Below are 143,606 nucleotides of genomic sequence, written 5' to 3'. Positions count from 1 at the left end.
TAACACACGTGCTTTGTCTGCTTGTAATAATTGCAACAACATACTAATAAACGCTGCCATATATATCTTGTTTATCAAAAAGGTTTTCTATTTGGGACTCTGACCGGGTAGTGTGTTTGTCCTAAAACTGAGGGAATGGCTAAAGCTACACTCTATACCCAGACATCATGTGGCTTGTTTTGAGAGTGGTACAAGAATGACCAAATTAAAGTAAATTCAGTGGCTTGTTGAGTGATCAGAAAGAGAGAAGCCTCATTGGCTCACCGCACCACCTCAGCAGCCCCACCCTTCTCCACATCACCTGCAGCCATAAGGTTAAAAGAGAAATCCCTTGGCAGTATATGGAACTGCACCACTAATCCCAGCTTAGACTCGAGTGCCTATTTCAGCAAACTAATGCTCCCTCACTTAAAGCAGTAGAACATTTTCCCTTTTGTGTAGGTATCACATTTATTAATGCGCAATTCAACTTGTCCTCTCTCCTGTCATTTCAGCAAGTATTTCACAAGCTAAATATGCATGTTTTTAATATTATTTATATTTAATATTAATATTACATTTGAACCAATACAGCTGCTGAGCCTGATGATGTTTGTTTTGTTATGCTTCCATTGTTGCAATAAACTGAAGAGAATTAGCTCAGGTAATGGACTTTGGGATTGTCTGTGCTGACAGTGGCTTTAGGCCAATCCAGATATACAGGAAAGGTGCTTATAATGTGCAGAGGGAGCTGCTGGATAGTGGGCCTACCAGTCAAATCAACTGACACAGGCAACACCAAATATGCACAAACGCTTTGTTCAAAGCCAGTAAAGATAATTAAGAGCTGATTAATATTCTTTTTACCCTCTGTTAAGAAACATGATAGGATCAGTCTCCCAGAGATCTGATGAAACTGCCTTTATACGTCTGTCTGAAGGCACATGCAATTTTGTGCTGAAAGATGAAATGCCATTAGTCAATGCAAAGCAGCTCATTTTGATTTTCCACAAATTGGAATATGCATTTGTGAAAACATACCTCAGAAATACAAACACAGAGTGACTTGAAATATGAAAGACAACCTTTGTACACTTAGCAACATCAGACTGTAGTCGTCAGAATGAGTTTGGATGTCCACAACAGGAAAAGGTGGCTGGCAGAGGTAGAATTAAACAAAAGTTTGAAGAAGTGTTGGGGGTGGGGGTGGGGGTAGAACCACTTAAGCTCATGGATTTAAACATGTTGGTAATGAAAGCATGAAGCACGATGTGTTCTCAGTGTAATGACAAGCAATAATACACATTTTGGTTAAAGCTGATGGGACTGGACATGTATTGGTTTGTATTTTTCTTCATGGTAAGGTTGAATTGTGGTGCGCTACGTGAGTGTTTGATGCCTGCAGCAGCTGAATAAAGCCCGGATGACAGCCAGGCATAAAGCTCGACACAAAACAATGAGGACAAATATCCTAAAAACCAAACACATGACCAGTCGGGCCAGTTATATCCTGATGATAATTCTGTATTCAAATTGTGACTTTAAAACATTCAACCTCCAGCCCAGGATCCAAGCTCCCAGTAAGAAGGTTCCAGAGGAACAACTGTCAAAAGCAGGTCAAACAAATTAAGTTTCATTTTTGTATCTGCTTTTATACTTTCAGCAGAGGTTATGTGTCTAATAGTGTGAATATCAAATCTGAGATAGGAGCTCCACAGCCTTCCTGAGAGGCAATCATTTGTCTATTTTTGAACAGTGAGCGTTATACGTTACACAGGTGTGTAAAAGTAATACATTCAGTGGGATTCATTAATTACTGGCTCATTGTTGATGAGAATCATTCATGAGGCGTGATATTGCTGCTCAGCCTTTCAGCAAGTCGGGCTATTGTCTCTGTGTATGATGGCTGATGAGCGTGCACGTCATTCCGTGCAGTTATCCTGAACACGTCCTGGGAAATCCAAGGCCCAGAGTACATTCATCTATCGAGTCAATTTGAAGCATGAAAACATAACATCTCACATCTATAGAACAAACCAGACTAATAATGTGTTCACCAACAAAAAAAAAGAAACCTGTAGGGCGATATCATAAGCATTCCTGTGACCTAAATCAGAGCACAAGCACATTAATGAGCAGACCCTCGGATGCATCTCGGCAGCAAATATCATCTGAAGTGTCCCTGGTCCTGCTGCCAGCCCACTCCAGCTGATGAGCGGCGCCATCTTCATCAGAAGCTGGGTGTGATTGCATATACGTCATCACCCTTTCATTCCAAGCAGAGATGGAGATGATTTCTCCAATGCCAAACACTTACCCAGAGTTGCTATGACGATCTCAAGGGCTGAATTGTGAGTCTTTGACAGAGTCACAGGGGAAACTATGTCGTGTCTTTAATGAGTGCCAGTTGTTGTTTATTGATTTATTTCTCTGTTTGTTTCATAGTCCTCTGACAGCAATTATGTTTCTTGCACGATAATCAGCTCCACTTAATAATAGATGTTGGCTCCAGATTACGGTCACAAGTGGTTGTGCACGAGCCTCAGTTTTGTATCCACATTTCACAATCATTCATCAATAATGTGATTTGTGCTGCATGTGATTGGCTTTTTTTAATCTGACACAGAAAAATAATCCAGGTTCACCTGAAAGATTCAAGAGCACAGAAAGTGTTTCATCAGAAAGGAAAATAAGTAATAGTCAGGTAATATGTTATTCTTTGATCATTTGTAACATTGCAACCACTGACAGACAAAGTGAATTGCAGATGAACTGGTGGTTTACACAGTGCTTTACTCATATTATCACACTGAAAATGTAATAAGAGACTTTTTTTTTTGGCCAAAGCGGTATTTTATATAACAGAGGGGTTACTCAGAAAATTATTTAATCTTTTTTATTATTTCTCCAGTAAGACTTGATAAGACATCTTATTTATCCTTTAATTCCAGAGGATTTAAATTGAATAGTTTCATATGATTATCAGGTTATTTAGACATAATGAAGCTTTTTGGTTGGTCTTGTGCTTGCTCATATAGAATTAGTGTTTTTTTCTCTTTAAAAATGCCTTGAAATGACTGTTGTATTTGGTGCTATAGAAAAAAAAATGAATTGAATTGAATTGATTTGGTTATCCCACAAAATGGTGATGTGAGAATGTGTATCTGTTTATACTAACTGCTGATTTACCTGGGGTTTCCATCCAGACACAGGGTGAACCTCCAGTATCATATAAGAGTCTGGAGGATGGGCCAAGGTTCATAGTTTTTCTTTCATAATCGAAATGCATAGAAATAAAAATTTCATTAGGAGAATGTATCACATAATTTTACCTCAGAAAATGTTTCTACTGCATAAATTGGGCTTGCAGCATTGCGTCCTTCAATAGATTTAGAGCGGAGTATTCTAATGAGGAATATCTGAAGTTATCGCTTCTCTTCTCTTCTCTTCTCTTCTCTTCTCTTCTCTTCTCTTCTCTTCTCTTCTCTTCTCTTCTCTTCTCTTCTCTTCTCTTCTCTTCTCTTCTCTTCTCTTCTCTTCTCTGAGGATAAAAACGAACAAGTCTGCCCTCTGTGGGACAGTGAAGATATTGCACTACCCGGCCTGGCAGTGGTGTCCCTGCATGTTTACCTTTACGTAACAACCAAATGGTTTTTTCTCTATTTCTTTATCATACAAAACTAAGACTATTTTTTTTTCTAAGTTTATTTCCGACATGTGGCTACAACAACAATACAATAAAATCTAATATAAATACAAACAAACAAACATAACAGAGAAACGCAAACAAACAAAAAAGAAAACAAAGTAAGATAATTAAATAAATGATCATTAGTATCATTGACAGATCAGTGTTGTGCCTACCTAATGTAATGATCAGTTCTACAGAAAACACATGTGTGTCATGTCACAATTTTAGGAATTTACTGTAACAAATACTTTAATGTGATTCTATAAACTGTTGTCTTGTCAGATTTAAGGTTCTTCTTTAAGCCACATGTTGCTGAATAAAGGCTTGTGGGTGTTTTACAATGTAGATTACAGTGCAATATCATGTGCAATAACACTACAAGGTATTGTTATTAACAAACATCAACAAATTCAATTTATACAAGGTAAAATGTGTGACTAGTGCTACGAGATAATAGTTTCATGTATGGCAAGCACGTTTTGTAAACCATAGAAGACTGTATGTTCATAACACTTCAAGAAAATATTCATACAACATTATTATATGATCTAATCTATACTGTACATCCTGTAATATTCAGTGCCTGTTGATTTTGCAAATTGCTTTCAATGTACATTGTGTGACTGTTTCAGTCAAAGCTTGCTCCAGACATGTCAACAACAAATCAGCTGTAAAAGAAGCACATATTGTTTCACAAAAACCAGTCAGTGGGCATTCCTGCATGACGTAAGATAATATGCGCCCTCAAAAAATGTTCCTTAAAGTTAGTGGAAATTCTGTCTCTTTCTAAGTTTCAAGCCTGTGGTAAAAAAAAACAAAAGACACTTAATTCTAGTTTTTCCTTGTATCTCATCTTACGGTATATTTTGCTCCCCTTACAACTTAGTATACTTTATTATAGTTTGTGATTTTTATCTTATTTTTTAGTCCTATTTGATAGTCATTGTATATAAGATACCTCTATTTTTACCTAACTGTTTGCACATTCCTTGTTTTTCCTTTCCTCATAAGTGTCCTAAAGAGCAGAATGTTACAAGTACATTTCTCACTTTTCACTGTGAGATCAATAAAGGCTTATCTTATCTTATCTTAATTCATCAGACACCCAAAGATCATATATGCAGGGAAGTAAAAATACCCTCAGATGTGCAACTATTCAACTTATTTTCAATGCAAAAAAAATCTAATCCACCAATCACAATTAAGTCATCAAATACAGAGTCAAGTCAACATGGAAGTGAAACCCTTTCAATCACCCTTCAAAACTAAGGTAATTGAAGACACGTGTAACATTGGATAGTCATTTGTATTTTAATGGTCTGCTAAAAATATTTCTGAAATTGCTGACACACTGGGATTTTTACTCACAATAGTTCTATACAGAATAATAGATTGTTGGGATTTATGGTTGGTAATTAGAATTAATAATTACTGTAAGTAATAGATTACTGAAAGCAATAGATTACTGAAAGTAATTTAGGAAAAATTGGAATTACTAATGGCAGTAAACGATCATTTACTTATTAGCAACTCAGAATAGTTGAGTAATTACTCAAAAGTTAATAAATTATCAAAAATAATTTATTAATGAGAAATTCTTAATTTGAATAAATGCATTATTTATCAAATAATAATGGAATTGGGGCACCACCAGCTAAGCTGGAACTAAGCTAATACCAAATTTCAGTCTTGTTTGTCAAAAGGTTATTTAAGTCAGTTTATATTCCTGTGCGAAATATAACAATCTTAAATAACAAGGAAGGTGTGATATTCGAGTGCAGACCGTTGTAAACCAGTGAATTGTCAACAATAAATACACATTAACTACCAAGAATAGATCAATTCAGCTAAAATGTGTTTATTAACAAAAATGCATTAATTCGTAAATAATTCCGAAATTATTTATTAAAACAACACAATCAAGTAATAAACGCCAAACACGGAGATCTAATCTATTAAACAGCAAACACTATGTACAAAGAAAGAGGGCGCGTGTGAGTGTGTGGAAGCCTGAGTGGGGATGTAATGACCACGAGTGTCCACCAGGTGGCGGCGGACCTTTGAGGGTCAGTGTGAGTGGGGATGTAATGATCTCGAATGGACACCAGAGGGAGGCATGTGTCTGGTTCGACGCAGTGACCGTAACAACCACTGGGGTGGCACATGGCGGCCTCTCAAGAGATTGCAGTCACCCACGCGGCCACCAGAGGCGCTTGGCGCACTCTTTCTGGACAGCGTGACGTCACTGTGCTCGTGCACGGCTCGTGAGCCTGCTTGGAGCGCGCCTGGGGTCTCAGGGCGAGAAATCCCAGGGACAATGAACTACACACAGTCCAAGAAGCGCGGTGGAGGAGTGCACGGGAACAGATGTTGCTGAGTTGCGCAACGTTAGTGAGGAGAGGAGAAAAGAGAGAAAAGAAGGGGAGAAAGAAGGACAGAGCCCTACGGTGTGTCCAACTCTGCAGCTTGTCCACAGAGTCCAAATATGCGAGTTAGGCAGGATTTAGACTCTAGGAGCAGAGGGGCAAGCTGAGAGAGAGAGAGAGAGAGAGAGAGAGAGAGCTGCACGGTGCGGAGGTTCACATGGATGTAACTCCAACACAGACTGCTTGAAAATACGGGATCGGCGTCCCCGAGTTCAAACAATAATAAAAACACACTGCAATATTAAAGTCACGTTAATCTAATTAATCTAATTGATTATCTAATTGCCTGCCCAGACTCTAAGCCTTATTTAGTTGGACGAGGGTGAACATGCTTCCGTGGCCAGTTGAAATCCGCTGATTTTCGGCCACGGTATGGTTTCTCTGGCGTCCCAGGGAAAGGAACCTGAACTGTTTGTGAACAGGGGAAAAGTTCACAGGATGATCCCAGGGTGATCAAGCGCTTCTTGTGAGGAGGGGGAAGAAGAAGCAGGGTTCAGGTCGACATGCGGGGAGTGCGCGGTCGCAGCGCACACTCAGGATCCGGGTGAAGAAAAAAAAAGAGAAAAAAAACCCAAAAGTAATTCCACGGGTGGTTCTCGCCTCGTTCAGCGAGGTGAAGAAACTCAGGGCCCGGTCAGCGTGTTAACACACGTGGTCCTTTGTCTCTGCCCGAAGAGGTGCGTCCATCCCGGAGCACTTTCGGCTTGGAAGAGGCAGAAGTTACCTGCGTGGGTGATTTTATACCTCTTCGCTTGGTTCTGGGTTCCCGCTGTGCTCAGGGCAATGTGGACCAATTCTGAGGGGGGCCGCCCTGGAGCTTCCGGCTGGTGAGGAAGGTTTGGATTCCCCTGCCGTTGACCTCCAGTGTTGCACCTTGCTGGGGGAGAAGACCCGGGGGGGGGGGGGGGGATCATGTGGCCAATGGCGAATTTTTCTTGGCCTGAGCCTGTTGTCTCTTTGTTCTTAAAACGTGGTCCCCCCTCCCCCCTTCCATGAGGTTGAGTGGCCCAACATCCCCCCTTTGGTCCGAAAAGTGGGATGCGGATCTCAGGCTTTGGAGCAAACCTGGGCCGAAAAGTCTATGAGTCTGTGAACGTCCCAATGTCCTGTGAAACACAAGGTCCTTTTCTGTCCAACAATTCATACAGTTCATATGTAAGGTTATTGTCTGAGCGGATAAGGCTAGTCTGGGCAGGGTAAGGCTAGTCTGCGCAGACCTACTATTCCTATTCTAACTATCTAAGCACCCATACATTTCATTTCTTACAGGTGCATCACCAGTGAAAATGAAAGAGGTAGGAAAGGGGAAGGAAAGTTGAAGAACACAAAAGAAACGGGTGGTTAGGAAAAGGGTTAGTAGACAGTTCAAGGGTCAGTTTACAAAAATGGAGGTACCGGATGCAAGGAGTAGAGTCTGATCTGTAAAATGTGGAAGTGGTTGCACCAGTGAGCAAGTGTCCAAAAGCCACCCGTCATCTGAGGGGTCTTGGTGCACCTGCTCCGGTTAGGAGTGAGAGTGAAGTGTGGTGTGTGGAGGTGCATGTGTGTGTTCCCTTCCAAACCCAACTTTCACTACAGAGGCTTCAAACTGTACACATTATTTCTGTTAACAATCGCTAAGTTTTGAAGAAATCAGAACTCTTGGCTCTGTGGATTCACAGAGGTTAAAATAGCACTGCCAAGACTATGTCAGATGTATCTGTGAAGGTTGTACAACTGTGGTGGTGTTAGTCTTGACAAATTGCTCAACCCGGGTTAGTGGAGCTAAGTAAGGTGGTTCTACCTGTACTGAAGCTGCTAACGGAGGAGCTAATCTCCCTACGATCTCGTGTGAGATCTGACTACACATAGGGGTTATTTCTCCTAAACAATACTCGACTGAGTCTAAGGCATGCTAAGTGGTGTAAATAGAGCTGGATATAAGTTTACAGTGACTATATTTCCCTGTATGGTTCAACTCAAGCTTTGTCAAAGGGGGCAGAGTTAGATTTCTGATGGTGGCAGGGGTTAGTACATGCACCTGATGGGAGTTGAGCATGCTGTCACTAATCGCTACTGATTAAAGTCTGTTCTGCTCCTGTAATGGAGGTTCTCCCCCCTCGCTAGGGGAGGAGTTGACCTTACTCCGAGGGAGTAAATGGATTGTGTGGCTCTGCGGTGCAGGCCGTGACAACACTGACCTCTTCTGGCTGGTCCAGAAGGTGCAGTGAAGGGTCATTTCTCTACCAGTCATTCCTTTGGAGGGAGTGGAACCTGTGGAGTGGTGTATGGTGGACCCATTGGTCACCCACCCCCGTTGGAGGCTCACATCTCCATCTGTGCCACCACTGTTGCCATACCGGAGTATGTGTGTGGTGCTGTGGTTGACTCGGTCAACCTGGGAAAATGACTAGGAGTGGTATGGTGAATGGAGGTTGGCCTCCATTACCAAAATGTCGTACAGGGCAGCCATGACACTGGGTGTGGCATGTGTGCCTCTGTCTGAGTCGACCGAAGATGGGAAGCTCCAGTGGCTGAATGCTTGGTTCAGAAGGAGGGCAGCAGCCGGAATGGCTGTGTCAAGATGGAGGCTCTCAAGTTCTGACACGTTAGTTGGGGCTCTGAGGTTTTGAATGGTGTGAACTTTCCCTGCTGGGGGTTCAGTCCCATCAGCGCCACCTATGAGCCCAATGAATTCAACTTTGGTGTGGCGCCCCAAACTGTGCTCAGAGCAAGTTTGGTTCACGCTACCAGAAGTTGATAAAGGACATGTCGTGTTTCGGCTAAATGTTCCTCACAGGTGCAGTGACGCATGAGGAAGTCATCCACATAGATGAGATTGCCGTGAGCAGCAATGTTACTCATCATTATGTGGAGAAGGACGGTAGACACCGATGGTGGGTCTAAGTAGCCGAACTGGCACCGGTTCCAGGCGGACTGGCGGTTGCCAGAGGAAGAAACTAGCTGATACTGGTTAGCGGGGACCACCTTCGTGGTCCAGCACGGCTTTAGCGCATATGCAGCTAGAAAGAGTATGTACTGGTGTACAGGAGATGGTGGTGCCTCTAGGTCAGTTCTGTTCTTCCACCAGGTGGAAGTCTGTGACCCCCCCTTTCCTGCGAGACCCGCGCGAAGATCATGTGATAATCGCGGAAGACCTCAATGGATGCATCTCCTTGTTTCTGCTGTGTAAAGCACTAGCTTTAGCAGAGTGTGGCCCGGTCTTTGACTCAAAACCTGAATAAGGTTCTTCTGGTACAGATGTGGTCTGTTTACCTCAAGTGTCTGTATTCTCCAGTTGAGTCATCGGAGTGTGCACAACCAGGTCACCTCCAGTGCTCGGTTTTGTGCCATAGAGAACCGGTTTGAGGTTGACATGGTGAGCGCTGGTGATGGTTTTGGTTGTGGGAATGAGGAGTGCGGTGTCATGCGTGTCGTCACTGGTGGGGGACGACAGCAAGTTGTCAGTGAGAGGCACCATCAGTTCAAGACTGTGAAATGAACTGTAAGTTAACATCTCTAAAGGTGGAAATGCGGTCACTTTAATCTGACCGTATGTCAGATTGTGGACCCGCGGGTTGGTTGATTGATTGTTCAGCTCCAGAAGAGATGTGTCACAGATCACCGGGTCGGGATCTGGACGGTGAGTCGAGGAGACACATGAACCAGGGATCTTGGTTAAGGTCTGAAGTGACCCTGCTGAAAGTTAGCGGTGGCTCGGAACTTTGAGTAGGCCGGCGTTGGTGGCCGATCTCTCTGACCAGCGCGCCAAAGGTGCCTACGGAACTGAGGTTCCATTCATGTGTGCACCCCCCACGGTGTGGTGGGCGTGCAAAGACGTACTCATGTACAAAGAAGAACTCACGTCCTTCAGTGACAAGGGTAAAGAGAGGTGTGCTTGAACTGGGTCTCGGCTCGTCACCTGTGGCGGTTCCTGACTGTCAGGGAGCCTTGAAGTGGATTGGCTGGGGTCAAACTTTGGAAGAGACCCAAGTATTGGTAGGGGAACTCGAGACTGGATGGCATTGACTCTGCTGTGGAAAGCTTGGTGGCCTGGTTCTGGGCCAAGGGGAGTCGGGCTGATGACTTGGGTCCAAAGGCGCCATTGGTAGCAGTCAATCAGCACGGCCAGTCGGTTTAAGAAATTTCTCTGTGTTCAGGTCAGTGACATAGATGGGATGTGTCACCGACATGTCTTGGAAAGCTATGTCGACAGTTGGAATTCGTACCCGTGTTCTCCTGAATTCCTGCATGTTCGTTTGATCCGGGAGAGGCAGAAAGAGAGCATTAATTTCTTCAATAATGTATTTAATAATCACACAAACCAGAGATTACAAAAATGCATATCAGATTATACAATGCTACAAAATTCCATATATCAGAGATTACATTATACGAGCTCGGACCGTTCTTCCTTGCAGACCCAAATATATAGGCTGGATCTACAGTGAAGAAGGGCCCCGCTGTAACGCGGGGTTCATATTTATACATTTTGCATATGACACCTCACCCTCACATTGGTCAGTTCCTCGTGATGTATGCATTGCTATGGTGAAGTTGCTATTCGTTTGTCTCCAAAACTGACCTCTTATCTGTTCCAACCTTACATTCAGCCATGTTTTTTGCAACGTGGAGCGCTGAGGAGACATGCCAACCAACTAGGGATGTCCTTGAACATTTTGTTTTTCCCAACTTGAGCAGTGGGAGGAATCCCAGCTGTGTAGGAAGATAACTGAATACAATGTGTTCAGTTGTCCCACAGAAATCAAATGTTTAACTTGTATATTCCTTCACGACCCAGACACGTTTAGTGATGGGTAACAAGTCCTGAGTGAAGCTTCTGTTGGTTATGCTACACTCTTCCACCTGAAGTGGCTTTCCGCGGGCACGCATGGTTCTAGCAACCTGCGTGAAGGTGGCTGAACACATGAGGGTGATTCCTGACCTAGTATCAAGCAGGGCGAGGGTGTCCACACCCCCTACCACCACTGAAGTGTATACGCGGTTGGCATTGCCATCGCGTACAAGATCACCCAAGAATCTCAAAGGGGGCCCCTCTGTTGGTTCTGAGGGCCTCTTTGACCTCCTGGATCTCCTCCTCCTCCTCCTCCTCCTCCTCCTCCTCCTCCTGACAAAGCAAACTTTGTGTGCAGAGTGGAGCGACATCCGGCCTAGTCATGCGGACAGGGGTTGGGAGTCTGGTTCAGGTCCTGCATCACCTCCTTGAGGCAGGATTTTACCCACTGTGGGACGTCTACATCCCAGTGGTTTTGGGTCTGACCTCGGCCTCGGTTGTGAGACTTACCTCTCCGCTGGGAGTGGTGAGGTCTCGGTCTGCCTGATCTCTTACCTCTGTGCGGTTGTCCACCTCGTGGTCGAGGTTATGGACATCTAACGGGTCCCCCATCCACAACAAGTGCGGGGGAGGGGACCTCGTGACTTACAGGTGCCAGGTTCATGTTTCCAGTCGCCTGAGTTCTCAGGACACCTGCATCACCATCATGGTTTTCACCTGAACGGTGGCGCAGCTCCCACACCATCTGCGCATGTTTGCAGAGGTCTTTCATGGTGGGGTTTGTGGTCCTGCAGAACAGGGCAACATCGAACCACACACTGTTGTGGAGGTTGTTAATGAAGAGCGACTTTAAAGTCTGGTCTTCATCCAACCCCGGTGCACTGCGGCCTTGGAAGTAGGCAGGCCTAAGGCGCCTATAGTACTCTCTGGGAGGCTACGGCTCCTTCTGAGTGATGGCAAGTGCACCAAAAGTTGCAGGGGCAGGATCATTGTACAGAGAATACTCTTCCCTAAGTGCATGACAGAGGGCTGAGTAATGGTCTCTGATGGCATGTGGGAGGGATTCCATGTAAACATGGACGCTCCTGGACATCGTCTTCCAGAGAAGCTTCAGCTTCTCACGTGACAAAAGATGAGGCAGGTCGAGGAGGCAGCGTTCAATCTTCCGGAGGTAGTCCTCTATACTAACCTCCGGGTTGTTTGGGTCGAACTGCTCTATGTCCTCTGCAAGGGACTCAAGTTGGTGGGTCCAAAGACCACATTCCCTTGGGGGACCAGAATGGTCCGAGTCATTTGAGCTGGACCCCCCTGGTTATCTCCGGTGGAGAGAGTGAGGGTCACGATGACCAAGAGGGTCTCCAGTGAGTGGAGGACCAAAGCTGATAGCACGGTGAGGTGCTGCAAAATAACTCTTTTCATTCTCCTGAAAAGGAGCGAAAGAGCTATGAGAGCGCATTGTGGTGTGGCTAAGCACCGATGGATGTGTGTCAGAGCACACCGGGAAGTGAAAAGCTGGAGGGACTGGGTGTCGGTTCAGTGGGATGCAGTCAACTCCCACAACACTGGGCAGGTGTCTTGTGCCACGCCCCCCTGGCTGTGTGTCAAGCGCCCCCCTCGCCATGGCTGCGGGGGAGCTTGATGCAGTCTGTCCCCCTGACGGGACAGCTTCAAGTCTATACTCACCTGTGGTGGGCGGTCCACCTGACTAGACCATCTCAGGACTGTAGAGACCTGGAGGAGGCTGTCCACCTGACTGGACAGCTTCAAGAATGCGCATAACTGGGGTAATTTGTCCATCTGACTGGACATTTTCCAGACTGCGGAGATGTGCCGCGTCTCTGCACCAGGTTTTACCCCAGTGTGGTTTGGCTCATTGTGCTGTGAGCCATAACCTGACTCATCTTCTGATGAATCATCAGATGATGTGTCTGTTTTAACTTCTTTCTCAGAAGTTCGGGTTTGTAACCCAATAGGTTCCGTATAAGGAGCCTGATCGTCCCTGGCCTGGATCTTCTGTCGCAGGCGGGAGTTCTCCAGCTTCAGCTGGGCATGGTTAATCCTCAGCTGTGAACTGTAAAGTTGCAGCTGGGAGAGCTGTTCTTGAGCTTCTAGAACTTGCAGCTCGGCCTTGCGCTGGTAGAGCAGTGCAATGTGACCTAACACATCTGGAATGGTGAGCTCTACCTGACCAACCGGGTTCCCCAACATAGCTTAACAGCTGCCTGATCTTTGCTTCACAAGTCTCTAAGCTGTAGCTGTTGAGGTTTCTTCTCTCCTGTGTGGAGAGGCATAGGAGACCAGCGACCACAGTCCTCAGGGCTGGGTCATGGGGCTCCCGAGGAGTCTCTGCTCCGAGCACGCAGTGTCTCTGACTACTCATGGTAGGAGTCACGTGAAAGCTGTGTTTTGAAAAGTGCCAAAATGTTGTTAATGCACAGGTGATGGTTACACCTGTGGTTTACAACTCTATAGGTTGCTGCTGATGCACAAGTAAGAGCTGAACCTGTGACTTACACTCCTATAGTCTATACTAATTGCTCTAACTGTAACCTCTCAAGTTAACAGGGTGGTTTTAGCACCTTGGGTGAGCAATAGCGGGTTAGTGTACATTTATCTCTATGCCAGAAAAAAAAGAATGCATGAAAATGCAATAAAAAGGCTCTAACCACTTCACAAACACAACTGACTTTGCTTAACAGTGCTGTAACGTGTTCTTTGAAAAACGAAGTTCGGCCAGAAACAAAGTTATCATTGTAAAACCAAACAGACAATTCTGGAAAAATTATGGAGATATTGTGACAACACTGGTTTTAAAACACCCTCACACGGGGCACCATTATGTTGGGATTTATGGTCGGTAATTAGCATGAATAATTACTGTATGTAATAGATTACTGAAAGTAATTTAGGAAAAATTGGAATTACTAAAAGGAGTAAATGATCGTTTACTTCCATTAGTAATTCCAATTTTTCCTAAATTACTTTCAGTAATCTATTACTTACAGTAATTATTAATGCTAATTACCAACCACAAATCCCAACAAGATTATAGTTGTCAGATGAGGGTTTTTTTTTTTATAACTATAAGCCATCACTAACTCAAATTACCATGATTTACAACAAACGTCTGCTGGAGATCATGTTTAAATTCACAACATGTTGATGAAGCTGCAGCAGAAGAAGATCACATCAACAGGCAAAATTTCCAGCACCTTGATAAATGTTTGAAACCAAAAGTAGAGCAACCTATGGAAGCCAATCAGGTTAAACTTACGTCTATTGGTAAAACATGCTTTATCCAAGTTATGGTCAGAGGAGGCTGAATTCTTTCATGACTGTGGGTGGTACACACCGAGCAGGTGACCGGTCCATCATAGGATCGATGGTGAAAGACAAGCAATCGCATCAACGCACAATTTAGATTCACCAGTCAAGATAACAAACACAGGGACAATTTGTGACATAATCTACTACCAGATAAAAGACTGGTGTTTGGCATACTGAGGTTTTGTTGTAATTTTAGTCATTAGATCACTCTTTGATTACATTTTGCCCCAAAAAACTATTGTTAACATTACATGTTCATAAGACACATGTCAAATAGTTGCAATTTGGTCGCATTCAGGAAATTGTGAAATTAGTCTCATACACACAATAGGCGTATACAAAAGCAATAAAAGTATAAACTCACATAGTAAAAAATAGATAAGCACATTTAAAACTGATAAAATGCCAACGATGGATCACAAAAACTAATAAAGTATGGCACTGTATTTGTGTTCACTATTGCACTGGGCTTATGATAGATTTGATAGATTATTTCACCTGATTATTGCATCATCCTCAAGACCTGCCTCCAGACTTATTTGCAGTTCAAGAGGAATGAAGCTGTTGCAGAAGTTCTGTAAATCACAATGTCATCTTCAAGGACACTGACCTGACATTTCCTCAGTATTATGACCATAAGACTGCCATATACACAGCTTCACTTCAGTTCAATTCCATTTTTATAGCACCAATAACACAGACATCTCAAATTCCAGAATGTCCATTTGATTTATTTTTTTTTTTTTTCAGTGTTGTCAATAACATTTGCTTGTGATCAATCACCATGAAGAAAAACCATGTTACATCTGCCCCTATCTTTTTGGTCCTGTTCATATTCAACTGATATTATTGTTGTCTATATCCAGTCTATATATCAATGCTGTGGGGAACAATCTATTTCTAATGACAATAAATAATGTGTATGGATGTGCAATTGGACAATGGTACATGTGTTAATGTAGCTTGCTTGTAGAGAGTTAGGAAAAATAGCACCATTCATTGCTGTACATAAATACTTCTAATCTATTAAGTCATTTTCAGTGTGAGTATAAAAAGGCCGAGAATGAGGACAAACTGTGATGTCCTCTGTGTACAAGTATTGACAGTCTACTGATAACCAGAGGTATTGCTGCCAGCAGGAAATAGGCAACTTTTATCTTATTTATCAAACAGTGTTTATTAGTCCTATCTCATAGGTGTTCTTCAGTGATATTAATCTTTCTTAACACCTCAAAAAGCTGCTAAATTGAGGTTTTGTCAACAAACCTTGCTCCTGTGTCTTCGTGACATGACATAAAAACTGAAACTTTCACCTCAGGGTTGAAGCTGGTGATTTTTTGTATTTTTTTTTTCATTTTTTTTATTTCCAGGCCAAAAGCTAAGCTGTGAACCACAATGCAGAACAGGAAGCCAGTAGACAGGAGCAATTTCAACTATACAGATGATTTCATCATCTTCAGTCTGGGCTTATCTTGGTTTATCTGGCATTTAGTGCATTAAAACAACTTCTCAGCAATCTATAGGCCTACCTCAGTCAACTATTAACCATTACTCTACTTTCATCTTGCTACAAACACATGCTGTGCCATTTATTCTCAATTTCAAGTATCAAGTTTTTCTTCATCCAAAATACATTCCACTATTTCCGATTTTGGACCTTGAGCTGTTAACAGCTTTTTTGAACATATAGGAAACAGGTGCTGTCAATGTTAAATTTTAATGCTTATGCCACACATAAGCATATTTTAATGCCACAAAGCTGCCTGTCTCACCTGCAGGAGGAAACATGGATTGGCTGTGGCCCCTGCAGATAAGTTATCATTATAAAAAACACTGTTTGGTATTGAACTCATTACCAAAACTCACACCTCTTCTGGTATGTCTTGCTGGAAGCTGAACAGCGGCCTGCACAGCTGCTCGCCACAGAACAACACTTAAAAGCAAAAGAGAAGGTCTTTCCTGCTCTACACGAAGCCTAAGTTTGTGAACAGGATGAACAAAAATGTTTCCCTGGTGTCATCTCAATCTGTTCCTGGGAACCCAGGGCAGGGTAGTCTCCTGTTCATTAAAGCATTTTAATCCAGATTAAAGTCCTAGTGAAATGAAAATTCGACCTCCAAAACACTCTGGCTATCGCTTCAAGGGACATTTTTATGCTAACTGGCCCAAGGGTAAAATGTTAAAACACGACAATCTGTGAGAAAATAGCTGATGAACAGCGCTATTTTCGCGACTCGGCGAAGCGCTTCTGACAATAATAGAGTGACATCACTAGTTGTGCACACGCCCAAGTTGTGTTTACATTATGGCGGATCAGAGTTTTGACGACGAAGAGGGCTGAATTTAACGATATTTCATCATCGGGCATTTCAAACCCAGTGATTGATGAAGAAGACACAGAATGGGTCGTTCTGCCATTGGTGACCCCGTTTTGAACATGTTTGAGGAAGCAGAAGACTGTTCGTCCGCGCCTCAGCAGCTGGCAGTTTTCACCGCGGCTTTGAGGCTTCCTGACTTTTGGCAGTACGACCCGGCTTAGTGGATCATGCCGAAGCGCTTTTCCGACTGCGCGGAATCACCGAAGGTGAGTCCAGGTATTACTTGATCGTCTACTAGCTGCCCGAGCTAGCGGCTCCCGCTAACTGCCCGAGCTATCGGCTCCCGCTAACTGCCCAAGCTAGCGGCTCCCGCCACCCGTGCTCCTTTTCTCTTTTCTCGGGTCTCTTCCATGCTCAATCTTTCGTCAAGGCTCATAAAACACCGACTATAACTTCAAAACACTGTAAAAACTTCGATATTTAAGAGGGAAACAACGCAAGCCAATATAAACACAACAGATCGAGATCTGCACATCTCTTTACGTCACGCCCACGAAGGATTCCCCCGATTTCGTCGGCTGGAGATTCAAAATTCAAATAACTTTGTTATGCGACAACAGTGGTGGGGCAGAGTCGGAGGAACCTTATAAGTAGTACCCCAACTATCATTTTTTGGCAAAGTAGTGTTATACATTTCACTAGGCCTTTAAATGTATCTGGACCATGGCTCTGTGGAGAGTTTGCTTGTTCCTCACATGCATGTGTCCAACAACATGCTGGTGAGATTACTGGTGACTCAAAACTGTCTGTAGGTTCAGCCATTTTTGCCAATTCATTGTTGACTTTAGTTTGTAATAGGTTTTAGCCATTTTCACAGAGTACTGTATACTTATTGTTGTTTGTTGACAAGTTAGGATGTAATGCAAATTTATGCTGACAAACTACTGAACCATTCGTTTGCAAAAGAAGTAAATTTGTCACCCAAATGAGATAAACTTGAGCAACAATAAAAGTGAGATCATGTGTTTTTTGTGTAAATAAGTAGTTGATTGAAAGCCACTGAGCAGCATGTTCTCCAGAGTGATGAATGAAAAGTGTGTGTGTGTCCTGTGATGAACTCTGCAACCTAACACCCTAGATTGTGTTTAGAAAATTCAAACACACCGTTTAGGAATTGCTGAGTTTTTAAAAAAAATCGTATCAAACCATTTAAACCCTTTTAGCTGTTTAGCTGATTTCATAGTGTCAATTGTTAAATTTTTTGACAGTTTGTCATTTTCACCTTTATTTATTATTGTTTGGTGACATGTTGTGATGTGATGTAGTATTTTAATATTAAGCTGACATTTGTCACCACATAATATGAGATAATAGATGAGAGTAACAATAAAAGTGACATTAAGTGTTTATTGCGTAAGTAAGTCGAGTGAAAGCTACTGAAGAAGAGCTGATGTGCCACACATTCTCCAGAGTGATGAGTTACATACCCCTACAAGGTTGATATGCCACTTTTTGCTTTTAGGCATGTTTGTTTGTCTCACTGTGAAATGTGTTACAGACGCTTAAGGTGGCTAATTGGTGACCAAAATAGTTTTTTAGGTGCGTGTCTTAGTCTGACCCTGTGTTGGTTCTTTGATGAACTGATGACTCATTCAGGATTCACTCTGGTTTACTCAGCATCTGGATTTGCACTAAGCAGAGCAGAAGACCGATGAATTGAGTTTCATCTATTCATCAGCAAACATCTTCCTCTCTATCGATTTTCCGCTACCTCTCTGCTGAGGTACCTAGCACCGAGTAACGGGTTTGTGAGGAAGAGCAACGGCGCTGCCGTCTGCTGATTGGTAGCGACGATCGCTCCTCTCGACTTACCCGCAATATTTATCAGCCGTAACCCTCCGTTGTTGTTTACATGCGCCGCTTTGCTCACTGGTTGATTTGTTAACTGGGTTTATTGAAACATCGGTGCAACACAAAACGACAGTCTTTTAACAAGGTAGTAAAAAGACGGCAAATGTTGTGTCGCTCCTCTCAGGAACAGGAAGAGGAGATTCAGCTGGTGCAGGACGCTGCTGTTCACAATGACAAAGTTTAACCCAAGTCACAAGAGAACAACTTGACAGCCGCCGGCTACTTCCGTGTTCTTCGCTGGAACGTCTCTGGATGGTTCTTCTTCTTCTTCTTTCATTTATTGTCGGGTTGCAAACGGCTTTCAGGTGCATACCACCACCTACTGTACATGAGTGTGTAGAGTCACATACCCACCTTTATATTCTACCTATTAAATGAGTCTCTCTCAGAAAGTTGAACAGCGCCTTCCTGACATTAGATACTTTATCTTTCTCTGCTCATGTTCCAATAATGCCAGCCAGGCTCCAGTCCCATTGGACTGGAATAGATCAGCCACTTCAGTTAAGTTCCGGTGGTACATCCCATGTCGGGGCTTGTCCTCCCATGATGGTCCCTCTTCCAGCACCTCCTCATCTCGCCATTGTCTGAGACCTTCGTTGAGTATGTCGTCCGTTGGAGCCCTGTCCTTGATGTACGTAAGGAGCTTGGATGTTTCATCCTGGATAATGGCTCTCACGCTCACTAGTCCTTGGCCTCCTTCCTTTCAGCTAGTATACAGTCTCAAGGTGCTGGTTTTGTGATGGTGTTAGGTGAATTTGTGTACTTTATGTTTATTATTAGTACTTGATATAATGGGAATTAACATTTTGTAAGTTATCGTTGATTCATGCATGTCTATTATAACCACTGTCCACTGTTTCACACCTGCAAGGGTACGAGTCTTTGTATTATTGAAACTGTACCACTCTGAGACTCTTCAAGGTCTCTGGCCTCTGGGCCGGGGGACGTCTTATCTGAGATTCCTGCTTCAACTGTGTGAACCACATAGAAGTGTAAACACACACACACACACACACACACACACACACACACACACACACACACACACACACACACACACACACACACACACACACACACACACACACACACACACACACACACACACACACACACACACACACACACACACACACATATACACACAGGCCTGAGAACCAGTGTTAATCTGCTTTGTTGTATCTGTGTATGAAAATGTAACCGCCTACTTTAACTTTTAATAAAACTGGGCAGCGAAATGAAGATCTTTGCAGATCGATGAACTTCAGCTCCTGAGGTGATTTCATTTCTCTGTCCTTGTACTAGCTGACTTATTGTTTTGACTCTTTATTGCTCTCGATACTGGGGTTGTCTCTCTTCTCTCATTCTTGCAGATTTTTTACCTAACAGATGGAACCCACCATGCATGGTGAGGAGCTTTTGTGTTTTAACATCTGTATCTCTTCCTTTGGCCACCTTAATATACCCGCAGGGTACCTGATTACTGGCAGGGCATAGCTGTTTATTGCCCTGGACTTGTTCTTGCCATTGAGTTGGCTTCTTAGGACTTGCCTCACTCGCTGGAGGTATTTGGCCGTTGCCACTTTCCTTGCTGCCTATTCAAGGTTGCCATTTGCCTGTGGTATTCCCAGGTAACTGTCCTCAATGTCTGCTGTTGTTCCTTCTGGGAGTGAGACCCCTTCAGTGTGGACTACCTTGCCTTGCTTTGTCACCATCCTACTGTAGATCCTGGTGGTGTGGATCAGGGAGTCTATGTACCGTTCGCTCTTGGCGTACAGCTTGATGTCATCCATGTAGAGGAGGTGACTGATCGTGACCCCGTTCCTGAGGCGGTATCCAAAGCCAGTCTTGTTGATTATTTGGCTTAGGGGGTTCAGACCTATGCAGAACAGTAGTGGGGACAGAGCATCACCTTGGTATATGCCACATTTGATGGACACTTGTGCAAGTGGCTTACCATTGGCCTCGAGGGTGGTTTTCCACAACCTCATCAAGTTTGCATCGAACGCTTTTAGAGTCCTGCTGATGTCGTACAGCTCCAGTGATCCATGTGTGTGGCATTGAGTCGTAGGCTTTCTTGTAATCAATCCAGGCAGTGCACAGGTTGGTATTACGGGACCTGCAGTCTTGGGCGACTGTTCTGTCAACTAGGAGCGGTGTTTGGCTCCTCTGGTATTTCTACCAATGCCCTTCTGTGCTGTGCTCATGTTTTGATCCATGTGCTTATCTTAGCCGCGATGATGCCTGACATGAGCTTCCATGTCAGGCATTGGCCGATAGTTGGATGGGACTGCACCTTTGGTGGGATCCTTCAGTATCAGGATTGTTCGGCCTTCGGAGGGCAAACGGAGAGCTGGTTCATTTGTGCTGCCAGGCGCTCATGGAGAGCTGTGAGTTTCTTTAGCCAGTAGGCCTGGATCATGTCATGGCCTGGTGCCGTCCAGATGGTAACTGGATTCTGTTCAGGGATGTTGCTGTGCTCCTCTCTCAGAGAGACCAGCCATTGAGCACTGATGTTATGTGCTGCCTCCTTTTCCCATATGCTCTTCCAGTACCTTTCAGTTATTACCCTGCCACCGAGCGCCACGCAGGTTGCGTTGCGAACAGCCTGTTTATTCGCCAAGCTTCAATGTCTTTCGTGTACCTCTTTAGGCTTGGAACCTTTATTTGGCAGTTTCGAGTGCTTCAGGTATGGGCATCTGGGTGTACCTCTTGGGTAACGGTCTTTTCATTGCACCTCTCTGGGCCTCTGTCACTTCTCTCCGTGCTGCCTTGATGTGAGCCTCCAACCGTCTTTTCCATGGTGGGTATTGTTTCTCATGGCTCCCATGGTTGCTCTTGCCCTCCCATGGTTGCTCTTATGGTATATTCTCCCGTGTACCAGTCCGTTGCCTTGCCACCTGAGCTATCCAGCCGCTATATATATATATATATATATATATATAGGGGTGTGCACCTGAGGGGGAGGTTCTCCCAAACAGAATGGAGTGGGTGTGTCGGTGACGTAGTGTGGTGTTGGTTGTGGGGAGGAGTTATAAGGGGAAGTGCGGTGACACAAGGGGGTTGGTTTATGACAGGTGAACTGTCAGTAGTGTGAGAGGAAATAAAAGAAAGCCACTCGACTCCTTCGTCCGTCTCATCTTTCTCAGCCTACACATTGGTGACCCTACATATGAACATGTCGACCGAAGCCAGCAGCAGTGCAATCCCCGGTGGCGCGGCGGCCGGAGCGCCCGTGGTGTATGCCGCAGTGGTCAAATTACCGGAGTTTTGAGGTTCTCCCAAACAGAATGGAGTGGGTGTGTCGGTGACATAGTGTGGTGTTGGTAGTGGGGAGGAGTTATAAAGGGAAGTGCGGTGACACAAGGGGGTTGGTTTATGACAGGTGAACTGTCAGTACTGTGAGAGGAAATAAAAGAAAGCCACTCGACTCCTTCGTCCGTCTCATCTTTCTCCACCTATATATAGTGAATGCACCGTTGAATTGTGAGTGGAGAATAGGGGCGGGTCAGGTCTGCTGGGTGAGACGGCCCTGTTGGGATCTCACAAGACCACAGAAAGTTTGTTCATTTCTGGGGAAAGACAATTTTCATATGATTTCATATGATTTCGTCATGATATGCAGTCATGACACATGAATTTGACCCAGGAATGTGATTGTCTTTCACCCCCCCTTCTGCTCACAAGATGCTTCCCCCATGCACTCAGCCAGTCACTGATTGGTTGAAGCTCTCAGGATTCGACACCTTCGAACCCACACGTGCAACATAAGGCTGCAGGACCAGTCTCACTCTCTCTCTGGCAGCGAGCCCTCTCCGGTGAACACCAATGAGAGCTGCCTCCCAGCAGCTCAACTCACCCAGCGTTAGCATACAGCTAACACCAGAGGCCTGCAACCAGGGGCCTTCACAACTCCTGAAACATCAACTTCATCTTCTTCTCCTCGGCCTGCAGAACCAGCCAACCACAGTTAGCAGGAGGTGCTAACTACAGGAGAAGACACCAGCTTCCCTCCAGCAGGACAACAACTGACATCCTTCAAGGAAGTGGTAACAACGACTGGGCATTGTCTGAGACTAGTTAAACCTGATGCTATGCATAGAACTGTTTAACTTCATGAAGATGTGTTGATTCTGTTACAGTGATTGCGTTCTTTTGATAATGATATTAGGAGCCGTTATCAACCTGTAAACGAACGTTAGCTCTGCCACAGTCAACATACAGTCGCTGATCTACTGCCAAAAGATGAGATGGGGGAACCGTTGGCCGCGCTCAACGGAGGTCCTGTGTCCCCGGCCGACAAATCCGTGCCGGCTGGAGGGAGGAGGCTCAGCTGCGAGCCGGAGTCCACCAGAAAACGCGTCCCTGACACCGAGTCTTTGACGAAAAGCAGCTCACTCCATCCACCAGCACACACAGCTGCTACTGAGTGCTGGCCCTGGCATTTCCCGGCGCCTCGAATGTGCAAGGAGGGACGCAGCGTCACGCCTTGGTGCCAAACCACTGATGGAAAAAACACAGGCGGGTCCCGTGTTGTCTCCGGGCGGTGACTCCGGCCACTGCCGCAGGGTCTACGTCCTCCGTCACCAGCCGGGGGGGCTCCGCTTTCACACCATGTACCGCAATCTCCTTGTCGCCAGCAGAACTCGATCCGCCTCCTCGGGTAAACCACGGCAATCCCCCTCTGCCAAGCAGCGGGAGTTAGCCAAAACTGCGCGCGCAGGAGCCGGCGGCAGTAGCTGGCGCAGAAACAAGTGGGGGAAAAGGAATCCACCCTCGTCTGAGCCCAACAGCGACAGCATGCTGTCCATCAAGTCCACGGCCGAGCCGTCCGCTAAACCAGGCAGGGAGAGGAGTTTGTCTGCCCTCTCGGCGGCAGAAAGGCAGAATCTCCGAAGCAGGAGTTGTTTGAGCGCTGTGAATTTTCCGAGTCGCGGGGGAGCACTCAGGAGTTGCATTACCCACCTGGTGGACTGCTGGTCCAAGGCGGCGACGATCAAGTAGTACATCTGCTCATCCTCAGTGATTCCTCGCAGTTGGAAAAGCGCTTCGACATTCACAAACCGCGAAGCTGGGTCATTTTGCCAGAAGTCGGGAAGCCTCAGCCGCGGTGAAAACTGCCGTCTGGCGCGGCTGACGAGACGTGGACGAATCAACGTCACAGTCTTCTACTCCTTCGAACATGTCCATAACGGGGTCACCAATGTGGCACCAATGTGTACAGTATACATTAATATATACATATGTTTGTTTGTTTGTTTGTTTTCCTTCCAACATTCTGATTTTCTTTTTTTACTAGTGTGGCAGGACGAGGGATGAGTCAGAGCTGAAGGTATGAACACGTCTTTGTTCAGCAACTGCCAAAACTCGACTGAACAATATGGCAACGGCCCCAGGCGTGGGAGCCTAAAAACCACGTACCTTTTCCCATTATCCTGCTGGGTGAGAGGCCTGAGTCCTAACGGCCACCACACTAGTATCAATAAATAATGTGACATTGATAGGGCAGAACTAAGTATAGGGGACAATATTAAATGTAACACAATACATGCTACAGTGGTATTTTAACATTGTTTATTGTGTATTGATCCATGTATTATTCATGTATTTATCTCTACAAGCTTTGTGAAACAAACAATGTGTGTTTTTTTTTCTCCGCCGTCACTCAGAAACTTTCTGAGTGGAGCACCGCTGCAGATTTTCAGGTGAGGGAGGGGTGGAGGGCTCACCGCTCATGAGGTGAACAACACAGCGGAAGTGCTACTGCCCGATTCAGTGAACGACTCTTTCGAGTTTCGAGGTGACTCGGGCATGCGAGCTGAACGATTGAAGCGAGGTGACTCGGGCATGCGATCTGAACGATTGAAGCGAGGTGAGTCGATCATGTGAGCTGAATGATTAGAGCGAGCTGACTCGGGCATGTGAGCTGAACGATTGAAGCGAGGTGAGTCGGTCATGTGAGCTGAACGTTTGGAGTGAGCTGACTCGGGCATGCGAGCTGAACGATTGAAGTGAGGTGAGTCGGTCATCCATGCTGAACTACACCTACAAGCTGACTCGAGCGTGCTGAAAGCCTCATGTGAATGTAAGGAGCCGGAAGCTGCTGTGCTTAGCAGCTAGCGTTAGCGGCCCAACTACAAGCTGCTTTTAGCAGCTCTTTTAGCATTACAGCTGCTTTTCTCACAGGGCGACTAAAGTGAGTAATGGAGTTAGACGAGCTGCAGAACAGTGACACTTATATTTTACTCTCTGCAGCTGGAGGCTGTAGCAAGAATGACTCAGTGAACGAGTTAATGAACATGAAAACTGGTGAGTCACCGTTCAGTAAAGTGACTCGCGGGTTTTGAACGATTCGTTCAAATTCGATCACCACTACTGGACACTGCTCTCACAGCTGACAGCGGCTGTGAGAGCAATTGTTTTTTTTTTTAGAAAAAATTTTAAATTTGATAATTGCTCAGCTGCAGGGTGCTGCAGGACCGCAGATACGGCCCCTTGTGCCCCCTTCCAGGAGACCCCAGAGACTGACAAGACCCCCCAGGTACCTCGGAGACTTTTGTGTGAACCCTCGGGTGAGGGATTCAGTAAGGGGGGGAAGTGTAATATTTCTGCAGTTGTAATATAGTTGTGATTTTATTGTCTATTAATGATGTTCTGATGGTTCCGATTGTTTTGTTGTTCAGTGAATGCGCCGTTGAAATGTGAGTGGCTGCGGGTAGAGAATATATTATAGATAGATAGATAGATAGATAGATAGATAGATAGATAGATAGATAGATAGATAGATAGATAGATAGATAGATAGATAGATAGATAGATAGATAGATAGATAGATAGATATGTGTGTGTGTGTGTGTATATTATATTATTATTATATATTTTAGTTTTTGTTTTGTTTAAAGTATATTGCTTGATTACGCTATCGATCTATCTATCCATCTATATATATATGTGTGTGTGTGTGTGTATATTATATTATTATTATATATTTTAGTTTTTTGTTTTGTTTAAAGTATATTGCTTGATTACGCTATCTATCTATCTATCTATCTATAGCTATAGCTATATATATATCTATATCTATATCTATATATCTATATCTATATATCTATATCTATATCTATATCTATATCTATATCTATATATATATATATATATATATATATATAGCGTAATCAAGCAATATACTTTAAACATGATTACACAGGGAACCTGGAGCCTCGCTGTGACGCCCCCTGGTTGGAGCAACGATCTACACAGAGGTGGCAGCCGGTGACGCGTCACGTCGCGAGCGGAAGAGGAAGGTTGAAACACGGAGCGAGGCCGTCGTCCTGCTCTGTCTTTTAGCTGCTGCTGAGCCTCAGTTGAGCGTCTCTTCACGGATATGATTGACAGAGTCAGCAGAGGGACACACGGGCACGTCTGCGCACTCTCTCGGTTGTTATCGTAACTGGAAGAAGAGCCGCGGCATGGCGAGCGGAGAAAGAGTTTGTCGCCGTCCGCACGCGACAGCGAGGATGCGGTGTGCGGGACTGTTGCGGGTGTTATTTATTGCTTTCATTCACACGACGCGAGCAAACAAACAAGGTTTGTAACTCTTAGCTCGGCTACGTTAGCCGGCGCTAACTTCCGTAGACATTCACAACGAGTGCTTTCCGGTGCTTTCACCCGGGGATTCAACTTTTACTCAGCTCGGACCGCTAGCGTGTCATAGCTAAACTGTGGCCGTGTTCGAGGCTTCCTCCCCGGGCGCCCAGGGCGGAGCTCGGGGCGGCAGCCGCATGTAGCTAGCCCAGCTCTGTGTGTGTGGCCTGAACGGCTCCAGCTTGTTGTCATGTCGTCCCATGGAAGGCTGAGTTCGGCGAACACTTCGATGAAACAGGAGCCTCGTACGAGTCACTGCCGCTTATTGGCATTACAGACGTGGGCACCGGGACCGAGGCTGTACCGAGCCGTACTTCCTCATACCCGGGGCTCGCTGTGGGGACGTCTTCCAATCCGATGACTCGCAAACATGGCTGAGCCTCTTTAATATTTTCAGCTCGGGACTGTTTATCCGGCGACCCCTGAGCGTGTCAGGTCACGGTGACTGCCTTCCCCGTCCAGGGAAACACTGGCAGTTCCCTCCAAGTTGTTTACATTAACTGCCTGCAACAAACACACGACATGTGGGTCGGATCTTGGCTCAGGCATATGTTCTGTATCCGCAGAGGAAACACCACAACAGACAGAAACCCTCAACATACTGACATGAGCTCTCGTCGAAATACATGGAAATCCACCACAAGTGTGTACTTTGTTGTGCATATTGTGAACCCACTGGGATGTGATGCTTTACCATTCAAGTAAAAGCTACTCAATAATTGATGGGCATCAGATTATTCAAGTTTCAAGATGTCTCCTATCAATACTGAGTTGAGCCTCATTCCATTCTGTGCTGATCAGCACAAACACTGAACATCATGTTGCATCTTAGGCCTTGGGGAACACTGATTCTTCAGTTTCCAATTGTTTAACCTTCAAATGGCCCACTGTTCAGTATTGAAAACAATCCATATTATCATCAGTTGTTAACCTAACACTTCCAGAGTGCATCAATGCTTCCTTGTTAAGGAATGTTTATTTCCTAATCATTGAATATCTTGAGTTTCACTTTGTGTAGATTTGGTTGCAGAGCTTGATTGCTTTGCTACTTTCAGTATGTGTTGCTTGCTCAGACTTGTATTGATGTGGAGTAGGAGACTTTGTTTTGCTCCTACTCCCTTCTTGGTGGGTTCAGCTTGATAGTAGCTATGCGTAATCCCCAACAAATATCATGGGAAGGAAGCTATGAGTAGTACATGCCTTTCAATGTCTTTCCCAGGGAGGAGAAAAAAATTAATGAAATAAATGTTTTGACTTCTCAGAAAAATCAACTTACTGTGAATGCAATGCGAGGAAAGCGTAAACCTTGTTCCCAGTCCTGTTTCTCATGCCAGCTAATCAGATTCCTCATGACTGATTTAACTGTGAGCCAAATAAAAATTCAGATTTGCACCTGACTAATATGAATGGGAAATCACTCACAAATGGCAAAATTCAGCATAATTTTCTATATTTTTTTCTTTTCAAAACATTGTCCCTGAAAATGTCTTTAAAAACCCTTTGAAGTCTTTAATCACAATCTTTGAAAAGGGAAAACTGATTTTGTATACGGCTGAAGTTAAGCACTTGGTTCTGTGTAGTGTAATCAAGTTCAATATGTCCCTTTTACATCTCTAAGACTTTACCTAGCAGATCCTTCGAAGTCATGTGTTGTGAGGAACTGAGTTGTAGCTTGAGACCGGATGAGATCAGTTTCTCGAGGTACAACATGCCTCATTATACTGGTTGTGGCTCTCTTCACTATTAGCAGCAGCACTTGTGGTGGGTTGTAGATGCCAGTCTACATGCTATATTGTCCTCATTTACTAGATCATCACACTAACACATTGCACAGGTTTTAGCTTGAGGTTTGGCTCTGTACCCCCCCCACCAGTGGGTGTTGGCTGCATTAGAGGTAAACCATGCCTTCTACTAATGTTTTTTGTACCACATAGCAAGGGCGGAAATGTTTTCGCAGAATAGCTTTTCAAACTTGTCTGAAATGGGTCTATTAATCGTGGTTGTGTTGTTGCGGGAAACCTACCAGAATCCTCCTTTTTTCGATTTGAAATACCTATTTAATCCCAGAAGGAAGTTCTTGACCTCTCATTCGATTGCTGCATTTTGTTGTACGTCATTCTTGTCCATTTTCATTTTAGTGGCATAGTTTCTTTTTCCATCAGATTGAAATGAAATACACCAATATGTTTTTATTTATTTATTTTATTGTCCTGCCTTATTCAGTAGGAATCAGTTATGATGTAGTGAAACCATGCAACAACTAAAAAAATACAGTAAATCATTTTCAAACCAAATACAAATGATCAGAATTAAAGACTTGTATGTTTTGAATGTATCAATTGATTACTTTCTCCTTCTAGTGATTATCTTGGGTTGTCAGTATCTCAACATGTAGTTGAATTCTAGGCTGTTGTAGCACCGGACACCCAATAACTCCTGATACCGTCATTACTGACGTCTTGCTGTGAAGACAACCTTTAATCCTGAAACTACCGTGTACACTGCAGCAGGTTGGTGAGTGAGGTTATACTTTGTGGGAGCTTAAACCTCCAAGTGTTACACCAAAGTGGAACAGAGGTTGAACACCGATCTCAAACTCTCTCTTGTCAGGTCTGCTGCAACAGTACAGGAGACTAAAGTTCAGACAAACAATTATCTTTCTAAGTTATATTACTGTGTGGTTCAAGAAGATACACAAACTGCTTACTGATGAGTTCTGCTTTGAGAGATTTGGGAGATGTCTCGAGCGAAAAGCCATTAAAATATCCCATTGCACTGTAGTTTATTTACAATAGACACATGCTTTATCATTTAGTCTCCCATCAAAGTTAAATTTGGTTTTAAATCTAAGTGCAGCACAATTAGCTGCAGTGTTAATAATGAGTGTGGTATCTAACCTTTCAGATGGTTCTAAAGTTGCTTTGCTTTGCAAATCAATTGAAGTAGGTCAGCTTGTGTTGCCAAATCCCTGCCTTGCAAATGAGATTTTGTTTGGTTTGAATTTCCTCCGCTTTTATTAGTGTTACAGCTTTGCAGATATATTGGCTTTTACAGCTTGATTGTGTTAATAACTGGAAATTTGACTTGTTTCTGTTTTTATATTTGCAGCATTCATTCAGTCAGACACAATCCTAGAAGTTCTACATTTTGGGGAGGGAAGCTTTCTACAGGTAAGGAATTATATTTCCCGTCACATAACTCGGCATGAACATTTACACCTGAGCTGGATGACAAATTTTAAGAATGCTGTTTGCAAATGCTTGTCGTGAGGTTGTGATTGACTGCCATGATTCATCAGTTAAAATTTTAATGATTACTAAGTGTATCGCTTCTCTTTGCAGGCAGAGTCTGACATCGACTTTAGTTTATATCATCAACAGAGGTAGGAAACGTCTTTTATTTCCCCTCAGAATTGGTTAATGTTGTATTTGTTGCATTTCTCAATTGCCATCTGATTTAAGAATAAGTACAAACATATTGTGCCTCCAGCCAGGGGCCCGAACGGGAAGCCGTTGTTTTGTTGAGCTTAACATAGCTGGACAGGAATTCTATACAGTATTGGTTAGAATGTGTCTCTTCGAGTTGGACGCGGAGACGGTCGTGACTTGAACTTGACGACTTTGCTGAATGAGGCTCACGTTTTGTCAGCTCTCATAAAACATATACTCTAAGCAGCAGGAGTTGTCAGGGAAACTGCTCAGTCTCTTGTCACCTGTTGTTGAGCCACCCTGCCCCCTACACTCTCATCTACTATGTCGGCTTTGACAGTGAGAGTGTTGAATGGAGCAGACAGACTTGTCCTGATGTCTCGACAGTGCCTGCAGTCGATAGGACATCGTCACACATGAAATTGAGCAAGTTGTTTTTGTTTCCATAGCTAAAATGAAATTAACAGAATCACTGACCACAGTTTCCATATGGTTCTCTGAAGATAAAAGCCATTAGAGTCAAATCACTGGGTTCAGAAGGTCAGAATCTGGTCAGGGAGAGACAGGTGCACCTGTCCTATTTAAACCTCTGACATTTAGGCTCCACTTCTCTCTTTATCCAAGTGTGTGGGTCATCATACCAAGGTTTAGAGACCTCTTTAAAAGCAGGTTGTCAATCTTTGAATTTAGCACATGATCAAAGAGTTTATAAAATTGCTTTTTAAGCTTCATGAGCTTTTTTTTTATGGTAAAATTCTAATTTGATCTGCTTTGTTTATCATCATAGTGTGCTGGATAATATCCCATGTAACAGGCTAAATAGCTGAATTCAGCCTGGATAAATGTATATCGTTATTGTGATAGAAAATATAGATTTGATCTGCCGATAATTTGAGAGTGAAATTTATTAAATGTCTGTTTTACTGTGAATTAAGTTATTTATTATGACCATATGTGTATATCTTTCCTTTGGCTTTACTTAATCTAGCAAGTTACTTTTTCTCAGCACTGTGAAAGTTGGTGGTTTGAGTTATTGAGCTCACTGTTGGTGGCAGTTTTATGCTCTTCGCCTGTTGGACAGGAAGGTGTCCAATTGGTGGGAAAGTTCAATTAGATAAGCACAGTGGCCTTTGTATAAAATGTCTCATTTTTTCTCATTTAAAGCAGTACAGGGACTCTGTCCCTAAATTTCATGTTTTCTTTTCAGGGTTCAGACCTTATGTATGTACAGCCAGTTCTAATCCTTGACAGGGTTGTTTCTTTTTGGCATGAAGTAACCACTCCCTCAACGAGGAGGGTGAGGGAAGTGGTCGGTTGATTTACTGTTTGACTATTTTGTTTTAGTGTCTCACCCCCATTTAGTCTCTCCTGTATGCACATGAAAGAGTTTATGTTCTGAGGTGGCTCTTCTTTTTTGTAAGGCTTTTCTCAGCCTCTGCACTCGTCATCTCGAGCTTTTGCTCATGACGATGTGCATGTGCCGGCCCCCTTCCTCCCAACTCTGAGATACTCCAATTACACACTGACATTCAACACATTAGCTCTGAAGTACAGAGGGAAAGGCGGCGCAGAGTTCACAGCCAGGACCCATTTGAATCCTTAATCCCGCAAGAATTTTGTCAGTAGTTGTTATATTAATGAGAGTAGCAGGATAGGCCTAGAGATGACTGGGGAAACTGCAACATGAGTACACCCCAAGGGAAAGAAATCTATCTCATCTCTTCCCAGGTCAGCCATTGGAGGGCATTGCTACGGCTATTGTCTGCTACCAGTAGATGAATCTTGGCAGTAAATGGGTGAAATTGAGCTCAGATTGTTTGACTCCAGGTTGTAGTTACATGTGAGTAATGGCATCAGAACAACGATAGAAAGGAAACAAAACATGTGATGTAGTTCCACCATGCATACCAAATTCGTTTACAGCATTTTCTGTATGTTGGTGATAAAATGAGCTGGTAACTTTCATATGCCACAAAGGAATTCGGCACCATGTTCCATTTTTATTGGTGATGAACTTCCCTGTTCAAAGGATTTACATAAAGGCTCTCATTACACAGCTCTGTTGTATATTACACACAACAAAGAGCCAACTTGCCTCTGTGTGAGGATAGCCTCTTTTATTAAGATACACCCGTCGCCAGACAGGTTTGGCGAGATACGCCAGCGTGCGGGTTGAAGATCATCAGTTCACATTAGTTACACGGACGGATCACTTTATTGGCTTTTCCTTTCTTCTTCGACTTTTCCGTCTATGGATTTTCATGAAGCATTTACATATGGAAATAGTGAGACACACACGGGAGTGGTCCCACTGACAGTCTGACGAGCGTTATTTGAAAGAATAACAACCTGAAATTAGATGGCGAGGTCTTCATTTGTGTGTTTAACCTCTCTGGCTGTTTGAAATGCACACAAACATGAGCAGCTTTCTGCCCTGGCTACTTTTGCTGCCATCACACCTTCCTGTCTCCCACAGCACGTCCCCGGACCGTGGGAACTGCCGACCTATACGGTTTGAACCGCCAATGTTGGACTTTCATGAACAGTGAGTGTCCTACTCCTACATGTTATGTGATATGTAGTCTTCCCTCCATCTAATGTTGCCCTTAAAGCTCCCCGTGATTCTCAGACTAGTACCAGGACAGAATATACTTGTGAAAACATTTTAGTATTTAATGTAAAAGCAGAACCCAGCTTCACCTGTTCTAGACTTATTGAACAACATTCCATGCTGGTAGAGGGTGCACGCCCAACTTTATGGCCCATTACCAGGGTGCGGGTTGAGGCGTATATAGTTCCACAATAAACAATTCACTTATCAGGTCTGCATGTTTTGAGGGCATGAAAATGAAATCCTCACCCTCTCTCTAATGTGAGAGGACTGCTGGCAACAATTAAATCGACCACCTCTTGAATTGGCCTGCATATAGTCACCCAGCTTCACATGTATATGGTGTCAATTTTTAGAACATCTACTCGTTTGTTCCCTTCTTACACAGTGCCTGCAGTGGCATTTATGGTTGAATCAAACTAACTTCCTTATTGTATTGCATGATTATGTAGCGGAGAGGATGGTGTCAGCTCTGTTCCAGCGTGTGCTCACACACTGCTATAAAATAAAACTACAAGCCGCCTGCGAGTAGGAGAATGGAAAGTTTTCAGGCGTCTCCTTAAGTTTTGATGAACAATGTGAAGATGATTTATTGGTCAAATCTAATTTCTAAAGCAGTGTTCTGGATTATATTTTAAAAACCTTTCTAGTAAATGTTTCTCTCATTTCGACGAGGTTTTAACAAAACCCGTTGGACAACCTTTCAACACTCAGCCCATCCCTGTTTGATATGAGTATGAATCACTTTCCAAGATTGTATTTGTTTTATTGACTGACGCATTAAGTAAACAAACCTGATCTCTTTGTTTCTTGTCTTTTTGAGAGTCGGAACCTTCACTAAAAAAAATTTCACAGTTCGGGTTTAAAAAGTCTTGGTTAAATTGAACTGGACCTTATCCTCTGTCTCTGGAAAATAGTTTTGACATTTCTGTTTTGAAAGACATTAAAGTACGTTTTCTTCTGGCTGGCTTGCCTTCAGAAACATTATCCAGTGCCGACATTGGTGGCACACTAAATCCTTTGGCTGTAATTTCACACTAGCTTCATGCCTTAAGTAGATTGCCATTTAATCAAATCTATATATCTGAAATTCCATTATTAAACTTGGTGCACTTGGTAAACTCTGGCCATGAACATTCAACATGTTTACGTAATGTATGTCAGAAACATGTCATCTTCTTCCTTCACAGGCCTGTTGGAATGCCAAAAATGGAGAAAGTTTATTTACATAATCCGAGCTTGGAAGAAATTAGTTTGATATCAATATCTGCGACAACGGCGCACTTCCATGCGTCATTTTTCCAGAATAGGGTAAGTACCTCTGTTCGTCTTAACAGCTGAAGTCTGCTTATCATGACGTCCAACAAAGAGATTTCAACAATCTGCTGTTCTCTACCAGCTTTCTTTTCTATTTAAAGGGTCAATTGTCTTAACTTGGTTTATATGACTGTCGATCTCATGATGTCACTCGATACATGTGCCTCACACTGCATTTTTTTTTAAACATTTCATCAGCATTTTTGGTCCACCAGTTGTTATGCACACTCCCACTAATCAGAAAATGCAGAATACCCTTCTCTCCGGGGGGGCTGTAGGTAGGTAATCGTCGTCATCTCCCAGCCTTGTAGAAGCAGGTGTTGCATTGACTGTATAATTTCTGTCTCTAACACTGGAGGTGATGTGGAAAATTCAAAATGTTCTCTTAAGATTGAAATGAGTAGAAAGGTGATTTGTCTGTGCAGACATTGACTTGTAGTACTAGAGTCCCTGCTGGGTGAGGTTGTGATTGCTAGAAGTCACAAGGTGACAGCTGTACCACTTGTGTGAAGGGGTGCAGTGTTGTTTTTTTTTTTTTTTAACATGGGTTGACGGTGGCAGTGTTTAGAACAAAAAAACCCAGACATCCCTGCCGGCCCCTATGTGGGAACCTGAGGGGCTCCTGGACAAACCAGAAGATTTAATCTCTCCTGTGGGCTGCGGGATGAGCTTGGGACTTCTTCCGAGATGGACGGTGACCAGCAGGCATCATCATCATCCTCATCAGACACCAGGAGTAGCCGCCTGACTTGAATCCATCCCGGACCTTCGACCTTCTTACTCCAGCATGAAGACTTAAGCCCTCCACCCTGCAGAGAGAACTTTTTGAGCCACTTGTACCTATGAACTTATTCTTTTGGGGATGGCGAAGGTTGAGTGTCAGATGAAGTATTTTGAAATAATTTGGTATAGTTTTAATTCTGGCACGCTTTCAAAAGTATTTTTGTGGCCTCTGCTCCCGCAATGAATCACAAACTCATCTAAAGTAACAGTTGTCCAGTTTTTTCCCCCAAAGTGTAAATGAGTGTACTTTGCAATTCCATTCATTAGGAATCATATTTAAAATCTCAATACATTTAAAATCTATAATGTGTACTTTATTAAACATTGTAAGTTAATGGTAAATTGCAAAATTTCAACATGAACATCTAAAGACACGTGTTTAGATGAGAGGCTTTGTGTAAGGAGGCTATACGTTATTCTTGATAAAGCAGGCACAATCAGAACTGCATTGTAGATAATTTAGTGTACATCATGCATACTACTTACAGGCACTTATTCAGTGAATATGGCACAGTTGTTCTTTAAACACAATGTGTCGCATGATGATTTTGCCCTTTTTCACACAGCGTACTAAAATATGCAAGTTCATCACATCTGCAACCAAAAGAAACATTTCATTGATTACCCTAGCTCATCCCAAAGCCTGTGGGTCACATTTAGGTAGAGAGAGTACAGCTGAGGTATTTTGATGCAATACTCAATTACTGAGTAATGATTTACTCACTAAGCACATGTATGTTGTGGTTAATGTTTTACATTGTAAACAACTGCTCTGTGCTGTGACCAGTTAAGCTCTACAAGACCCTCTTATACCATTTTAGTTAACCTTTTATCAATCCGTTGTCACATTTGGACTCTTGATAACTACAGTCCACATTTCTTCCGTTCTATTGTCTATTCCTCGACTTTCTTCATCTCGTCTTCTGCTCAGCCCCTACTCACTGCTGGCCTCTTAAGCCATGAAGTTCCAACCTGTAAGGTTTCTGCTGAATAGCTGGCCTTGAGTGTCTGCCGCTTGAAATTAGGGAAGCATCAATCCCTGCTTGTGTGCAGATGAAAATCTTTCATAACTGCAAAAAGCCAAAGCCCTTTACATTTTTCTGGTTGACTTGGATTCACGTCCTTAAGTAATAAGGGCCTCTTGTTTCCATTTTACAAAACTGTCGTCATATAGATGATGAGTAGGTGAAGAGGATGATTGAGTTCAGTCACAGTTTGTCTTCTCAAAAACAAGTACTTAAGTGAAAGGGATCAGAAAGGTTAGGTCCTGAGAAGGTGAAATCATTTGCCCCCAAGTGCAAAAAGCATTACTTTTCAGCAAACATATATTGCCACGTAAAGAAAAGCTACAATGAAATAAAAACATGGTAAGTTTCCAGAAGCTGCAATGAATGAAAGGTACAAAAAGAAAATGCTTGAAATTGAGCTCATAAAGCTGGTGAAGATTCTGACAGTGAGCAAACCTTGTTCAAAGACTGTTAAGAACATTATCAGATAAGCAAAGACTTGTTGAAAAAAACGTTTATACAGTTAACTGTCATTACTTTGTGTGTGGGAAGTCTGCTCAGGAGCCAACTCAACTCGCACAATGTACTTCTTGAAGGGATCATTTTCTTCAGGTGGAGCCTTCCTATGGCTGTATGGTCATGTGGGGGACGGCTCTGGTTGTTATAACACTGACCAAGTAGTAATGCAGGGCACCGAGTTAACGTTTTCTGTTCGTCATTTTATTGTGGACCCTATATGAACAGAAACATTTTAACTTATTTTGGTGGAACTGCTGTTGGAGTGAATTGTACGAGTCACCCTCACAACAAACTAAGATAATTCAGCTTTGTTTTACTTTTAACTTCTTGTTGTGTGGGTGAGTCATCATGATGCATTATGCACTAAATCTTTTGAAATGCAGTCTTGATTTTAGAACAGGCTGTCCAGATGATCAAGCTTCGGTGTGCTCCTGCACTTTGTTTCATCAAATTGTCGTTATTAAAATAACTCTTTAACCTCATGATGTGAGAGTCTGGCACATAAACACATTGAGATAGTGAGATAGAAACTGATGTGGTTTTAAGAGTTAACCCAAGGCGAGTTTATCACAGGATGTGTAAAGAACAGCTTTCTTTTGTTTTAACATAATCAAGCATATGCAAATTCCTATCTTCAGGGGGGATTTTTTTTGTTTATATACTTGTTTGAAATGCATCTGTGATGTATCGTAATGCAAGTTCTCCTCCCCCCAGGAAGTTTTGCTGTTGCTTCACATGCGTTCGATATCAATCCTTACAGGTTCCGGCTTTATGTTTGGTAGTGAAACACCTTGTTTTTTCTGCTTTTACTCTGCCAAGGTGCCTGATACGACAGTGCATTTCAGTGTCCACATGTGGATGTGACTCAGAAAAGTTGCTGGTCATTATTGTGGGAACCCAAAGGTTCACATCCTCAACTTTGAGTAACGACCTCAACCAATGGTATTTTCAGTTTGCCCTTGTTTGTGTCAAACGGGGCATGACGGGAATGCCTGCTGATAATGATGAGGTCAAAACAAAGTTACTTGTTAATATTTTCTTTACACTAACGTTCAACAAAGCATTTGTGAGTTTTATGTTTTCAAGCTGCAAGTAATAGATCATGTTGCCCGATGAATAGTGGAACAATTTTGTGTGGAACCATATTTTTCCTTTTATCCTGAACCGAATGGCATTGGAATTCATTAATGGCATTATTTTGAGATTTTGCAGACAATCCAGCAACTTGTACTGGAGCTGAAAAGTGCAGTACTGATAGTAGTGATATGTCACAATACATTATTACCACAGAATATAATCATGCTTCTAGAGACGGGTATTAACACGTTTTTCTCATGACAGTAACATTGTTGCATTCTTAAGTTAAAAAAAAAAAAAAAAAAATCTTCACAAATTGTCATGACATTTAATCTTCTTTGCAATACAGTATTATCCAAACACTTGTATACTTGCATCGTAATGACTGACGTCACTTTATTTGCAACAATTCACATTGATGTAGTCCCAGAAAACTGGATGAGATTATTTTAATACCCAATATCTATTGTCGTGATAATTTACCATGGTGGTTAGGTTGGTGTTACAAATATGGTGTGAGAAATGTTCCTTGAATCTTGAACAATGCCATGACTATTTCAATCACAGTATCTTACACCACAACTTACCCTATGATATTATGTCATGTGATATTATTGCAATAAATTGTTTATCTAAATTTAAGGCACAACAGAAATCTTTTGGTCATGTCTACAGGTACATACATTGTTAATTTTGACTGCATCATCTGTGATTTTCCTGATTTCCATATGTGAAGTCCCTGAAGTAAAACACTGAGCACCACTCCAGTGCTGTAATTAATGGTCACTGATCTTGCGTACTAAAGCATGAATGATTCATTTGTGTAATGATGCAGTGTCATTGTTATGCAAAGTGCAGTGACATTGTGGCTGTTTTTTTTTTTCCTCTCGATTGAAACCAAAGTTATATTTTATGTTTACTCATTTCCTGTTTGCAGAGAGTTCCTTGCTCCAAGTTATATTTCTTCTCCTCTCAGCATTATTATTAATGCTCGATAAGTGAAACATTGCTTTCCCACACTGAAATGGATTCATAGGAAAAAGAAAGAAATTGTGCCCCGTCTCTGACTCCACTGCCTTCCATCCGAAGAGCATCGGAGAGCATCAGGAGAACGCCTATATGTCTAGAAGTAAAAACAAAATGTTCCTTTGCTTTTCAATAAGCTCCTGTTGCTGTAATCTGCTCATGGGGTTGTGAAAGTTACGGGAGCATTTTAGTGGAACATGCAGCACAAAGACTTGAATAAACAACCACCAGTTCAGATCATTCGCCACCAAAATGTTAAAGCTGTTATGGAGTTGCAGTGTCGTCACAGCAAAGGTCTCCGAGAGCCCGGTGGTGAATGTAAGCATTAACATATTTTCCGGTTATTGACTCAACTGTTTGAAAGTCAGGAAGTGCAAAAAACCTGACATCTGTGCTATTTGAAGTGTTTGTATAAAGTTTAACATGCGTTTTGATATTTTTTATTCTTTTTGTTCAACAGATAATTCCTCCAGGAGGAAACACATCGTTTGACGTTGTGTTTCTTGCACGAGTAGTTGGGAATGTAGAAAACACTTTATTTATTAATACATCACATCATGGAGTGTTTACGTACCAGGTACAGAGCCAAGCCCACCATGTAAATTGACATTGTAGTGTCAGCAACGTGTCAGTAAAAGGACTTTTCTTATCAAGGTTTTCGGAGTCGGCATTCCAAACCCATACAGACTGAGGCCCTTCATCGGGGCCCGAGTCCCAGTAAACAGCAGCTTCTCTCCTCTAATAAATATCCATAATCCATTCAGTGAACCACTGCAGGTAATGTGAGAGTCAATCACAGTCTTTGACAGCTGCGTCTATTGTCGATTAATTTGTGTTTCACCTCCTTGTTCTGAATCTAGGTTGTGGAGATGTACTCGAGTGGCGGGGATCTACATCTCGAGCTTCCTACAGGCCAACAAGGAGGCACTGGAAAGTTATGGGTAGGCTCCTCTTTTCTTCCAGTGTATTTTTCTTAATAAAAGGGGCTTATTGTACTTGAAGTACAGACATTGAATTATTAAACCTAATAATCCCTTTAAGTACGAGTGTAGTCTTCCTGTTCACCACCTTTTGACCCTCTAACTCTCTCCAGGAGATTCCTCCCTTCGAGACAAAGGGGGTGATGAGAGCCAGTTTCTCATCGAGAGACGTCGACAACCACACTGCTTTCATTAGGATCAAAACCAACGCTCCCAACGAGGACCAGTTCATCATCCTGCCAGTGGAGGTGGAGGTCACATCAGGTGTGCTGTCAGATGTCTTATTGTCCAGGCAGGACATCATGTCAACCGCACTTTGACTTTTGGCCAAGCCCAGTTGACGTGATGCAGTTGCTTTGAGATATTCAACCCTTGCAACTATTTTTTTTTTTTTTTTTTTCTTAAATGAATGTATCACTCATTCACAGCCCCTGGCATATACTCGTCCACAGAGATGCTCGACTTTGGTACTCTTCGATCGCAAGGTAGCGAGTTTTAAAAGAAGCCGTCATTATTTGACAAGTAATCCCTCTGGATCTTATTTTGATGGTCTCTCCTGGCTTCCCTGCAGATCGCCCAAAGCTGCTGAATCTGCACCTTTTGAATTCTGGAGCGAAAGACGTTCCAATTACAGTACGTACTGGGCCTTTCAAATGCTCCTATTACACAGTCGTATGATAATGTGCTTTGTGCCATTTCTTTCAGAGTGTACGTACAACACCATCAAATGAAGCCGTAACAATAGACTTCAGAGCAGTTACACTCAAAGCTGGAGAGAGCAGATATACCAAAGTTGCAAGTATAAGTTTTGATGGTGAGTTTGTTTTTGTAATTCATGTGGTATAATATTTGGAAATTGAGCAAAGCATGGAGACACCTAAATGGTATGGTTTCTAACCAGCAGTGGAATATGAGGTTGCTCTCCACAAATCTCCATAAAGTGTCTTAAGAGAAGTAATTTTGATTTGGAAAGTAAACCTCAACATGAATGCAATTTTTTTTTTTTTTTTTTTTAACATAAAGGCTAAAAGTTTTTAGGGGGGAAAAAAGAAAAAATGTTCATCTTATTCGTTCTCTTTGCTCACGTAGGGCTTGTTTATACCCTGCGATGGTATCTATGCTTGTTCTTTCACTATTGCACAACTTCCTCTTGTGGGGCCTTGTGCCCTTTTGCAGCATTTTTTTTTTTTTTTTTATCAGATCTTTCCATCTTGTTTTTGTGTTGCAGCTTCTAAAGCAAGACGACAGTATCAGTTCTCTGGTAAAATAACAGTAAAGGCAAAAGAGAAGACTTATTCCAAGCTTGAAATCCCATACCAGGCAGAGGTCTTGGAAGGGTGAGTGGTTTTATGGATGTGCATTGAGACTATTGTTTTTCGCTTTTGCCTAAGGCTATTTGCAGTTTGACTAATGTGCATATTCTTTCTCTTGTGACAGCTACCTGGGCTTTGACCATACAGCAACCTTGTTTCACATCAGGGACAGTCCAGTGGACCCAGTAGACCGGCCAATCTTCCTCACAAACGCCTTTCACTTTGCCATCTGCATACACAACGTCTCGCTGCCAGACGAGGCCAAAACAATGTTCAACGTGAGCAAACTTGAGTTTTACTCGAGGTCGTTCACATCAAACAAGACTCCAGAACAGAAAATGCAGCGACTGATATCACTCTTATTTCTATGTTTTAGGTGAATAACTTCAGCACGCCCATTCTTATACCCCCCCATGAGTCACGCTACATCTTCTCTCTCCTCTTCCGGCCCGTCCGACCATCCATTCACATAGACGGCAACATCCTACTCATCACAAACGCATCAAAGTTCCACCTGCCCGTGCGTGCCTACACAGGCTTCTTGGAGGTACATAAAATCTGAACACTTGTTGAGCTCATGCATCTTTCCTGCTTAGCACAACTCGCAGTGTGTCATGAGGGGTGTTTCTGCTTTCATTAAACTTATATTTAAACGGTTAATTTCAAACTACAAAAATAACACATCTTCAGAAAATTATCAGATAATCACTTCAGGATGGTTTCATTAGTCATATGTAGTTTGCACCTTAAATTTGTTTGTTGATCAATGCAAAACTTGACTTATCTTACTCAAGCTCTTTAAAGTGTCTGACATCAGTTTAGGCCAGCTGTTCCTCAGATGCTATGCAAGCTTTTTGTGTGTGTGTACTTTCAGAAAGAAAACTTAAACAAACGTTCCACATTGAAGGGTTGAAGAAGATTTTGCTAAAGACAGTCACCTGTCCACTGGACTAAAAAATAGCAACATGTGTGACATTACTCATGTCTTGATTTTTAAAAGGAAAGCCCTTGTTTGAAGGTGAAAACATTTAAATCGTTGTCAAATACATCACTGGTTAATGACGTTCTGCTCTGATCAAGGCAAAACTCAGTCAAAACAATTTAAAAACTAAAGGAAAATCTCTCCAAAGTAGTAAATATTGTTCTTCTGACTGAATTTCAACTATCTGATATGCAACAGTGGGTGAACTGAGTGTCTGGCACTGTACAAGTATCTAAGACTAGCAGTTCACAAGTTATGTTTTAAAGAACTTGATAAGCAATTTTTTTTTAACACTGACCGTTTCAAAGCATTTCTATCTCCAAATGTGAACAACTTGGTTTTACAGGGTTTTATGCAATTCATGTTGAATATATTAAAAAAAATTTAACCAAATTTTTTTTTTTTACTAGAAATCACATAGTAGTGACTGTAATGAATGTTGCATGTCGATGAATAAGATGGCAAGTAATCTCCATTTGTAATGGAAGAACAAACTGTTTGACACTTAAGTGCTTCTATGTGTCAGGTTTTGACATTACTTTCAAAGTTACCACGTTTGTTTTGTTTCAAACTTTTTACCAATGATCTTGCATCTCTGCTCTGGTTGTAGTTGTAATCGATTTAATTGCTGCCCTGTTGACAGCCACAGCTAATGGCTAGCTAAAGCTTAGTTTTAGTAGGAGTAAATCTCAGTGACTTGTATGTTTTAGGATGGAGCTCACGCAATGGTAGACTTTAAAAAAAAAAAAAAAATCAAGCCTCTCTTTGGGTAGGTTTGGATGAAAAGTGTCATTTCTGTGGTTTACAGCCCCTGGTCTTGCCTCCCAGTCTTAAGGAATACCTCCTGGACTTCGGTGTCCGCAGCGCAACAGACACCAGCAATATCATATTTGTGGTGGTCAACAGTAACCCCATAGAGGTAAAAGTCATACGAGCTCTTGATGTGATACTTTTAAGATATGAACTTTATTACTGATTTAAAAGAAAGTCCCTCAGCTCAGATCACCATCTTGCACATAGTTTTTTCTTTTGTTTCCCAACAAGGCACTCAGCTAGTTGTGTAAAGGTGTTGTTTATTTAGTCCTTTGTCAGTGCTGACTTGTGCTTTTTAAGACATTTTGGACACAACTTAATCATAATATTGCAATGCAAGTTTTTTTTTTTATTATGGTTTATTGACATACAGCTGTAGCTGATAAACTGGCAGAACATTGTGTGACTTGTACTATTACTTTGTTCACTCAGCACAAAAAGTGCTTGTCCTTTGGGAATGATACACTTTGGTCTTTTCTGTCCTCCAGCTGGAGATTAAGTCCTGGCTGGTCACTGGGGACAGTCTGTCCATGGAGCTGCTGAAGACAGAGAAAGGAAACACATCAGTGGCCCTGAGTCGCCAGCGAGAGCTACAGAACACATCGGCTTCCAATCACAAAATGGTAAAGTTGCCACAGCATCTCATCTGAGCTCAGTCGACGTATATCACCATCTACAGAGTTGGCGCCAATGGTAGCTTTTACAAAGATACTTCATGGAACTTTCTATTTAGTGGTGACAGTGCAGAAAGGTTTATTCGATTAGTTGGATCATTTTATTTGCTCGTGTCATCAAATTAAAGATAGATTCTCATGCCATTGCTCACGTCTCGTTTTTACAGGCCTTTGCCAGAGGCAAGAAGCATCATGTTGCATGGCCCAGTAACATCATACCTCACAAACGAATCCACAAACGTTCTTAAAATTCTACGTCCCACTCATCAGTATCACTGTGATGAGATTGCGTTCACGAAGACATTACTTGTGTTGCAAGTTCAAATTGATATTTGGATTTACTGTTTTTCTTGGTTGAACCAGTCAAGTAGTGTTAATTGATGTTTCATTTCTTTCAAATGGACATATTTTTTGAATGATCTCCTTCAGTCTCAACAGCGTAACAGCAATATCTACCAGTAATAGATAGTTTTCAGTTAAGCCTTCTGTATTCATAGATATTTGCATTTCTCGACCAATCCTTCAGATTTGCATTTTCGGACATTCTTTACTATTTGTCCGGGTTCAATTATGAATATGAAGAATTGTCTGTAACATAATAAATGTCTCTTATATTTCAGTCCCTCCACAGAAAGTCACAAAATTAACTACTTAAGTCAATACTTCTTTATGTTGCTCACTGCATTTTGCTCTGACGGTTGATCTGAAACAATGGGGTTGATGCTTATGCCTGGCATAACTGCAGAAACATGAAGTTAGGGAAAACACAACTCCTAAACTAAAGGAAGAGCACTGAGGAAGCTCTTCCTGACACGTCTGCCATTATAAAGTGAAATTAAGTGATCAAAGTGCAGTTGCTTTTCTGGTGAATTACGTCACTCATTAACCGAGTCGGGAAATCTTCTGCCAACATTCCTTCCTGGCTTTGGAAGGAATACAGCCATTTTGCTTTTAGCCTTGGTGATGTGTTTGAATTCTTCATATTTTTGGTGAATGATTGTCTTCGCCATTACATAAGCTGCTCTTCAGGGTTTCTCTATTTGTTATTGGTCAGACGCCACAAACTCCGCCCCTTGTATTTGTATGCGCACTGATCCAGATCAGAAACCCTGGGTTGAATTAACGAGTTTATCACCTGTTTTGTAGTAATGCTTATCAGGTCTGTCTGGGGAAGTCAACCCCGGTAACAGAGAGAAATCCTGGATATGTCAAACCTGCTTGGTACTACCTGCCCCAGGTGCAGCTTTCAACTTCTCAGCAAAAGCAGTCGTCAAACATTAAACTGATTTGACACTAGGTTGAGCATCATTTCACTTTACTACCCATTTCCTTCCAAAATAAACACCTAAGTTGCAAAATGCAGTAAACGAGGTAAAGCCTGTGTTTGTGAGTAAATTGAAAAGTTAAAAATTGCAGTGGATAGTGTGATGACTTCAGAAGTTCAGAGGACGGGGAAGAGCACCCTTACTTAAGCTTGGCCGATGGCCGCATCTGATGGTTTGTGGTTCTTGTGAGGATCCTGCCCCTGTTCGCTGGGAAGCTTGTTTAGCTCAGTTACAATATGTGCAGACTTGTCTTATAAACCTCATAATGAACCTGCAGTCTGGTTTGAAGTCATGCGTTTCACTACTGTACAAAACTCCTTCATGCAGGTGTTTTGCAATAGTGTCCATAGAAGTGTTGCCTTTAGAGCTGAAACTGTGAAGCAGATCATTGACTGGGAGCTTCATGTAACTATTTATAAATACTTCAATTGCTATATTAACATCAGCAGAGATGGACATTTTATAGAAAACACAGTAATAGTTAGACCTTTGGACATCATTAGTTCCGGTAGCTTTTCCTGAGGTTTTGATTACAAACATAAAAATCAAGGGTTTCCTTCATAAATAGAATAATTAATAGACTTTCATTAAAGCTACGTTTAATGTGCCTTTATATGATACAGACTTTCATCAGATTAGATAATGGAGCTGTGTGTTTTGAGAACACCAGCATTAAAAAAATGAATAACAAACCTTGGGTGATTTTTTTATGATTTACAATGTGTTTGACCATGAACCCAACTATTTACGTCAGTTAGTGATTCTGCTTCTTATATAAATCAGTAGTGAAGAGAATTCATTTACATTGGGAATGAAAAAACTCTGTTATTCCATGTTTGGAATGGATGACGAATATTTAAAGTGAACTAACAGTTTTCATCACATGGCCTCTGAGACGCCTGTATTCTGAACATGAGTGAAGTCAGTTTTCACTCATGTTTGTATTGTTGCGCTTGCAGGTGATCTTAGCGTCGGGTTACTATGCAGCATTCCGAGTGACACTGGTGGCCAAAGCACTGGAGGGCTTGTACGGCGGAGCTATACATATCACCACAGATTATGAGGTAGGTATTGTACAGTTTTTACAGAGGAACTCACAAACTGCTTGAAATCTTATGTGGTTTTCTCTCAAACCTACAGATATTAACGATTCCAGTGAACGCTCTTATTGCAGTGGGCACATTAAATAGCTCTCCCAAGCACATCATTTTACCACCTTCCTTTCCGGTAAGTAGCCCCAAATCACACCAAGTCTGTCCTGCAGAAGAGGAAATAAAGTTTCAGAGGAACGTCATACCCTTGAGGTGTTACATTTCATTACTTTGTTTTGTTTTGTGTTTTGTTTTGTTTTTTTCCCTCAGGGGAAGGTGGTTCACCAAAGTTTCAGCATCCAGAGCTCCTTCACACAGAAAGTGAGGCTCCAGAAAATCCGCTCACTAACGGAAGATATCCGATTTTATTACAAACGGCTCCGCAACAACAAGGACGAGCTGGAACCTCGACGTAAATCAAAAGTAGGAAATCCCCAGATGGAGGAGGAGGAGGAGAAAAAAAAGTAACATTTGTTCTTAGAGACACAAACTTATTTTCATTTCTCCATGTTTTCCAGGTGGCAAATATTTATTTTGATGCCGGCTTGCAGTGTGGTGATCACTGTTATGTGGGCCTGCCATTTGTGCTTAAATGTAAGTGCTTTTGTTTTGGTTTGCTTAGCTTTTTTTGTGCTCGTGTAACATTCAAGTTTCACCCAACTGACACCCCATTCGGACCAGAGTCATCGGTATACATTCTGCATCACATATTACACAGAATATTGTATACTTGGTTCAATTTCACCCCCCAATAGAGGAATGATCACCGGTGGCACCGTTTGCTCCTCTAATCTAAATTAAATCCAGAGAATCAAATGCCCGTTTCGTTTTATCTTTCCTTGTTTTTAAATTCAGAATAACCGCCAGTAAAATGTAGCCAGATGTCTGGATGTGATTTCAGCTGTTGATGCATCTGACAGCCACCTCAGTCTTGATGACCTTACTTATAAAACACTTTAAATGTATTCATGTTTTAAGATGTTCCCTCTTAGTTAATGAAGCTCTGATGAAGTGCCCAACGTTTCACTTGAATCAAAGTTAGAAGATGTTATAAGACCCTTCATAATGTGGTCAATGTTACCAAGAGTAAATATAAACATGTCAAAGATGCACTGATCAGATATTGTTGGCCAACGTCGCTGTGGCCTCATGTTGGGGGCCTTTTTTTCCACCTCTGTCCTGGCTGCAGGCCAGATGCATTGGTTTTCATGTTTTCCATAAACACAATATCAAAGGTGAACTTTCAAAGAATAAATTTGGCAAAATTGAATGCATTATATTTGGTTTTATTTGTATGGCTAATGGGCTCGTGGTTTCCACGTTACACATTAGTTATCGATACATGTTCTGGTACAGACATCGTGTTGCAGACCATTTACTGTGGACTTTTCTTGTTCGCGTATTTGTACATTTGCTCATGTCACAGTCCTTCAGATAGAAACAGTCTTGAAGTGCAGGGGTGGTCAAATTGACCCCAGACTCTGGACCATTAAATTATAATACTGTTACAGAATAAAGAACTGCAGCAGTTATTCTTAATGGCACACTTTTGATAACACATCTAGGGCAAGGCTGACCCTTTGTTTGCAGTATGCTGCTATTTCACATTCAAAGTGAGTTCATCAAAAAGAAACATTGTGTATCTGTTGAAAGGCCAGAGATGATTTGAAGAGGAACTCTGCCATCTGTTAGGTCATTTTCTGCCACCCTGAAAAGAGTGTTCTTACTGGGAAGCGTGAACAGTTTCATGTCTGAAAGTAAAAATGACAGTAAATGCCTTTGGCCTTGACACACTTGGTCTACTACACACTGTTTCAGGTCATTTTCCCATTATGATCACAAGCAATTGACAAGTTAAATCATGGTGCAGCACAGTAAATACTTCATTCTTTACCATTCTTTAGTCCCGTCCGAATGGGGTGCGCATGTCAGAATTATTGCATTGAATATGCTCTTTTGTAATCCCCAGCTGAGTCCAAACCTCATGGGCTGGCATTGCAGGAGGATATCTGGGATGCTGACGTAGACCTTCACCAAAAACTCCTCAGACGATGGAAAGAGCTGAATCATATCTCAGGACACAAGTGAGCACCTCAGAAATTCAATGAATTCTTTGCTTGGCTGCGTTCCTATGGAATGTGACAAGATTTCCTCAAAAAAAAAATTTCCCCCTCTTCTCACTTGAAGGATTGAGGCCGTCTTTGAAGTCAACACAGATCTTCAGAAAAATGTGCAAGCTCGAGTAACGGCACATTTGATGTGGCCTTCGTTGGTCAACTCTTCCCAGCGAATCACATTTCCTCTAACCAACACTAATGCCTCCTCTGTGAGTAGGAAGCGCTTGTCTGTTTCTATGCGTTAAAGTCGCCACAAACAGTTTCAACTTTGAAGTGTTAAAAAGTCTATGAACTGTGTACTTGTTGACGTCAGATTGGGACTGAAGTCAAACATGGTGCAGATAGTACGTTGCAGCAAAAGCAACAATTGTGTAAAACTGACAATCTTAAGACATGGAAATAGGAAATCACAGCTCATAGCCAGTCTCCCTCATTGTTTTAAACCACAGCTTTTGGTTGAAATTTTCACATTCACTTTGTTTATCCACAATTGTAAAATTGAACGTAATTGTATGAAATTCATTAATTTTGCTTTATGAATCCATCATATATGAACCCAATGAATAAATTAATTCTACATTATGGTTTCTTTTTGTTTATGTAAATTATGAATATTTTGTTGAAAAATTGTAAATCACTGCTTTTTGCCATTCTAGTACTAGACATGCTTGAATCTATAGAAAGAGAAATAAAATAAACATTGTAGTTGTCTGCTTTTAATCGATAGTGGCTGCTTGTTTGCAGGATGAGGAAGTAATTCTTCAGAACCCAGCAGACGTCCCGGTCTATGTCCAGGTTCTCCCACTGGCGCTGTTGCCGAACCCCTCGGTTTTTTCTGGAAAGCTGGCCGACAGGTGGGAAATCGGCACACGTCATTGTGTTCATTTCCTTGCTCAGCTTTCTTTCTTCACTCAGTCACTAGCTCTACCTGCGTTTTGTCCCTCAGATTGCCATCTGGAAATTTGTCCAACATCAACATCGACCCAACCACACTGGAGTTCCAGGTCCACAGGAATCAGGTGAGTGAAGCACAATTGATCCCAGTCCTCCTGCTCATGATTGAGGCAGCCTGATGTGAACTCCGTTTGTGCTTAACAAAGCCTCCTTTTGTTTGGCAGACGACTCTATTAAAGACCAATACAGGTTTCACAGAAGGTTCAACCAGACCTTTCGTATACAACCTCCTCCTGCTGCCAGGAGAGGTCAAGTCCTTCAGTGTGCGGTTCACTCCTGTCAGCAACCACAGCGTCTCCTCCCTCCTCATTGTCAGGTAGCTGCACCATTTCACTCTTCCAACACAGCAGTCCCTGCCTCGAATATGCCTCTGTGTGTTGAAACTGTGCTCTTTGCCTGTGAAGAAATAACCTCACTGTGATCGACACCATCGTGCTTCATGGACGAGGAACCACAGAGAGCCTGAAGGTCGCCGGGAAGCCGCCAGGACAAGGCAGCTCTCTGAGGTTTAAAATGACCGAGGCCCTTCTGAAGGACTGCTCAGAGAGTGAGTCTGCTGCTGGATCATAATTTTTTATCCGTCTCCACCTAGCAACTCAAAACTCTGATTATTGCCCCTGATAAAAAGATTTCCCCTGATCAAAAACCACCTTGGGGCCCTGGGCTCAACTGTTAAAACCAGCCTCAGGAACCTCAGGGTTAGGTTTGATCAGGACATGCCTTTAGAGGACCACTCCCGATAACTGAGCAAAAACTGCTTTTACCACCTGAGAATCATCTCCAAAGTAGGAGGATGCTGTCAAAACCAGATCTTGAAATGATAATCCATGCTTTCATTTCGTCTCGCCTTGATTACTGCAATTCCACTTTCACTTGCTTCGCTGAGACCGTCCTCGGTAGACTTCACATTACACAAAACTCAGCAGCGAGACTTTTTACAGGTTCACCCAAAACAGCCCACATCACCTCCATTATATTCAACCTTCATTGGCTCCCAGTCAAATTTCGAATTGCATTGTGGACATGCTGTGTGCCTACACCTCAGGGTGCGCCCTCCGATCCTCAGGACAGAGTCTCCTTAAAGTCCCAAACACCTGCTTTAAAACCGGGGGGACCGGTCCTTTCAGGCTGTAGCCCCCAGACTGTGGAACGACTTGCCCCTGTCCATCCACACACTTGATTCCACAAACTCTTTTAAAAAGCACCTGAAAACGTTTTTATTTAAGAAAGCTTTTAGCTAAATATCTCCCTCACTTTTACTGTATTTTATGTAATTTGGTCTGTTCTGTTTTATTGCAGCCATTTTTTTATACAGCACTTTGTGATTTCTATCTGTGAAAAGCGCTTAATAATAAACTTTACTTACTGACTTACTTACTTACAAAAGCTGTGTGTGCATTAGAATATAGTTTGTTGTTCCAAGGCCTCTAAACAAACTTGTATATCTGGAGCTACCGGCACATCAGGCCCAACCAACATAGAGGTGCACAGTTTGTTCACAATGCTCCTGAAGCGTCATCAGCTATTGTGATTGCATGTGGTTGAGTTGGTTGGGCCAGCCAGCTCTCATACAAACGAGAAAGGACCAGCGCCAACCTCTAAATGTGGAGATGCATAGCTACTCTTCATTGGAGGAAACGGAGTTCTCCCAGAGAGCAACCCTCCAACTAATTTGTGACAATGTAACAAGAAGCATGTGAAAAGTGGAAGCTGGTCACATATTTGTAGAATATTGCTGACGTGAGGCCATTTCTCATGCAGTTTCTTGTGATACAAAGTATTGTTTGGTAAACACTCCTTAACCTTGGAAACTAACCTGGCAAGACAATTAAACCAAGACACGGGCAATCTTTTGAACTTGTAGACGCTTCTCCTCCTTTCAGAGCTTCATGTATCATGAATACACTTTTGCCTAAAAATATTTCTGCAGATCAGAGTCTTATTTAATTTGTTAGTCTTAAAAACATCAACATTAAAAAAAATCTTTAAAACAAATGCATCCTATGATGTCCTAGTTTAAAGTTCTTCTAATACATCCAAACTCTTTTTATTTAACAGGAATCAGTATCTTAAAAAATGTGTTGTCTCAATTAATTCTATAATATAATAAAAATCAGAATAAACTTCTATACACATAAAGTGAGAGTCATATAACTGATTTTTACGTCTTTCAGAAACAAAAGTCAAAGAGCCAAACTTTACACTGAAAAGGACCTTCAGGGTGGAGAACACGGGGCTGCTTCCCATCACCATCAAGTCGGCAGAAATCAATGGGCAGCCGTGTGAAGGATATGGATTCAAAGTTCTCAACTGTCAAGAATTTGCACTTAAACCAAACACTTCGAAAGACCTCATCATACTGTAAGCAGACCAACTGTCATTTTTCTTGAGCTGTGTGTGTGTGTGTGCCTATTAATACTTGCTCTGGACCTCGCTGACTTGAGGAAGCCTTCAGTGAGAAGATGAATCAGCTCTCGGTCTCCTGTGTTTTCACTCTGTTCTGAAAGTTTTTATCGCCACTTCTACTTCGCACATACACACTACAAACGAGTACTAGTAAAGGTTGAGGTCAAAGTTTTCTTCACTCATTAAAATTCTGCCGCTGCTCTTGTTTTGTAGAGTAAGCGTGTTGTAATGACTGTGGTCAAGTTGTGAATTTACTTGTGGGGGTTGATTTAAAAACAGGATTGAGTAGCTCACGAAGGGAGAGCATAACGTATTTGTTCACTGTTGCAGAGATTTACGGACGTTCTACTGTTTATATGCAGGCCAACAATGGCAACTTGTTCCATGGCTGTTTTGTTTGACACCTTGTATCAACTTGGTGAAACAAGATTAAAATCAGTAGCTCAGGGAACTCATTTGAAAGCCTCAGCCGAGTGAATGCAGAAGAGTCTTGTTTTATTGGGAGAGGCTCATGTTATGTGGGCTGGAAGCCCAAATAAAACCTCAGTATGTGAAACATTTCTGTCCTGCAGGGCTGTAATGACACATACAGTGGGGAGAACAAGTATTTGATACACTGCTGATTTTTGAAGTTTTCCCACTTACAAAGCATGTAGAGGTGTGTAATTTGTATCAAAGGTGCTCTTCAACTGTGAGTGACAGAATCTAAAACAAAAATGCAGAAAATCACAGTGGATGATTTTTAAATAATTAATTTCCATTGTATTGCATGACATAAGTATTTGATACATCAGACAAACAGAACTCAATATTTGGTACAGAAACCTTTGTTTGCAATTACAGAGATCAGACGTTTTCTGTAGTTCTTCACCAGGTTTGCACACAGTGCAGCAGGGATTCTGGCCACTCCTCCATAGAGATCTTCTCCAGAGTGTTCAGGATTCGGGGCTGTCGCTGGGCAACACGGACTTTCAGCTCTCCAAAGATTTTCTACTGGATTCAGGTCTGGAGACTGGCTAGGCCACTCCAGGACCTTGAGATGCTTCCTACGGAGCCACTCCAGGACCTTGAGATGCTTCCTACGGAGCCACTCCTTAGTTGCGCTGGCTGTGTGTTTCGTGTCGTTGTCATGCTGGAAGACCCAGCCACAACCCATCTTCAATGCTCTTACTGAGGGAAGGAGATTGTTGGCCAAGATCTCACGATACATGGCCCCATCCATCCTCCCCTCAATACGGTGCAGTCGTCCCGTCCCCTTTGCAGAAAAGCATCCCCAAAGAATGATGTTTCCACCTCCATGCTTCACAGTCGGGATGGTGTTCTTCATCCTTCTTCTTTCTCCAAACACGGCAAGTGGAGTTTACACCAAAAAGCTCCACTTTTGTCTCATCACACCACATGACCTTCTCCCATTCCTCCTCTGGATCATCCAGATGGTCATTGGCAAACTTCAGACGGGCCTTGACATGCGCTGGCTTGAGCAGGAGGACCTTGCGTGCAGTGCAGGATTTTAATCCATGACGGCGGACTGTGTTACTGATGGTGTTCTTTGAGACTGTGGTCCCAGCTCTATTCAGGTCATTGACCAGGTCCTGCCGTGTAGCTCTGGGCTTATCCCTCACTGTCCTCATGATCATTGATGCCCCCCGAGGAGAGATCTTGCATGGCGCTCCAGACCGAGGGAGATTGACCGTCGTCTTGAACTTCTTCCATTTTCTGATAATTGCACCAACAGTTGTTGCCTTCTCACCAAGCTGCTTGCCTCTTGTCCTGTAGCCCAGCCCAGCCTTGTGCAGGTCAACAATTTTATCCCTGATGTCCTTGCACAGCTCTCTGGTCTTGGCCATTGTGGAGAAGTTGGAGTTTGTTTGAGTGTGTGGACAGGTGTCTTTTATACAGGTAAGGAGTTCAAACAGGTGCAGTTAATACAGGTAATGAGTGGGGAACAGGAGGGCTTCTTAAAGAAGAACTAACAGGTCTGTGGGAGCCTCAATTGTTACTGATTGATAGGCGATCAAATACTTATGTCATGCAATACAATGGAAATTAATTATCTAAAAATCATCCACTGGGATTTTCTGCATTTTTGTTTTAGATTCTGTCCCTCACAGTTGAAGAGCACCTGTGATACAAATTACAGACCTCTACATGCAAGTGGGAAAACTTCAAAAATCAGCAGTGTATGAGCTTCAACTCTGTCTTAAGGTAACAGGACAACGGAAATCAGCTCTACTCTGAAAGTATTTAAGCCAAGTTCGCTGTGTACACCATTTATAAAGCTGTACATGTATTTATTTGTTGCTTTGGGACCAAAGTGGATTGGACTGCATGTACAGCTCCTGTACATGCAGAATGATCATACCGGTCCTACTTGAAAAGCTCAGCATTTGCGCCGCTGTTGCCCACTCTAGAAGTTTAAGAGCCACGAGTGTAGAGCAAAGAAATTAAGAATTATTAACCAATTTGAGGAAAGAGGAAGACATTATTCAATCATTTATATTGTTGAGTAAATAACAAAGGGAATGTAAACCTAAGCGGCACATTCAATGTCTCAATGCTCACAAGGAAGATTGGGCAAAAGCGGTACACGAAATCCCATCCAGCAGGTATATTTATTGTTTAGCTACATTGTGTATTAATTGTCATCATTGAGCGCATACAGTCCCTGGAAGTTTCTGTGTGGAACAATACTGACGTAAAAATCTATCATTGGAATTGTGAAGACACACCTCAAACAACGTCACGCTCTAATAAAAGCTTTTAGCTTTAATAATTCACTGATTAAATCACTCATGATTCAGGAATAATTGCTGCATTTCTTATCTCGTTATCATGCGAAAAACCTTGCAGCACAATCCAGCCTGATTTCAGAACCAGCAGCGAGTAGCCGAGAGAACGTCTGTGTAAATGTCCCCAGACAAACAATCACAGGTACAGAGCCACACCCAGCATCTGCCTTGGATAAGTTCACCTGCTGTAAACAGCTGGCAGTTTGGATTGAAAGGCTGCATGCGGGTGGAAAATCACAGCATGCCAGCTTAGTGGGCCACGGAGTGCAGGGAAGGTGATTCAGGTGTTGTTTTCTCTCCTGACATGGAGGAGGTGTGATGTAGGAATGCCACGTTTACTTTACTCACTCATTCAGCCAGTGACTGCCCAGTTTGAAGAAGTGGGCAGGACCTACAGCTCATCAACCAGGTATTCGTTTGATGTTGCAGGCTGTCACCGCACAGAAGCAACACCAGTGAATCGTAATGAAATCTATGAAAAAATGCTGTGGGACTTTATTTGCTGTTGCCACCTTGACACCATGTGAAGTTCTCAGATTTTCTAACTCGAGCGTCTGCATCAATGCTGGCATCGCTACATTTCAGGTGCAGATTAAGGTGGCAGGAGCATCGGGAACAGCTTGTGATGGCTTTGTTTTGTTTAGCCAGTCTACACAGTGGACACACTCGGCAACTTGACACATCAGAAAAGAATGAACTGACATTTATTTTCGCGGTTTCGCACCATCACATTCTAACAGGTCCAGTTGTTATGAAAGCCTTAAACAAGTATATGTCTTTTACCTTGTAATATCCAAATATATTTTTTATGTTTTTGTACACACATGCATACAGACACCAGGAAGAGGAGTTTGATAAATACCGTATTTTCCGCACTATAAGGCGCACCGGATTATAAGGCGCACCTACATTGATTGACATATTTTACAACTTTGTTCATATATAAGGCGCACCGCATTATAAGGCGCATGGAATAGACCAGTGGTCAGCAACCTTTATAGCTCAAAGCCATTAGGTTACATTTTCCACTGATTCTAACACCCAGAGAGGTGCACGCACTTTATTTTGATAGTCCTACCTGCAGCCTATGCCAGGAGGACACTACACACAAAACCTTCTTCACTGCTGGTTGACAACTTACAACTACCGGTAATAAACTAAACTACATGAACTAAGCAACAAAAACACAACACAACACAATTATTACCGACACCACAAACCAAATAGAACCCCCAATAATTGCATTTAAAACACCACAAACAGAAACTCCCATAATTCATTGCAGCTCAGGATGCAAGGCATGATGGGAATTCATGTTTTGTGTTGTTGGAGGTTATTGTGGGTTGTTGTTGGGCTTGGTGTTGTGTTGATTGTGTTTATGTGTTTTTGTTCCCCAGTTTAGGGAGTAATTATTTCATCTAGTTTATTTTGGTTTGTTAGAATGTTGGTGTGCAACCATGAGTGATGAAGGTGTTGTGTGGAGTGTCGTCCGCTCTGAAGAGCCGGTTGCGAAGTTAGAGTTGTCAAAATAAAAGCTTCTGGTTGTTCAGCTGTCAAATAGCAGTCTTGAGTAGAGCAATTCTTCCATATATAAGGTGCACCGGGTTATAAGGCGCACTGGCAGCTTTTGAGAAAATTTGAGGTATTTAGGTGCCTTATAGGGCGGAAAATACGGTACTAATTGTACCAGGGGTGTCAAACTCAGATCATGGAGGGCCACAGCACTGGATGGTCTCCATGTCTCCCTGCTTCCACACAGCTGATTGCAATGAGCAACTCGTTGTCTGTCTTTGTGCTGAATGCGGCGATGAACCATCAGAATATTGAGCTGTGTTAAAGAAGGGAGACATGAGAAAACATTCAGGGCTGCAGCCCTCCAGGATCTGAATTTGACACCTCTGAATTATACAATCAATCAGTCTTCATACCAGACAAAGTGCCGTTGAAAACAACCACACCATGTCTTTTTGTTAAACTAAACATGTATTGTGATGCATCTAAACAGCAGGTAGACTGCCGCAGAGCGTGGTGGCTCCCAGTTACTGCAGCAGCCTCGTCCTTCGGCTCCACATGAACGAAAGCATTTATTGTCTGCCTCCAGGTTTACGCCCGACTTCACCTCGTCTCGAGTGATCCGGGAGCTGAAGCTGGTGACATGCGGGGGCTCCGAGTTCGTGTTTGTCCTGAATGCCTCCTTGCCCTACCACATGTTGGCCACGTGTGCAGAGATCCTGCCCAGGCCGAGCTGGGAGCTGGAGCTCTACATCATAGTGTCTCTCATCATGTGGTGACTAGTGCTCTGCATGTCCTCCGCCACAGCTAATGTGCAAGCAAGTTCTCACTTTGGCAAGGGGTTTGCAACTGTTTTTGTGTTTCTCCCACAGTTCTATGTTTCTGTTAGTGATTGCCACAGCCTACCTGGAGGCTCAGAGTATATGGGAGCCTTTCAAGAGGAGAGTTTCTGTGGAATCCAATTCAACGTTGGAGACTGGGAGACCCTTTAATCTCAGGGACATTGGGCAAATTCACAGTGATTCCAAGTAAGTGGTCAAACAGACACACGCAGCCACAATGAAACATATTAATATTTAAACGGCAATTGTGACTCGTGCAGCTGGAGCTTCCCTTAAGACTCAGTACTTGGTCATCGTCGCTGTCGTTTTTGCTGCAGGGATCTTTGTTGACTCTTCACTTTGAGTTTTTCTGATATTTAGAGATTCAGGAAGTAGCTGCTGCTGGAGCAGGTTAGGTATAACGGAGCCGACTTCTCTGTTGGGCGCTCAGGTTGAACGACTACAGTGACTCACAGCAGCGCTCCAGAGGCTTTTACATGTCCAGTAATGGAGTGGCACGTAGCGGCGGGCGACAGGGAAACGGCCGCACTATGTCAGACTCCGATAGCCACGACAAGAGGTCCCGGATTGGCTTTGGCCGCACATCTATGCAAGCAACTTCCTCGCTGCCGACCAAAGGAAGTTCAAACTCAGGCTCCGACGGCCTCTCAAGCGCCTGCCAGTTGACCCACCAAAAATCTCGGAAGAACAAACAGCTGGACCTCCAGGGTCCGACTTTAGCTGGGTTGTCGGCGCCCCACAGTGGCCTGTGCTCCGAGGATGCCGAATATGCCAGCTTGCTTGGAGCCATGGACAACGATCTCGACCGTCCAGAGTCACTCGGCACTGAAACTGTGCAGGAGCCGAGCGCTCAGTCCGTACAAAACAAAGGTACCAACACAGATTTGATCTTTATAGAGATTGTAAGGGAGGGCCATGGAGAGTTTTCTGACTGTGTTTGGTATCGTTTGCAGTGTTGGAATCCAAAGGGAAGCTGCGGGGCAAGACAAAAGCCCAGAGAAAGAAGGAAGAAAAAGAGAAAAAGTTAACTGTTAAGACTCAGGGAGACGAGCTCAAAGACAACCTGGGTGACAATGATGACAGCTCCTCCACCACCACAGAAACCTCCAATCCAGATGTGGAAACAAACATCAAAGAGGTAAACCAAAGTCATGTTGTCCATTTCATGGCTCTCTGTCTTTCTGCATCTCCTCAAGCCATCTCTCACTCCTTCCAGGAACCAGTTAAAAAGAAAGGAAGGACAGTGACCAGTGGAAAGGTCAAAGAAGAAACATCAAATTTCCTCATTAAAACCAAACTTAAGAAGCAAGCACCCACAAAGAAAGAGATCCCAGCAGAAAAATCCAGGTTTAAAAAAAAAAAAATCAGGTTTTTAAACTTAAGCTTCTTTGTCCGTTCTCTTGTTTGAGAATCTTTTATTGTTCCCAGTTCTCTGGAGCTGCCGTATGTAACACCACTGGAGAATAAACAACGCAAGAGCTTCACGCCCAAAGCCCTGCACACACTCTCCAGCATCCCAAAGACAAGACCGCTTCAGAAGCAGAGACGTACGTCCCCTTCGGCGTCATCACTTTTTGTGGCGTCGTCAGACGTGGTGTGTGACAAGTGTTGGTTTGTTTCAGCTGTAGATGGGAAGCAGGACGAGGGCCGCCCCGCTCTCTTTGTCAAGCTGCTGCCCAGCAGCGGCTCTGTGCCGGAGCTCGGCCACAGCAGCAGCTCCGAGGGCGAGAAGGAGTTTGCATCTCCGGAGTGGGACGTCCCCCTGTCCAAGAACAGCATCCGTGAGTTGAAGTGCCGAAGCTGCTGTGTGGCGTCCCTCTGTGGCATCGACCGTCTAACGAGACTTGCTTTCTCTCCCGTTCCTCACAAAGCCTCAGCTGACAGTCTGCAGCAGATCTCCATCCAGACCATGAACGCAGATCCCTTCCTGAAGCGATCGGTCTCAGCCGGGACCTGCTCCCCTCCGCCCACCTCCCCCAGTCTCCTGACCCGAGGGACTTACAGCAGCGTGGTGAACAGTAGCAGGTATTCTACCACACCTGATGGTCCGGCCACTTTCCACAAAAACTAAGTGCAAGAAGTTGCTAGAAATCCTCAGTAATCCTCAAACAGCCATCATTTCTACATATGATTGTGTATGTGGGCAAAACTTCCCACGGTCGTGATGAACCAGGAAACTATTTACAAACCTCATTCATAAACTAGCCAGCCGCTCAGCAACATCATAAAGTATTTTCTTTCTCGGACTGAACCTGGCTCTTTATGTCACATGCTCTTATTTTATTAAACTTTTCAAGTTGGAGGGTAACACTCTCAAATACATCCAAACAAACTGAATATAGACAGTCAAACTTGGACTAATTAAAAAATACCTTCAAGGAAACAGTCTTAACATACTGCATTTGTTCAGCTAAGTAATACCAATGGTTGTAAATCATGGCGTTCCCCAGAGCACGATCCGAGGCCCAATAATGCCATCTTTATCAACGCGTTGTTTTTAGTCAAGCGTTCATGTTTTGTACATGAAGCTCTTGATGTTTAAATAATCCAAGGAACAGAGAAGCAGATATTACTTTTATGTAATTAGAATTGAAAATAAACTTTTCGGAGGGGAAACTTGTAAGTCTTGAACGTATTGAGATGAATTAGAACTAGTGCTGTCAATCGATAAAAAAAAATACAAAATCAACAAATTAATTGTACAATTTTCTGTAATTAATTACATTGTTTTTCTACTGAAGCTTGTAATGGATATTTATTGAGGGAAAACCACGGAATTAATTTCGAGTGCAGGTTCACCACTTTGAAAAGGTTAATATTTCTAGAGACTTATTACATGAACACAGTGACAATAATATACTGTAACATCCACACACTAGAGACAGAGAGAGGGAAAGTAGCACGCATTGAGAGAGCGCAAGGAAGGGAGAGACTGCACACACACACACACACACACACACACACACACACACACAAAGTATACAGGAGAGCCAGGGAAAGAGAGAAAGAGGAGAAATTAATGTTTTACCTGCAAGTCTTTCCTCCAGTTTTACAGTTTGGTGGCTCCTGGTCAGCCAGTTTTGCTGCAGAATTTCTTCTGTGGTCATTAAATTCAGCTTTTCAAAGTCAATCTAATGACTTACACTTTCTCAATCAGCCTTCAGGTAACTTTTAAAGTGAAACTTTGTGCCTTAATATTATTCCACTCAGTATTGTGCTGCTCTGTAGTCACAGTGCTGCATTCAGAGACACTGCACAGACTGCTGCTCCAGTAAGGGAGTTAAAAAAACAACAACAAAAGTAATAGTAACAAGTAAACAAAACTGCATTAATTACGAAAAAAAAATTTTTAGCAAATTAAATGTTTCAAATCAATTAATTAAATGAACGTGTTATTTTTGACAGCACTAATTCTAACACAAAGTCAGACTTGATGGAGTAGAAAGTATTGCTAAAAGGTTGTAGTGTTTTGTGTGACACCTGGGGACTCTTGGTGTTCCCCAGAGCTCTGTCCGGTCAATACTATCACTATGTCTAGTCTAGTTTATTTGATATTCATCAGGTGAAGCAGGTTTCAACTTTGAGGAATCCTGCGTTTGCGCTCATTCAACGTGTGTTTTTACAGCGAGGGAATCCAGAAGAAAGCTCCTGGCAACAAGCTTCCCTCACCTTCTCCGCTCCCCGGCAAAAATGGAAATCCCACCTTTGCTGCAGTCGCTGCTGGTTATGACAAAAGCCCAGGTAAATATGCAGCAAGCTTTATTACTGTTTTATTGACACTAGACCTATAATTATAATTATGTGTTTGTTTTCTCCCCAGGAGGCTCTGGTCCTGGAAAAACTGACAGCCAAGGAAAGAGCTTGGCACACATGACCTCAGTTGAAAGTGACAGCTCTGACAGGTAATAAAAAAATAACCATTCTAATCTACACAGCGGACGACAGTTTACCATTCCCTGCTTAATCCCAACATGGGTTTGTTCTCTCAGCTCTGGACTCTGGAGTCCACTGGACACAGCCAGTAGTCCCAGCTACCTCTCTGTCAACTCCTTCTCTGCTTTCGGGCCAAACAACTCCTTCAACCTGACAGGAGGTAATTCATTACCGACGCCAACAAAATGCAGAACAACTGGTTCAGCAGATTGTTTTTTCCCCTCGAGCTAAACAATGCATCTGGGTTCAGTTTTCAGTGGAATGAATCAGCCAAAGCCGTCGGAGCCTCAGCAGAGCTGGTCTGAGTTCACCGCCGTTCCTCCACCTTCCATCTGGGAAATACCAAGCAGTGACCCCCTGCACTCCTGGCCCAGCAGCTCCGGCTCGCCGACCACCCCCACCTCAGTAAGACCCACACCGTCATCCTACCCCACCATCAATACACCGTCATCCTACCCCACCATCAATACACCGTCATCCTACCCCGCCATCAACACTCCGTCATCCTACCCCGCCATCAACACTCCGTCACCCTACCCCAACATCAATACACCGGCATCCTACCCCACCATAAACACACCACCATACTACCCCACCATAAACACACCACCATACTACCCCACCATAAACACACCACCATACTACCCCACCATAAACACACCACCATACTACCCCTCCATAAACACACAGTCATCCTACCCCACCATAAACACACCGTCATCCTACCCCTCCATAAACACACCGTCATCCTACCCCACCATAAACACACTGTCATCCTACCCTACCATCAACACACCGTCATCCTACCCCACCATCAACACACCGTCTCCCTTCCCCACCAACACACCGGTCATCCTACCCCACCATAAACACACCGGTCATCCTACCCCACCACCAACACACCGTCATCCGACCCCACCACCAACACACCGTCATCCGACCCCACCACCAACACACCGTCATCCGACCCCACCACCAACACACTGTCATCCGACCCCACCATCAACACATGATCAACACACCGTCATCCTACCCCACCATCAACACATGATCAACACACTGTCATCCGACCCCACCACCAACACACTGTCATCCGACCCCACCATCAACACATGATCAACACACTGTCATCCTACCCTACCATCAACACACCGTCATCCGACCCCACCACCAACACACCGTCATCCTACCCTACCATCAACACACCGTCATCCGACCCCACCACCAACACACCGCCATCCTACCCCACCATCAACACATGATCAACACACTGTCATCCTACCCTACCATCAACACACCGTCATACTACCCCACCATCAACACATGATCAATACACTGTCATCCTACCCTACCATCAACACACCGTCATCCGACCCCACCACCAACACACCGTCATCCTACCCCACCATCAACACATGATCAACACACTGTCATCCTACCCTACCATCAACACACCGTCATCCGACCCCACCACCAACACACCGTCATCCTACCCCACCATCAACACATGATCAACACACTGTCATCCTACCCTACCATCAACACACCGTCATCCTACCCTACCATCAACACAGTCATCCTACCCCACCACCAACACACCGTCATACTACCCTACCATCAACACACCGTCATCCGACCCCACCACCAACACACCATCATCCTACCCTACCATCAACACACCGTCATCCGACCCCACCATCAACACACCGTCATCCTACCCTACCATCAACACAGTCATCCTACCCTACCATCAACACATCGTCATCCTACCCCACCACCAACACATGATCAACACACTGTCATCCTACCCCACCACCAACACACCGTCATCCTACCCTACCATCAACACAGTCATCCTACCCCACCACCAACACACCGTCATCCTACCCCACCACCAACACATGATCAACACACTGTCATCCTACCCCACCACCAACACATGATCAACACACCGTCATCCGACCCCACCACCAACACACCGTCATCCTACCCTACCATCAACACACCGTCATCCGACCCCACCATCAACACACCGTCATCCTACCCTACCATCAACACAGTCATCCTACCCTACCATCAACACACCGTCATCCTACCCTACCATCAACACACCGTCATCCGACCCCACCATCAACACACCGTCATCCTACCCTACCATCAACACAGTCATCCTACCCTACCATCAACACATCGTCATCCTACCCCACCACCAACACATGATCAACACACTGTCATCCTACCCCACCACCAACACATGATCAACACACCGTCATCCTACCCTACCATCAACACACCGTCATCCGACCCCACCACCAACACACCGTCATCCTACCCTACCATCAACACACCGTCATCCGACCCCACCACCAACACACCGTCATCCTACCCTACCATCAACACACCGTCATCCGACCCCACCATCAACACACCGTCATCCTACCCCACCACCAACACACCGTCATCCTACCCTACCATCAACACACCGTCATCCGACCCCACCATCAACACACCGTCATCCTACCCTACCATCAACACATCGTCATCCTACCACACCTTCAACACATCGTCATCCTACCCCACCACCAACACATGATCAACACACTGTCATCCTACCCCACCACCAACACATGATCAACACACTGTCATCCTACCCTACCATCATCACACCGTCATCCTACCCCACCACCAACACATGATCAACACACTGTCATCCTACCCTACCATCAACACATCGTCATCCTACCACACCTTCAACACATCGTCATCCTACCCCACCACCAACACATCAACACACCGTCATCCTACCCCACCATCAACACATGATCAACACACCGTCATCCTACCCTACCATCAACACATCGTCATCCTACCCCACCACCAACACATCAACACACGTCATCCTACCCCACCATCAACACATGATCAACACACCGTCATCCTACCCCACCATCAACACATGATCAACACACCGTCATCCTACCCCACCATCAACACATCGTCATCCTACCACACCTTCAACACACCATCATTCTACCCCACTACCATGTTGTCCTCCGGCTGGGCCTTCCCTCTTCCTGGTTTGGGGGGCGTGGCTCTCCGGGGTGGTTTGTCGGGGCCTCCCCGGGTGTGCCGGACCGCCGGGTGCCGGAGCGGCGGCGTCTCGCCCTGGTGGCCTCGGGCCCCAGGATGGTACTGCGGGCCCCCCCACAACAGTTCCAACCACACCCAGTGGACAAACCACACGCACACACACTTCTACTCATCATCAGTGAGATTTGCTGCTGATTTTTCTTGTTTTCTGCTATTCTTTCAATTATCAAAATCATGTTTTTGTTCTTTTTGTTTTGTTTTGTTTTGCCAACCTGCTACTTTACACTCTTGCTCTAAAATCATGCTACTGTCATGATAGAACTGCTACGGCTGGTTTAATATCATAACAGTTGGAAAATATTTGGACCTCTACCTCTACATGCTTTGTAAGTGGGAAAGCTTCAAAAATCAGCAGTGTATCAAATACTTGTTCTCCCCACCCAATCTATCTCTCTGTTTTCCCTCTCCTCTCCTCTCCTCTATCCTCTCACCCCAACCTGTCAGCAGAATGCCGCCACCTCCGAGTCTGGTTTCTGCAAAGGTTTCTTCTATTAGAGAGAGTTTTTCCTTTCCACAGTCGCAAATAAACCTGCTTGCTTACGTGGGCTTTTCTATTTTCTCTGTTAAAAGTACCTAGGAATGACTGTGTTGTATTTGGTGCTATGTAAATAAAGTTGAAAAAAAAAATAGAAAGCCGTCCTCAGAGCTGAGACGTTAACGTGTTTTTCTCTCTTCTTGAAGTCACTCCTGGGAAACGCCTCCAACCCGTGGTCGGCCACCGCGCCCTTCGGCAGCTCCATTTGGTCCACAAGTGCAGATTCCGCCTTAAACCCCTTTTCACCGACGTCCACCTCGACGGCTCTCACCGATCTGGTCAATAGCTCTGCCCCTCCGCCGCAGCCCTCTCCCACAGAGATGGGTCGAGCGTACATCCCGTGGAACATGTGGCGCCACCCGTGGAGCCGGCGCAGCTCTGAGCCCTGGCCCAGCTCCTCCGACAACGCCAACTGAACAGCAATCAAGTTGTTTTCAAACGAGAGAATCGACCCATAGCATTGAATTACCAGCCCTGCATTTTTGTCTCTCCGGCTTATTATTATTATTAATGGTTGAAGAAAAGCTTCTTTTTTGGGGGGGATCTGTTTTAACAGTTTCCTCTGAGTTCAAAACGCCATCAGCGTGTTCTACACTGAGGCTAGTTTGTCATTAATAAGGAAGGTTTCATTCTTCACGACCTTCTGAGTCAAAGTTCAGTATTAATATTGGAACACCCACCCTATTTTTAGCTATAATTTTGCTTTTTATTGGGTTTTTAAAAAAAAAAGAATAAATAAAATGTTTTGAAAACTCTCATCGGAAACCATTGTACCAGGTTTTTATGTAGCAGCAGGAAGCTTTCATTACATGACTTAAGATTTATTTTTTCTTGCTTCATGGCAAAAATCCCCAAAAGCTTCAGAATTGGTCTTGGTGTTTTATTTTTATATTATTTAGTAAAGTGACCCTGCACTTTCTAAAAGCCCTTTGAGGCAATAAATTGGTTGAACAATGGGAAAGATATTTCAATTTGAGGTTGGTATTGGATGCCTCGGTTTGTCTGCAAATCCAATTAAAGAAAAACAAATATGAGCAGAATGTCTCAATGTGGAGTTTTTTTTTTGGGGGGGGGGTGTTTGGTCCTCTTAAGTTAGATTGAAGTTGGATAACTGTAGTGAGTTGAACCAATGCACTCAGTGAACGTGTCTGTCAGAGGAATAATGCGTCACTGTGCACAGATGAGATGGTCAGATTGCTGAGTCATGTAAAGATTACACGATTACATTTCACTCAGGTTCAAGGCAGTTAGCGTCCATAAAGTTGCACTACCGCCATCTGCTGGTTCCACCTGTCCATACCAATGTTATGGCTAAAAAAAAAAAAAAAAAAAGTTGCTGTTTTTCAAACGAACAGCTACGAATGCAACTATGGATCTATGAATCCCGAATGACCGCCAGAGGCGGTGCTTTAAGCACTAAATATTCCCCTTCGCACATGCGCAGTGCGAGTATGTATACCAACAATGTCGTCTGTGACCCCTGGATGACCCAGATGAAGGTTATATCTTCAGGTGTCGCTCCAAGTCACTTTCCTACAGAATCGTCTTGCGATCACGCAAGGGTTCCAAGTGACAAAGAGCTCTGGCGGTCATTCGGGATTCATAGAACCATAGTTACATTCGTAACTGTTCGTTCTATTTGATTCCTGCTGACCGCCAGGAGCGTTGCTTTAAGCACTGAATTACTAATACCAGAAAGGTCACGAAGAATCCTGCTCACCAGTGTTCAGTTTGTAGAGTCAGAGGACTCTGGCTGAAGGACCACAGCCAATGGATGAGGTGTGGCCACATTCACCCTGTAGAATCTGGAGAAAGTGCCCGACGATGCCCATGAGGCACAGATGTCCTCCAGGGGCACAACCCTTAGGACAACCCATGACGTGGCAACACTCCTGGTAGAGTGACACCAGATGGGAGAGGACGGTTACTTGCCCGACATGCATAGGCAATTACAATGACAACCCAGTGAGATAGGCGCTGTCGGGAGACAGCTCTCCGTTATGGTGGTCTGATAGTTAGGACCACCATAACAGAGGAAAAGCTGATCAGACCCCCGAAAGCCTACAGTAGCTGCAATGTAGGCCTCAGGGTGCACATTGGGCATAACTGTTCAGGCTGGACCACTGGCTCCCTGGGAGGAGGGTCGAACCGCGCCAGCCAAATGGGCTGGTGGAGGTGAGCGTGGGACAGCACCTTCGGGAGGAAAGCCGTGTTTGGCCACAGAGTGACTCCCGAGCCGTCCGAATTCCACCTCAGACATGAGTTGCTAATTGACGGGGCGTGCAGCTCACTGACACGCTTCGCAGAGGAAATGGCCAGAAGGAATGCAGTCTTAAGCGTAACCCACTTCCGATAGATGGCATAGTGTCTTGTTGGGATTTATGGTTGGTTATTTGCATTAAACATTATATGCAAGTAATAGATTACTAAAAGTACTAGATCACTGGAAGTCATTTATGAAAAATTTAAATTATTCATGGAAGTAAACTGTCATTTACTCATTAACAACTCCTCGAGTAATTGAGTAACTCAAGTTAATAAATTATCAAAAATAATTTATTAATGAAAAATAATTAATTTGAATAAATTGATTATCAAATAATGAAAAAGTTATATTCCTGTGTAAATATAACGATCTTAAATAATAGGCAAGGTGTCAGATTCGAGCACAGACTGCTACGAACCAAGGAAATGTCAACAATACACAATAATTACCAGGAATCGTTCAATTCAGCTAACAGGTGTTTATTTACAACAATGCATTAATTCATAAATAATTCTGAAACTATTTCATAAATCAACACAATCAAGTAACAGACGTCATCAAACGCAGAGATCTAATCTACTAAACAACAAACACTATGTACAGAAAGTGTGTGTGTGTGTGTGTGTGTGTGTGTGTGTGTGTGTGTGTGTGTGTGTGTGTGCGTGTGTGTGTGTGTGTGTGTGTGTGTGTGTGTGTGTGTGTGTGTGTGTGTGTGTGTGTGTGTGTGTGTGTGTGCGCAGTCTGACTGGATGTAATGACCACAAGTGACCACCAGGTGGCGGTGGACCTTGGAAGGCCAGTGTGAGTGGGTGTAATGATCTCAAATGAACGCCAGAGGGAGGCAGGCGGCTGGTTCGGGGCGGTGAACGTGACGACCACTAAGGGTGCGGCGGCACACGGAGGGAGAGTGCAATGACTCGATGCAACCACCAGGTGGGCGTAAAGAGAGATTGTGATGACCCATACAGCCACTAGAGGTGTTTGACTTGCTCTTTCTGGGGACACGGCGGTTGCTCGGCGGCCAGATAAACAAGATGGCCGTCGCACTTCTGCGCGGGGGACGCCAAAATCATTACCATAACGCCGGAGTTTAACTGGATGTTGAGACATGCAGCCAAACTCCGGTGGCGATACGGATGTATCACGGCACCACAAGTTAGCGGTTCGGATGCTAAATGTGGCTATGTGGAGAGCTTATCTCGATCAGTTAACACATGCGGCGGCGGCGGGATACGCGTGGGGCGCGCGCATGGGGAGTTAATGAAGGAGACAAGAGAGAGAGGAGGAAAAGAGGGAGAAAGTTCTGGTGGGGCTCGGTCCGGGGCTCGGTTCTCCACCCAGAGATCTCCTCAGAACTCCTGTTCTGAGGGGGAAAACCAGAGTCCCGAGCTTGCAATGATGCATGTGAATGCGCTCGCGCACGGACACTTAACACGGATGCTTATCAGCGGCACATGAAACACAATTGCAGGTTCGCTTCAGGCTAATCTAGCAGCGCTGCCCAGACGGTTCCGTTGCGCTGTGCGTTACAGCACCGTCCATGGCCTGGGCTTTCGTAGGACCCTCGGTTCCGCTAGTTGGAGTGCGGACATGGCCTGGTCTTTCTGCAGGTCGTGCAGCTGGGGGTGGGGGCCTGGGATGGCAGCAGGCAACTCTTCTCCACATTCACCTTTAGCCCGAGTCGAGCCACATGAGACAGGAGACGGACTGTGTCTTGGGACCACTGGGCACGGGCTGGAGCACAGATGAGCAAGTCATCCAGATACAGGAGAACCTTCAAGCCCCGAGACTGTAGAGTTGCAAGGGCTGCAGAGAGGCTTGGGCATCGAGTATCGATTGGAACCGGGACTAACTTGTCGATTTTCCCGGAACTGTTCAAATTTAAAAATTTCGATTCCCAGTCTGCAGAACACCAACGAAGAAGAATCCGTCAAACACCACTAAGGAAGAAGAATCCACTGAGCACCAACGCAGAAGAATCCGCCAGCAGCAAGCATGGACACGGTACGACGGCGATCTAAAGTCTGGCTTCACTTCATTAAAATCCATGAAAACTAAGCTCGGTGCAGCATTTGTAAACATGTTATATCATACAAAGGAGGATGCACGGCGAACATGAGCAAACACCTCCGTGTTCATGGTGTACAAACAACAGAGTGCCCAGTCTTCTGCCTTCCTCCGTTGCCTCTTCCTCCAGCTCCAACCCTCAGCCTAACTCCGCACTTCAGTCCAAATCCGGTAAGTAAAACAATATAATAGCTCTTATGTCAACAATGAGGCAGCTAACAAGTTATACTCGACCTAAAATGGTGGGTCAGCTCAAATGCAAATACCCAGCTAATTAGTTAGTTAGCTAGTTAGCCCATGTATTTTTTCATAGATGAACGACGACCTGAAATTGCTAACATTAGCCAGGCGGTTGACAAGATTACGCCTACTCCATTCACCATAGCGGCCAAAGGAAAGACGTCTGTGTAATAGAAGAGTGCCACAGAAAGGTTACCGCATATATGGTAAAAAAAAAATGCATCACGAACATTTAGGTAAGTTCAGCAATAACGATAGAGCTAAATTAATTAATACTGAGCTAAAGTTACAGTAACAGTGACATTATGTGTGTTCATGTTTGCAGGGACATGGTGAAAACCCTCAACCCCAAATACACACCACCTTCAAGGGACTACTTATCAAATCAATGAATCCCATCTTGGTACGAGATCGAGAAATCCAATTTATTTACAGAGCTCAGTAACATCTGCTCTGTTGCACTCACATGTGAAGGCTGGAGTAGCGTGACACATGACCATTACCTCACCATCACCACATACTATATGATGGAGGGCAAAATGCAGCAAAAAGTGCTAAAAACAAAAGCTGTGTACAAAGCACAGACCGGTTGTCTTGTGGCAGAGGAAATCAGTGACATTCTGTCAGAGTTTGGCATTTCTGATAAAAGTGTAGTCACTGTAGATAATGCTGCCAATATGGATGGAACTATTAAGCACCTGCAATTTTTGAAACTGTGCTGTTTTGCCCACACACTTAATCTCGCAGCACAAAGTGTGTACTCCCTGAATTCAGTGAGTCAGTGGGTGGCCAAGGTCCGAACTGCTGTTGTGTGGATGAAGAGGTGCTTGATGGCGAAGGTGGTTCTCCAAGAGAAGCAAGAACTTCTACGTAAGACACACAAAGTTCACTTTATTTAACTGTTGTGCATTGACATTAATGGAATTAATTTCTGATCTTATTTTTATTTATGAGCTTTGCGGAGTAGTACTGTACTACTAGTATTTGAGTCCAATTTTGAATACAACTATTGTTTATCTCCGAGGATGGAAAGCATCTGCTGAGTGCTGAATTACTTAAAATTAATGTTATTGTTTTTATCAGAGCTGCACCGACACTCACTCATCCTTGATGTGAGAACACACTGGAACTCTCTGTACCTAATACTGGAGAGATTCAAAAATATGGAAAGGGACAGGTAGAGATAGACACAAAAAAATACAGATGAGACACAAAAAATAACAGTACACAGTAAATATGAATTCAAAGGACAGTATAAATGTGAATACAATGCATCAGTGAATTGATTGTCTTGACTCACGGCAAAGAGCTGTCACTATGATATAGGGCTGCACCATTTTTACTAAAAACCCAATTGTGATTTTTCGGACCAATACTACGATTTTTTACTTGTAGACTGTCAAACAACATATTCTTGCTCAAATTGCCCCACATTAGAACAAAACACATTAATCTACTTTCAAAAATATTTGTTTTTATGTGACCAGCATCCTCTTCTGGAGGAATCACAGAGCATCTGTCTAAATACTTTAGGATCTGCTTTATGGAAACTCAGACCTTTGATCTGTTCCAGCTGAACCTGAGATCACAAGGCTCCACCATTCTGATTGGCTAACATAACTAACTCTAACCCAGTCTGATTGGTTAACATCACTCAAATGCCAGAGAAAGAAGGAAAAAACCTCAGCCTGTCAAGGTTACGTTATTACAGTAGTCAAAACGTCAATTGTCATTCGATGTCGATAAACCTTGCAGCCCTACTATGATAGACTATGTGCTATTATAGGGAGTGCATATGTTAGATGTTTTGTGAAGAAAAAAAAGAGAACCTATGTCTTTTTCATACAGGCTTGCTCGGCTGACTGAGGAGGACTTTCAGAGAGCTGAAGACTTCATCAATCTCATGAAAGTTCTCTACACGTCAACACTCTGCGTGTCTTCAGAAAAGAGCCCCACATGCGGACAGATACAACCCATGCTCCAAAAAGCTTGAGGCACATCTGACTGTGAAAGAGAGAGACACAGTGTTTGTGTCCAACCTTAAAAAACAGGTATGGGCAAACCTATCTAAGTGCTCCCAAAGTAAGCGACTGAGGCCGGCAGCTGGAAATAAATGAGTGAAGAATAGAAATATTTATTCCTGTGGCTTGTTAAAACATTTGAAGAATATTGTGTTTTTCAGAATGATGTCATCAGGAACTTTCTACAAGTGGCCGCTGCGTTGGAGCTTTAAAGAGAAGTTGGATGATGACACTGTCTGGGACAAGATCCAAAGGAAGCTGATTGAACAGGTGAAATGTTATTCATGCACAACTGTTTTCAGGTACTAAAATCTAAGCTCTAAATGCTCGTTATGATCTTTGTAGTCAACAGATGAAGACTGTGGAGCTGATGCTGTCTGAGAAAAGGCCTGAGAATGAGGATGAGGAAGAGAGTGTAAGTGTACAATCGATAGCTGATATTATATCGGTTCTCAATCTTAATAATGATGATAATGCCTTTAATGGATGTTTTTCTTTTTTAGTGATTGATAATACTGATGAACCGTTTCACCTCCCTGCAAACTGTCCAGCAAGTGTCCACTGGAGGAGCTGTTCGCTGAGGAAGAGTCACAGAACATAGTGTCACAGTGGAGCTCCATGTCCATCAAGAAACAAGTGGAGAGAGACCTGCAGATATACTAGGAAATTCCACCGGTCATTATGTCTGAGGACCCTGCTGCATGGTGGTGGAACCAACGAAAGATCTCGCTTTATCATATTTATGTGTTCAAGCTTCTTCTACACCTAGCGAACATGTGTTCTCCACTGCAGGAGACACTCTCTGTCCAGAACGCTCACGCATACTGCCTGAGAAGGCAGATATGATCATTTTCCTCAACAAGAACTGTTTCAGATTTTATAGTGTACCTGCTGCTAATCTGAACTCGTTTGAACACGTTGTTCCTTATTGTTTCATCTTCTGTAGCAGGTTATATTCTGCAGCATGTTTAGGTACCTGCAGCATCAGTCACTCGGGAACTTTGTAGGGTTTCAAAAATAAAGCTCTCTTGTGAAACGTGTACCCCGTGAAAAGAAAATGTATAATATTTGTATTCAAGGTGATAGATTTGATATTTATATACTAGTTTAAAACAGCCCTGTGAGAAATGAATGGTTATGTTCATAAAAAGTTCATGGAATTCAAATTTATGGAGAAGTTAAAGAAAGACTTCTGGTTAGCAAGCTAATGTAAAAGATGTAAACTTTTTTGACCCTGTCTCTTAAAAGAAACAGAATCAATAATCGTTCAGGACCGGAATCGAAACAAGGAATCGGAACCGGAATCTTTCAAATTCAAACGATTCCCAATCCGAGCTGCAGACACACACCTTGTGAAGTCTCATGGAGAGAGGGAGAGGCCAACGGGCAGCACCCTGAACTGCCAGTGACGGCCGCGGTATGCGAAGCGCAGAAACTGCCTGTGTTGCTGACCGACTGGGACGTGAAAGTACACGTGCTTGAGAACGATTGATGTGAACCAGTCCCCATGCTCAGGGCCGCCCCTGGCCAAGTGGGGGCCCTAAGCAGGATTTTATTTTGGGGCCCCCCTTCCAATAACATAACAATAATAATAATAAATTACAATTACTAACCAATCAAATGAACAGCCTCTATCAACAGTGGAACAAGAACTTTACAGATGCACACGTCTGAAAAAACAGTTTATGCCACAAAGTTTTTTTCTTTTTTATTTGAACAACATCCCACCTTCAAGTGAAGCACGAGCCTCTGACTGTTTGGACTTGTTCTTTCTTTTGCTAGCTCCTGAATCGTATTGATGTTTGGAAGCCATCTCTCTCTCTCTCTCTCTCTCTCTCTCTCTCTCTCTCTCTCTCTCTCTCTCTCTCTCTCTCTCTCTCTCTACTCTCTACTCTCTACTCTCTACTCTCTACTCTCTACTCTCTACTCTCTCTCTACTCTCCACCTGGAAACAACTGCCTGCCGGCCCATCTGACCGCTGATTGGTCAGATGGTGACGCTTCGCGCTTTCAATCATATCGTCTCTTTTTTTTCCCCTCTCTCTCTCTCTCTCTCTCTCTCTCTCTCTCTCTCTCTCTCTCTCTCTCTCTCTCTCTCTCTCTCTCTCTCTCTCTCTCTCTCTCTCTCCTGTCTCGGGCTGACTTGGTGGCGGTGTTCTACACGCCTCTCGGCAAACTGCACGCGCATCCTTTGCGCATTTGCAGAGAATGATGATACTTTATTGATCCCGAGGGAAATTTAGTTCACTTGCGCAAAATGGGGCCCCCATGGATCGCGGGGCCCGACGCACAGCGCGTGTTCTGCGTGTAGGGAGGGGTGGGCCTGCCCATGCTCCACCGTTCTCTGCTGTGGTCAGCATGTGGAAAGGTATGACTTTCATACATTTGTTCAACCCGCTGAGGTCTAAGATTGCAAGAGATGTCAGTGAGGAAATCGAAGATGGCGGTGTTGCGGGCGCCGCCATACTCATTTACTGGTTCACAGAAGCGATATAGAGGAAGTGACATGTGAGACCAAAAATGTAAGGAATTATGTATACGGAGGCCGACCTACAGTAACTTGCGTTCCGACCGAACATGCAGGAAGGTACGTAGACGACATGAACACTTGGGAAGTGACGTGGCGGGATCCAATCGCCGGAAGTGATGCAAGAAAGAAGTCATTCGTGGAGAAGACGCACATTTATCGTTTCTTTTTACCGGCCTTTCATATCTCAACAGAAGGAGGATTGTCATCTCATAAGGTAAAGATTTGCCTTGTTGTCTATATAGAAACAATCAGCCTGCTCTAATAAGAAGCAGCAGTTTATCAGTGTTAATGAGAGTAGGAGGAGTTTTGTGGTTAAGTTAGGAGCAATGAAAGTTTAAGTTGCTCTTTCTGTGTTTGTTCCTTGTTTTGGTGTATAAAGTGTAATTTCTTGCCTTGTGAAAACTTATTCCAGTAACTTTTGGTGTGTTAAGAGACGAATGTGCCGACACTGAACCACACCAGTAATCATATCATACTGTATTAATGGATGTATACAACGTGCTTGCTGTTGTGTTATATATATATATATATATATATATATATATGTATATATATATATATATATATATATATATATATATATATATATATATATATATATATATATATATAATTTTTTTTTTGTCTTTTCTGTGAAGGTTTGCATCAGACATGGGGAACAGGCTTTCTCTTTCTCTGACTTCTTTTCCCACCTGAAGGAAACCAGACTATTTCTCATTCTATTTAATCGTGTGCAACCAGGTGCTGAAAAGTGTCAAGGAATTCATCTGCGCTGAGTCTCTATCCCTGTTTCCTTCTGTCGCCTTCACATTTGTGTGTGATAACTTTTCACTTCAAGCGCCTTTTCTATGATGCAACTTGTTTTTCTCTTCCCGCTTTTTCAAATGTGTCTTTATGTGTAAAATTACATCATCCTCGGTCAATAAAATCTGACTAATAATTAATTGATTATAATAAGGCATCTAAATTAGAAGCATCTATCTGGGATGAAACTTTTTATCAGTGCATTCCCATGAGAAAACTATTAAACGTTATCAAATGTATAACATAATGCAATGAATCATTTAGATGTTTGTCAATAAAGTTAAATGTTTATGTCTGTGCCACACATATAGAGAACTGAAATTGCATTTCTCGTCACACCTGCATTTAAAATAGAATTTCACACACTAAAAATAGAAATAATTGAGGTACATATATACAGGCTATGAATATAAGAAGTTAAGAGAAGTATAAAAAGTTTAATAATGTAAACACTGCAGTGAAATCAACACAGTAAAGTGAACAGAAAGTTCTAACAAATATAAATGATGATTGACTTGTTCTTTTTTCAGAGGCAGTCTTCTATTTTAAATGAAATTAAACAAAAATAATGTGAATACATCTCTTGTTTTGCAGGATTTCTTTCATCCAGACACAGAAATGCTGGAATGAATGCAGTGCAAACTTTGCAAAAGCTGGCTGCATGTTGGTTGTGCCTTAAAATCCCACAAACATCTGGAGGAGTCATCCAACTGTGGATGTAACACAATGAATGAGAGCACAAGGTACTATAACAATAGTTTGTACAATTATTCAATAGATGTGTGTCGTATGGCAGAAATGACTGAACCACTTGGTGAGATATTTATTCTGCACTCTTTGTGTTGATGTTGTGTCTTTATATGAGATCACTACTTTCATAAAGAGGTTTTAATCATCAACAGTAGTTTGATGATTATATTGTCAAAGTAAAATATCAACTGATTCTGCATCTTGGCTGATTAATATTGTTTAAATCACAGCAATAATAATTCCCAGACAGTTCTGACTTTAATCAAAGTGTAACTTTTCTGCTGCGTCTTTTCATTGGTTTTCACAACATATTTTTCTCTGCAGGATCATTGAGGCTGTTGAAGGAGGAGGAGGATCCTCACTGTGTTTTCCTGAGAGGAGATCAAGATGAGTGAAACAAACTGTGCTGTCAGTGATTCTATTCTCTTGCGCTAATATATGTTCTCTCTTCTCTCTTTGGCTTCAGCGCTTCATGATGATCTCATGGACTGGAGGGTCCGTTCAAACAGAATGAACCTCTGGAAGATGTCGTCTGCATCACCTGCCATCAAGCAGCACGTCATCATGAAGATGTTGTTTCAGTGACCAGCAGGTCAGAAAACATCTCTTCAATCAAGTTTGAGTTTTTTCATAGCATAAGCTAGATTTGTTTACTTTTATTCCTCTGTATTGTAACAGATGTTGGAGCTACTGGAAGAGATGGAGAAGGTCACAGGAATGAAGAAGAGGGACCTGAGACTCATCAGTTATGTTTTTGATGTTAGGGCCTTCTAACCCAGAAGTAAGATGATCAATCGAATGGAGGACATCATAGAAGTCGAGTGGTCAATATTTTGTGTCTTTTGAAACCTGTCTACATGCAGCTTGTCAATGTTTTTCAGCTCATCATCAACATCCTGATGGGCTAAGGTCACATAAGGCAGAGGTCATCATAGCCAGTGGGAGAAAGTTCTAACACTCTCACAGGCTAACCAACCGGACATGATGAACAAGAGAGTCTGAATGCATCCGGTGATGGTGTAGTAATCTTATAACTTCCTGTTTTCACCTGATAGTAGTGTGTAGCTGCGCTGCTGCTGCTCATTATTGCCTTATCTATTGGAATCTTTACCTTTACATTTGCATAATATCCCTAAAATCAAGACTATATTGACAGAGTGATGCTGAAAAACTAATCCATGCATTTACTTTGAGAGTAGACTATTGTAACTCCCTATTATCAGGATGTGCAAATGACTGCTTAAAAAGTCTTCAGTTGATTCAAAATGCTACAGCGAGAGTCCTGACAAGGACCAGCCTCAGAGATCACATCACTCCAATACTAACCTCTCTTCACTGGCTCCCCATTAAATCTACAGTAGAATTCAAAGTTCTTCTAATCCATAAAGCTCTTAACAACCAGCCCCCATCATATCTTAAAGATCTATTAGTCCGATATCACCCCAGAAGAACACTTGGTTCTCAGAGTGCTGGCTTGCTGGAGGCCCCTAGTTTTTCTAAAAGTAGAATGGAGGCAGAGTGTTGGGATCTCTCAAGACCACAGAAAGTTTGTTAATTTCTAGGGAAAGACAATTTTCATTTGTCATGATACACAGTCATGACGTGTGAATTCGGACCCAGGAATGTGATTGAACCATCACACCCAGTGGGGGGGGGGGGACCTTTTGCCACAGCAGACCCATGCAAATCCTCCCCTGCTTTCTGCTAAAAAGACACTTCCCCCATGCACTGATGGTTGAAGTTCTCAGGATTTGACACCTTCAAATCCACAAACCTTCAACAAAAAGTCTTGCAAGAAAGTCTTGCACCGAGTCTTCTCCTGTGAACACCCGGGAAGAGCTGCTTCCCAGCAGCTCAGCTCACCCAGCATTGGCATACAGCTAATGGCAGAGTCCTGCCACAAAAGGCCTCCACTCCTCTGCTGACCCAACCACGAGGGTCAGACCTTCTCCTGAGCCAGAGATCAGCACCCAGAGTCTGATCTCCCATCAACCAGGGAAAACCAACCAGTTTCTCTAGGATGGGACCAGGGAAACGACGTCTCACAGAACGTCTATGTGTTTTCCTCAACAAGCAGGAAAACCATCACAGACCTGAGCGACCAGCTCCTCAGTCTGAACAAAGGAACAACTGATACTATGATAGAACTGCTTAACTTTATGAAGATGTGTTGATTCTGTTACAGTGATTGAGTTCTATTGATAATGATATTAGGAGCAGTGATCAACCTGTAAACCAACGTTAGCTCTGCCACAGACACAGGGTCTGCATGCTAATCTTTGCTTTTCTAACTTGTTGACTCACAATCCTACACATATCACATCAAAGACAACATCACACCGTAACCGAACACCATCTGACTACTCCTGACGTTTTACAAAGCAAGTCACATTCACATAAACTCATTCTAGAAATGATGTTAGAATCTGCATTTATTTGTTTTCATTGTTAATAAATATGATTTTTGGAATCATACGTGCTGTTTTATTAATGGGCACAAAGGTGAATGAAATATCGACCTCTTTTGTGTCAAGAACTCCAAAATCCTTCAAGCTTTACTGTTAATTCTGGTCATTGTAATTAATTTAACTATTAATTCAAATTCCTGATTAACTGTTTAGTATATCTTATGAGACTGATAGAACTGAATTGGCTAGCATTTCCTGTTACGACAAGTGGTGCTCCGAAGTAATCTGATACAGATCAGATTAAATTTCAATAACATTATTAATAACTATCTTTGATAATTATTAATCATTATCGATAGCCAACCATAACATAAATAGTGATCTATATGAGGTAATAAATCCCTATAAGAGCCTTCAGGTTCCTCTTATGTGGAACCAGATACTAGTTTCAGTTAGGGGGCTGAAACAGTCTCTGTTTTTAAGGTTAGGATGAATACTTTTCTATTTAATAATGTTTACAGTGAGAGCTGCTTCAGGACACCCCAGATCATTTTGTAGTAAAGCTGCCATAGGTTTAGACTGGAGGATCTAAACTGAGCTTCTTTGCTTTCTTATTCACCACTATTACGTGTCACTAACATTTGCCTCTCTCTCCTGTAGTCTGTCTCTCAACCTCCCTGCTGGATGTCTGACAATGGAGCTGAAGGTGGCTTGAAGCCTCCTGTCCTGATCAGTCTTCACAGAGTGGATCTCTCTCTTATCTATCTCTCTGTCTGTCCTCTCTTCTATCTTCTCACCCCAACCGCTCAGCAGAATAGCTGCCACTTCTGACTCTGGTTTCTGCAAAGGTTTCTTCCTGTTGGAGAGAGTTTTTCCTTTCCACACTTGCTCACATTTGCTCATATGAGTTTTCTCTATCAAAGTCACCTGTGATTGTGTATAAAATAAAGAACAATGACATGATTCATGGATGGTTTTATTCTTTTAAAGTTGTCAGCGGTGGAGCTTCCTTCCACAGGACATCACAAATTGATTTCACCCTACTTTCCCACCATGTTCCGGGGGGGGCTGAGTAGTGGTTCTTCCTCCCTATTCACGGTTGGATTGGTCGAAGATGGGACCTTGTGGCCTGATGGGGGCCTGCCTGGGGAGTGGGGGGCATCCCCCTCCCCCAAGTAAATGTACGTGTATATATGTTACCAGGGCAACAGACGCTCTAGAACTAACCTGGTCGGGAGCAGGCTTTTGTCAATGAACCCGGAGTTTTTCTCTGGTTCCGCCCTCTTTCAGACGGACACGGGATTTCATTTCCTCATTCAGCGGGGGAGTTTTGGCGAAACAGTTCTGCACTGCCTTATTCCCGAGGCAAATTAGACATCAACTTTATTCCCTCAATATGGAATGTGCTTTTGATAATGATCCGATTGATGAAGGCGCAGCGTTACTTCGCCAAGAATTTAATATTGGCAGACAGATCATCATCAGACCAGAGATGTACTGGCATTTGCAGACACCTTCCTTTTTGAGCGGTACCGTTTTACTGCAGAGACCATTATGTACATCCACAGTTTAATCGGCCCGTACATTAGCAACATCACCAGCCGGAGCCTTGCCCTGACGTCATAGCAGATATTGTGTGTTGCGCTGCGTTTCCTCGCAAATGGCAGTTTTCTGTACAATATTGGAGACGCAGAGCACCTGAGGAAGGGCAGTGTATGCAGGTAATCAGAAAGGTGTGCCTGGCCCGAAAAAGGTTTTTAGCAACTTTTGTTGTTTTCCCTGGAGAGAAACCTTCAAGAGTCATCAAGGAGGAGTTCCACAGGATTGCAGGTGAAGGATGAGATCCATTAAATAAATATTAAATAACATTATGTTAATGATATTGTGCTGCAATCTTAGAGTGGGATTAGTAATTTTCCTGTCTTTCAGGATTCCCAAATGTGATAGGCTGCATCGATGGAACGCACATCCCCATCAAAGCTCCTTCTCACAATGAAGCAGATTTTGTGAACAGGAAGTCCATTCACAGCATAAATGTGCAGGTACATGAGGATTGATTGTTTCAGAATGTTAAAGATAAAGAGTGCATCATAGTTAAACATCTGTTATTCTGTGCACCATCCAGATCATATGTGATGCTGCAAACATCATAACTAATGTGGAGGCCAAGTGGCCTGGGTCAGTCCACGACTCACGGATGTACCGCGAGTCAGACCTCAGCACCAGACTGCAACGTGGTAAGTAGCCTCAGGATTTTCACAATATAATTCACCTCTCTCCCTCATGCATATCATTTAATGTGTCCACTTGACATTACAGGAGACATGTTTGATGGCCTTCTGCTGGGTGACAGGGGTTACCATGCCAACCCCGGCTGCTGACCCCTTACCCAGACCCTGAACCAGGCCCCCAACTGAACTTCAACCGGGCTCACTGCAGGACAAGAGCCCGGGTGGAGATGACCATAGGCCTGCTGAAAGCCCGTCTCCAGTGCCTACGTCACCTCAGGGTGACCCTGAGAGGGCCTGTGGTATTATAGTGGCATGTGTTGTTCTTCATAACACCCTGCCCTACATAGAGAGGACCCCGATGAGGATGATGAGCCCATTGACTTGTCAGCTATGCAGGATGGCAGAGCTGTCAGAGACGCCATATGCCATCATCACTTCGGGGTCTGATCACCACCACCACCACCACCACCACCACCACCACCAAATAAAGACATGATGCACAATTCATTTGGTCTTTTTTATTTCCTACAAATACAAGAGCTAGTTTAGTTAATGTAGTTAGTAGTTAGCAAAGTTCACCTGGGACTGTACACCCACCCTTAACTGGTGCTCCAGTAGTTCAATTTCCACATCTGCCTTTCTAATCTGGTGGTCCAACTACTGCATTTCCTTTGCAGTTTTTTCCATCTTCTGGAGCAGGTGGAGTCTAGAGATCTGTTTTACAGATAACTGGGAAGACATAAGGAGGACATTCAATTATTACAGTTGGACATGAATTCCACAGAATGAACCTCTGGTGTTTACTGAACATCTGTCTCACTGTGTCAGTCCTTGCAGTGGATGTTGAGGGACCCTCCTGCTGCTGCCCAGCCATGCCCTGTTAAAAATAATGTGTCAATACTTCAGTGTAGACAAAATATCACTCTTTATTCCACCACAATGTTTCAGAAATGTAAACGGGATGAGAACTATCATACCTCTATAGACCTTTGTGGATCCTCCTCTGTAAAGGCAGCAGACAGGGTTTCCTCGTACTCTTCATCCTAGATGAATATGTTTCAGTATATTTAAACTACCATTTTGCAAGATCTTTGGAGTGTTGCCTACTTACAAGGTCTGTTGTGGCATGAGGGGGTCCAGCAGGCAGAGAGCACCATCACAATCTGTTGGGTGACAAAAAACAACGACATGATGGGGAAATAAAGATGAACAGAAATAGGCTTAAAGAGATATATAGGCCTCGGCATATTATATATTATGAAGGAAGTGGTATCTTGAGGGGTGAGGTCTGAAGAGGAGCTCCTCCAGGGATTCCCTCAGCCACTGGCCTCCCAACATTCTGGCTTAGGGCTCCTCTGCCTCTGTTAAAGGTGGAGGTGCTGGGCCTCCGCCCGTTTTACATCTGCCTTCTTTCTGTTGGCTGAGTAAAGTCTGCGTTAGTTTAGCCTTAGTTATTTGACAGCACATGATATGGGTGAGAAGACATTTATGTGTTTGAAAACAGCATTATGTTGGGAATAAAACACCTGTACAGTCAAATGGCCACTTGATATTTACTGTACAATGTCACACATGATCGAACTTACGTTAAGAAATGTATTGATTAACAATTAAATTAGCAGCGGTCTTACCTGATTGGACAATGTTTTTATATTTCACTTTCAGCTGCTGCCAAGAGGCTTCTCCCCCGCGGAATTGCGCCCAAAAGAAATAAATTAATAAGCTACCATCCAAGGTACCTGTTTCGGTGGCTGGCCAAGGCTTGGAGCCTTTGTTTGGCAGTTTCGAGTGCTTCAGGTATGGGCATCTGGGTGTACCTCTTGGGTAACGGTCTTTTCATTGCACCTCTCTGAGCCTCTGTCAGTTGACTCACTTCTCTCCATGCTGCCTTGATGTTAGCCTCCATCCGTCTTTTCCATGGTGGGTATTGTGTCTCATGGCTCCCATGGTTGCTCTTATAGCCAGCATCTCTAGGATAACTGTTGCTGAAGTGTATATCATATATATATATAATATAATGGGGCTGACATCTACAACACAAGACAGGCCAGTTAGAATAATGACTTTAGTAGCTTTGTCTACATCACTGGAGATATATATATATATATATATATATTCATCCATCCATTTATTTTCTGCCGCTTATCCGGGGCCGGATCACGGAGGCAGCAGTCCGAGCAGAGTTGCCCAGACTTCCCTCACCCCAGACACTTCCTCCAGCTCCTCCGGTGGAACCCCAAGGCGTTCCCAGGCCAGCAGAGAGACATAGTCCCTCCAGCGTGTCCTGGGTCTGCCCCGAGGCCTCCTACCGGAGGGACATGCCCGGAACACCTCCCTCGGGAGGCGTCCGGGGGGCATCCGAAACAGATGCCCGAGCCACCTCAGCTGGCTCCTCTCGATGTGGAGGAGCAGCGGCTCTACTCCGAGCTCCTCCCTGGTGACTGAGCTCCTAACCCTATCTCTAAGGGTGCGCCCAGCCACCCTACGGAGGAAGCTAATTTGTATCCGGGATCTCGTTCTTTCGGTCATCACCCATAGTTCATGACCATAGGTGAGGGTAGGAACGAAGATCGACCGGTAAATGAAGAGCTTCGCTTTTTGGCTCAGCTCCTTCTTCACCACAACGGACCGATACAACGTCTGCTTAACTGCAGATGCTGCACCGATCCGCCTGTATATATATATATATATATACTGCTCAAAAAAATAAAGGGAAGACTAAAATAACACATCCTAGATCTGAATGAATGAAATATTCCTATTAAATACTTTGTTCTTTACATAGTTGATTGGTGCTGACAACAAAATCACACAAAAATGATCAATGGAAATCAAATTTATTAACCCATGGATGTCTGGATTTGGACTCAAAATTAAAGTGGAAAAACACACTACAGGCTGATTCAACTTTGATGTAATGTCCTTAAAACAAGTCAAAATTAGGCTCAGTGGTGTCTGTAGCCTCCACGTGCCTGTATGACCTCCCTACAACACCTGGGCATGCTCCTGATGAGGTGGCGGATGGTCTCCTGAGGGATCTCCTCCCAGACCTGGACTAAAGTATCTGCCAACTCCTGGACAGGAACCCAGGGCCAACCACACCAGCATTTGGTCTCACAAGGGGTCTGAGGATCTCATCTCTGGCGAGCACATGGAGGACTGTGCTGCCCCACAGAGAAATGCCACCCCACACCATTACTGACCCACTGCCAAACCGGTCATGCTGGAGGATGTTGTAGGCAGCAGAACGTTCTCCACGGTGTCTCCAGACTCTGTCACGTCTGTCACATGTGCTCAGTGTGATCCTGTTTTCATCTGTGAAGAGCACAGGGCGCCAGTGGCGAATCTGCCAATCTGGGTGTTCTCTGGCAAATGCCAAACGTCCTGCACGGTGTTGGGCTGTAAGCACAACCCCCACCTGTGGATGTCGGGCCCACATACCACCCTCATGGAGTCTGTTTCTGACCGTTTGAGCAGACACATGCACATTTGTGGCCTGCTGGAGGTCATTTTGCAGCTCTGGCAGTGCTCCTCCTGTTCCTCCTTGCACAAAGGTGGAGGTAGCGGTCCTGCTGCTGGGTTGTTGCCCTCCTGCGGCCTCCTCCACGTCTCCTGATGTACTAACCTGTCTCCTGGTAGCGCCTCCATGCTCTGGACACTACGCTGACAGACACAGCAAACCTTCTTGCCACAGCTCGCATTGATGTGCCATCCTGGATGAACTGCACTACCTGAACCACTTGTGTGGGTTGTACACTCATGTCTCATGCTACCACTAGAGTGAAAGCACCGCCAGCATAAAAAGTGACCATCAGCCATAAAGCATAGGAACTGAGAAGTGGTCTGTGGTCACCACCTGCAGAACCACTCCTTTATTGTGGGTGTCTTGCTAATTGCCCATAATTTCCACCTGTATTCCATTTGCACAACAGCATGTGAAACTGATTGTCAATCAGTGTTGCTTTCTAAGTGGACAGATTGATTTCACAGAAGTGTGATTGACTTGCATTGTGTTATTGAAGTGTTCCCTTTATTTTTTTGAGCAGTGTATATATATATATATATATATGTGTGTGTGTGTGTTACTGGTTTTGCTGCCCCTGAGTGCCTTAAAAAAACACTTCAACCAGTTCAACCCTTTTTATTTCTCCTCACCAGACATTAGTTTTTATGCGGCTGCCTGAGGGAACCCATTAGCAGCTGGCTGAACTTGTTGATGTCACATTTAGTCAAGACAAACACGCTGTGCCTCTTCTTCAGCTGGTGAGTTCGATCCAGGACCATCATGCCCCGGCCAATGGAACCCTGCAGCTCCACACGGACCGGACAGGAGATGCTTTCCGTCACCAAGCTGCTGTCGATACAGGCTGCCATCGCATAGGCATCATAGGACACGAAGACGGGTCCAAAGTACACGTCTCTTTTGTTCTTCAGAGAGGTTTTGGAGTAGGCGGAGCACTGGGAGGTGATGGTCTTCATGAAGCGTGCTGCAGGAGCATCCTGGTTGATCAGCTCCTCAAAGAACTCCTGCCAATCGGGGACCCGGTTTGAAGTGAGACCCTCGTCATGCATGGTCATGAACTCCTGTAGGAGGCTTCATCTTACCCACGTCAGGCCATTTCTGCAGGAGAATTCCCATGATGCAATGTGAGTGGGGCAGAGGTATTCTTCCAGAACAATATAGGCAGACTCTGGATCCATGGCGAAGTTGAACTCAGCACATAAGGTCAAGTTCCCTTTTCCTGCAACGACATGACAGCATGTTATTTGAGTATTACTCAAAGTTTGAGTGCAAAGCTTGAATGTCACCTGCAGGTATCACCTTCCATGTTGCCGCCCATTATGTACAACTCCCTCAGCTTCTCTGGGAAACCAGGGTCTAGCCTGACAGCCAGAGCCAGATTGGTGAGTGGGCCAAGAGCTACCAAGGAGACCTACAAATCACAGCAGGAGGTATGACAGCATTACTGACGGGGCACACTGCAACCGGCTCAGGGACACTTCCAGAAATCACCGTCTGTGAACTGTTGACTTTAAATTCAAACTGTATCAGAAGAAACTGTGCTGCAACTTTCTTGTGGAACAGTCGACCTGACTGAACAACCTGGTCCTGGTGTGTTTGGGTGTGAGTGGTGTAATTGTGTGTGGGAGGTTTGTTATATTTTGTATAATTTTTTATGATATGGTTTGTAGTCTATTAGTTTCATGTACAGTTGCTTCTGTTTTTTGCTACTATTTTTTTGGTATATTATCAGGGACCCCCTTGAAAATGAGACGCTGCATCTCAAGGAGTTTATACCAGAAATAAAATGAAAATGAAATGGCATTGGGTTACAACTACCTGAGTAAATGACATCCACAAGTCTATTTCCTACATTTTTCAGCATGACTGTTAAAACACAATGTTAAAGGTGTGTCCTGTCGTTCCACAGTTACACAAAACTGTTCAAAGGAGATGTGAACACGTTACGTCATCGTCATTCCTCTCACACTCAGAATAAGCTCGTTTCCCATGAAAACACAAGACAGTTTTTTTTTCTCTTTTTTACTCATTGTAAAGCCTATCTTTATTTTAATTTTTAACTGTATGGGTACACACTGATATCAGTCTGCGCTGTAAGTGCACACATGTTCAAACATGCTTACGTAGGTATATGGATAGATGCAAGTAAAGCTATTTGTATGATGCTTGAGTGCACAGCATGCCAGTTTTAAATAAACAGTGTGTGAACAAGCAAAGTGAAAATGGTCCTGCACAGTGGAGCAGTAGCTAGTGCACTAGCCTCATGATGAGAAGGGCATGGGTTCAACTCCAACTTGTGTTTGGTGTTAATACCTGTCAGTGTCTCAGTTATTAACTGTTCCAACACCCTATCTTGTCAGGCTGCTCATGTTATTTTTAACACCCGTGTAACCTTAATGCAATGTGTGAATAAGGTGTTTAGTCAGCAAAAAAATGGGAGTCAATCTTTTAATACAGTAGGAAAACATATATAGACACGTTTGTGGTGTAAAAATGTACAATGCGGGTGTTAAATGAACATAGGCATTTAGAAATCCACCTCCCTTTTCTTAAAATACTGATGTCGTATGAGCAAATCTGCACGTGCATATGTGAGTATGCATTTCTTAGCTATGTTGTTATATTTTGATTGTTTCATATAGATTCTTTGATTGAAATTTTTTTTTCTTCTGACAATAAAACAGTTGAAACAAAGTGTTTTTCACCTGCTTCTGGTTTTCAGACACAAGTCTGATCATTGCGTTGACCGAGTGCTCTTTCTGGATTTTTTTCTCCCACTGCGGGTCTTTGTCTTTGATCACATCTCCGAGGCCGTCGCCGCCAAAGTGGTCGCTGATCGGGTTGGTGGCTCTGACCAGAGGGCCAGCACAACCACGAAACACTGGAATCTGCAGGGGAAAGACATCCAGATATCAATGAGTTGATGAGAGTCAGGCAACCTTTAGACAAAGGTCACACAATACTGTGATCGTCCCGAGAGTGGACATTTACTACTGCTGGACTTAAATATTGTGGAATTGCTCACAACCTCATTGCGCTTGCAGACAGACAGCACCCTCAGGATGTTCTGGCACACGTCGTCCACTGCCGCATTGCCGAACGTGCAGGTAATTCCCAGGATCTCCACCTCAGGAGCCACCAAGGCCATCATTATAGCCTGAGCATCATCGATCCCACAGTCTGTGTCGATGATCATCAGCTTCTTTCCCATGGTGCTCTGCAAAACACTGGAAAATCAGCTTGCACACATCGGAGGGATGCATCTGGATCCCTCGTCTTACATCTTCATGACATTCAAAGGAATAGTATTTATAGTTGGTTTGATCTGTTTATCTTGCTCTTACTGAAGCAGCGAAGCTGTAGACTGGTAGTCGCCCCATTAAATCAGACAAGCGCCATTAAACAAGAAATAAAGTATACATCCCAGAAAGAGACACCCGACAACTTTAATGGGACAGAGAAAAAAACTAGCGATGATGCAAAATGACTCAAGTGAGACAGAGAAGGTTGACAGACACATTTAAGCAACAGCAATGCAGAAAAACACATCAAAATGGATTTAAAACAACCACAAAGTGAAAATGCTTCACAGACCAGAGACCAGATTTGCTCATTACACCGGAGAGAGGAAACAATTATCAAAGCAGGAACAACGAGCATGCCACGCTCTCTACGAGACAGATTATGTCACAATGTACGAAAGTTGAAGCAACTAATTCAACTCAAACAGCAAAATGAATGCCGCAAATTAATTTTAATTGAGAAAAGTCTGCTTCATACAGTCATGGTGTCACCACCTCGACTGCTCTCCTCACATCTTCTGTTAAACTGCACCTTCAGCGTCAACATTGTTTTGTGTCTTATTGTGTTTGTGTTGCTTAGTTCATGTAGTTTAGTTTACTAGTTGTAAGTTGGCAACCAGCAGTGAAGAAGGTTTTGTGTGTAGTATCCTCCTGGCATGGTCTGCCGGTGGGAGTGTCGAAATAAAATGTGTGCGGCTCTCTGGGTGTTGTGTTCAGTGGAAAACGGGACCAAATGGCTCTTTGAGCATTAAAGGTTGCTGACCCCTGGTCTAGATAGAGCTGTTGAGGCTGTTTTAATCTCATAACAGCTGGAAAATATTTAGATCAGTGTGATAACTGTAAACAATATATGTAGCACTAACAAGAGTATTGTATGTTGTCCCCCACCCACACCCCATGCCCCCCACTCTCTCTCTCTCTCTTCTCAATCCTCTCTCTTTTTGAGCATTCTCCTCGGTCGTGTACGGCAGCCATGCCAACTTCTAATAAAGGCAAGAGCAAAAACTGTTCTGACACCAGAAAGCTCTCAATCACATCATACTGTCTTGCCCAAGCTGCCGAACCAAAGGTAAGAAAAAAAAAAAAGTGAGGATCTTTCACGACTATTTTGGTTCTTAAATATAAAAGTGAGGATCTTTAATGACTGAGCAAACGGCTCTATTTCATGACTCGCCCTTGAATCTCCACTGAGCTCCTGGTAAAGCTCTAACTGGACTGTCACTACAGAAGTTCTCAGCTAGTTTGACATTAACTTAATGACCTTTGGTACGATCTTAGAGGAGCTCCAATGATGACATGAATAATATTTTACTAGTGGAGGGTTAGTGGAGGTGGAGAGACGAGGGCTATTTTATAATCTGCCCTTGAGATCAGAGTAGAAATTTCCAGCAGGATGATGAATTAGGTTTTTGTGCTTAACTTCCACATTTTCTTATTGGGTTATTGGTTTTTTAATAACAACAATAATTATTATTATTATTATTATGACAAAAAATAAACAGTTTCTAACTCACACACAAAACTGTATGTTACTCACATAAAGAATACTTTGGAGACATAATAATGATAATGAGGTATATTTGTGAAAACGTGTTATTTTGTGTTTCGCTTTCCTCTGTATGAATAAAAGTGAATTCGGAAACCTCTCCGAGCTCAACATTACAGGTGGCTTTTAAAAAAAAATCATTGTCCATGTATTTAATTAATGTTTACGACAAATGTGTCTGTTGATTGGCTTAAAACAGAAAAAGCAGAGTAGACTCACCTTCCGTCCGCGGAGGACTGAGAAAAGTTTACGCTGCCCCCGCTGCCCCCGCTGTGATTGGCTGCACTATTCTCGACACGGGGGAACAACACGGACTCCATCAATTTATCAAGTTCATCCAAGTTCATGCTTTAAGTAAATATGGATTTAAACAGTAGAACAAAGTTTTATCGATACTGACATGTCATTTTAACTATTCAAATTCGATCTAAATGGAACTATTTCCACGCCTATGTTTTTTTTCCCACCCCGCGGTGGAAGATAAGAATGGTTCGGTCCAGTCAGGAAGTAGATGCAGGTCATGGGGACGGCGCTCCGACATTATTTATATTATTGCGATTGTTTTTCTCGCTCTTTCCCCCTCCTGACATGTCCGAGGCTTCCCTTCCAGCGTGGTGCGTTTCGCTTTGTCCCTCCAGGTTCGTCGCGGTGCGATGAGAAGCGTAGCGTGGCAGCCTGGGCGTGTGAGCATCCGCTAAGAATAGCTGCAGCCTCCCAGGTGAGAGACGGTCCTCCCCCGGTTGGATCCCCCGGATAGGCAGCGAGAATCCATCCAGTGTCCGCTTATATCAGGTTAACGGTGGGTTTAAACGGGGAGAGTCCATGCACCGAGTGTCAACGACTTTGAACACAAAGGTACTGTGAGCCGTGGGGGGATTTAAAGTGAGCGATCCCAGGACACAAACCTGTAAAAGGCCTTAATCTGCTTCTTGTCTCGAATAAACTAGCAACACACCAGTGAAAAGGAGTCATCTTAATATTGTGGCAACTGTTATTCATGGCATTATATTCATATATATATATATTATATTCATGGTTGTTATATCTCTCTACCAGTGTTTTATAACTCATAGTGCATCTCCATGTTGCCCTACTGGGTGTCGTTTTGGGCCATTTTTACTGGATTTAAAGTGATTTATTTTGTTTTAAATCATAATTGCTAGTGATGTGCAACGCCAAGTGATTTTTAATCAATAGTTTTTACAAAAGACATCAAGTCGCAGGTTACTTAAATAATATGTAAGTGAAACGGCACTAAGACACGTTGATTTTGAATTGAATGAATTAATCTTTATTTTGAATCCTACAAATGGATAAAGAAAGAAAGATTGAAAAAGGAAACAACAGCTTAACATGTAACACCAACAGTTGAACAGATGCTTATAATAAACTATGGTACATTTTGATGCAATATTCTTCACTAAACAAGCAAACCCTCACAAAGATGAACTATTGTACCTCTGAAGAATCAGTCCTTTAATAATAATAATCACTGTTTTATAATGATAAAGCACCAAACATGTCGTAAAAAATATTCTGTCTCTTTTTTTGTTTATCATACTATAGTTGCGTCTGTTTTTAAGTCACAATGGTGGAAAAGTGAATGGGAAAAATAACATACAAGTCGCACTGGTGGCATTGATAATCCTGGTGGCAGCTCTACTTTATTTTAGTTTTTCACAGCAAATGTTTATCTTCTAGTCACAAACACTTTCTTTTTGCTTTGGTGACATTACTGACACCGTCACACAAATTGAGTTGTAATGAAGGTGTTTCTATGATATTATCACAACATTCAGTTGTCATACAGTAACATTTATTGGTCCCAGATGGTATTTAGTGGTATATTTTATGATAATATAATGCACTTTTAATGTGTCACACGAGGAGCCAAGCAGCAAAAAAATTATGGTGACTTCTAGTCATCCAGTTTGCAGGAAGATATTTAGTTTGTCAGCTCAGGTGAGTTCAGAAACCAAAAGTAACCCTCATTTTCAATAATAATGTACAATATGTAGCTCAACAGAGGCCGGTGACTCAATTGGCAAAAACTCATTCATGTTTTCTCTGTTTCCATTCATCTCCAGAAGAGACTGCTTCCTCCTCCTCCTCCTCCTCCTCCTCGTGTTCAGCTTCACCCGGTTCTTTAATCCGTCGTCTCAGCGGCTGTTCGATGCCAAACACGTCCGATGGTCAGGGAGCAAACCTATTGGGGCCGGCGGGACTGCAGCGGCCCTCCGATGGCGAAGTAGAACATGGACTTCTCAGCTCCCTTGCCCGGGATGCCGTGAGAATGAGGCGGGCATCGAGCGCAGAGTTGCACCTGCCCTGGACCTGCCCAGTCACACACTCCCGGGAGAAGTTCTATACGGTCTGCTCCGACTACGCCCTGCTCAACCAGGCGGCCTCCGTGTACCGCCCCCCGAACGCTGGCAGGGATGCCTCCTGTGGGAACAAGAAGGAATTCGGGCCTCCAATGCACAAGTCCAAACCTCTGGCTGAGTTTGGCGCCTGTCAGACCGAAAGCGCCCATGTGGGGTCAGACGGCGACTGTGACATGGAGGAAGTGACGTCCAGCCATAACAAACCCATCCTGGCCTGGGAAATCGACACTACAGACTTTAACGCAGTGCTAACCAGGAAAATAAGAACAAGTAGGGAAAATATCTGAGCGTAGGGTTGGCATTGAGCTGTTGATTTGATATTTAATCATTTCCGGTTCCTGCCTTCTCTGACCAACACTGTGTTTCAGGCAATGGTAAGAAGAGCAGCATCAAGAAGATGAAGTCTTCAGACAGACCCAGTCGGAATCTGCAAGACGTCCCTGCTCACGCCTCGCTGGAGGAGATCAAACAGAGAAAAGTGCTCGATCTCCGAAGATGGTAGCGTTATATTTAGCTCCCATCAGAACAGCTGCTTTTCATCGGGGCAGAAGTGGTGGAAACGGACGGTTTATCTGTGGTGCAGTGTGAAATGGTTCCTGCATTTATATCTTGACTAACACACCATTTAACACATGTTCGTTGCATCTGTGATGCTCAGCGGAATGTTGAGCTGTAGGCCTGTGGGTCTGTTGGATTAATGTACAATCTGAAGTCTTTTAAAAGAAACCAAAGATGACAACTTGTTAACACTTTGATTAAAGTAAAAATATATCGGTCCTTCTTACAGTCAAAATTCTTCATAAAACTTGTTTTTTCAGTTTGAGACTACAAGATTTATTTTACCATCTTTTAGCATTTGTCTAATTTCCAGAGTTTATTCTGATCATCCAACACAGCAGTTTTAATAAACATTATTTACACATAGGCAGTGATTGATTTTCACAAATCTGAGAAAAAGGAGAAATGTTTAGATTTGGTTCCGAGTTGTTTTTCACGTCGGATCTAAAGATGCTTCATGCAGCCGATGTGGCTAAAACCTCCACGGCAGCTCAATGCAACATGTTGGATTAACGTGGTGGGATTATTATTTTCTCAGAACTCACCAATGAGGTGTAAGCTTAATTAGAGGGATTTCTTCATTATTCACAAGATTTACGAATATTGTGCGGATGTGCGCTTCTATGGTGTCACACCCGCTGCTTGGTTCACTTCAAACTTAATTTTCACTGAACAGCTTGTCTTTTGTTTGGTGAGATGACTGTTAGTCAACTTAAAAAAAAAAAAATAATAAATTTAATCCCTGGCTCTTCCTCTTCGAAAGCTAAATTATTGCCTTCAAAGGTGACTGATAAGCGGTATCGAATGCTTGTAATGTTATGCCAGCCTCATCATCCTGTCAGCTGCTGAGAGGGTGAGAGTACAACTGAACCCGTTAAAGCAGTGAGGAAGAGTTTGTGTTGTTTGATACTCACTGGGATGATTTTCCTCTTAGGTATTGCATCAGTCGTCCTCAGTACAAGACGTCTTGCGGCATCTCCTCCCTGGTGTCCTGCTGGAACTTCCTCTATAGCACTCTGGGTGCCGGGAGGTCGGTGGATCGTCCTGCCACAGATCACGTTTTCATTCAAGAATTTGCTCAATGAATATCAGGATTAAGTGTTTGTTGAATATTCCCTTGCTTTAGCCTCCCACCTATCTCTCAAGAAGAGGCCCTGCACATTCTGGGCTTCCAGCCACCTTTTGAAGAAATCAAGTTTGGCCCCTTCACTGGAAACGCCACTCTGATGAGGTGCAAATGCTGCTCCTTCACGTGTTTTCAGATTGAGAGGAAAGACCGCCTGCAATCGGTGAATCATTGATTTATTTTCCTTTCAGGTGGTTCAGGCAGATCAACGACAACTTCAGAGTGAGAGGCTGCTCCTATATTCTCTACAAGCCACACGGGAAGCACAAAACTGCAGGAGAAACAGGCGAGTCCCTCGGCTATCACTGAACCTTCTGCCTGTAAAGAAGCGAAACATATCAGCTTCTTTTCTCACTGCAGCTGAAGGAGCATTGGGGAAACTGACACACGGGCTGAAGGACGAGTCCATGGCCTACATTTACCACTGTCAGAACCACTACTTCTGCCCTGTGGGCTTTGAAGCCACGCCCTTAAAAGCTGCAAAGGCCTATAGGTACGTGTCCTTCAGGGATGCTGAGACGTGTGGCTGCCATGCCACCGTGCTTCCTCCCTCCCGGGGATTCAGGAGTTATCACCTGGTCCGTCTCATTCCAATGACCACAGTATCTTCAGAAAGCCTTGAAGTGATTTTCTTCAATACTCGCGACACGTACTCAGCTCTGATGTTCACCACATAAAGGCCTTTTTGTCACAAACATAGCTTCATTTGTAGCTGAAATGAAGATTTCTTGCCAAGACGCCCTGTCACATCTACTAAACGCTAATGATTGTGATGTTTTCACGAGATGCCTAAGAATCCAATTGAACTCTTCTTGTTGCATGTATTGACATAACCCTTAAACTCAATAGTTTCCTCTTTTGTTGATATAAAGTGGGTTTTGAACAATTACAATCATCCCAGAGAGGCATTTAGATTCAGCACCCAAATAAAGTTTAGTAAAAGGATCAGAGCCAACAAAAGGCAAGCTCGATAAGTTAATGACTTTACTGTTTCCACTATACATGTCTCAATCGTGACGTTTTACTTTAATTTGAAAAATGTTCGGTTCTTCTACTCCATCTTCCGCCTGATCTGCTCCAGATCCAACTGAGACCTTCTTGTTTGGCATTGTGATGGTGATGGTTTGCTGTGACCTTTGATGTAAATATTCTCGCTATTTTCCATTCATTCTCAAGAAGCACATTAAAGTTGTGTTGCTGGACAGAATAAACTTCAGGTGAAGGTCATGTGACTTACCCCATCACAATTTGTTCACATGGGACACTTTTTTTGTCATCGTTGTCACCCTTGAGATTAATTCAACATTGTTGTATGGTATTCTTGGCTTTAGCCTACTTTAGTCAAAAAGTCTAGATGAAATGAAATTCTTCTATTTGAGTGGTATGTATATTGGAAGAATCTTACTAACAAGTGACTTGATGCATGTTGAGAATGAACTTTTCATTGTGACCACTATATTCAGCTTCAAATTATAATAAATAAAAGTCGAGCAGTAAACCTATGAGAGTGAACTCAGCAGTGAACTAATAGTATTTTTTTTGTATTTACTGATGAATTAGTTTAAATGTTCATAATTCTGATCGTTCTTCTGTGTCCAGGGGTCCTCTTCCTCCAAATGAAATGGAACACTGGATCTTAATTGGAGAACCGAGTCGAAAACACCCGGCGATACACTGCAAAAAGTAGGTGGCTGTTTTCTGTCTCTCTCCCGTGTTGGAGTCTTGAGCTGCTCTACAGAAACGTCTCCTCTGTTTAGATGGCTGGACATTGTGACGGACCTCAACACACAGAACCCAGAGTACCTGGACATCCGCCATACGGAGAGGGGGGTCCAGCGCCGCAAAACCAAAAAGGTTCCTCTTTAATGCCCATTTTGCTGCTCACGCTCATGGTTTCATGCTGGTGCACAACTGAAATGTTTTGGTGTGAAGGTTGGGGGCAACCTGCACTGCATCATGGCCTTCCAGAGGGTGAACTGGCAGAAGCTTGGCCCCTGGGCGCTGAACCTGGAGAACTTGCGGCACGACTACCAGCGCGGCGGCGGTGCGGAGCAAGCCCACGGGAGCACTGCCGAGGACGGCGAGGAACGGGTGTCGTCCAAGCGGCTGGCCCACCTCGGACGCTCACAGAGTATGGGAAGTCAGAAAGACAGCAGCTGGAAGCGTCTGTCCAATGCCACAGATCACAGACAGAGGAGCTCCCCGGACAGCGACCTGGAGGAGGACATCACAGACTGACACCTCCCACCCAGTCAAGAGGAGCAAAGCAACAGGGAGCCACTCCTAAAGATGTGTTTGGTGTTTTTCTGTCCAAATGTCAACTAATGTCCAGAAAATGGCAAACGCCTGTGTTTTAGACCAGATTCCTAAACTGTTTTTATCAAACACATGATTTCCTTTTTAGAACAAGCCTTTCCTCAAGCGACTGGACCCTTTAGTTAATGGACAATTTGCTGGAGATGTTTTTCAAAAAGTGTAATGACTTTCAGAGCTGGTTTGAGGCTCTTTAGTTCATTTGAGTTTCTCAGTCAGAATCTTTCAGCACCTTGTTGTTTACTCTCGTCCTTGAAGAGCATCTGCAAATATAACTGCAAAATCCTGGAGTTGTTCCTGAGGCTGCTCGCCCAGTGACCGGGGCAGAGTTTAGCTGCATTTCCATCTAATCAACTCCATTTATATTGGAGGGCAACAGCAATCTTATTTTTATGTTTGCAGAAAACAAACGCAAGTTTCATTGGTTGGAAAGAACTTAAGGGTGATGATAGAATATGGACAATTATCAAGTGCTCAGGAAGCCTGTTGCAAATGCTACGTTTAGACAAATGGCCACTAAATAAGAAAAACAATGAAAAGAAGGCATGTGTTGAATTACAAGCTCAGAGAAAGACGTTTTATGAGATGGTCAAGAACAGCTGAAAATGACCTTCCAGACAAAAGGTGAACCAAAGAAGCGCCATAAGCTACGAGTGCAGGATAAACACAGAGCTGCTTAAAGGAGTTCAAAAATATGACAACAAAAGCCATTCTCATTGTCGCCACCTTGTCAGGTTCAGCTCTAATGTGTAGCTTGATGCAGCAGCTGGACTCAGTCTCACGTCACATGTTGCACAAGAACCACGCATTATGTGGACGGACGCCGTCGTTCCAGCACACGGCCTCAAGCATGAACACTGAACCTGAGAGTCATAAGCAGAGCTTCTCCTTCGTCTGTCCACTTGTTCCTTACAAACCATTTTCCCTCCAGGAGATAACCACATGCGCGTTCCTCTGAACCGAACCCCAGCAGGTCCATCAAGTCATTCCTCCAGGAGTTCATGTGAGGCTTGCGTACCACTGCCTAAAGAATACAACGCCACACCATCGTTCGTAGTACAGCTCGTCGGTGGACTCGTCTCTTCGCCTGGCTCGTGGTTAGTTCAGTGGCAATGCCTTACAGTCAAAGTGGCATAGAAGCAGCTGACGTGCGTGTGTGCGCTTTGTGAAACCGCCAATAAAACATGTCGAGACAAGTGTTTCCCACCAGCAAATGATCATGCGTCTGCACAATCTGTTTTGATTTGGCATTTTGGAAAAGTAGAAAACATGTGTTGCGGTACAAAGGGCATTTCAAGTTTCTGAACCCCGAGATAAACACAAAAATACTGTTTTTGAGTTCTGCTTTAACAGTTTGAGAATTATTCCCAGCGCATGCTTCTGTAGAATCCAGAGTAATTTTGAAGTACTTTGAGTAAAGAAATCAAAAAACCACATAAAATTAGAGTTGAATAAGTAAAACAGTGATCTGCTCCAGTCTGTTAGAATGATCCACTTAATGTATCGATAACATGTCTCTGTTGATGCTGGCAGCCGTAATTATTACATGTAGTGTGTGACAATAGTTTCAAAAGGTTCACAATAAGCTTCTTGAACTGAAATTCCCTTTATTGAAGTCTACAACAGATGTGGGTTAGGAACCACTGGCCTGAAATAACACGTCATTGACAGAAAACTTCAAATAGTGTTTGGTCCATACTACACTTTATTTATTTGAAAGCAGAGCATCATTTACCTTACTGTGACCTGGACTTTTTAAACCTCAGCAGGTTTCCTTCAGACCTTAATGGGACATTTTAAACAGAACTGGATCCTTTAAAATAAAAAAAAATTAAATGGAACCGTTCAAGCCAACTCAATTGATCAAAAATGCACTAAACAACTTTTTTTTAACCTTTAATCCAAATACACTCTTTAAAATGAACTTGTATTCAAACTCAGAAATGTGCTGCTAGGCAGCAGAAGCAGCAGCCAAAACGCTTCCATCCTCATACACTAACTTTGTGAACCTGAATCCCATCAGAAATGTTCAAGGACATGTCACCAACTCTAGTCTGGTAGAGTCCCGGGACATTTTCCCGTCTGTTTAGCACTCTTCAGATGAAGGAAACGTGCCGACACCTTTCAGGTGTCGTCTCAGCTCTGCTATGTCAGTCGGACCCACGCAGCAGCAGCCGCCTGTAAGACAAGCAAACTGTCCTCAGAGAAAAGGCTTTTCAGAACGAGAGGAAACTTTGGAGAGCAGCGAGGTTTTTACCCATCAGAGCAGTGCCCTGTTTCATCCACGTGTGGCTCAGCTCAGAGATCCATGCTGATCCTCCTTCACTTCTCAACCACCTTTTAGAAAAAGACACACAAAGGCTGAAAGGTGGCAACAACACCACGGCGTCTCGGTGTGGCGAAAGGGAGCATCGCAGAGTAACAAACACTACATTTTTTCAAAGTCGTTTCAATGCATTAAGCAGAAAAAATGCAAAACAACTAAATGAGCGGTAAGTTGAGATGTAGAGACAAGAACGATCTCTTTCATGCTTCAAAAACCTTTCAACAGACTCCCAAGTTGCTTTAGCTTTGATGGCTTCAACACAAAACATGCATTGGATTTTGTCTCCTTGTTTTCAATATAAAATACACATTTTTTTATTTCAAACTCTCGGTAACTGCGTCGTCTTAGGCCAGTGAACCACCAGTTAAGAATTACACCTAAAGAATGTTTAGGGATAGTTTTTCAGTCCTCGAAAGTCTGTCACCATGGAGTATTCATCCCTGCTCAGCTCACACTTCCATTAAGTGGCTCCGGATTCAGTTTGCAGGCGTACAGACGTTCATTTATCAAGCAGACTCTGCTTGTTTGGGGCAAATAGCAGCATCCTCACTTCAGGAAATTAACTGAAATAAAATATTTATGCCAGGGTTAAATTTACCTGGATCATAAACGGTTCAACGGTGAAGGAGCACCTAAAATGCAGTTTTAAAAAATGGGATTGTAATAATTGTTGCATTTCTTACATGTATTGAATAAAGGTTAAAGGTGTGATACTATTCAATGACTTATCCTTCAATAATGATGCAAGCACCTTCAGTTTTCTATATGTGTCGATGTAGTTTTTTTTGTTTTGAGTATTATTGTACTGATACTGTATCGACACGCCAGCATTTGGGACAATCTGGAGTACAAAGAGTTTTCAAAGAAACCCCAACCATGCTCACCCGCTCTGCGTGTCCCAGCCGTCGCTGCTGTTGGGGTACACCACCCATCCCGTCTCTGGGGGCAGTAGCGATTGGGCAGAGTCCAGCAGCGGTTCCACCAGGGCGGGAGCACAGCAGTTGACTCCCACAGCGAGCAGCTGCGAGGATCTGCAGGCCGTCTGCACAGCGTCGGTGAAGGGGCTGCCATCCGATATGCTCCTTGCATCCTGCCAGCAACAAGAGTGGCGGCGTGACGGCGGAGCAGGCGGCTCGCGGGCCGCCGCTGGCGCTGCTCTCTTACCTTGCAGGAGAAGGACAACCAGGCTTCAGTGTCTGGAAACTCTCGTAGCAGCTCCACCATGGCCCGAGCCTCTTTGATGCTCGGGATCGTCTCAAAAGCGATGAGGTCGGCTCCTGCTGCCAATAAGCTTTGGATCTGTGGCCGATGCCAGACCTTAAGCTCCTTCGGAGGGAAACCGACAGAATCTACTGCAAAGCCAGGAAATTCTCTTCGTCCATCATAAGAGTTGATTAAGAGCACTACGATTCCTGGAACGCCATTTCCAGGTGTAATAAAGACGATTCGAGGACAACTCGTCCACAGTCAGCACCCTCAGAGGACAACTCATCCATGGATGAGATTTCAGAATTTTGGGGAGAAAATAAATCCTGCACAATGTACTTCTACATCTTATTTCTAATTGATATGTTATATATGTTTCATACATCTAGTATACATCTATATATAGTTAGTATGATATCATATGGCTTTTTATTCTCTCAAAGAAAGTTTGCGCACATGACACCCACCCCCACCCAAAACTTCAGCACTGCCGTGTGCCTCTCATGCACATTCCAGCTCACTAATGACTGTATCAGTCCTATTTTAATCACGTTTATCATTCAAAGTCGTTATCGGAAGACACTCTTAAGTGATGCACGTGACGCACCACTCAAAGCGGTCAGCTGTGAAGCAACGTTATCCCATTCTGACATCGGGACACTACAATGTCTTTGCACAAAAACCCTTTAATAAGCCATCAAAAATATGCAATAATGCTGAAAAAACGTGTAATGTCTCTACTGTACGAGCCCCGCAGCTCGTTAACGTGTCAGAAAGCAGCTTCAGACACGTTAACAAGCTCCTGAATGCATCACTCACAGCCATCCTCTATGAAGTGGCATTTTAACTTTATTATTGTGTCAAATATATTGATATCTCTTATGTTTTTGTGTCAGATACAGTTAATTATCATTCCAAATGTGTTAAATATACTTTGAAATCTAATCCTTCAATCAAATCAATAATGCTGGATAATGCTAACGTGGATAAGTTGTCCAGAATCGCGTGGACGAGTTATCTAAGTTTGCAGTTTTGTTGACAAATTGTCTGTGGACGAGTTGTCCGCGTACCTGCAATCAGGCAGTCAACTGAGTGACTTAAAAGAAGTTTAATCCAAAACTCAAAGGAATCCAGCAAAACTTGCAGTTCGAGAAACTACTCATCCTGCTGATCGCAACATGTGAAACACATAACTTACTCCAAATATTCAGATTTGGTCAATATTGCAGGCTCTCAACATTTCTGTGTTTTCTTTAACAGAATTATTGGTACTCAGATGTTTAGAGTCTCTGGGAGTGGCAGAAATTGTGCTTCTTACTCAGGGATTTATTCAAACACTGTCAGTGTTTTTCGTGTTGGGTAAAACTCAAATTGAAGGTTTCCTAAAGCATGCCGTGGTATTTTGTTCAGTAACTTTCTACGAACTGTATTAATGTTGCACAACGAGTCACTATTTTCACGGGTCATCTCAAAGTCACAGTACTTGTTAAGGAACTTTTAGGCTAAGATAAGTGCTCCCTGAGACTCTGACGCTTCGTGAATGCGGGCAGTAATAAACGGAGAGTACAATTAACCCATCAAATATCTTGAGCTGCATTAAAAATGTGTAATCATGACAATTATTTTAGGTTTATTTAATGAAACAGGAACATTTAATTAATTTGTACACAGCTTAAAAATGATTAAACTGCCCTCATTCACATACTGATTATTATATAGATTTGATTATTGTGATCTTTTCTGTTCAGGCTGGTTATTTTTACCACTTAATGTATTACAGTATAATGAATTTAATGGAAGACGCGGACGCAGCCATCATTAATCCCAGTGATTTGCCTCCAATGTAGGGCTGTGAAGGAACAATAATGGTCAGACTGACAGTCTGCGGATGGAGGGTTGGGACAGACCCAATCATCACTGCCACACTGCTGCAGCTCACCTGTAGACAGGTATCACAGTGTTGTGATCAACTTCATCTCAGTGTTATTATATTGCTTCACTGTGGGAGAAGTAAGCTCATCCCTGATGAGGTCGACCGCAAACATTATTCCTGCACGATGGAGCCGGGAGTGCATCATTAAATCGTCATCATTAAACACAGTGGCGCTGCCAGGATTCAATTTCATAGTATGCACTCCTTCAATGTCAATTCTGAGAAATATAGGTGAGACAACGAGCAATATTTTATTACAAGCTCAGTCCTTTCCTTTTCATTTCTACTGTTTATCTTCATCTTTTCCATCAATCCATGACACGCACAGTCATGTGCGTGTCATGGATTCAACAGTGACACAAAAATCAACCAAAATACTAAATATAAAAAAAATTATTCTCGGGTATTGGGATTGGTGCGTGACATCCCCATGAGGTCACAAGTGGCTTATATTTGTGATGTTTTGACCAACAGTTGTGTGTCATTGTGCCTCACTCACTTCGACACTCATCTTGTTGGCGTACGCCCCGGTGTACTCTGAGCCGTCATGCAGGAAGGCGCCGTACGGTCCCACAGAGCCCGCCACCAAGGCACATCTCTTCCCTCCAGAGAAGAAACAGAAACACGGGGAAAGTAGCATTGCAGCCTGCAGTGACGCGGGCATCCAAAGCAAACGCCAGACGACTCTTACCCGACTCAAATTTCTTGGCTGCGTCTTTGGCAACACGAACTCCAGACATCAGCAGCTCTCTGGCGTCGTCTGAGCTCACCCTCAGGTGTTCGATGAACCCCGGGATGCTGGCCTGGTACGTAGCTGTGGAGATGATGTCAGCTCCAGCGAGGAGGAAACTGAGCAGACAAAGCAGATGATAATAATAGATTATGTTACAAAAAATGTGAATAGATCAACCAATCCAACCTCTTGCAAGGGCCTACCTGTTGTGCACGTCTCGTAAAGCTTGGGGATTAGTGTGAAGCAGTCTGGCACTCCACAATGGATCTCCCTACATATGAAAAGCGCGCACACACACACACACACACACACACACACACACACACACACACACACACACACAGCTATATAAATGTATATTTTCTGCTCTCCAGGGTAGCAAACATCTCGGATCATACAATGATGACAAGGGAACATAAATGGATGCAAATTAAACACCCTACCTCAATTCACAGCAACAATGGGTTGACTACAGAAAACTAAATAGTTTAACTATATAGTGGTTAAAACTATAGATTACATATATATATAATGGTTAAAGGTCCCATATTATACTAAATCCCCTTTTCTGTGCTTTAAACATCATAAAAGTATACATATACATCCCTCAAGTGTTTTTTTCATTGATTCCCTCAAGCTTGAGTTGGAGAGCGATCTTTCTGTTGTAACTGGTGGGGGAGCTCAACGCGTTGATTCAGTTTGATGACGTGGCACCACCTTGCTGACACGGCACAGAGCTGGAGAAGCCCCGCCTCCAGGAAGATAAACATGCGGAGAAACCAAAACAAGGCACGCCCACGAATGTACCAAGCAGCCTCTTCTCTGCGCTATCTCAGTGTCTGCTCGCTTCACATTGAACTCTGCTGTTTTTGTTGCTGTTGATAACTGTTTTCGCCATCATGTCCACTTGGAGAAAATGTGTTTTCGGGTGCAAGTATGTGTCCACACTATTGGGCTTGCCGAAAGAAGAGGCGCAGCGGCGAATGTGGCTGGACTTTTTTTTCTTTTCCACAAAGCATTTGTTTGCGGGCAAGACTGCTTCCAGAACTTTGGGTACTTTGAAACTGGACTTACTCAGAAGCTCATCTTGAAACCTGCTGCTATTCCCACAATAAAAGACGCTAACGAGGCGCCGAGATCTGTAAATACATTACAACCAAGCGAGCATGAGCAGCTGGCTACATCACCGAGGGGGTGGGAAGAGGCGGGCTGTGAGATTGGGCTGCAGTCCACGGGGGGGGGGGGGGGGGGGGGGAGGCAGAGGAGCTGAGAACCACTCCTTTCATGAGAGGTGACGTCAGCTCAATCCAAGAAATAGCTATAATTTCCCAAGTTTTGAGTGTTGTATACTGCATCACCCAAATTATTATCCCACACGAGCATAGGATAGACTGTGAAACATGAAATATAGCAAAATATGGGTCCTTTAAAGTACACATACACTACCTATTAACACACATAATCAGGAAGGGCACAAAAATAGCAACTAAACAGTATTACTAATGAAGAAACAACAAAAAGTATTCTACAATGAATACACAGTTAAACAAAAAGTGAATAAAAATTAACAGACAGAATAAAAAGAAAAACTGTATTCAACGGCCAATGTTCTGGCTGAAGAGAAACAAAAACTGCAAATGGCTCAAAAAAGACAAAAAAATCATTAATAAGGGACTTGAGAAAAACAAAAAATTATCACATATATCATATTGATTCAAGATATTTACAAACCGACAGAAAATTATCACAAACACACAAGTCTGTAGTTTCCTGCCCCTCCTTTTGTATTGGAATGTTACTTACATTCCAACACTTACATCAAATTTTAACAAATTGTGTCATTGAGTATGATGAGTGTGCAGAACGTGTAAACAGAAAACCCTGAGTCAGGAGGAGACAGGTGACTGTTTCACCTTCAGTTTGGCTCCTCGCGCTTCCAGCTCAGTTCCTAATCCGCCATCCAAAATCAGTGTCCGGTTCTCACGAATTAAATCTCTGAGATCTCTTGGATGAGTTGGGGAACCCATGGGAAAACACTGTGTATGAGCCGCTGCTCAGGTTTAAATACACATGAAATTCACACATGTCACTTTCCTTTTCCGGGTAACAGTGGGTCAGAAGGTGCGTTCATGGCCACTCGGAAATACAAGGAGCATTGAATGTGGCTTTCGGAGCATTGCTGGACCGCCACTCGATGGCGACTTCCATTGAACTACATCATAATACAAATCATGAGAAATTCATGTTTTAAATGTTGTTCTCTCCTTTGAAGACTGCAGTGAAACCAATATCTAGAATCAGCTCATGGGAAAATGCATTATATTTCGATTTAAACTGACAAGTAAAGTGTTTCCCGAAATTGCTTTTTCACACTTCCGCGTCTAAAACCGGATGTGGGGATAACCAGCATCCGGTGGCTATCGGTTTAGCATTGAACAGTGATACTCATTAGTGATGAGAAACCCGACTCCTCGAACGGACTCACGGGTTTTTGAGTCGTTCACCCAAGTGAATCGGTCATTTGAGTCATTTGAGTCATTTGATTCAGTTGCGCATGCGCACTATTTCCACCCGCTCCAGGACCTGGAGGCTCAGCTGAACTGCGACATGAACCAGGGGAGAATCATATATTCATAGTAAAATGATGAAACACTTCTGAGGAAAATAAACAATAAGTACACATTAGTTTTTAGTGATCCTGGTCTCTTTATTCTAGATTATGTGTGTTGTTTTTGAGGTTTAGTTGAATCAGAAAATAAATTAGATAAATGATTAAACTGAATAAATACCTGGCATCCAGAATGGCAGATATACAGTATATATTAATGTATACATATGTTTTTATAGTTTTTTTTTCTTCCAACATTCTGATTTTCTTTTTTTACTAGTATCTAATAAATAATCTAATAATAAATAATGTGACGTTCATAGGGCAGAACTAATTATAGGGGACAATATTAAATGTAACACAATACACGCTACAGTGGTATTTTATCATTGTTTATTGTGTATTTATCCATGTATTATTCATGTATTTATCTCTACAAGCTTTGTGAAACAAACAATGTATTATTTTTTTCTCCGCCGTCACTCGGAGATTTTCAGGTGAGGGAGGGGGGGAGGACTCACCGCTCATGAGGTGAACGACACAGCGGAAGTGCTACTGACCGATTCAGTGAACGACTCTTTCGAGTTTCGAGGGGAGTCGGTCATGTGCGCTGAACGACTGAAGCGAGGGGAGTCGGTCATGTGAGCTGAACGATTGGAGCGAGCTGACTCGGGCATGTGAGCTGAACGATTCAGGGGAGGTGAGTCGGTCATTCGTGCTGAACTACACCGACAAGCTGACTCGAATGTGCTGAAAGCCTCATGTGAATGTCAGGAGCCGGAAGCTGCTGTGCTTAGCGGCCCAGCTACAAGGAGGCTGTAGCAAAAATGACTCAGTGAACGAGTTAATGAACGTGAAATCTCGTGAGTCACCGTTCAGTAAAGTGACTCGCGGGTTTTGAACGATTCGTTCAAATTTGATCATCACTATCCTGCAGCCAGAGACTCTTGAGCTGTTTCGCTTTCCAGACCCGAACCGTAGTTGGGAGCGAGCTAATCAATTCGGGCTCGCAGCAGGTAACTTGCTTCCAGGGTCCGGGTTAATGCGCCAAAGGACTTCACAGTGAGGCAGTAGCTTCCAAAGCTGAACTCAGGCTTTATTTCACTTCCACACTACAACCGTGGGGGGATGAGTCACCATGAACGGACGAGCTCTGACCAGGTTGCTAACCACTACACACGGGATTATTTGACATAGAGCTATATACATAGAACTACTAACATAGAGCTACACACATTGTTTAATTCAGTGGTTCTCAATTATTTTCTGTCATTCCCCCCCCCCCCCCCCCCCCCCCCCAGAGGACAAAATTTTTTCAGCCCCCCCCGAACTACCATTGAGAACCTGATAATATTTATTTATTTATCTGTATAAACCACTGTATGAGCAGCTGGCATTCAGCATTCTCACGCCCCCCCCTGACACCCCACCACGCCCCCCCAGGGGGGCTCGCCCCACCATTTGAGAAGCACTGGTTTAATTACAGAACACACCACAGTTGCATGTTTTCCACTCGTCACAAGTTGGCAGTATTGCAACACTAGATTAGAAGAAGAACAAACTCATGAAGATCTGTTTCCTCTTTACTTTCACTTTGGCTGAAGTTACATGGCTCAGTTATTTATATTTCTATTACTGTTATTCTTATCATCGTTGTTTTATTATTATTATTATTATTATTATTAGCTGTAGTAGTAGTTTTAATATAGATTTATAGATAATGTATTATTTCACCTGACCAGTGACTGACCATGCTGAGACCATGTGTATAAACTCCATGTGGCTGTTTGAGATGGTCAATGAGCTCTGAATTCCTGTGGTGGCAAAACATGTGGAGCAGGACAAGATAGTGAAGTTGACTGTAGAATCACTTTTCAAAGGGTTCATCCATCACAATTCATGTGTAAGTACATGAAAAATAATCACTAAAACTTTCCTGTATGTGCCAATGATAACATTTGTTCATATTATGGTTTTATATCGAAGGACTTTGAAGCTATTGTCATATCATTGGCAAAATAAATAAACTGTCATTTCCATAAACTCTTCCATTTTATTTTTCTTTATTTTTGTTTCTTTATGTAAAGTGTGAGACATCAGTGTTTGAGTGCCCAAGAAAGTGCTAGTTTGATGTATCATTGTTACCGGAAACTTTATACAGCATAAAGCAGCCGGTGGATTTTAAAGCATGGCGGTGTATTTATGTCGCGTGAGCAGCCGGCAAATTTTAAGACATAATTGTATAGTTACATAGTTGGTTAATTGACTGATTTTATAACTTTGTGGAGTATGTAAAATGGAGAAGTTCGCATTTGGAAAACAAAAAGTAGTAACTAAGTTAAATCATTGTTTTTTTTAAAGTTGCCAATTCCCTTAAAGATGGCATTTTAAATCTTTTTTTTTTTTGGTTTTACAATCAGCATGGTAAATGGTCAATTGATTTCACTTATATAGCATTTGATAGCTGTGTGAGCAGACCCAAAGCGCTTTACAGAGCTCATCACATTCACCCATTCACAACACATATCCACACACCATTGGAGGCTGCAACCGTGCAAGGCGCTGTCACTCCAATGGCAGCAGTTTGGGGTTCAGTGTCCTACCCAAGGACACTTCGGTATGTAAGCAGGCAGAGATGGGAATCAAACCTGCAACCTTCCCTATTGACCTTATTCCGGAAGTTTGCATGGGCGCCGCCATGCGCGTAATCACACTTCCGGTTTAGCCCCGCACTACTTGATTTGCAATACCAGTCTCTTGAATTGTTTCCAATTTTAAGGTACTTTTAAGCTAGTTTAAAGCTATCAGAGATGGCCGGGGTTAATTGCGCAGTGCGTGGCTGTCACAATAGCTGGATAAAAAGGAATCTAACTCTGTCGCAGCTTTGTTTTGAGCATCAGAAGAAGAGGTCTGAGTGTTGTGGTCCTGTGTTTACCTTGCACCGCCCCCCCTACCAAGGACGAGGATCGGCGAGCTTGGCTGAAGGCACTGAATTTAAAGAATCCGCCGAAGTTACCTTTCGTCTGCTCTTTTCACTTTGTGGATGGTAAACGTATCTAAACTCTTCTCCTCGTCGGGTGCTTGTGAGACCATCAAGTAAGTTGATATCGACAAGCCGTTTGATGACGCCTGATCTCGAATCAAAAACAATAACTTCATTCTTTGATTTGTTAAAATTATGTTAAGTAACTATGTGATGTGTTTTATGTAACATTTTGTTAAACTATGAAAACCAGAGGTGGGCAGTACACTGTTAGCTAGCTACATTCACACTAGCTCGCCGCAGTTAACTTGAGCAACATTTTCAGAAACTTGTACGTTTATGAGTCATTTTCTGACACCCTAAAGTAATACACCTGTAATGCATTTGAATAATATTTTTTGTTAATAAGCTTTATTTTCACAATATAAAACCACTTGTGTGTCTTGCACTGCTTCCAAAATGATTGTTTTTCTTGCTTTGGTGGTGGTATCACAGTGAGTAACCCCGACTATTGTTTTGTAATGACGTTACTCTTAAGTATACATTTTTATACTCTACCCTACCCACCTCTGGTAAAAAAAAATAAAAAAATGTTGTATCATTTCTTAAAAACTAATTGAATTTGTCTGTGTCTTCAGCTGCATCTGCCACCTGTGCTGTGGAAGACCATACCCATGAAGAAGAAACACCTTCACTTCCTCCTGACCACCACTATACAGCTACTGGGCCAATATTACGCTCTGATCACTGAAGCCTGCTGTACACTGGTTTGCCCTTGGAAGGTTTTGGTTTTTTGGCTGATCAGCTGACAAAAGATTACAAAAATTCCTTTCGGATGGACGCTCGTGATCAGATCTTTATGTCACTGATGAAGCTCCGCCTAAATTTGCTGCAGGATGACCTTGCTGAAAGATTTCATGTGTCACAGTCACAAGTCAGCAAGATTACATGGCTGTGGTTCGACATCATGGAGGAGAAGCTGAGGAGTTCCATCCCTTGGCTGCCCAGGGAGACAATTCGAGCAGGTCATTATGTACATGAACAGATTATTAAAAAAACAAACCCATTTCCAAGTGGTGTTGCCAATGTAGGCTTTGTTTATTTGTACATTAAAAGAATTAACCTCTCATATAAAGTGTGAATTATTTTGCTTGTCGTTTAAATGAAAATAACAAAACAAAATAATTAAAAATGTCGGCATATACTATTTCTGGCCATCTTCTCATGTCATCCACCCACTCTGAAATATCTCTAGGGTGAGCCAAAGGTATTCCTCCTGAGCTCCTCAGTGAATGTGGTCTCTTCCCATGTCGTTCTCTCCATGTTTCTGTGACAGACAGTGAAAGACAAGTAATTAGCAGAGTCAGAAAAACAAAGTTTTACAAGTTGAAATAAAATATAACAGACTATTGGTGCAACAGAAAGTATAATAAGAGATAAAGTAGCTGTACTTTAGTTTTTACATTCATGCTTTACTGTTCTCAGTTTTAGAATAGACTAGACTACATTATCATCATCAAATGTATGAGCCTGAGGTGATGGTAGTGAGCATTAATTAAAATCTTTTCAAACAACACAACTATCAAATTATTTAACAGCTGTCTGTGTCTTTCTAGTGGCTACTAGATGAGTGTGAATATTACGTACAAACACTTACTACTACGTTTAAAACATTATTACACCACCATTTGTCACCACCAAATTTCTACAGTAATATTCTTTGATACTGCTTGCAATAGTAAAGGAGTATGTTTAGTATTGCCCTAAAGTGGAATCAGGCATAAACCTATGAAGGATTCCTTTTTATTGCTATTTGAAAACAGACGAGATAACTATATTTTTGTTAATTTGCTCCATGTTTAAAAGTACTTTTCTCCAAATTCCTACAGTAATATTCTTTGATACTGCTTGCAATAGTAAAGGAGTATGTCTAGTACTGCCCTGAAGTGGAATCAGGCATAAACCTATGAAGGATTCCTTTTTATTGCATTTTGAAAACTGGCGAGAGACCATAATTTTCGATCAACAGATCCAAGTTTAAGAGTACTTTACTCCAAATTTCTACAGTAATATTCTTTCATATTTCTTGTAGTAACAAAGGAGTATGCCTAGTATTGCACTGAAGTGAAATTGGGTGTAAACCTATGAAGGATTCCGTTTTCTTGCATTTTGAAATCAGACCATCTGTCTTTCTGTAATTTCCTTCCAGCATTGTGTTTTACCGTAAAGGCGTTAATAAAAGCGCAGTTAAAATTGAGTGCCGGCTCACTTGACGGCAGTGCGCTGCGGCACTATAATGACAGCATTTAGCACTGGACACACTCTGATTTAGACAACGTAGTCTGTAATAAAGTCAGCTCTATATGGAATATTGTGTTTCCACACTTAAGAATCCTCCAGATTGTTGCTCTTTGCTCTCCTCAGTGAAGAGGTCGCTCCGTACTGAGCACACAGAAGGGATGCCATCTGACCGGCAAACGGGCTCTAGAAACACCTCAAAGTCGTTTTCAAACTATCAACAGAAGCAATGCATCGTTTACTCGTTGGTGTACATGATCATAGTACATTTGACGCAAAATACCCTACCTTATGTGATATTTTAGATGCAAGTCTTCCCAGTAGTTCTCCGTAGAAATGAATGCGATTTCGCTGTAACCGGAAGTGCGTTTCAAACAGGAAGTGAGGGACAGAAGTAAAAGTGGGCGGGGCGGAATAAGGTGGATACCGCCCCTAACATGTTAATAAACAATGAAATACAATGTCTGCCTTGAAGACACCGTAAACAACTAATGAAAAAAAGAGACTTAAACACTTGGACATCCTCTGCTAGAATGAAACTTTCAGCTTTTGTGGGGATTCAGCATCTAAAGCCAGGTATCATTAAAGCATTCAGAGAAATCAGGATGTTGAGGGCGCTTTTGAAAATCAACACTGAATGGCTGTGACCTTTGACCCCTCAGCCAGTAGTTCATTAAGAATTGGATTAAGAACCCTGACCATTGTACACCTTATTCTACCTACAGTGCAAAGCGCCCATGACGAGATCACGTGCGTTCTCACGATAATGAGCATCGCGGGGCGGCGACATAAAGCTGCAATCTCCAGACAGTTTCCAGCCGTCTGCGAAGCACAACGTGAATTTAATTACAGAAGTCAACATCCGCAGTAGGCTTGGAAATTCATCGTGGCAGAAGAAATTGCGTTAATTGTAGTTATAGTACATATGGGACTGTGTGCGTGTGTGCGTGTGTGTGTGTGTGTGTGTGTGTGGGTGTGTGTGTGTGTATTCTGTCCTTTTTCACTCTACGTCTGCCAAGCACGTTGAAATTGCTCCTTTTGATAAGTGTTGTATGAAAAACCTTTTGTATTAGCATTATTATTATCATTATCATGATCATCTATACACGGGGACGAGGTGAGCCACCTGGCCATGTGGTGCAAGGACAACAATCTCCGCCTGAATGTGGAGAAGACGAAGGAGATTGTTGTGGACTTCAGGCGACGACACTCCCAGCATGCTCCACTGACCATCGACGGTGCTGCAGTGGAGCAGGTCAGCAGCACCAAGTTCCTGGGAGTGCACATCTCTGAAGACCTGTCCTGGAGCAACAACACAGCATCACTGGCCAAGAAAGCACACCAGCGCCTGTACTTCCTCCGCAAACTAAGGAGAGCCAGAGCCCCGACCCCCATCATGCACACCTTCTACAGAGGCACCATGGAGAGCCAGAGCCCCGACCCCCATCATGCACACCTTCTACAGAGGCACCATCGAGAGCCAGAGCCCCGACCCCCCATCATGCACACCTTCTACAGAGGCACCATCGAGAGCATCCTCTCCAGCTGCATCACCGTGTGGTACGGCGCCTGCACCGTATCCTGCCGCAAGACTCTGCAGCGCATCGTGAGGGCAGCCGAGAGGATCATTGGTGTCTCCCCCCCCCCCCCCTGCAGGACATATACAACACCCGCCTCACCCGCAGAGCCATCAGGATCGCAGGTGACCCCCCCCCCCCCCCCCCCCCCCCTCCCACAGCCTCTTCAGCCTGCTGCCGTCGGGGAGGAGACTTCAGAGTCTCCGAGCCAAAACCAGCAGCTCAAAGACAGTTTCTGCCACCAGGCAGTCAGGAGACTCAACTCCCTCCCTGCTCTGCCCCCCACCCCCCCCTCTGCCTCTGCCCCCTGCCACAGCCACCCTTACACCCCCCCTCCCCTCCGGAACCTGACAATAAAGTATACTTTATTCCACTATGCGAGATTCATATAATCTTTGAATTTAACAATTTTACAGGAAAAAGGATTTTACACCAAATGTTTGTCGTCCCCATGGAGAGCCATAGCTCTTTGAAGACAGCCAGATCATGCTCTGAGGTGTGCAGGCGGCCGCAGTAGGTGGAGCAGCTGCCTAAAACTGCTACTGCCTTGATCTCATGAGATTTTCATTGCCAGCAAATAGAGCAGATATCTGGTCAAATATAAACCACATAATGAAGAAAATATATTATAAAATGATATGAATAATATCTTGATTTGGTGTTCTGTAAATGTCCTCGGGGTGAAAATATCCAGAAACAGATATTTAGGGATCTATATACCTGTTTTTAGATTCGGTCTAAAACATGAACATCTCTAAAGTATATTTCTGTTGATATGCACCATATCTGGTCAAATACGAACCCAGTTTGCGACATGAAGACAAAATATTGTGCAGTATAGGCATTTTGGAGTTCGTCATATGTTCTATTAGGCCATATCTAATCACACATTTTTTTTTCTGGAATATGGATCAAATGCAAGGTATATCTGAATATGGTAATTATACAGTATATATTAAATTGATATTGATAGATTGATAAAGCCATAACTCTGGAACCGCTATAGATTTTCCAATGCATATGGTTGTGTTGACATATCTAATCAAATACGGATTAAGTATACAGCTCCTTATGACTATGATGCAATGCACAATACAAAAATATAATGACACTCTAATTTGAGTAGAATAATTGCAATATATCATATCAAAGTTCAACCTTGTGAAAGTTGACCTTGATTTTAAGGCACTTCTGGGCGAGACATCAAGTTCATGTCAGTTGTACCTAGTGAGTCACAGTCTCAGAATCTGTCGTCCATTTGTCTCAGCATCATTTCTAGGCCTTTTAAGCCATATAAGTAATAATAATAATAAAAATATCAGCAGCCCACATTGAAACCATGTCAAATCAATGTAGAGATATTCAACATTGAAAATGCATCATCTATAAATGTCAAATCAATGTAGAGATAGTAACATTGAAAATGCAACATCTATACTTCATTAATTCAACAACAATTCTTCAATTGTTGAAATAGTAACTGTAATTAAATATTGAAACAACATAGTTTTTTCAACCTCAACCAAAAATAACCAATCTGATCAAAATCCAATGTCGAATCAATGCCTTGTGCTATCTGGGTCTGTGCTATGATGAGATATAAAACCTGACTGGAAAGACTCAAATAAGTCATTTTGGCTTAAATGGACACAAAGCTGACTTGCGACCACTTTTTCTAAGATTTTGGAAATAAAGGGAAGGATGGATATTGGGCTGTAACTTGCTAAGACACCTGGGTCAAGAGTGTGTTTTTTAAGAAGAGGTTTAACATCAACAACCTTAAAGGCTTGTGGTACATAACCTGTTAATAGAGATAGGTTGACCTGATCTAGTATTGATATAGGGAAAATATCTTTAAACAGTTTAGTGAGTATTGGGTCTCGTAAGCAAGTTTATTGGTTTAACTGAAGCCATGATTGAGTATATTTCATGGACTGGAAGCTGGATAACTGGAAATCAGGCTCCACTAAGGAATCTAAGGATTTGGTTGATTGATCTGCGACTGCATTGGGCAGTGAGTACTTAATTTTATCCCTAATAGTTAGAATTTTGTCAATAAAGAAATTGACAAACTCATTACTGCTCAAAGTTAAAGGGATATGAGGTTCGACAGAGCTGTGAGCTTTTGTTAGCAAATAGGCAAAACAGCTCCACAATTGATCTGAAATGTTTAATATCTTTCCCAAGGAGCATGTCTGCAAACAACTGAGTGTCATTACCTTTGTTAGAGTCAACAGCATTTACATTTTCACTTTCTGTTCCATCTCTAACACACAATATATCCTCATATTTACGTTCACATTCAGTAACATTGGGCATAGATTTCTTATTCTTAGGTTCAGTGCAGTCTTTACACTTAGCCGCAAAGTGTTTTTCCTGACTACAATTTTTGCATTTCTTTCCAAATTCTGGACACTTCTGTTTGCTTTTCTCATGCATCTGGCCTCCGCAGGATCGCTTTACCGCCACGAGATGGCGCATTACACTGAACAACATCATTACACAAACGTCAAAGTCATCACATTAAATTGTGCTGTCTCCTTTGGAGACTGCGGTGAAACCAACCAATAAAAAGATTATCGATTCAAATGGACAAGTGATATTATAGTATAAAGCATTTCCCTGAATTGTGATGTTTGGTTGATGTGGTATTACTTAGAATTTCTATCATTACAGTACACCATCACAAGTATAAAACGTGTCTTTATTATTATAATTGTAAAAGCTTCCGAAAAGACCTGCGTCATGGAAGCACCAAAGGTTGTTCGGTGCGTTTCGTGTTTGATTTACACACACACACACACACACACACACACACACACACACACACACACACACACACACACACACACACACACACACACACATATATATATATTTATATTTATATTTATATATAACATCAGCAACAACGCTCACCCGCTCCTCCGAGTGGTCAGGGAAACTGACGATGACTCTCAAAGCAGATCATGTAACGTTACCAATGCAATAATATGCATTGAAAAACTTTAAATCTAAAACTCATATCCCAACTGTGAATGTCATGCGGATGTTGCAAAATAAACACAGTAAAGTATTTTTTTTTGTGTCAGTCTCTTCTCAGTTTGCATTGGTTATTTATTCACCTTGCAGCCTCTTTTCCTTTGATATAAATTCAAACCTTGTGATATTTGACAGTATATCAGCGTTTAGATGCACAGGGGGAAGCGTTGTAAATGCGCTTTTTGCAGACCATTTCGGACGTTTGTGTTTTTTTTTCACCACAACATCACTAACCTTTGCCGCCGTCGCATAATTATTACGTCACAGTGAACGTGCGGTCCGACGGTGAGGAAACCTCCATGTTCTAACGTCTCTCCTGCTTAAGTTGCCGAACAGGACAAGGGACAAGATATTAAGTAACTTACTCTGTACATAAATGACTATGTACTTTGTGCTATCCCTTTATTTGTTTGTAATGTTTTATATAAATTAATAAAAGAAAAAAAAAACATTTACGATTCAAAGATCACATGACTTCCGGTCTCGAGAGAGAAATGGCTGCGCCCTTTGTTTGTTGGTCGAGCTGACAACGGATGCTATCTTCTCGCGATTCCATGTCCTTTAAAGTTATTCATTTGGTTAAAAATGGTGAGTCAGAAACCCCCTACTTATATTAAAGACCGTAAATATCGTATGGCAGCTGTCAGAACTGATTTAATGTTAGGAAACAGCAGATCGCAATCGCAATATACATGTAGTACGCCGTCATATAAATCTAAACAAAAGCTACGTTTGATTGAGAAGTAGTTTGAAGAGACCATAAAAGCTCGTCCACTATTCTTTATTAATGCAAATTGAACATTAAACATGGTATACAAAACACTTTATCATTTTAACTTACTGTCTAAAAGATTGTATGAGTTTCACCAGTGAGTATGTTTACACACCCCAGGGATCTGGGTCTCCTTTGGCCCTTTTTTGTTGTGGTAAAGGGTCAGGTTAATGATCACACACACACTGCATATTTTGCAAATCAGCTGTCCTTGACAAACAGTACCAAGTATCACTGCACCTACATTTTGACATTGGGTAACACCATGCGGAATATAAACTGATTTACCAACACACTCCACACTACCTTGCTTCATACTGTAGATAATAACATTGTATCCAGCTGGCATTGTGCAAAAACCTGCACCATGTCATTCTTAATTCCTCAATTGAATGGTTCATTTCATCTTCCATAGCTATTGGTCTAGCAAAACGCTTGCAAAAAAGTTACAAAAAAACACTTTAAGTGCGATTGTTTTTTTTTTGTTTTCAAGAAATATAATTTTAGTTTCTTCACATTGAGTCAACCTTCAGTAAAATCAGCAGACATAACACAATAGTCAGACCCAGATTTAAACATTGCAGGAGCTTGTTGCAGTGAAAGCAAACTACCTTTTTCTTTGATCATTAATGTAATCATCACATCCAGAATGTTAAGAGGAACTGATGACAAAATGCATTTGTTGCAGACTGGTGATGTTATACAGTCCAGGAAGTGGAAATTATTCTCAATATCCATCTATTGTTGTACTTTTCGGCCCTTTTTCTCAAACAAAAATGTTTTATTTGGCCTTAGAAAACTAAAACAGAAAACTTAATATTTTTTGTAATTTTTTTTGTGTTAGGGTAGGGCTGGTGAGCTTTAAGATGTGCACCAAAGGAACCCGACAAATAACCACACTGCTGAGCAAACTGCCTGACATTAGTTGTTGGGTTAAAGTGTGTCGTTTGCATGAAACATGAACCAATCTAAAGCTTACTATTACAGAGACCACTATTCATTTTCTTTATCCAACTCGTTGTAGCTCTTTCACACAAAGAGGCATCCTGGACAGTTTGCCCTCAGGATCACCCTCACACCCATGGTTATGACAGAGTCCTCTATCTCTCTGACTCCTGTGACTTTGGACTGGGGGAGAAAATGAAGGCTCCTGTGGTGACCATCTGCATGCAAAATGCTGGAGGCCAAATTATGACTTTTATTTCCAAGGTAAAACAGGGCAAACAAATGATTGCTGGTGTCTGCTGCTAGTAATTGTTTTTAGTTGATGAGGTAATTAATGAGCAATTAATTGATCTGATTAGTCACAATTCATTGCTGGTGGCAAGCTGTACAATTTAAAGATTTTCAAAGGTCTGTTGTCGTATGAAGCCCTGAAGTAACCTGTGGAAACTGTGATCATACTTAGATGATGCTCACACCACTCTGACGAAAACAAATGCATATCTGACAGTCATTGCCCAACTTTAATATTGCAAGTCGCTGCAAGTTGGTTTCACAATCAGAGCGTGAAGGTATGAAGGCAGAATTGGAAAAACAAAATGAACCATTGAAGATGTAATCTTACAACCCAAAGTTGAACAAGTGAATTTGAATCACTCTCTTCTTTCTTCCTTTAATGATGATTGTGAAATCATTCATGACTAGATCTGTCTTTAATGTAAACCGATATACTTCATATTCTGTGTTTATGGTTGGTTGAGGCAGACATTAATGCCCCACCATCCTTTTATAAGCTCAGGACTGGTGGTTATGTGGCACAAATCTTTGCTGGGCTCTTTCAGGAGGATCGCTATGCTTTTCTTGCCGAGTGGTACGACACCACAGCATCTGTCGTGCGGCGTTACCAACTGTTCTTCTATCCTAAAGATGGCTCCGTGGAAATGGTGAGCACTGACGACAGCATTTAATGTTCCTCAATATGACCTCCTTTTTAAACAAATAAAATAATAAAGCTGTCCTAAATGCATTATTATGATTCCACACACTTTGTCTGAGGTGTCGTGTATTTTATATTTTACTCCTGTCCTGTGTTGTTTTCCTGAGAAGTAGGCCAAAGGTGTTTTTGGCACATTAGATGCTCTCCAAACAAATTCTACTGATGGTCTCCTCTGACCTGACCCAAGGGTTTCCTCCTGTCTTTTGGTGCATTTTATTTTTTTAATGATTTCAATTTGATTCATTCAGTGTGTATTGACTATATCGCTAATATCCATGCAGACACTATATTCCACAAATAATGCTGAAATGTGGTTTATGAGTTATCTTTGTTTTAGTAAGATTTCTGGATTTGATATTCCTTTGTTGAATAGATGGTAACTCATATCGACATGTAAACATACATCTGAACTTGGAACTGATTCATGATGATAGTTTGATCAAGATTCAGGGAAATAAACACAAATTGTCTATTAAATTCAATACAGTGGGTTTGATTTTGTCAGAATCAGTTTGATGCTGAAGAAATCTTCACAATGTTTATTCCTGACTTCTGAGCACCATTTTTTTTTATTTCAATCTAAATGTTAAATCCTAAATGTTGTTATTGTCTGTTATATTGTTAAGGATAAAGCTGGCAAAATAATTAACAAAGACAACTATCGGACTATAGCTCTGGCTAGTACTTCATCCAAGGCCTTGGAGAGAGCTATATTGAATAGAATGGAGAAGTTTGTTATGACATCTGACAATCAGGTTGGTTTTAAACAGAAACTTGGCACAGACATGTGAATTTTTTCTCTAAAGGAGATTTTAAACTTGTATAACAGGCAATATACAACAATTTTTATGTGTTTTATTGATGCCTCAAAAGCTTTTGATCATGTAAATCATGAAAAGTTATTTTACAAATTGCAAAATAGAGGAGTGCCAAAATATTTAGTGCGAATTTTAGTGTTTTGGTATGCTCATCAGTCTATGTCTGTTAAGTGGGGAAACTCTGTATCTTCACCCTTTTATGTTAGCAATAGTCTATGACAAGGTAGCATTCTGTCCCCTTGTCTTTTTAACGTGTATATGGATGATTTATCCAAGCTGCTGAATAGACTGGCTGTCGGGTTGGCAATGCAACCATTAATCACCTGATGTATGCAGACGATTTGGTAATTTTCTGTCCGTACAGTAGTTTATTAACTACTGTACGGACAGAAAAGTCCCTTAACAACAGTTAGTTGTTAAGGGTTTGCTCTCAGTATGGATTAGACTTTGACATTACATACAACGCAAAAAAGAGCAATGTCATGATAGTGAGGAGTAAAGAGGAAACTAAACTATCTTTCTCTGAATTCTCGCTGTCAGACATTAAACTTAGTGTGTGACGAGGTGAAATACCTGGGACACTACATAACCTTTGACCTGTCAGATGATAGAGATATTTACCGGTAGTGTTGTATGCTCTGTATGTGCTCTGTATATGTTAGAACTGCTCTGTTTAAAGCATATTGTACTCCTATGTACACTCCCCACTTGTCTTGGCATTACAGAAAAGCAGTATGCTTAAACTTCAGGTGGCATACAATGATGGCATGAGGATGCTACTCAAGATGCCCCGCTGGAGCAGTGCCAGTCAAATGTCTGCTAATGCTGCTATACTAACTTGTGCTGCTGTGCTTCGTAACTTCATGTACAGATGCATGTGTCGGCTAACAGACTCTGTTAATAGCATCATTTGTTCTCTGACCAACCCTATTCAAAGCTCGGTTAGGCTCTTTTCTTGTCTGTGGAAACACTGGCCCTTTAGTTTATATGGCTTTTAGATGATCATTCTTTTCATGTCTTGTCTGTTGACATGTATGTTGTATGTCTGCTATGGACCTCGTATGAGTCCGAAATAAAGTGTTGGATTGATTGGTTCAATGGGCTGTTCCCCGTATAAATATTAATGTGTGCGTTCTAATTCCCAGTTTGATGTGAAGAACCAGCGAATATTTTTGAGAAGGACCAAATACGAAAATATCCACCAGGAGGACTTATTCGTGGGGAACCGAGTGAACGTGTTCTCACGGCAGCTAAACCTGATCAAGTATGGGGATCAGTACACGGCAAACAAACTCAGCAGCAAGAAAGAAAGGTGGGGTTGTCATAGTTGGTACTTTACTTTTTATTGATTCCCTTGCAGGAATTATTTTTTAATTTTTTTTAAATCCCATCCAATTAACACTTAACTTTAACTGCATATCCCAAGAACAGTGTTTTTTTCCCCATGGGGAGCAATTGTGTGTCACTGGCCCTGCTCACAGTACGAGTAGCAACCTGTCAGCAATTGGTTTCAAACCTGTCAGCTCACAGTCACAAGGTCACTTCCCACAGCCCTGTGATCGCACAAACAAGAAGTCATTTGGCCAGGTGCAGTTCTTGTTTTGTGAGTAACGTGGAGAGATTAAAGTTGATTGCAGAAAAACATTTCCGCCCATCTAGCTGTATCCAGCTGAGGTTTACATTGAGCTGGAGTTGATCTCACTTGACCACTGAAATTAGTTATTCCTGTTTTGATCTTGTCGTGTCTATTGGCATAAAAGTTCCTGATTTCTTTCCTCCCATAAACCAGTACGGAATGTCTAATGGCCCATCTTGGTCTTGAGGAGGTTTCCTAACACCACTGGCTTTCGATATTAACTTAACCTGGCAGGACTTTGTTCCACACTTTCAGAACAATCGGCTCCCCAGAAATACGCAAATATTGAGAAGTGAGATATCATTCATAGTGTTTTCACAGTTCGTTAAATCCAGCCCCTGGTGGCCACTTGTGGTTTCTTGCATGCTCTACTTTTCTTCTGGCCCCTATTTGACAAACAACCATTCCCAGCACATCACAAACAGACCTCAATGCATTGTGGTTCCCTTAAAGTCGTTATGTCTACTCTTGTTCAGTTACCTCTGGTTGTCTGTGATGTCTGATGCCATGTTCTCCTTCCTCTTTTCCTAGGACTTTTGCTCTGATAAAACCAGATGCAGTCACCAAGATCGGAGACATCCTGGAACTGATCTACTCCTCCAACTTGATTGTGACCAAAGCCAAAATGACAAAGCTGACATGGTAAAACCTGCACACAGATGCCCGAATAACACTAGCATATTCATGCTGGACTATTGGACACAAACTCTTCTCCAGGAGCAAGATGGTGGCTGTTTTAGTGCCAGCATCTTAATTAAACAGGAGGGACAGCTCTCCTTTCTCACACATTTGGAACATATGGTATACTGAAGGGCAAACAAGGCTGGCATTTAATTAACTCCAGACTGTTTTATCAGGCACTCATTCAGGGTGTGATCATGCTCCCGAAACAAACTCAACCGCTGATTTATCGTGCGAAGTATTGTATGTGATTTGTAAGTATAGTCCTAAGAGAAACTTGTTCACTGAAAAACCTAAAAAGTTTCATACAGAGTATTTAACTACTAAACTAGCTTTCTGAAGCCTTTTCTATAAATACGATACGATTCTAATCATTCTAATCAAACGAGTCAGAGGCTGAAACATCAGTGACTATGTTCATGTCTTTCTCAGTAGTTTGGTACACTTAAAAGTATAAGATCACTTTTCTACTAATTAACTCAGGTTATGTTTTTCTTGCACTACAGGAGCCAAGCAGCAGACTTTTATATGGAACACCAGTCAAAGCCGTTCTTCAAGTGAGTGCCTTTGTAAATGATTTGCTGGATGTGGAGATTTCTGATGACTGGCTACCACCTGTAGAGTAGTCGTAATCATGCTGACGATGATGATGATGTAAAGCTGAGCACATTTAGCACCGGCTTCCTTGAGCTTTCCGTCAGTGTTGCTCCCCTTTGTAGTAACCTGGTGCAGTTTGTGTCGTCGGGTCCCGTGGTTGGCATGGAGCTGATGGGTGCCGAGGCCATGTCTATCTGGAGGAAGCTTCTGGGACCTGCAGACGGCGCTGTGGAGCGGAAGGACATGCCGCGGAGCATTCATGCCCAGTTTGGAACAGATGGCATCAAAAATGTTGCACATGGCTCAGATTCGCTTGCCGCAGCAGCAAGAGTGAGGGCGCTAAACTGAACGCTTCAGATGTTATTGATGTGTGCATGCATACTAACAGCTCAATACGTGCATTTCCAGAAGTAGTAGCATTAACCTTTTTTTTTTGTCCTATTTTCCCTATAGGAGCTTGAATTTTTTTTCCCTTCCACACCCTTCCACTGTCTCTCTAACACAGCCACCTTTACAGACTGCACATGTTGCATTATCAAACCTCACGCCGTATCGGAAGGTAAGGTTCACATAAGCACTTTTACACCATAGAATTATGAACTTTCAGCGCTGGTGACAAATTCTATTTCTAATTAAATCAGAATCCAAAGGCTACAAATAAACCAATTTGCAAAGGTACTCAATACCAGAAAAAACATGCCTATTGCCTTAATAAACACCAAATGGATCTGTGTTTATTAATAGCATTTATTAGTATCTTTTATATTACCTGGAAGAGGTATATGTAATTCTTTCTCCCGAGAGATCATATTTAAAATAATCTTGAAGGCCGAGCCACAAGTTAAACATATTTCCACTTTTCCAGTTTTCTGTGATTCATGGTTTTACATTGTCCTGGGTTCTTATTACCTTTGTGCCGCCCTTGTGTCCCCCGCTGATCCTTCAACTTCCTTGGTTACCCCTGATTGTAGTGGCCTCAGTGAGTATGTTTGTTCCCAAGGTTTCTCTGTTCAGTTTGATTGCAATTCCTAGTTATCAACCTTCAAGTGTCTCCTTGCTAAATATGAATACAACTCTTAGTCAAAATCAGTTTGTTTTGAGAAGATATTATATTGGACTATATTGACTGGCTTCAGTCCATAAACACTTTATTATGATGTTATTTTGTGGGCTGGGCTACAGCGTTTTATGTGATGTGGCTCACTTTCAGCCTTTTTTTCCTGCCTGTTGCCTTTTGGAAATCCAGAGAACTATGGTCTGGCTCTTTCCCATGCTCCTGATTGTCTGATCCTGAAGCTTGAAGCTGGGCAGGAGTTCTTTTTCAGTGGCAGATTCCATCTCTCTGCAAAGACCATTCATTGGTTTTATTTCAGGAGTCAGTGTTCTATGTTTGCTTTTCAACATGTTTGTGCTGCCTGATGTGAGATCTGATCATCCTGCTGAAAGAGACTATGATCTTCACCTTGAACTTAATTTTATGACAGTAGCTGAAACATTTCTCTTTGAAATTTATAGAATTCTTCAGATTTTGTTCTTGGACTTTCAAACGTTAGAGCATGGTAGGGTGGTTTTGATGGTCTGTAAACAAGAAAATGTTTTGCATCTTCGAGAGCTTTGCTTTTGTTTTGTGTGTGATAGGTTATGGTCTCGGAAAGACTGAGAGCATCTCTGACACTTGCCTTTGTTGCCTTTGTCTTAGTCGTGCTGTCCACCTTGACTGTGGTCCTTGGCATCCTGCTTGGTTAATTGTATTGTAGAGGCTGAAACCAGCACGCCACAATTTTCCAATGTAGCTCTATGTCTATGTCCTGCTGCAACTCTCAACCGTCTTACACTTCTGTCATTGTGTTTCTGTCATTGTTAGTTCCACATCCCAGGGACATTCTTTTATCACAGTAAAGCAGGAATAAAGATTTTAGGATGTCTGATAAATAAATTGTATGCTTAGTTGAAATCATACAAACAATTATGTCCAGCATACTTTTTATATCGGTTTTCCCACCTCAACAAAGACATTTCTTTAAAAACAAGTTGTGGTTACACAGACTTTCTTCATGTGTCTTCATGCACTGAAGTGATTTGGACCAGCATCATACATATCTTTTCTGTACATTATACCTTCACTGGTTGACTGTTTTGACTGTCCATAATGTCTGCAACTCTGCACTGTCAAGCATGTTGCCTCCCTCCTGCCGCTGTTAATGTCCCTGTGTCACACAATAGCACCACATAGCAACCAAATTTGTCTTTGGATTTTTCCAAATCCGTGCCCTGATCCCTGTTAGTGGAGCATGCCGCTGGAGCTCTGACCTGTGAAATGTGAAATTCTCAGGACAGGGCTCAAGTATGCACACAGAAGGTTGTTGACTGAGGACAGGCTGGACGTGTAAGCCCAGGCACAGCACATTAGAATCAACAGGCTCCCCGAGGCCCCACACAAAACGATGTCATTTCTTTCTCCTGATTAGATCTTGAAGTGCTTGTCCTCGGCAGCCATTTGTTTGGTGTCCGATTTGGACCAGGCTCTCTTTTATCTCTGCTATTTATAGGAACACAAAGGTCACTGTAACTCCAGTGATCCTTTGACTTTTCCACTCGCGCCACCATCTGTTCAGAGTTTCAATAATTGTATTTCTGCAAAACGAATCACACTTTGATTTGACACAGTTGTGTTTTTGTATTTTCCAGATCAAGTGCAGACTCTATTCTTATTCAAACACCCACATGAATAAAATAAAACAACCAGGATAGAACACTGCTGGTGAAATTAGATTTTGTTTTGTGACAGTTGAAGAAGAGCTGTAGAAATGATATCATCAAAAATGTATTGATTGAAGGAGAAATACTAAGTGTGTGTGTTAATACTGTGGCAGTCTGTTCACTAGCATGACGCCCTGCCACACCTACATGGATCAGAGCCAGAATTAATGTCGGTAACACCTGATGTTTTCTTGCCCTCACACGTTCCAATATTTGCCTTGAGAACATTTTAGACGGTCTCCTCGTGAAAAAGAAATAATAAAACACATAGGTGCGGACCTGCTTTGACTGCCTGCCTTGTTAAAATTGCAATTAGCTGTCGCTATAAATCCCTTTAAATATCAATCGTGCTGTCCTATAAAAGTTTGAGTGAATATTAAGTGTCATTGACAGTTATCCTTTCTTTGTGAGAGTCCTGTACCGTTAAAAACTGGTTCTTGAGATCAGCAGTCTACTTTTGATGTCACTACCCACTGCAGGCAGGAAGTCTCTTAGACACCTGCAGTGTTTGAGATATTCTGACACAGTTTGGATGTCAGACTTTTATAGCGCCACTCAACCTGCTTTCAGCACCTCCACCTCCTTTCCTGTTCACTACAGCCCAGCCCTGGTTAAGAGTCTTACATACTCTTACTATGAGAGGATGGATATTCACATTATCTGTGAAAGGGTTGAAGAATATCTTTTAGGAGAAAGCTTCACACTTGTTGATGGATTTCTTTCCAGGCCCAATGGCAATCTACAAGGTAGTGGGTCTGGTGTCAAATTACAAGCTTTTAATATTGAGTGGTGGCAGGGCAGAGGTTGCAATATAGGTTTTTGGAGTCAACCACAAGAATGGTGGCTGCATGAAGAGCTATCAATTCGTCCTCTCTCTTAATTCAACCTGGTGATGCAGGGAATTTGAGTGTAACCCTGTTTACGCATGGCGAAAGGCAAAATGCCAACAAATTCAAATGAGCTGTTGATAGAGGTACATTTCATAATCAATTATTTTGAAGTTTTTTCATATTGTAGTATTTCTACTGCAGCCAAAGATGCAACCTTGCCAGTTCTAACATCGAATGTTTGTTTGGCTGACGGATCAATAGCTGGCAGGTGTGCTTGGCAGCTTATACACTTTGTCTTCTGGTGCTCAAGTTGTAAAGAGTTTCCAGAGATCTCCATTATCTTCATCTCCGTGGCGTCCCCTGTGGCACTTCTTTGTTCTCACTTTTCATGTGACTAGGTTTGTAGGTCATCTGCAGGTTAACAGGTGGAGTTGTATAGCAAAAAGAGACACGCTTCACACCCCCATCCGAATTCAACCAGAACCATGGAATTGATCAACTGGTCCGTCAATGCGATCGACCAAATTTTTGCGACATGACGATCGGGCAAAGGAGAGCCCACATGTCCCGATGGGACGTTTGCGGGATGCTGGATTCCTGGGGTTCCTGGAGGTCCCTGTGTGTGGCCAGTTTTCCATGGAGGGTGTGGAGGACCTCTACATATTAGGATTAATGATTGCAGGTATGCTGCTGATTGGGGCTGGCGGCTTTCTGATCTGTCGCAAAGTTGAAAAGACGCGGGCATTGGGAAGGCTGCCTATCGTCACTGAGAGATTGTACCGAGCTTTGAACAGTCAGATTCATGTGATAAACGAACTCAAGAGTATGCAAGTCACGACTCTTGAATGTTTACCCCAACTTGGAACCATCTTGGTGGAAGTTAAAACTCGGCTGGGAAGCTAAAATATGGCCACGATTTGGAGCAGTATGAAGACCAGAGACATTCAAGGTCAAAAGATAAAGCTGAATCACCTGAACAAAAACAAATCTAATCTACATTTCGGATTTCTTCCATGATAAACCCCTCACCACACCTGGCCTACTGGAAGCTTGCTCTGTTCAGGACTCAAGGCCTTCTCACAACAACAGAACTGGACTAACTGCAGAGACAAGCAAACAGTATATTTCAGCATCTTTGCTGCGCCCCCCCCAACTCCAAGCAGAGGCTGTGGGGTGAGATATGGCTGCGCACCTGTTGTGCTGTGCGCGAGACACCTCCTAGCGGCGTGCTGCAAAACTACCCTTCCCAGATCCTGAGTGCTGTCTCGAGAATATGTTGTAATCTGTCTGTTTGATGCTTAAATGTGCCTGAGGTGGATTTTTCCCCCCCAATTACAGACTGCTCTAAGGAGTACAGTCTGTAATCCGTCTTTTTTTCCCTCCTCTCCTCACCTCTTGTTGTCCTTTTTTCTATGCAATTTCGTTGTACCTGTTACAATGACAATAAAGATGATTCTATTAATTGCTCAAAGTACAGTTTTACTGTCACCCCACAGTGTTTACCTTTGCACGTGATGTGACATACTTGGTTTGAGCCATAAATAGTGAGGCCGTCTGCACGGTTTGCTCGGCTGAGGCCAAAAGTGGGACCACGAGTCGGTTCAAAGACAAACGGCACTAAATAGCTCTCTATGATTTCCCCTGAGGGTCACTTAAAGAAGCTGATTTACGTGCCGGCTACGTGTTCTGGACACAGCCAATCACTGCCAAGATAAAGGTAGTTGTGGCTGAAAATGCACCAGACATGACTGGAATAGAGAAGCCACTGTTGCCAGGCACCCAGAATAGTATCTCCTAGCAACAGCACCAGCTGCTTCGGGGAGGCGCGTCGAGTGTACGCGTGTCCTCGGCATGGTGCTGGCTGCTGCCTCGGGAGGGCGCAGAGCACCCAGGAGGAGCTTCCATTGCCTCATGCAACAACTCAGGCTGTGACTGAAGCGGGCACAGAGTCACAGGCGGCTGCTGAGTCACCTGGTCCAAAATTAAAGACACAAACGCTCACAGCGGCGGTGAGAATTAATGGAAAATGTCCTGACTGACGAGCGCGTGAGCTGCTTTTTATCAGGATGTCAGACTGAGATTACTGAGACTGGCGCCCCCGTTCAATTATGTGTCGGCTGCAGTCTGACCTTCACTGTCACTGTTGCACCTTCGTCCCTGCAGCTGTGTCATTTTTACAATAATGCACGGCCGCAGTGTTGAGTGGTGATGCTCTGCATCTCTGTTCATCTGGACAGAAATATTGTCTCCACTAATAGACAGGACATCTGTAAGACAATCACTGTTCTTTACCCAGAGGACACACTGAGGTCACTGCGCTGTACAATAGCATGTATTTGCAAACAGGAGCATTGAAATTATTTTTATAGCTCATTTGGTCATAACTGCTCTCTTTTTGACTACGTTGTCAGGTTCGGCAGCTGAATTTGTTTGCTTTGAGCTGCATTCAGAAGTTTATTGTAGCACTAAACGGCTCACTTATCAGTGTGTGCAGACTTGAAAAGAAAGCTCATAAAACCTTTCAGATATGAACAGCGTTTGTTGTGTTCACAGGGCTGATGGGGAAGATCCTGAACTCCATATCAGAGGCTGGATTTCAAATCTCGGCTCTCCAGATGGTAAAGATTTATTTTGCTGTATTGCTGCAGTTTCTTCTGTCTTAAATCGTGACTCTGATGTTATTGTGACATATCTCGGCAGTGTAATACTGATGCCAAGTTACTTGAATCAAAATGGAATAAAAAACTTTTTGAGAGGCAGCTGGCAGGTCCCAGCCTCCATCCACCAAAGGACTCTCATTTAGCAATAACAAACACACTCATCTCACTGAATTTTATGTGGCTTCGTTATTATCGCTACTAGTAAACACTTGTAACTTTTTAAAATAGTTCAATACGTCATCATTCTGTCGCCTGGTGTATGCATTGGCTTCCTGTGATTTTCCCTGACCTCAGGATTGAATTTGGCATCAGTGAAACAGGCAGTGATATAGATGAGGCTTCATACAAAACAGATCACGCAAGACAACAGCTGATGTTAGCATTTTCATCATGAAGTCACTTAATGTCCATTAGCTGGCAATGTTTCTCAGCTGGTATCACGATTTGGAGCACATGCACGAGGCCATGGATTGAAATGTGACCATCAAAATTCCATGCTCATGTTATGTTTTCATTTCCAGGACTACAGATTTTCATATTCCACTTTGCAGATTTTCTCAAGCAATATTCTTTTTTTTTTTTTCTCAGTTCAGCCTGGGGTCTGCGAACGCTGAAGAATTCTACGAAGTATACAAGGGCATCGTGCCAGAGTATTCTGTGAGTGTAAACACCACACTGTTGTGCCATCACTGCATCAATGCTACTTTTGATTGTACTAAAACAAATGGCGTGTCATAGACAAACTGATGAAAGCCTTTGGACAAGTGAAAGAAGATATGGCAAACTCTGTCAGAAGCTCCCTGTTTGAAGTTCACTTCTCAGTATATTTTGTTATCTGAGGGTCTATTTCTGTACCAGGGTTCTTCATGTATTTTTCCTCTCTTCAGAATATGGTGAATGAATTGTCTTCTGGACCGTGCATGGTCCTTGAGATCCATGGTACAGATGTTCCCAAGACATTCAGAGAATTCTGTGGGCCATCTGATCCCGTGAGTGTTTCTTTGTTTCATTGTGTTTCTGTGGCAGTGGTTAATGTGAAATGTGGGATAGGCTTCCTCTGTGGGCTTTCACTGACCCAGGATGGTTCCTGGGTCAGTGAAAAGCTTCTCACCCACGTTTCTTATTTCAATTCTTTACTAGAAATCCAAATGGAAACGATTATGTTAAGGTCTACCGCATGAAGTGTACTTTATGAAGCATAATCCAAACTTCCGAGAGAAATTAGAAGTCTAACAGTTAGTTACTATATATAAAGACTCAATAATTCATCTGTAAATGATTGTACATCCACCAATCTTTTTTAAATAGAGTCATCAATCCATCCAGTTTACAGACAATTATCCTCTCATGTAACTCACACACCAAAGTTGAAGTAATGTCGTCTGATAAGATAAGATTTTTTTCATCCCTGATGGGGAAAGTCAGACATCACATCAGCCCCATAACTGCACAAAGACGTGAAAATAGGAATATTAAAGAACAAGAAATATTACAATAAAATAAACATTGTATTAATTTATTGGAGACAAAATAGGATATTGCAATGAAAGACACACTCCAGTATTTACAACAAAATAAGTAAACAAATAAACAGACTCTTCTCAAGTAAAATGTACTAATTCAGAGTATTTATAATGCATTGACAGAGCAAACTGAACACCTCGGCCTTTATACAAGTTTAAGTTTCCAAACATTAGATGTTTACCGGTGCAAAGGTTTGTAGTTTTCTTTAGAAATCCAACACCAGCTGCTTTTTCTTACTGGCATTGATCTGAAGATGGTGCCTCTTCATCTTCAAGCCTGAGCAACAACGATGAGAAATTTTAGGTTTTCTCGTGGGATCATGTCAGCGCTGCTTTTGTCTTGTAGTTCTGCACACCTGTGAGCCTCACTAAATCCCGGTTTTCATTCTGTTTAAGATGCAGATCAGGATTTTTTTTTTAACGCCTCTCTAACCGTTGCTCCGTACTGTGCCTCTCCGGTGAAATAAACTGAAGTGGTAGTATTAGATGTAGAATGCCGACTGGTTATAAAGTGATTCCATCAAATGTATAATTGACTCATGAATCCTGAATTATACCATACAGAAGGTTTGTTTTGCCCTAAGATGAAACATTTGGACTCATATCTAAACTTTAAGGCTTTCACGTGGTTATGCAACTAAACTAAAGATGATGAGTTGAAGTTAGAAGCGAGTTGTGGGCTGAATAGATCTCACTGTATGTCTGTGTGCTGCGACAGAACCACAGAAAAACCTACTGTATTTAGTCAGTGAGCACAACGTTACACAGAAAAATTTAAGCTAGCTATTTAAAAAATAATTTAGCACATCTGCTGGATGAGGATTTTAGAACATGGAGTTATATCTTAGAATGAGAAAAAATAAATCCATCTTATACATTAATGCTAATTTTATATGTTTGTTTTCCTTGTCATGACACATTATTTGACGGATGCAACTTATCATCGTACTTGCAATCAGTGAAATGAGGCAGTATTATGTTATACTATGAATCAAAAATATTGTCGTCAACAAAGCAATCAATATAAACAGAATAACAGTTTTACTGTAGGTACTTTTCACTTCTCTTACTTGTTACAAATTGTGAAAATTCCATCACAAAAAAATGAAAAGTATTTTCCTATTATGATCATGGAAAACATTTATGCACTTTAATATGTCCATTATTATACCTATTTTGAATTTGAAGGAAATGTCAGTATTACTTTTTCAACCCGTCTTTCTTGTATTGTGGGAAAATACATGGGGAGCGTGTGCAGGTCTTCCTGATGGGGCTCAAACATCATTCATTGAAATTCAAAGGAAAGCCATGAGGGATATGCAGCATGTATGTACGGTCAAGGTGAGGGCAAGTCTTCAGGAAATGAATCTCACTCCGTGTCAATGTCCCCTGAACTCATAGAATCACATCTGTGTGAATCCCTGCATGCATGTGTGTGTACCTGAGCTCTGGGGAGCCGGAGCTGTGGGGCTGTGCTCCTGCGTGATGTGAAATCTAATGCTCCGCTGGGTTAACCATAAGAATGAGCGGTTACACACCGGCGCCGTTTCTCCCCTGAAAATGTGGCGGCTGCTCGTGACTGAGCTGTGAGTCTTGTCCTGTGTTTAACCATCAACCCTCCAGGACAGAATCAAGCTGTTGGTTGAAACGGCAGCTTACCGGGTGTGTGTGTGTGTGTGTGTGTGTGTGTGTGTGTGGGGGGGGGGCTGGTAATTAGCCAATGATTTCCAGCTCACATGTAGCTACGTACTCTGCTCACCGACGTCGTGACAACCACCCTCTGTTCATTTACCTTATCCACATCAGCCTCTGGTTTGGTTTCTTACAGGCTCCGCTCAGAGCGGCAGTGAACAAAATGTGCTGGAGATTGTATCTCCTTTCACATTATCCAACCTCCCTCCCACCCTCACTGTTTGTTTTATCTAACTCGGGGTTGCAGAGTGAAGCCGGTTCCCGCTGACATTGGGTACACCCTCCACACGTTAATAGTCCCTCTCTGGACAAACTATATACGTTAAAGCCATTTACAGTTTTTACCACACAGACACACACAATTGTGGGAGAAACCTTCGATGTGCACTTGGTTCCACGCTTGAACTGGTGCCGTCTTGTTGTGGTGACGGTGCAACTCGCTGCAGAGCCATGTCGCCGTCTTTCAATGTTAAAATACAACTGCTCAGTTTCCAGCCCAATGTTTTTACAGTCCCACACAAAAATAGCTGTGATTCCCCCCCAGCGGTGGTGCCAAGGCTGAACTTTTCTTTAACTGCGTTTCTTCAGTGGAAATACTTCTCGTCTTGCGCCACCACTTCTGTTTGTAATGTCTGTGGAACCTCTACGGTGGTAGAAGTGACCCTGGTGTGGGTCTGAATGCTGTGGATGTGGGCCAGAAATTGCATGAAACCCCATGATGTCGAGATGACGCATTATTGTTATTGTTGTATTAAATCTTGTTGTAACAGTTCCTCATCTAAATCCACTTATTGCATCGTTTGATGTTGCAATAATTGATCTCTCTGTGTAATCTATTACAACACCCAGATATCAAGTGGACATACTTATTGGCATATATGTCAAATCTAATTTAATCTGATGTTTCCAGCCAACGTTTAGCCACCATTTGATTGAATGAAACTACATATAGAGAGACGGAATAATATTCCCGTGTCATGCTTTGGCTTGAATCTCTCTTTGGTTGGTTTATCATATTCAGTGTGTTCCACCTTAGTCCTAAAATAGTGATACGATCAAACATCTGGTTTACTTCTTTTATTTGGTGCAAACAGAGACCACCTGTCAATGTTACGATTACCATGTGGTGTAGGCTGGACTTCCTAGATATTAAGAGAAATTAAGAGAGCAGTTTCCATTAGAAATCTATAGCTCGATGCATTAAATACAATGCCTATTAAATTTGACTTGAAATCAAAAAAGTTGCCATCCCGCTGTCGTCCTGAAGACTTGTTTGATTTGCAAAGTGATGTGTATTAAAAGGATTTCCAACAATCCAGTTATAGTTATTACCAGATTAGCATCAATAATATTCTATTCTGGTACAGGACATGAAGGGTTTTTATACCTCTGCACTGACCGGTCGTCTGCAGACTGAGTCTGATACCCTCAAAAGAATGGCTGCACCTTTCCTTGATTAGAGTAATTTCAAGTTATTTCAAGTGCATTAGTTTAATATTAGTATCTCCTTACATAGCTGTGCTCTACATGATGCACCTCTTACATTGAGTTTATCTGAGTGTCGTTCAGCTTTTCAGCCCGGGGAAGGAAACGTGAACAAGAATGGTGTGTTAACTTGGAGACCAGCTGATATGATCACTGGCGGACCGTGTTGTCCTCCGTGTTATGGGGGGGGGGGTAACAAAATGCGGGTCGATGTGGGAGGACTGAACGGCTGTACAGATCATCAGGATGACAGAGTGGCTCACACAAACCCCACAATGTGAACGGAGCATTCAGAAAGGTTTGAAACTGGTTAACAGACTTCGTCTCATTCCAAAGGAGAAGTTTCACATGTTTTGTAGAGAGTAGAAGTTGAGATGGTGTGTTGGTCGACTGCTGCAGGATTCTCAAGAGAAACTTTTCTGGCACTCAATTCAAGTAAAAATCATAGCCGTGTATTTTAGGAATTAAATTTTGTGCAACACTATAAATGATTCTTATCTTACTGTGAAAATTTACTTGTTGGTTGTATTTTATTTCACTTGTATTTTAAATAAATGTAGATTTATTATTATATTTACAGTTAAATTAATACAATCATTTCAACAAATATTTTAAATGTCTGTAGTAGTACAGTAATGTAATTAACTTACATTTATACTGTTTGTATGTATTATTCATGTTCATAGTATCTAACATTCAGATCTTTGTCATTGCACATCACCGTACATTGTCTCATTGTAGTTTGTTTAACAATCAAAGCAGCAGCTTTAATTGTTTTTTGGTTTAAATGACAATAATGTCCTGTTCTATCTTAACATTAGTGTATTACTTCAAGTCAAAGCGTAAAGAAAAGTGAAAACATAAAAAAACTATGAAATGGGTTGTCCAAGATTAAACTCTGTACTCGCTGTACACGTATAACAGGACTTGAGCACAACAGAAACGTAGCTGGAGTGAATAAATTGTGAGTAAGTTTGATTTGAAACAGGAGAATTTGTTCATGAAAAAGACATAATTCATAGGAACACAACAGATTTCGCTCTTTAAACATGGGTTTCCTTCAGTTTTTCTTCTGCACAGGCCATAGAAATACAAATATGACCACACTCTACATTTTGAAACTCTTTGGAGCCTGAGTTGCAATAATATCTTCCCTTTCCTAAATCAAGCCAATAAATATTCAACAATTATTATTTTTATAAAAAAAAAAAAAAAAAAATCCTTTCCTAAATGTGGAGCCAGACACGATTCAGAGTTCGAAGTGTGCTTTGGTCTGAAAATGCAGTAAAGAGTCGGTTGTTTGTAATAAGAATAGAGTATTGATTTTCTGCAGCTGATCAATAAACAGTACAGGTCCAGTGTGAACGAGCACATGATGGCCCAGTTGGAGCCACTGACCTCAAACACAGTTCACACTTTAAAATCCGGTGTTTGTGTTTTCCTAAAGCAACACATGAACAAGCAGCGCAGGACAACTCATGCCATTAACTGGTCACTTCTCTTACAATCAAAACGCCCGTTGGATCCCACCTCCGCACCCTCGACTGCCGTGCGCTACGTCGGCTCAGTCATGAGATTGCGCTCTGTCTTGTGATGTTTCCTGATACCAGAGTGGAAAGAGACAACAGTTGTCTGTAAGCTGGCCTCCACTCGCTCCCAAAGAGCTGCACGTTCTCTCAAGTCCTCTTTTCAACCCACAGTTCAACAGAAGCGCCGTCTGCCGGTTAGCAGTGCAATGTGGTCACAGTTCAGCATTTGATTTCTATAAGGAGAATGGAACTGGCCAGGACTTCCTGTCACACAAGGCCTACAACCCGGCATTGTCATACTGGGAAAAGAAATTCTGCTTTAGCATTGATTTTAGAGGTATTATGCTATTATTTGTGTTATCTCCAGTGACCTCTCTCTTAATGGTGGAACTGATAAGAAGTCGCTCTAACTAGTCTTTTAAGATATTTAGAAGCCCCCAAAAGTTTAGTTAATATACTTTTATCTTTTTAATAGATTTTGTATAGAAACTCATCAAGTCACAATGTAAACCGTATGACGCTGTGTAAAATATAAATATAAACCAAAGGCAATAATGTGTAAATCACTTTGTTTTAACGTAAAGTTAACAGGCAATAAGACAACATTTCAAACATTGAAACTGAGGAGCGTTTCCTAATTTGAGCTCAGCGTTTGTCTCGATGTGGGATTTCATCATTTTGAGTCACAGCATGTGAAAACCCTTCAGTGCGTGACGGGTCTGAAATGCAGGTCGCCCAGTTGAACACCCAGACTCTCGCTTCACAAACATGCTGCTGGATTGTGTGAAGAATGTGGCTTTGCACTGAGCGCTTCAATCCTTCTGTACAGTTTCCTCAATGTGGAGTCAGAGGCAGGACGCACAGATTTACTGAACGGGGGATCGACGTTGATGCTCAACAGCGTTTACGGGTTTTGGAGCAACATGTGTCGCCTTTGTGCTCCGGCTTTCCCTGCAGACGCTTTGTTTGTTTTACCGAGAAGAAGTCTGATGGGATCCAGCCTGTATAAGTGCTGAAATGAACTGCCTACAATTCACAAAACCTCACTCCTAAGTTCAACATGTTTATGTTTGTCATCATTGGTGTAGTGTGAGCTGCTGGCTGTTCATTGAAGTCAATTACAAGTCACTGTGTGGTTGTTTTTAATTCATACTTTCACAACGTCTCCACATTTCGTAAGGCGGGGGTGTAGACGAGTGTCTCCCTCACGTCGGCAGGGCGGGACAGTAAGCGGCGCGTGAAGGATCAGACATTTCTGGACAGTCACGTGGCAGCCAGGTCACCGTGTTCCGGCCATTACACGAACATCGGCCTGGTAACACTATGGGACTCCTTAAAATCAAATTAAACACTGACGGCAGGTCATTCATGGGTAGCTAATGTAATTACCAGAGAGCTGCGCTTTGCAAGGAATTCTTTTATCGCTAAGTAAATCCCCCCCCCCTAATTTCCTCTTTGTCGTCGCTGGCTTCAGTCTCCTGTGGCACGGGACTCATCGGCTGCTGGCAGCTCTCCATGCTGGATGTGACTCTTTGCTTCCATTCGTAGTGGCGGTGACCGGCTGTATCACTGCCACTTCCTCTCATCTTCCCTCTTGATTAAACCAAATGGATGCTTCCAGTTATACGAGAGGCCAAATAATGGTTTTGGTCATCACAGTTAAAGTTTGTCATAAGATTACCTGATTAAGGCCTTTGTGAAGGACTTCAAGTGTGTAAGTGTATTTCTACAGCTGGAAAACCTACAGGCGTGTGAATCTCTCCTTTTACGGGAACCGACTTTTTAATTGTTGTGGACCGCCGTCGCCAAAATAGCCACAGGACAGCTTCTGAGTTGTAAGGCACGTGGCTTTGACTGACACCAGTGTCTGACCTGTGAAGTCATTCTTCAACTTGGAGCCTTTTAAATCAAGATCGAGGAACATCCTGGTCTCTTGTTCTTGATACATATCAGAGAAACCTTTTTTTCTTTTTTTTTTTAAATATAAACAGCTTTTTAATTTCTATCCTAGTGATGAACCTCTGCTGTGACTTGAGGAGAGAATTTTCTCAGTCAGGATAAAATCGCTCGGACTCATGAAACACACCGCTAGCTTTGACTCATTCAACTATATAGAAGCTCTACTAATGCTGCTACTAGAATTAGTAGTTGCATAATCTCAAAACCTGGCGGTTTTGTGAGGAGATTAATACAATACCACATTTTACAATGCCAGTTTGTCTCGCAGTTCCTGTAGTCCTTGATCGTTCAACCTTTTCCGGTCGTTCTGTGTTGTAGTTGAATCAACAAGAGGACGCCAGCCGTGGATTTTCGTTTTCATAAGACAATGAGGAGCTTTGAGGAGGGCTCCCGTCAGATTTATGACTCTAAAACCTGTTCCTGCCCTTTGTGTTGAGGCTCATAAACCACTGGAGGATAAACAACTCGTCTTGGTAAACATTTTCCTGCGATCTGACCCGACAAGAAACAAACTTGCACGTTTCCCCGGCACCGTACATCTTGCCATCACTCAATTAGCTTTTCCCAGCATATCACATATTACTACAGGTTACACAACACTGGAGCAGCTGTGGAATAAACAGTCATCTTAGTGACTGAATTATTCACATGCCGCCCCTCCTCCGTAGGGGGGCCAGTCCTGTGGGAGGGCAACATTTCCTGAATCCATGGAGGAGGGCACCAGAGCCTAGCTTTGACCTTAGGAGTGATGTAGAAACAAAACCAGGTGGCGTGTGTGTATTGTATGTGCATTAAAGCATTAAAGCTCTGACAAAATGGATCCATATGTGTACTGATGGAATTTGCAGTTCTTTTATTTGTACATCTGAAGATATCAATAGAACTTTGTTGATTTTCCAACTGCAAAAGTTTAAATAGAAATTTGGTGAACAGTGACTGACCAGGAGGAAGCAAGTGTGTCAAAATCTTCTCCAGTACTTCCACATTTGAAAAGATTAATGTATTATATTCACCCTCTGTTGAGTTTCTACTCCAACTAAACTGACAGAAAACCACCAAAATCTGATGTAGCACCAAAAACTCACCATAAAGGCGACGTGTGTTTGCAGAAGCAGATAAGTCCATACTATGTGGCATCTTGCCAGACTGCAGTGAGTTTTGCTTATTTCTTTTCTATATTTGAGGATTTGTTCATAGTAATAATTGAAACAGAAGCACTGAGGTCCTCCTTGCATACTGAAAACTAATGATTGTTCGGTTAACTGGTGACATTTTCTCACCGTTTATGAGGCCGATATTGTTTACAGATAGTTTGATAAGCCGACTTTGCCGGCATCCACTCCATCACAAACGTATTATTGTGACACAAGTAGCCGGGACAGTGTGGTGTAGAAAATGTTGTCTGAAGTTTCTTCCTTCGATCCAGCTGCCGTGAATTTATTTAAAAAAAAAAAAAAAAAAAAAGGAAACTGTAAAAGTGTGCGTTATACAGATGTGAAAATGCGCTTTACGGCAGCTTACGGCATTTTTTTTTTTGTTCCTTCCTCTACCGGGTCACATGTTGGTTTTTGCTGACTAATCGCTCTGTCTGAGAGCGAAGCAGCAGAACCGGATGTTCAGTTACCCCCCAAAAACAATCTCAGCTCTTTATACAAGCAGTCTAAAAATGTTAACAGCTGATCATGAACAGGAGACTGCACCTCTGACATGTCCGGGTTTTCATTCGACAGGACATCGCTCGGCACCTCCGTCCCGCCACGCTGCACGCGCTTTACGGCAGCGACCGAGTGAAAAACGCCGTCCACTGCACAGACCTCCCCGAGGATGGTGTTCTGGAGGTGGGCGACACACGAGGCTCCCCTCAACCCAACAGGTCTCCTCCCAGTCTTGAGAGCCACGCATAAACAGCCACCCGTTCAGCCAAGAACAAAAGAGGAAAGAAACCGCGCTGGAGTCTTGCGTAGCAGCATCTTTACCCGGTCTCATGACTCCGCTCTGAAGGCCGCCTCAGATCACACCGGGTTTGAAGAGAACAAGAGTGGCAGGAGGAATTTGAAACAAAACCATTGTTTTCCAGGGAGTGGGTCGGACCCATCGAGCGTCATTGTTCAGGAAAACTCCTGATCTCCAGCCCTTGGACAAATGCCTCCTTGTTAAACATTAGCCTGTGACTGACTGAGCTGCCATTTTCCCAAGACTGACTGGAACACGGCAGCCAAGAATGAGGCTTGAGCAGAGGATTTACTGTGTGACCTTTGTCATTGTTATGTCAGACTACGAACATTAAGACAAATGACAGCAATTGTGACATTTTACTTTCTCAAACACAGGCAGACAAGACTTGTACAAAAATTTGGTTTTGTCCAGTAAATGACCATCAATGAACTGAGTGTTAATTTGACTTTTCTTTTTCCCAGGTGCAGTATTTCTTCAAGATTATGGACGGATGAAGAGTTCAGAACGCACAGACAGACTTCACAGTTGACTCAGTTTTATGTTTATTGTTTCAGCCTTATGCAGATTAAATAAAGTGACAAGAGCAGACTCCTGACAAATGTTTTGATCTTCAACATTGAATTAAGTATTTTTCACACCAACTAAACAACGGGATACTGCATTGCCTCTGATGTTCTCTAAACTTTTTGACCAGCGACTTTGGTATTGAATTCACACATTACACTTTGAAAAAAAAAAAAAAAAAAAAATGTACAACTGCATAAATATAAAATTCTTCCACCATGAACATGGCTAAAACATTCAATAGTAAGTTGCATCACGTCACGTGATGTCTCCAGCAAAAACAGATTTCAAAGCACTGAGTTGCCACTGTTTCCATGGAGGTGACAGTCTTCTAGGCTGGACCCACAAAGCTCTACACTACTGAATTAAGAATGAACGGATGTAAGAGTATCAAACAGAAATGTCATCAAACCAACTCTAAACAGCTAAAGGTGAACGTGTACAAATGTATCCTTCCGCAGCCAACTTGGATAAAGAAACGTGCACAAACCCCCCCCCCCCCCCCCCCCCCCCAAAAAAAAAAACACAGGAGGGTAAATCCACGGAGCGCAGCCTTTTTAACGACCTAAACATGGGCCTTACGGGTTCTGAGTACCATGCTAGTATTTCAGTTAGTCAGAGCACATTGACACACACTCCACGCACTCAAATGGACACGAGCGCACGCGCACACACCTTGGACCACTGAAGCTGACATAAGACGAGAGAGATTACAACAGGACTGGACTACGGCACTGGACACTCCAAAAATATATAGAAACCATGTGAGGGTGAAATGCCTTGGGGGCTGGGACAGAAACGACTCGCTATGCGTCAGTAGTGGAATTGCAGTTTTACAGTAATAGATGAACACATCCCATGGCTCAAGGAATATTTTCATTTTACAGTAGAATAAATATTTGCTATTGCTACTCTTGCATTTACATTCTAACCCTCGACAAACACACAGAAAAGCTAGTGTAAAGCACACAGATTAAGTGTAGGTCCTGTAATATTATGAATGTTCAAAGACTAGTGGTGTTTTTTTTTTTTTTTTTTTTTTTTTTTGTTTTCAATCTGAACTCTTGTATTCTCTCTCTACATTTTGTTTCGTCATCTTTTCAAAATGAGAGCGCTTGGCGGCTGAGGTCACGAGTTCATCGTGATCTTAACGTCGAAGCGTCCCTGATAGCGGTCTTTCTCGCTGTAGTCGATGTTTTCTCCGTACACTTTGCACTCGATGCGCAGCTCCTCGCCAATGGTCAGGTTGGTGAACTGGATGGCCACCAGGGGCTGCCGGTAGTCAGGGTGCAGCAGTTTCCCATAGTACGGGTAGTACTGGAGGGGGAAGCCTTCGCCGATGCCAAAGTACTTAATCTCTCCGATCTTTGCTTCGTCCTCCTCCCTCTGCGAACACAGCGGTAAAAAGCAGGGTTACAAATACAGCTCCCGACGGCTAACGGTCACTCATGGCCCGACGCCGTCTTGTCCACGTACCTTATTTTTGCAGAAGATGGGGATCAGGTTGGAAGACGCTTTGGCCCGCAGAGCTTCTGGGAGAGTGTCGTTTTTAGGAGCCTGGAAACACAAACAGCAGTTAGATCAGGGCGTTTGTGTTTGGAGGTGTGGCTGCTTCCGCTTCCAACCCATGTCTAGAAACCGCTTGTGTTTTCTTTTGCCGCCACTGACACCGATGACTGCATCGTGTGCAGAGTTCTGGAGTGAAGTGAAACTGAGCAGAAAGAAAGAATGTTGACTTCATTTTCATTGACTCGAGCTCAAACTGGTGAAAATCAGCGAGGAACGTTAGTTGGATGGACGTTTTCTGCCTTTTTTTTCTTTCATTTTCCAAGTCAGAATCTCCCAACTAACTTCACTTCGGGGAAACTGTGGTTGAAATGGATAGTTTTGCTTTTAAAACAGCTTTCTTAAAGACAAACTTGTGCTTTTGAGCAACCTGTCATTATGGCAGTTGTTCAAACTACTGAGTTCCATTTCTTTTTTTCTTTCACAGTTGAGTAGTTTTTGTTGAGGAAGTAATTCAACTGGTTTGTTTCTTTGAAGATCAGAGGTGCTTTATTTGATGGGCTGGCATTTATATTTAATGTTGCCTCATATGGTCACTTACTCTTTAGAAAGTTTGAATTCATCAGGCTTAATGGTATCGCATACATTGGAGCTCAATTCCTTTCGAGTATTTTCTTCTAACAAATATAAAAATCATTCACCAACTAAATGATTGAGGTGAATCCATTGAAACTTGCACTGCCTGCTGTGCTCAGCTCAGAGGAGATTCATACTTTATTCATTTTAAACATTATTAAGCCTGCAGCGGTTTGACGTCCCACTTCAGAAAAAGGTTTTGCAGCTTGTCATACATTTACCTGGATGGTCAGTAGCCAACAAAACCAATTGAGTGTCAAATTACAAGTTAAAAATAAAGCTACCTGAACTTGTGTGTTTTACTGCATAAAAGACCTGTAAATGCCGAATCAGCTTCGTCTGAGCAGGTTGTTTAAACACTTCAAACATGGCATTATTGTAAAATATGTTGACCTGAAAATGTTTTCATTAATTCACACTTTGTGTATAGGTTTGTGTATTCTGAACCTACCCTTGGTCTAAAGTTGACAATCCTGTTCAACTTGACGATCAGGCACGGCTTTCCAATATTGAAGCCAAAATTTGTGTCGTATTCCCCTGAGCAGTCACCCAGCCACCTTCTGTAGAAGCGGCAAGCCTTCTTCTTGACTTTCTCATTATCCAGACTGCCACGGTCGATGTACGTCATCGGCATATCTGCAAATGTAATGAGGAACACAATGCTCAGAATGATGCTCACCGCGGTGTTAAATCAAAAAGGAGAAGCGGTTGGTAGAAAAGTCAGTTCTCCAAACACCTCCAGCCTTCAACTGGGAAAACAATGACTTGTGAGAGAGCAGAACAGTTTACATTCACTTGCCTCCACACTCCTCAAATTTCTTCACATCAGCCTGTTCACTGTCGTTGTAGTATCCCAGGAATTCTGTCATGCTTTCCACGTACTTGCTATATGATTTGGAATCCTTTATGCTGAAAGAAATTTCAGATTTTTCCGAGCGTGGAGTGTGCGAAAGGCCTGCAAAACAAATAACCTTGGTCAGAATATGCAAATTTACTGAGAATAAAGTGCAGCAACATCAAGTAAACACACACTGTAGACCATCTCCTTTTCTTTTGGTAGAAGCAGCACCATGTCATTGAGAGTCTCTGGTCTATTATCTTCGGGACAATGTGGGGTGTCGGGGATTTCCTCATAGCTCTCCGTCAGCTCCCAACAGCTGTAATTTTCCACAGACACTGCACGAGCGAGGCGTGGCAAAGTGAATGAGGTAGGTGGTGGGGGCAGAGGCCTCACCAACACTTCTCCAGCTTCCCCTTGCTACATTTTCAAAATTATGATGAGGATTTTGAGCTTCAGGGGCTGGACTGGACTGGAGTCGTCGGTGCAGCCGGCAGGGCCGAGGGCAATTTGAATTTCAGTGAAGGCTCGTGAAAGTGCACCAATCCCCTGCCCCCACCCCTCCACTCTCACGTGTGTCTCGCTCACAATGGAAACTTTTAGTCCGAGAGTGGGAGGCGGGCTTCAGCTCAGTGAGGGCGAGCGAGCGAGCGAGCAAGAGAGAGACGAAAAAAAAAAAGAAAAAAAAAAAAAACCCAGACGACTCTCCGCTTCCTTGATCGTGCCACTACTGGAAACTTGCTTGAGTTTGAACTCCACACACTCGTTTTGTTTCTGGGGCTAATCTCAAGATTTGCAGCCGCGGACACAACGGCAAGGCAACATGACCGCCATGCACACAGGCTTCCAACGCCGTCATCTAAAAATACCACCAAGGCCGGAGCATGTGCTGCGCAAACAAGTACTGGCACAACGACACGCAGCGCTACGAGTGCTTCAACAGAAATCTGCCTACAAGCTTGCTGGCTGAAAGAAGAAGAAGAAGAAGAAAAAAAAAAAAGGACAAAAAAACAAAACAAAGTGAGGCTTTGAAGAGTTCTGGCAAGATTACAGATTAGAATTTCTCAAGAGCGGAGGAAACGGAAAAGAAAACGGCTTAAAAGTGTCTTAGTTTTGGGGGGAAAAAGGTAAATGTTTCACAAGCAACAGTAAACTGTGGCCACACTTGTAAACATGTTGGCTGTGACGCATAATCATAGCACACATGAATCGTTTTAGTTCCCCCATAGCCTGGGGGGGGGGGGACATTGACTGACTGAGAGGAGTGAAGGACAAAATGGCTGAGCCGTTTTAAGGTCAGAAAGAGTCCCTGATAGAGACACCACTCACAGGCCCACACCCCAACAGGCTTATCTGTTTTCTCTTCTTCTTCAACGACATCAGCAGCTCGCAGAAGGTGTCGGCCATTAGTGCGGCAGCACCTCAGTTTAGGGAAGATGAAGTCTCCGCTCATAGCGGCAGAAGTGAAAGGTCGGGGGGGGGGAAAAATAAACAACTATTTACCTGGGGGGGCCACTCTGTCCTGATAGGTGGGTTTGAAGTTGCTTAATGTAAGCAGCATAGCCTGGATGGTCCCGACGAAAATCCCAGCCAAGCACCCGTAGAATATCACGTAGAACAAGAAGATTTTAACTGTCGGGGAGGGAAGAAAGTGTTGATGTCACACAACTGAAGTGAAGAACAGAACAATCCATTAAAAACTTAACACATGAAAAATGACTCGTCACTTTAAAATGGTCTGATGAAACTGAACAGATAAAATAACCAGGGTGTAAGCAAGTACAGCTCATTGGAGGAAAGAGGCTCAAGGAGCGGGCTGATGTGAGAAAGGTGTTGCAGTCTTAAAAGCGTCTTGAGGGATGAGAACCACAGCGTGATCCCCTCATCATTTCTCTCCCGTTTCCCTCCATCCCATTCAAAATTTAACCTAATTACACAAACGGCAGGAAGGCTACATTTCCAGTGCAACAGGATGAGTCACACACCACCCCTCCGCCCCCCCCCCCCCCCCCCCTCCCTCCCCCCACTGCGTCACTTACAACAGGTTCACTGTGAAAACACGTGTTGCTATTCGTCCAACGGAAGAAAGAAGAAAAGGCTCACGTTTTTGTGGCCGACAGTCAGGAACAAGTTTCCCCCGTTTCAGTGGAGTTCACTTCAGCACACAGACACCAACGTCGTGCTCCGGACGAGTGAGCAGAAATCCAGTACCAGTGACCTTTAGATCACTTCAGTTGCTTTGGTTTGCGTTGACCAACTCTCTATAAAACTTCCACACGTTTTCACAACGTTACAATCAATGAGATCGATTTGACCATTTATGTAGGAATTGTTCTGCATCGTTTCACACATCTTTACGCCGTTTACAGTAATTTAATGAACACAAAAGTCACATAAAAGTGAAGTCTAAACTTTTCAGACTCCGATTCTCAGTCAAACTTTTGTTTGATTTGCATATTTTTTGTTGTTCCAAGCACAGCTGGATTAGCGCTCCCACGCCCGATGTTTATTGCTGTTGTGGCGCCTTCCTAAGTTTATCTTCGGCGGCCAAGTTCAAATCAGATGCTGCAGAACCAGTTTGGTGAGCCGAGTGCAGTTCGAACACTCCAGTCTCCTACTGCTGAATTATAGTTTACCAGCAGAGCCAGGCGGCTCGATTAAAGCCAATCTGGGCCCTCCGTGACCACCCGATGTGCAGAGCACACACACACACCAGCCCCAGTGTCACCGACTCCATTTCAGCTGCTAGAACACAGTAATGTGTGATGAAACGTATGCGTTCTGCCATCTTTTGCATTGTCAGAGGCGGTGGTCATGTGACATGCCACAGCTTCAATGGCAGCCAGCAAAACCTTTGAGTGAAAGAGGGCCACAATCCCAGTTCGGGGCTTCTCCTGCAGGACTGCCTGGCCACTTGTTGCAAGTGTAAATGCACCACGGAGAGTTTTTCCTCTGATGGCCATGGGCAGCCACAGGAGGATCACACCACGAAGCACCTGTTCACAGGCAGACTCGTGTAGGATTACAATCAAGAGCTACGACTCCCTCGTACAAGGCGATCTTTGAAATGAACACTTGGTTGCCACGGTGGTTTCAGGCACATTTGCAAAACAAATACACGTCTTTGTGTTGACAGGTGAAGGTCAGACAAGGGGAGATATGAGGGGGGAGTTAAATCCCAGAGATGATCCCCTTTATTGTTCATTTGACCAGAGAAACCATGTGGCTTTACATTTTGGCGTTCCTGTAGTTCACATGGCAGTTTCCCTCCTCTCTTCTCCCTCCCATCTTGTTGCCCAGTGTTTGTATTTTTAGCCATTTACGTGAGGAGCGAGTTTGAATGGGGTGACACGTGTGAAATGAGAAATGGTGTTTAGAAAAGGCCACACATGTAAACAGCAGAGGAAAATGTCCTGTGGGAGTGTTGTTGAGAGGCAGAGTTTGAATGGAGAGCACCTCCCCCACCTCCTCCTCCTCCTCCTCTTCCTCTGCAGCATGTTATTGAAGAGACCATCCCCACTTCACGGATGTCTCACAGTTTTGTTATTTCCCCCCTTTTTTTTACGGTTATAAACATCAATTTTCTCTAAATAAATGTGAACATCCCACAGATCACTGCTACTGCAACGCTTCCTGGAGTTCAGCACTGGCATGCAGCCACGGAAAAACCGAGTGTTTGAGAGCAACAGGAGGATTTTTACCTGTTGCTCACTTGATTTAGTGAAGTGCGACATGACGACGAGGAGGACTGGCGGCGGGAGGAAGGACACGACCGGCGGTGACGCGAACAACGAGTTCCCATTAGGAATTCAGTCCATCAAACAATCAGATTTCAACTCGAACATATCCCGATTAATCCAGGGAATAAAAACACCACGGAGGAGGTGGAAGGCCCCCCAGACATGCGAGTCGTGATCCGCCACAGAGCCTCGTCACCCGAGGCGAGAAACCTCCACTTGTACCTCTAACCAGCTTTAACCACCTCGGTTTAATGACTAGTTATCTCGTCAAATCAAGCACGGAGTTAATCCAGCCTCTTAAACCGAGTTAATACGATTACATTCGGTAATCCGTTGGTTTGAGGGGCCGAGCCTGTACACAGATCATCAATATCAGTAATACGAGGAATAAAACGTCCTCAGTTCAACAGATGAAGGCATTAGAGGAGGAGGAAGAGGAAGAGGAGGGAGGGAAGTTGGAGCACCTGAGTGAGGAGAGCTGGCCCAGCGTCCTTCAACATGACCTCCTCCATAAAGGACAACTAATCAGGATCAATAACTCTCCCAATCAAACCCCGCATTCCGTCCACATTCAGTCGAGCAGACGACACGCTGGGGACGGAGGGGGGGGGGGGGGGTTGATGGGTTTATCATCGGTTAATCAATAGATCTCCATTCGAACCAGTAGCACGTCGAGCTAACTCCCGTTTATTCTCCTTTAACTTGAGCCTCCGGTACAAAGCAGTCACGACTCCGCCGAAGCGAGGAGCTCTAACAGGTGCTACCAGCAAATGAAGCGCGATAGAGGAAGAGAAACCCTCAGCTTTATTTATGCATTATTTTTTAAATACATTCAAACACTTCCGCGAAGCCGTTTATGAGCCGCTTCAGTACGACGAGGAGGAGGAGGAGGAGGAAGAAGGAGAAAAGAAGCTCGTGCACTTACACCAACTGGCTCCAGTTCGACCCAGAAACTCCTTCTTCTCTGAATTCCACACAAATGTCCTCCAGCCGCCGTCGCTGTCTTTATTCCCGGACATGGTTCGGCGGTCCCCGGTGCTGTCCTCTCGATAAGCCTGGCTGTGGCGGGTCGTGCTGGGCACTGCGAGCTGCTCTCTGTCCCTCACAGGAAACGCGAAAGGACAGTATCGTACCCGACTCTGCCAATTGTACCACACACAATTTATCTCTCGGGGAGACCGGCCCCGCCCGCTCGCTCTCCGGATAAGTGGCTCCGGAGGAGGGAGGGCTGCGCCCGGCGAATCACAGGCTTCGCTCTGCTTTTTGCGTAAGAGACAGAGTGAGGAGGTGGAGCGGGAGCCGGAGGGGGGGGACGGGGGGGCGGGGGGGAGTCTGCACCGGGCGGGCACGCGCGTCACCGCGCAGAGACGCAATCAGGTTGTTGCGGGGTCCGGGCCCCTCACAGCACCTGCGTCACGAAACGGCCCCAAAGAGTGCGCACTTCTGTCACACACCAG

The 143,606-nt window shown here is 43.0% G+C and overlaps 6 protein-coding genes across 8 annotated transcripts; 3 read left to right on the top strand and 3 right to left on the bottom strand.

Annotated features, from left to right (window-relative positions):
- Window positions 1-25,739: 25,739 nt before the first annotated feature.
- Window positions 25,740-64,288, top strand: tmem131 (transmembrane protein 131). 2 transcript variants are annotated; one of them, XM_080506005.1, is made up of 41 exons: window positions 25,740-26,013; window positions 29,179-29,240; window positions 29,412-29,452; window positions 31,975-32,043; window positions 33,300-33,420; window positions 38,299-38,415; window positions 38,493-38,615; window positions 38,699-38,779; window positions 38,932-39,082; window positions 39,247-39,303; window positions 39,390-39,451; window positions 39,524-39,632; window positions 40,047-40,155; window positions 40,256-40,409; window positions 40,508-40,678; window positions 41,922-42,032; window positions 42,415-42,549; window positions 44,885-44,989; window positions 45,066-45,152; window positions 45,287-45,439; window positions 45,535-45,610; window positions 46,986-47,100; window positions 47,204-47,342; window positions 47,878-47,987; window positions 48,080-48,152; window positions 48,252-48,403; window positions 48,492-48,634; window positions 50,262-50,448; window positions 55,384-55,569; window positions 55,667-55,822; window positions 56,067-56,506; window positions 56,590-56,774; window positions 56,853-56,983; window positions 57,065-57,183; window positions 57,265-57,417; window positions 57,508-57,661; window positions 59,262-59,377; window positions 59,457-59,538; window positions 59,626-59,729; window positions 59,820-59,974; window positions 63,401-64,288. In XM_080506005.1, exons 1-41 carry the CDS (start codon window positions 25,896-25,898, stop codon window positions 63,668-63,670), a joined length of 5,382 nt encoding a protein of 1,793 aa, XP_080362131.1. In that variant the 5' UTR covers window positions 25,740-25,895; the 3' UTR covers window positions 63,671-64,288. The 2 variants fall into 2 exon arrangements, with proteins under 2 accessions (XP_080362131.1, XP_080362130.1); XM_080506004.1 differs by having other exon boundaries at window positions 57,259-57,417.
- Window positions 64,289-82,731: 18,443 nt separating this feature from the next.
- LOC308137103 (inosine-uridine preferring nucleoside hydrolase) lies at window positions 82,732-85,306 on the bottom strand (the record flags this gene model as incomplete). The annotated part of the gene is made up of 5 exons (XM_080505677.1): window positions 85,122-85,306; window positions 84,799-84,981; window positions 83,393-83,504; window positions 83,176-83,312; window positions 82,732-83,097 (listed from the first exon to the last, which is right to left on the bottom strand). Exons 1-5 carry the CDS (start codon window positions 85,302-85,304, stop codon window positions 82,732-82,734), a joined length of 981 nt encoding a protein of 326 aa, XP_080361803.1. The 5' UTR covers window positions 85,305-85,306.
- Window positions 85,307-87,524: 2,218 nt separating this feature from the next.
- On the top strand, window positions 87,525-94,560 carry LOC308137356 (basic immunoglobulin-like variable motif-containing protein). Its single transcript, XM_080506011.1, has 10 exons — window positions 87,525-87,659; window positions 89,029-89,595; window positions 89,694-89,823; window positions 90,818-90,913; window positions 91,010-91,114; window positions 91,201-91,295; window positions 91,370-91,502; window positions 92,609-92,692; window positions 92,767-92,863; window positions 92,942-94,560. The coding sequence occupies exons 2-10, from the start codon at window positions 89,115-89,117 to the stop codon at window positions 93,245-93,247; spliced, it is 1,527 nt and encodes a 508-aa protein (XP_080362137.1). The 5' UTR covers window positions 87,525-87,659; window positions 89,029-89,114; the 3' UTR covers window positions 93,248-94,560.
- An 83-nt stretch (window positions 94,561-94,643) lies between these two features.
- LOC308137360 (homocysteine S-methyltransferase) lies at window positions 94,644-101,595 on the bottom strand. The gene is made up of 8 exons (XM_080506016.1): window positions 101,434-101,595; window positions 99,724-99,791; window positions 99,479-99,636; window positions 99,287-99,390; window positions 96,813-96,974; window positions 96,533-96,738; window positions 95,580-95,659; window positions 94,644-95,500 (listed from the first exon to the last, which is right to left on the bottom strand). Exons 1-8 carry the CDS (start codon window positions 101,545-101,547, stop codon window positions 95,409-95,411), a joined length of 984 nt encoding a protein of 327 aa, XP_080362142.1. The 5' UTR covers window positions 101,548-101,595; the 3' UTR covers window positions 94,644-95,408.
- Window positions 101,596-112,546: 10,951 nt separating this feature from the next.
- Window positions 112,547-135,453, top strand: nme7 (NME/NM23 family member 7). 2 transcript variants are annotated; one of them, XM_080506013.1, is made up of 12 exons: window positions 112,547-112,616; window positions 114,585-114,686; window positions 116,703-116,869; window positions 117,725-117,835; window positions 118,381-118,431; window positions 118,594-118,801; window positions 118,925-119,030; window positions 124,615-124,679; window positions 125,310-125,378; window positions 125,609-125,710; window positions 134,640-134,747; window positions 135,327-135,453. In XM_080506013.1, exons 1-12 carry the CDS (start codon window positions 112,614-112,616, stop codon window positions 135,357-135,359), a joined length of 1,125 nt encoding a protein of 374 aa, XP_080362139.1. In that variant the 5' UTR covers window positions 112,547-112,613; the 3' UTR covers window positions 135,360-135,453. The 2 variants fall into 2 exon arrangements, with proteins under 2 accessions (XP_080362139.1, XP_080362138.1); XM_080506012.1 differs by lacking the exon at window positions 135,327-135,453 and having other exon boundaries at window positions 134,640-134,863.
- Window positions 135,454-136,348: 895 nt separating this feature from the next.
- On the bottom strand, window positions 136,349-143,279 carry atp1b1a (ATPase Na+/K+ transporting subunit beta 1a). The gene is made up of 6 exons (XM_080506017.1): window positions 143,075-143,279; window positions 139,913-140,041; window positions 138,371-138,526; window positions 138,023-138,207; window positions 136,906-136,986; window positions 136,349-136,815 (listed from the first exon to the last, which is right to left on the bottom strand). Exons 1-6 carry the CDS (start codon window positions 143,166-143,168, stop codon window positions 136,558-136,560), a joined length of 903 nt encoding a protein of 300 aa, XP_080362143.1. The 5' UTR covers window positions 143,169-143,279; the 3' UTR covers window positions 136,349-136,557.
- Between the last annotated feature and the right edge of the window lie 327 nt (window positions 143,280-143,606).

The sequence above is a fragment of the Blennius ocellaris genome (genome assembly GCF_963422515.1).
Source record: "Blennius ocellaris genome assembly, chromosome: 12".
Taxonomy (NCBI): domain Eukaryota; kingdom Metazoa; phylum Chordata; class Actinopteri; order Blenniiformes; family Blenniidae; genus Blennius; species Blennius ocellaris.
The sequence above is the reverse complement of the archived record's forward strand: the minus strand, read 5'-3'. Positions and strand labels throughout refer to the sequence as shown.

Excerpts from the sequence above, each read along its gene's own strand:
- atp1b1a (XM_080506017.1), bottom strand. The coding sequence starts at position 143,168 with ATGTCCGGGAATAAAGACAGCGACGGCGGCTGGAGGACATTTGTGTGG. Across the intron at positions 138,527-139,912 it reads GGACAGAGTGGCCCCCCCAG|GCCTTTCGCACACTCCACGC; the intron begins GTAAATAGTTGT and ends TTTGTTTTGCAG. Across the intron at positions 138,208-138,370 it reads GAAATTTGAGGAGTGTGGAG|ATATGCCGATGACGTACATC; the intron begins GCAAGTGAATGT and ends TTACATTTGCAG.
- LOC308137360 (XM_080506016.1), bottom strand. The coding sequence starts at position 101,547 with ATGGGTTCCCCAACTCATCCAAGAGATCTCAGAGATTTAATTCGTGAG. Across the intron at positions 99,637-99,723 it reads TTACGAGACGTGCACAACAG|TTTCCTCCTCGCTGGAGCTG; the intron begins GTAGGCCCTTGC and ends TTGTCTGCTCAG. Across the intron at positions 96,739-96,812 it reads GGTTGTCCTTCTCCTGCAAG|GATGCAAGGAGCATATCGGA; the intron begins GTAAGAGAGCAG and ends TGTTGCTGGCAG.
- LOC308137356 (XM_080506011.1), top strand. The coding sequence starts at position 89,115 with ATGCCAAACACGTCCGATGGTCAGGGAGCAAACCTATTGGGGCCGGCG. Across the intron at positions 89,596-89,693 it reads AACCAGGAAAATAAGAACAA|GCAATGGTAAGAAGAGCAGC; the intron begins GTAGGGAAAATA and ends ACTGTGTTTCAG. Across the intron at positions 92,693-92,766 it reads CCGGCGATACACTGCAAAAA|ATGGCTGGACATTGTGACGG; the intron begins GTAGGTGGCTGT and ends TCCTCTGTTTAG.
- nme7 (XM_080506012.1), top strand. Across the intron at positions 118,802-118,924 it reads CGCTTGCCGCAGCAGCAAGA|GAGCTTGAATTTTTTTTCCC; the intron begins GTGAGGGCGCTA and ends TTTTCCCTATAG. Across the intron at positions 125,379-125,608 it reads GCATCGTGCCAGAGTATTCT|AATATGGTGAATGAATTGTC; the intron begins GTGAGTGTAAAC and ends TCCTCTCTTCAG.
- tmem131 (XM_080506004.1), top strand. The coding sequence starts at position 25,896 with ATGGCGAGCGGAGAAAGAGTTTGTCGCCGTCCGCACGCGACAGCGAGG. Across the intron at positions 47,988-48,079 it reads TCTGGAAAGCTGGCCGACAG|ATTGCCATCTGGAAATTTGT; the intron begins GTGGGAAATCGG and ends TTTGTCCCTCAG. Across the intron at positions 59,730-59,819 it reads CTCCTTCAACCTGACAGGAG|TTTTCAGTGGAATGAATCAG; the intron begins GTAATTCATTAC and ends ATCTGGGTTCAG.